A 144,179-nucleotide genomic window follows, 5' to 3' on the forward strand; every position below is an offset into this window, starting at 1 on the left:
TTGAGCAGTACACAGAGGTCAGAAATGTTGGAGCCCACTCTTCCTGCTAGTAAAGAAAGTTCCTGTGAGTTCTTGCTACACAGATTACCCTTAAGCTGTTTCAGGCCAGTATCTTCAAAGGCCTGATTCTTCAGCTTTTCCTTTCATTTTTCCACTGCATTCCTTTGTGGCTGAGTGTGGGCAGTCAGTTCCTATTGTTTTCTACCCAAGAGCCCTGACTGGCACTAAGGCAAAGGTAGGATGGTTCTCTTAGCTAATCAGAGCTAGTGATTCTGAATCCAAGGTGATCGATTGGACTGTTACTCAGTCAAGCTGAAGAAGGTTTTGTTCAAAGATTTGTTTTGTTCAGAGATTCCTAGAGACAGAAATGGCAATCCACTCCAGTACTCTTGCCTGGAAAATCCCGTGGATGGAGGAGCCTGGTAAGCTACAGTCCATGGGTTCTCAAAGAGTCAGACATGACTGAGCGACTTCACTTCACTTCAGTCAAGCTAGATTTTGCTATGACCCTGACCACACACCATCCTTGGTCATAAGCAAGTGTCAGGTGGAAACTTTCTGGTATTGCCAAATGTCTTACTTACATGATGAAGGTAAAAGTTCAAGGGCAGATCCCATGGATGGCAGGTCAGCCATGCTATCCCTCTGTATGAAGTTCAGAGGCTTCTCTATCATTTTATGAACTTACTGCAGAACTTAAACTACTCAATTCCCCAAACCCACGCAGAGAAGGAATAAAAAGAAGAAGCAGGTGTATATAATTTGGATGGACAGGCCAGATTATAGGAGAAGCAGGAAGAGAGAGAGTGTAATTATCTGTCATCAGAAGAATGCTCTGTATTCAGCCAGGACGAGCTCATTCCCCAGGAAAGAGAAGCCGCAACCACTAGGCCTTGACCACACGGTGCTGAGGGAAGAACTCTGCCGTAGAGTTCAGACTGTGAGAGTGGCAGACCAGAGTAGCCCTTAATGGAAGGGTAGGAAATTTTTCCTGAATCTTGGATAGAATACTCTAGCTTCTAATCCTGGTATTTACATAAAAAGCTGTGTATCTTTGGACAGCTGACTTACTTTCCCTGACTCTTAGTTATATGCAGGATTCAAGGATTAACCCAAATCCTTTCTAAAGCGTTTTCCCTCTTTTAAAACCACTGACTTTTGTGAATATCCAAGTAATTCCAGTTCCTTTCATGTAACTGGAATTTTCTGGCCACAACAACTGTATTTTCCTTTTGGAAACTTCCCCTACCCAGTTGCACGGTGGGGCTGACTGAGCTTTGTTGAAACTTCCCCCACTTCAAGCAGTGGGGGAGGAAAACCAACTAAACATATCATTCATCAGCTCTTTCATTCACTATAGTTTTTCTTTATGATTATTAACATTTAATTGAATAACTCCTTTAGTTGGACTTTGCAACTTTAGATGTATTCAATGTGTGAGAGTGTGCAGATGGCCATTTTCCATTTTTACATATTTTCCACCAGAAATTGAATATACATTTGATTTACAAATTTCTTGAATCTTGTGATACTGTGAAGTGTAGTATACTGTAATAGTGATTTGCACACCTGAGCACTCAATGAATGTCAATTGATTAACTCATCAAAATTTATGGCTGAATGAAGTCCATCTTTTTTTTTTTTTAATCAAATTTACTCCAACAGACTTAAAAAATTGTCAGAATAAAGCAACTAGAATAGCAATGTGTACACTTTATTTTCTTTTAAACACATACGACACTGCCTTGGTGGGAGTGGGGGGAGATCTTTTGTTATACTTCCTAATGAATCCTTAGTTAATTTTCTTTCTCTTCCACTTTCTCTAAACTCTCTGCCTTATGACTCAGCCAGCTGAAAACAAACATGTGGCTTGCACATTGGGGAAGATTGAAAGTATTTGCAAATGCTACAAGACACAGTCTAGCCACACATTGTGCCTTCTGTTCAATGACAAAGCTATTATTCACAAAATTGGAGAAACAACAGTTCCTTCTACTCATCACTGAAATAATCATTAATAACTGTAACTACATCCATACCTTTACTTTTAGCTTTAGTGAGATCCATAACTGATTCCACTTTGACCTTAAGGCCTTCTTTTGTGGGCAGTTCTGCAGTATGTAGCATAAGAGGAAGAGAGATGGAATCATGCTATTTTTCAAGGGTCTATCAATAGAATATCAATATCAAAAATTTAAACTGCAGTGTCTGCCCCATTAAGAATGGAACATTGTTATAAGGCTGTGCTCTGATATTTGTAAACTGTATTCACATATGTAGGATGTGCTTAGTCTTTCTGTCATGTCGACTCTTTGCCACCCCGTGGACTGCCCCCCCCACCAGGCTCCTCTGTCCATGGGGATTCTCCAGGCAGGAATACTGGGTCAGTTGCCATGCCCTCCTACAGGGGATCTTCCCAACCCAGGGACTGAACCCAAGTCTCCTGCACTGCAGGCAGATGCTTTACTGTCTGAGCCACCAGGAAGCCCTATATGCGGGAGAATTCACCTAAATGGAAAGTCGAGTTACGCAGAAAACCAGAATACTTAGGCCTTCGTCAAAGGACCCTGAGTAGAGCTTAGAGTTGGGCATTCTTCAGTCTGGAGCTCAGGAAGCTCATAAAAGTGTTGTTCATTGATAGACTAATGCTCATATGTGCTTTGGTAGTTTGAAAGCGTCATAGAGAATAAAATCAACAAAGATGGTGGGAAGTTGGAGATGTATAAGTGAGACATGATTAAGAAAATAGGTCAGTATCATATCTAACACAAGGGAGATGTATTGAGAGGGGAATCAAGACACTGAGTTCATTTTTGAAAGTAATTTAGAAGGGAGTACAGCATGAACCAGAAGTATTTGAACCAGAAATCTTCTTACTTGGGGTAAAATGGAGGAGAGGAGTGAGTTGGTTTTGACATGAACAATGTGCCTGTGTTCTCTTCACCTCATTCTTTTCTTCTACCACATACCACTTCCAGGTACTCACCCAAACATAAAAAGTAGACAGTTAGTACACACTTGTCTCTGTGTCAAGACTGAAATTAAAAAAAAAAAAAAAAAGTCGGTAAACAGACTAGAAGAATCCCAGAAATAATGAATTTTAAATATATCTTGTTTGGTTACTTATCCCCTCAGGCCACCTAGGAAGTGGAGAAGTGGAGCTTAACCCCAGGGAATGGAAAAGTATTTTTCCTAGTGTCTTAATGCATATTCATATGTGATTAAGTAAATATTGTTAGTCACTATAACAAAGTGGGAAAATGAGAAGGGGTAAAGTAATGACAGGAGAATGAGTCTTTGAAATTCAGTTAATCAAAGTTCAAAGTAATTTGGTTGTATTGACCACAAAATAAGGGGTCAGCCAGTTGGCAAAACTGCCTACAAGTGAAGTCCAAGTGATTCGATTGGACGTGATGGGCTGTCCAATGACAAAGAGTCACTGTTCTTCATGCTGTGAGGTGTACTAGGGTCATTCCTGCTTGTAATTGACACCGTGAAGTGTGTCCTTTGGTCCATGTCTTGCCTTATTTGCTGCTTCTCAGCTCTTCCTGGATTCAGCTTCACTGTCTCAGAACCCTAAAAGTTGTTTACTGTTACCTGGATTTGATCCTCTGAGATGGTGGGATAGAGGTCAGAAGAACGTTTATGCTTAACTAAGGTGTCTCCATCTACTTGTAACATGCTGTGATTGCATTCCACCATCAGCTTGTCTTCCCCTTGTTTTAACTTAACCCAAAGAGCACTGCCTTCATTTACTGTCCAGGAGAACTAAGACCACAGATTACTAACAACATAATGCAAATTAAATGGAGTTTTACATTTTTTGCTCTCTCCTGTGAAACAGTAGTTAGACCATTTGAGAGTATTTTGATATTCAAAGTAGAGGCAGAGTGAAGAAAGATCTTGATGGGGTTCTAAAGGTAAAAATCTATTTACTAATACTTACTTGAGATGAGCTTTGAGAATCATTGTTCTTTCTCTTTCTGATATTATTAGAATACCACTTATTTAACCATCCCATTTCTTATTGATTACATAGCACCTTAATCAAAGACTATTATATTATGGCTCTTAAAGTTGTGAGAATCTTTTAAAGCAGGCCCAGTCAGTTATGTAGCTATGACATTGTTGTAAACATGGGTTCTTTGACTTCTACATATTTTCTTTTCCTACTTTTCAACTGTTTCATGGATCACAGCTATCCCTTCCAGAAAGTGACAGATAAAAAGAGAAAAATGGAAGCTCATACTGTTTGTGGGAACTCTGTCCCCTGTAGGTCACGTAATGGCAGTGAATAGTTTTACCACTATTCTGGGCTACTGATGGGAACAAGACAGGTTTTTCCAATGACATCTCTTATACTTCATTCTCAACAGTTTGTATAAGTTTTTGCAAATAGTTAATATAAGAGCCTGTGATGCCATGACATACTTGAAAATATTAAATAAATTGATTAAATGAAAATCTTAAATTAAGTGAAGCTAGTAAATGAATGTATACAACTTCAAAATGATCTGTGACAAAGGAATCTCTTATGACCAAATAATGAGTTGAGTACACAGGGCCTTTCTTTTCAAGCTTGCTAAATAGATGCTTGTTAGAGGAAGGAAGTAATAAAAAATTAGCAATAATAAGAAAAATAAGCAACTTAATCACTCTGTTTAAAGGACAATACCTGTCCACTCATTAATAATAAGCCTTTCTATTTCTTGTCACTTGCTTTGTTCCTGGCACAGTGCAAAGTGCTTAGATGTATTACCTCATTTTATCCTCACAACAACCCTGTGAACTAGTTATTTATACTTCCATCTTATGGATAGAAAAGAAACTTTGGTTAAGCAACATGCTTAGTTAAAAATGGACAGAACTAGTTCTGGAACCTCAGGTTTATCCTGTTATAAACACTATATTACTCTTGCCACATGAAGTAGAAAAAAGGTAAGTATTAGTCTCTTTCATTTCCTTTCTTTGTTTTAATTATTGGAATATTAGGCTTAGTGACTCGCTGAAGTTTATTTACGTAACAAAGAGACTGTGGCCAGGCCAATTAAATGGGAAGACTAGCAGAGGCTGTTTAGCTGGTGCCTATGAGTAAATGGCTTTGGGATTAGTGTGACATGCAAGTTAACATGCAAGTTAACAGACAGTTCGTGGATAACTGTTACCTCTACTGTTTACAAACAGGGAGCTCTTGGATAAATTAATTCTTTTTAGACTCAAGTTTCTCAAACAAATATAAGATAATAGACTTATGCAGAATTGTTGTAAGTATATGGCAGAGAATCTAGCTTATTTTAGGCAGTAAGTAGATAATTACTATTGTTATTGCTTGGTACTTGGACATTGCAATTTAAAAGTTAACAAGACTATGTATGTAAACAATCATGCAGCAAGGCATTTTCTCTAAACACAGAAAAAGGGACATTATTTAATTTTGAAAGTGCCTATTTTGTTATGTTGAGGCAAGAAGATTCTTTAAAAAATAAATCAACTTTATTTAGATGTAATTTACATAAAATAAGATGTATAACTTTCAAGTACACAGTTTTAACAAATGTATATGCCTTTGTAATCAGCACAGCAATCAAGATTATTTCCATCATTCCATGAAGTCTCCATGAACCCACTGCACCCCTGCCCTGCCCCAGGAAACCACGGTTCCGATTTTTTTTTCCCCTAGATTACTTTTCCTGGTGCTCAGATGGTAAAGCATCTGCCTGCAATGCAGAAGACATGGGCTTGATCCCTGGGTTGAGAAGATCCCCTGCTGGAAAAGGGAATGGCAACCCATTCACTCAGTATTTCTTGACTGGAGATTCCAAGGACAGAGGAACCTAGCAGGCTATAGTCCGTGGGGTCCCAAAAGAGTTGGACACAACTGAGCAAATACCATACACACATACAGCAGATATCCTTTTGTTTCTGTTCTTTTGCTCAGCATGTCTAAGATCCATGCATGTTGTTGCTCAGTCAGAGGTTCATTTGTTTTTCATAGTGAGTAGTGTTTCAAGATATGGATATATAATTCGTTTATTTGTTTGTTTTCCAGGTTGGGGTTATTATGAACAAAGCTGCCATGTGTATTCATCTACAAGTTATTCAGTGGGTGTATTTTTAATTTATTTTTGGTAAATACGAATAGAACTGCTGCAGGTGTGTGTTTAGTTTTATAAAAAACTGTCAAATCTTTGTGTAAGTAGTTCAGTTCAGTTCAGTCACTCAGTCATGTCTGACTCTTTCCAACTGCATGAACTGCAACACGCCAGGCTTCCCTGTTGATCACCAACTTCCGGAGCTTATTCAGACTCATGTCCATTGAGTTGGTGATGCCATCTAAACATCTCATCCTCTATTGTCCCCTTCTCTTCCCACCTTCAACCTTTCCCAGCATCAGGGTCTTTTCCAATGAATCAGTTCTTTGCATCAGGTGGTCAAAGTATTGGAGTTTCAGCTTCAGCATCAGTCCTTCCAATGAATATTCAGGACTGATTTCCTTTAGGATGGACTGGTTGGATCTACTTGCAGTCCAAGGGACTCTCAAAAGTCTTTTCCAACACCGCAGTTCAAAAGCATCAATTCTTCAGTGCTTAGCTTTCTTTATAGTCCAACTCTCACATCCACACATGACTATTGGAAAAACCAAAGCTTCGACTAGACAGAACTTTGTTGGCAAAGTGATGTCTCTGCTTTTTAATATGCTGCCTAGATTGGTCATAACTTTTCTTCCAAGGAGTAAGTGTCTTTTAATTTCATGGCTGCAGTCACCATCTGCAGTGATTTTGGAGCCCAAAAAAATAAAGTCTCTCACTGTTTCCATTGTTTCCCCATTTATTTGCCATGAAGTGATGGGACTGGGTGCCATGATCTTAGTTTTCTGAATGTTGAGTTTTAAGCCAACTTTTTCACTCTCCTCTTTCACTTTCATTAAGAGGCTCTTTAGTTCTTCTCTTTCTGCTATAAGTGGGGTGTCATCTGCATATCTGAGGTTGTTGATATTTCTCCTGGCAATCTTGATTCCAGCTTGTGCTTCCTCCAGCCAGCCCATTGTTTCTCATGATGTACTCTGCATATAAGTTAAATAAGCAGGGTGACAATATATAGCCTTGACGTACACCTTTCCCTATTTGGAACCAGTCTGTTGTTCCATGTCCAGTTCTAACTGTTGCTTCTTGACCTGCATACAGATTTCTCAAGAGGCAGGTCAGGTGGTCTGGTATTCCCATCTCCTTCAGAATTTTCCACAGTTTGTTGTGATCCACACAGTCAAAGACTTTGGCATAATCAATAAAGCAGATCTGGAACTTTCTTGCTTTTTTGGTGATCCAACGGATGTTGGCAATTTGATCTCTGGTTCTTCTGCCTTTTTTAAATCCAGCTTGAACATCTGGAAGTTCATGGTTCATACACTGTTGATGCCTGGGTTGGAGAATTTTGAGCACTACTTTGCTAGCGTGTGAGATGAGTGCAGCTGTGTAGTAGTTTGAGCATTCTTTGGCATTGTCTTTCTTTGGGATTGAAATGAAAACTCACTTTTTCCAGTCCTGTGGCCACTGCTGAGTTTTTCAGATTTTCTGGCATATTGAGTGCAGCACTTTCACACCATCATCTTTTAGGATTTGAAATAGCTCAACTGGAATTCCATCACTTCCACTAGCTTTGTTCGTAGTGATGCCTCCTAAGGCCCACTTGACTTTGTATTCCAGGATGTCTCGCTCTAGGTGAGTGATCACACCATTGTGGTTATCTGGGTCATGAAGATCTTTTTTGTATAATTCTTCTGTGTATTCTTTTGCCACCTTTTCTTAATATCTCTGCTTCTGTTAGGTCCATACCATTTCCATCCTTTATTGTGCCCATCTTTGCATGATATATTCCCTTTGTATCGCTAATTTTCTTGAAGAGATCTCTAGCATTTTCCATTCTATTGTTTTCCTCTATTTCTTTGCATTGATCACCAAGGAAGGCTTTCTTATCTCTCTTTGCTATTTTTTGGAGCTCTCCATTCAAATGGGTATGTCTTTCCTTTTCTCCTTTGCCTTTCGTTTCTCTTCTTTTCACAGCTATTTGTAAGGCCTCCTCAGACAACTATTTTGCCTTTCTGCATTTCTTCTTCTTGGTCTTGATCACTGCCTCCTGTACAATATCAGGAACCTTCATCCATAGTAGTTCAGGCACTGTCTATCAGATCTAATCCCTTGAATCTATTTGTCAGTTCCACCCTATAATCATAAGGGGTTTGATTTAGGTCATACCTGAGTGGTCTAGTGGTTTCCCTACTTTCTTCACTTTAAGTCTGAATTTGGCAATACGGAGTTTATGATTGGAGCCACAGTCAGCGCCCAGTCTCGTTTTTGCTGACTGTATAGAGCTTCTCCATCTTTGGCTACAAAGAATACTATTTCACATTCACAGCAGCTGCATACAGAGATTCCATTGTTCTACATCTTTGCCAACCCCTGATATTTCAGTCTTTTTCCATCTTGGCCATTAGGTTTTCATTGTAATATTAATTTGCATTTCTTTAATGACTTATGATTTTGTGCATTAATTTCATATGCTACTTTTCTGTGTGCTGCACATTTGTGAAATAAATACTCAATTTTTGCCCATTTTTTTTCTTATATTCTTATTAAGGAATAAGAATTTTTAATACATTCTGGAAACAAGACTTAAGTGAGACATATGCATTAAAAATATTTTCTCCATCCATGGGCTTACCTTTTCATTTTCTTAATGTCTTTTGAAGAACAGGAGTTTGTAATTTTGATAAAATCCAATTGATCAATTTATTTTCGTTCTGCATCTTGCCTAAGAAATCTTTTTCTGATTCAAATTGATAAAATTTTTGTTTCATTTTTTTCTAGAAACTTTATAATTTTAGCTTTATGTTTGTTCTGTGGTCCATTTAAAAATACTTTGGGTATAGTTAAGGCAGGAGTTGAGGGTTTTTTCACATGGCTATCCAGTTGATTCAGCAAAATTTGTTGAAATGGCTATTTCTCCAGGACACTCCTTGGTATCTCTACCAAAAATCAGTTGGCATATATATGCAGATCTATTTCTGGACTTCATATTCCTTTTTTACTGACATGTTTATTCTCATGTCATTACCACATTGTCTTGATTATTACTTCATAGTGAAAATGAAAATCTCTCAGTCGTGGCCATCCCTTTGTGACCCCATGGACTATACAGTCCATGGAATTCTCCAGGCCAGAATACTGGAGTGAGTAGCCTTTCCCTTCTCCAGGGGATCTTCCCAAGCCAGGGACTGAACCCAGGTCTCCCACATTGCAGACAGATTCTTTACCAGCTGAGCCACAAGGGAAGCCCAAGAATACTGGAGTGGGTAGCCTATCCTTCTCCAGTGGATCTTCCCAACCCAGGAGTCAAACTGGGTTCTCCTGCATTGAAGGCGGATTCTTTACCAACTGAGCTATCAGGGAAGCCCTATTACTTTATAGTCAGTCTTGAAATCAGACAGTGAAAGTCCTCCAAAAATATTTTGACTGTTTTTGATTTTTTGCATTTTCATATACATTTTAGAAACAGCCTGACAATTTCTACCTAAAAACCTGTTGGAAGCTGCACTGAATCTGTATATCAGTACAGAGACAATTTATAGTTTAACAGTATGAATCTTCCAATCCATGAACATGGTATACACTCCACTTATTCAGGTCTTTAATATCTTTCAGCAGTGTTTTGTAATGTTCAATGGAGAAAATTTGCATCTCATTTGTTAAATTTATTTGTGAGTATTTTGTGTGTTTTGAGATTATTTATAAATGAAAATTAAGTGAAAAGTGTTAGTGGCTCAGTCATGTCCAACTGTTTGTGACCCAATGGACTGTAGCCTGCCAGGCTCCTCTGTCCATGGAATTCTCTAGGCAAGAATACTGGAGTGGGTAGCCATTCCCTTCCGCATGGGATCTTCCCAACCCAGGGATTGAACCTGGGTCTCCTGTATTGCAGGCAGATTCTTTACCATCTGAGCCACCAGAGAAGCCCTCATAAATGAAAATATTTAAACTTAATTCTCTTGTTGTTTAGCGCCAGTTTATAGAAACACAATTGATTTTATAAACTGACTTTATAACCTCTTAAAAAGTTTTTTAATTGAGATTTAAAGAGGAAAATAAGAGACTGCAAAAGAAATCTGATGGATGCCAAGAAGGGAAGAAAAAAGAATGATTCTATGTGATCACAGGGAATGATTATATATGGACAATTTTAGAAGGTAGGTAATGAAAAAATAGTACCATATCTGTTAACTATTGCTATATGACAGATCATCCCAAAACCTGGTGCCTCAAATAATACACATAGTATTATTTCACAATCCATTGGATCAGCTGAAGGATTATTCTGTTTTCACCTGGGCTCCCTCATAGAGATACACTCAACTGTACCTGTGTCTCAGAAACATTCATGGTACATACTTTATTCTCTCTGTGATTCAATCAGTTTATTGGGGAAAACAATTTGATCATAAAAAAATTTATTGAAAAGAACATGAATGATTCATTTCACATATTTATAATATTGAAGATAATCAGATACCATCAAAAATTTACTTACTAATTAATATAAAATATTAATACTTCTCAAATAATTATGGTGATTCGTAAAAAATCAAAATAAAAAAGCAAAATGGAAGCATGATGTATTTTATTTACTTCTGAAATAAATGTCACCCATCACAGAATCAGTAAAATATTTACATAAGAGGAATCAGGAGCAGCATTTGTATATATGAGAGTTATTTGTTTAATCATGGATGTAAAGGAAATATTTTAAAATCAATGTTAATAATCTATATATATAGTCAAATTCTTTTTTGTTTATCCTTTTTTTGTTTTTTAAATTATGAAAGTATGTAATACATTTACAGAAGACTTGTAAAATACAGTTACATGTAGTTCCACTATATTTGCAATTTTTTAAGTAGATAAATTAAGATTTTTAGTTGGAATTTCAATATCAAACTCTCAAAAATTAATAGAATGAATAGATAGAAAAGTAGAAGGAGATAGTAGACCTGAAAAGCACTGTGAACCAATTCAACATAATTAAGATTTATACATTTTTCACACAACAGCAGGATACAAATTCTATTCACATTCCCATAGACTATACACCAGGAGACACTGGAACATATCCAGGGTATGGTCCAATATTTTTAATATGTAATAAACATGTCCAACTGATTATTTTTCTTTATTCTTCTTTATCTTAGTAGCTATAACTTCAGCTGGCTAGTCCAGAAACCGGGGAGTCACCCCTCAAGTCACCCTATCCTTTACCCTAACATACAACCCATATTAAAATATGGTCCATTGGATCTCCTTTAACATTTCTGTTTCTCCCCATCTCCATTTCAAACACCCTGATGAAGTTATCACTTATCTCTCTCTTGGGCAATAATCTTCTAGCTGGTTTCCCCACATTCACCCATGCTCACCCTCACATACTCCATACTGCTGCAAGGGTGATTATTTTTACAAGCACACACATGACCATGTCATTCCTGTCATCAAAACAGTCTAGGAGAATCTCACTTCCCTTAGAATAAAGTAGAAAATCCCTACTATGGCCTAATGGACTCTGCTGTTGCCGGCTTCTGCAGCTTCAGGGCCACCACCACCTCCACCTCTCCACAGTTCTGCCTCCTTTGTATCGCTACTATTCATTATGGTTTCCAGACGTAACTGTCATACCCTCTCCCATCAGAGTCTTTTTTGCATGAATCACTATTTCCTCTACTCTTTAGCTAGCCAACTTTATCTCATTCTTCAAGCCTCAGTGCAAATTTCTTTCTGGAGACTTTCCTTTAACCCCAAGACAAGGTCAACTCCTTCTTCTTTGCACATACATAATATACTGTAATTTTTTTTTAGAAACTAGCCTCATCTATAATTATGTGTTCAATGTCTATCCTCTCAAACTATGGAACTATAGTTTCCATAAGGATATAAGTTTAATTAATAATATATTCATCCAGTTTGTTTATTTCTATCTGTAGGAATGATGGCTTCCTTTAGGTATTATGTCTGAACCAAGTACAATATCTGTTATCGATACATATTAATAAGTAGTAATAATAAAAATACTTTGTCCTAACTTAGCATGGTTTCAACAAACATGTATTAGACTCCTGGAATCAGCGTGCCGAATGAAAAGTCACTTCAGCTGTCTCAGCATGGGAGCTTAAGTATTTATTCACTTGGGAGAGAAATGGGATTAATTTGACCAGAATAGCAGAGCGTCTGCTCCAGAGAGGTCTTGGGCCTAAGCAGTTGGAACCTTAATCTCGCTAAAATGACAAGGTCTTGGCGAAGGTGAATGGGGAATGTTGCCCAATACTTGACCACACCAAACTGGCTTTAGTCAGGCCCTCACATTTCATGTACCAAAATATACTTGTTTCTTAATTTTAAAAGGGTAAGGATAACATAATTGTAAACAAAGTAGTTTTATAGTAGACTAAATAGTTTTAGAGTTATCCCATTTAAATTTTCATTTGTAAATTGAATAATTCACTTAACTGAGCAGTTATTCACATTTTCTTAGGACTCTGGTTTTTATGAGCTGTCTTTTGTTGAGAATGGTGTTTGGGCATCACAACAATGAATGCATCGTGAACTGTGAATGAGGTGAGAAGAAATGCTTTAAGCTGATCAAACACTAAATTGCAAGGTTAATGTGGCAGAATGCATGCATGAGCATTGAAATAGAGTTCTTAAAAATTCTGTGACTTGTTCTTAGAAATAACAGGGCTCCAGCTAAGAGCAACTCCAGCTGCAATCCAAATAGTAATATTTTTTATATGCTGCTGTAAATGATCATTTAGTGATTTTTTAAGCAAACCACAGAGGAAATTCACAAATTACTATAGCAGTCTTTGCTTATATTGACACTTGTGTACAGAGTCAAATAGTCTTTTCTCTTAAGTGTCTCCATTAAAGGCTTACTTTCACAAAAGAAAAATATTCCCTGCAACTAGCTGTAGGAACAAAGAACAAAGAAACAGAAATTGCTGTTTTATTTATCAATACATTTTTACAATGCTATAGCTCTGTACTGTTAATCAGCTGTACTAATAGTTAGCTGTATAAGTGATTAGTGAGAAAATTAGCAGTTTACTCATTCCCTTATGATATTATCAAATTGATTATTTCTGGAAGTAAATAACATTTTTTGCATGTGATATTAGGGAACCACTAATAAACTACTGCTAAATATACTGCATTATATTTAATCATATTTCACATTGATTTCATCATTATATTTAATTATATTTAATCATCTTTCACAAAAGGTACGTCTTTCATGATGGTTCAGTTCAGTTCAGTTGCTCAGCTGTGTCTGACTCTTTACAACCCCATGAACCGCAGCACGCTGGGTCTCCCTGTCCATCACCAACTCCTGGAGTTTACACAAACTCAATGTCCCTTGAGTCGGTGATGCCATCCAACCGTCTTATCCTCTTTCGTCCCCTTCTCCTCCTGCCCTCAATCTTTCCCAGCATCAAGGTCTTTTCAAATGAGTCAACTCTTCACATGAGGTGGCCAAAGTATTGGAGTTTCAGCTTCAACATCAGTCCATCAGGACTGATCTCCTTTAGGATGGACTGGTTAGTTCTCCTTGCAGTCCAAAGGACTCTCAAGAGTCTTCTCCAACACCACAGTTCAAAAGCATCAGTTCTTCAGTGCTCAGCTTTCTTTATAGTCCAACTCTCACATCCATACATGACTACTGGAAAAACCACAGCCTTGACTAGATGGACCTTTGTTGACAAAGTAATGTCTCTGCTTTTTAATATGCTGTCTAGCTTGGTCATAACTTTCCTTCCAAGGAGTAAGCATCTTTTAATTTCATGGCTGCAGTCACCATCTGCAGTGATTTTTGGAGCTCCAAATAATAAAGTCAGCCACTGTTTCCACTGTTTCCCCATCTATTTGCCATGAAGTGATGGGACCGGATGCCATGATCTTAGTTTTCTGAATGTTGAGCTTTAAGCCAACTTCTTCACTCTCCTCTTTCCCTTGCATTAAGAGGCTCTTTAGCTCTTCTTCACTTTCTGCCATAAGGGTGGCATCATCTGCATATCTGAGGTTATTGATATTTCTCCCAGCAGTCTTGATTCCAGCTTGTGCTTCTTCCAGCCCAGCATTTCTCATGATGTACTCTGCATATAATAAGCAGGGTGATAATATACAGCCTTGACATACTCCTTTTCCTATTTGGAACCAGTCTGTTGTTCCACCTCCAGTTCTAACTGTTGCTTCCTGACCTCCATATAGGTTTCTCAAGAGGCAGGTCAGGTGGTCTGGTATGCCCATCTCTTTCAGAATATTCCACAGTTTATTGTGATCCACGCAGTCAAAGGCTTTGGCATAGTCAATAAAGCCAATAATGATAGTACTCCAACTTAATTTCTGCATGGCTCTATAGCACTTTGTAAGAGAATGGAGATATATCTTAAATATTCAATGTTTATTTCACATTGGCTAGATATTGAGACTAAATGTGATGTCTGAAGACTTTTTTTTTTTTTTAAAACTGACTGTCTTAAGTATGTGCTCTCTATTTGGGCATTTTCCTTGGAGACTGAGTGAAGTTTCTAATTGCTTAATTACTATTAGGATGACTGACCATTGTTTATTGAATTGACATCCTGCTGAGTTGGTATGAGTTACATTGAGTTAGGGACTACTTTTTTGTGATTTTGAGCCTAGAGTATAATAATTGCTAGAAATATACACTTACACAGTGTCTACCAAAACTATTAACAGAATAGATATAAAGGAGAGAATGATCTGAGAACAAGTGCCAGTGGGTTTTAGAATAATACTAAAAACCAATGAAATGTTGTGAAGATGTACTGAAGCAAAAATGTCAATTTGGGGAACTGGATGTTTTAAAAGTAGGACTCGATTTATGCAGAATTGTACTGTGGGTATCTATGAGCTTGATTTATAATCTGTTTTCAACAGACTCTCAATTTCTTGGAATTTTTCTCTGTTTTTGGTTATAATTCCTAAAAGGAGGGAAAAAAGATTATAACAAACATGTGCTTATTAGTTTAGTGTCTCTACTCCTACTCCCAAAACCTCATGTCCTCTGAATATGGCTTCCATGGAGAGACTTGAAATCAGTTTCTGGATTTACTGATACAGGCTACTTGCTAGTAGGAATTTGAGAAATTCATGGGAGGTGTCTCACCAGGAACCCAAGAAGTGGAATTTTAGGTGTGGTTAGCAAATGACTTAAAACTACTTTAGTAGACCTCCCTGGAGATAGAAAAATATTGTCTATAGGTCTGGTGGACTCAAAGCCACACAGTTTTTTTCCTTTTTGTAGTGAACTTTCTGCTCCAGAATGAGTATATGGAAGGATGGAGTTTTATGGAATTCATGTGTCAGGTTCAGAACTATGAGTGGGTAAAAACTCTGCTTTTGCATTCCTACAGAAAACCACTAAAATGAGTCATCCTCTAGGGGGCAATAGAGTATGATACAGGCTCAGAATTTTCTGGATCAAGTTCTTGAGGCAATGATTGATCATGAAGAATGATTAGTCTTAGACTTGAGAAAACTTTAAATAAGCTTTAACTTTATTTTAGTGCCCCAGAATCTCCTCAAATTTTTGTGGCTAGTGAAGCTAAACAGTACTGAGGTGGACCAACTGATGAATGAAACTGCCCTGCAAGAGAACTGCAGATGAATGAAGCCAAACCCCAGATCTGCAGAAGACTTGAAGAGGAAGGGATGGGGCAAGACTGACTCAGCCTCCTGAAGCGCGATGAGCTACAGTGAGAATTCTGACCCTGAGTAGCACCTGTTTTGCCAAAGGAGTGCTGGAGTGGGAAGTGTCCCCCTTTATTTAACTCCAGTATGATTTTTTCAGCTAATTCCCTACATTTTATAGTACCCAAGACAGGAGGAAATTTTTTCTAGACTACTTCTGATTTCCCAAAACTCTGGCTATTCAGCTTGGTCCCATCCTTCCTCAGTTATGCTTGTACATGTCATCTAACATCTGCCTAGGTATTGGAAGGAATTCTGTGAAATTACCTTCATCCTCTTGTTATGAAAACAAGGATGCCAGAGAGTAGGTAGGCATTAAAATCCTAATGCTGATCCATTTCCTTTCTAACCTTCTAGAAGAAACTTATATAGACACAGGTGTGGTACACTTTGCAGAGTGCCTGATGGAAAGCATGTCTGACCATCCTGAAGGAGGAGAAAAGCATTTTGGAATATGATGAGTGGTGGTGGTGAGTTTCACAAACACACATGGCATTCTCCTTTTGGTTATGATCTTCTGGGGAAGAGTAACAGAGAAATAGAATTACTTTGCAAGTATCAATCACCTCTCTCACCCCTTTGTTTTCTCCCAAGAAGAAAAAAATACTACTATCTGGATCTCATTTAGTAAGCAGAATTTTAGTGATGAGATAGTTTTTAGGAGAAAAGCAATCAAAGCCTATGGTGGGAATAAACTTGACAGAGGGCTGCATGTAGTAGGGAAAGTCTCTGTAGGCAGCTAAAGCTGTTGGTAATAAGGGACTGATAGGCGGATCGCTCCTCTGGAAGGAGGAGGATGAGAGAGAAAGAGTAGAAATGGGAGGACCATGTTAACGGACTGAGCTGAATATTGTAAAGGGATGAGGAACAAGAAAACTATCCAAAATGAAAAAAAAAGTAAAGTCATGTGGCTTATATTAAGAACACCATCCGTTTTCAGGCATTTTTCCTCCACCAAGAGACTTAGCAAAGATTCCAATTGCTTTTATTTACTACTTGAGAATAGGCCATCTGGGGACAAGGATTCAATTATATTTAGGTTACAATTAAATAGTATATTGATTTGAAATATGATTATGTATTTATTAGCCTAAGTTACTTCTTTTTAGCTCTTTGTTCACTTTATATTTTGATAACACACTTTCCTAAGTAGCCATAAATCTGAAAAATATTTTAAAAATGTATTCTAAAATCAACAACACACAAAAAACGTTCTAGCTGGGTATTACCAGGCTTCCTGCCAAGTACAGTAATTGTTACTTGTGGAATTTTCTTAGAATGGCCAAGGCATTTGACTCAATAACTATAACTCTGGAATGAGTAGCTGGGTGGAGGCATTAGTCTGTTGGAAAGTTGGTGGGTTAGTTCAAGCCCATATGCTGGAAGAAGAGATTTATCGATGTAGTCACACAGGAGAGCCAAGAAATACATGGTGTATGTTTTCTTCAAAGCTAACACTGAATTTCAGTAACCTGGGCTATTGGCTCCTCTTTTAACAGATTGCATCCTTTTTCCGACTCTTCTTGCCTTTTTTGTTGTTTATACCACACTAATAAACCATTTATTAAATTCTGCTCTTTTTGGATATATAAGTACAAAGCCACACTTAGGTCATGTTAAGAAGGGTGGGTTCCTCTATTTCAGAGCACACATTGACTGAAAACAACCACAAAGTATGAGGAACTAGAGCAAAATAGGAACCCGAGGATGACTGCACCACTGCTCAGCCAAGCAACACAGAACGCTGAGTTCCCAGCCATGAGGTCCAGCTCTGGATTTTTACATTCTTCTTTCACTGAATTTGAGTAGAAACTGAATTTCCATGTTGTTCTATCCAAGTTGACAATGTGTGGAGCAAATTTACAGAAACTTAGAATATAAATATAAGCATTTTATTTGAGTTGAACATATTTGTACACAGTTCATTTTTGCTTTGAAATCTCAAACCATTAGCATAAACAGTTACATAGTATAAAATTGTTCTACTCTTTGATTTGTCCATGTGTTAAAAAACACTAAATTATAAGGTGGCTGTGCAGATCTCATCTGAGACTTCGCACATGTGTGGTTCTGTTTGCCATGGGCCTGCTGTTGTATGGGCTTCCCAGGTGGCACTAGAGGTAAAGAACCACCTGCCAATGCAGGAGAAGAGACTTGAGTTCGATCCCTGGGTCGGGAAGATCCCCTGCAGGAGATCTTGGCAACCCACTCCAGTATTCTTGCCTGGAGAATCCCATGGACGGAGGAGCCTGGTGGGCTACAGCCCTTGGGCCACAAAGAGCCATACATGACTTGAGCGACTCACACACACACACACCCGCTGCATAGGGATGTCTGTGTGCTCAGGGTTCTCATTCACTGTTTTCCCCTTGCACACAAGTCATTTTAATAGTCTTTATTTTAGAAGATTACGGTACCCTATCAGGATATAATTTGCCTTCTCTGTCAGTTAATGTAAATAAAAAGATCACTGAATTTTCTAAGAAATAGAAAAAAAAAAAGCTACTCAAGGAGACTATTCCTCTGTTATACCTATAGTATCTGAAATGTTTCCCTACCCCTTCCACAGATACATATGAAACTTTACCCCAGAACTTCTTTAAACAAATTTAAACATTGTTTAATAGGATATTTATAGAACCTTTCAGTTCACAAATCCCTAGAAGTTAGTTTGCATTGCTTAGAATTCAACCCCGGACCACATGAGGGAAGGAAGTTCAAGTAGTACAGTCCCAACTCTTTGGAGGTTAGCTGGGAAAAACATTATGCCTAAGTGATTTTAGGCTTAGAATGTAGCTCATTAACATTTTGTAAATATGATGCATCCAAGAACCACATTTATTACAAATCCAAGAATAAGTGAGGTCATCTGTTTCAAGCTTGTTAGAATTTTGCTTCAGGACTTTATGGGGATGTGGTCCGCCTCACGTGACTTCCTGAATGGCAGGGGTGAGAAAGGTCAAATCTGAACCTCTCAGAGTCTGTTGAAGCCAGGGTTGAAGGATTAGGTTCTGAGATCGGATGGGAGGCACAAAATAGCAACTTAAGTGAGGCAGCGGTTCCCCTTCTTCAGTTTCTGCTGCCTTTGCTGGTAAGAGTGATTGCTCAGGAGTTAGGATTCCCTGCTTCAAGAAAAGTCCCGAGGTCTATTCAGTAGCTCTGCAGGGCCAGGGAATCGTACGGAGTCGAGGAGGTACAGGCTGACTCTAGAGCTGACAGCTCCATCTTCCTTATCCCTGGATTACAGCTAAGGTAAGTGTTCCCAGAGCAATAGTTCCAGGGACAGCTTCCAGAATTCCAGCTTCCCTAAGCGTGGTCAAGGTAACAGCTCCCTTCGTGGGCCAGAATAAGTCTGAAACTGTTTCTAGAATCCAGTTCCCCATTTCTTTAAATGATTTTATAAGTACCTAATTCCAAGATTTGTGACTTCCTGGTTGAAATAGAGTGTTTTCTGTTATTTGTGTCTGAATTCTGACTGATGATAATGTTTGAGGCACTGGGTTAGGTTTGAAGGATGTGAGGATTGACCTACCATTAAATAATGGAATAATAATAACCTATGGTGGCTGGTGGTGAAATAGTCACTTAAATTGTTACCTGTATTCACCTTGCTTGAGGTGTCTATAGGAAACATGGCTTTGTTAACTGGGTGATAAGGTGGCACAGTATGAAGACTTGATGAATAGGTATAAACTGGCTGCTGCGTGTTGTGCTAGAGAGATTAAGAAGAAAAATGAAAAACTCAGTGCTTTAAATTACCCACTCAATGTGGTTAGAAAGCCAGAAGATTTTTAGCTTTAAAAGAATCTTCTTTCTTGTGGCTGTTGGTAGCGAGAAACCAGAGTCTGACCCTATAGCTTGTTAAATTACAACATAGTTGAATTCAAAGACTTGTCAGGTTTCTTATGTGAAAATGCATGCAAATGCATATCTTGGGGAAAAGTAAGATTCTGGAATTTGGAGAGGTGATCCTGCGAAGGATTTGGATAATTCTGTTTACAGCAAAATTAAGCCCATTGACCTTCCGTTGAGAGCGAAGGTAGCCCCTTCTATCCTGTGTTCTAGTCTTTCCTTTTCTTTATTTTTTTTTAATCCACTATTTTATTTTATTTTTTTCATTTATTTTTATTGAGTTCGAGTCTAATTACTTTACAATATTGTAGTGGGTTTTGCCATACATTGACATGAATCAGCCATGGATTTACATGTGTTCCCCATCCCGATCCCCCCTCCCGCCTCCCTCCCCATCCCATCCCTCTGGGTCTTCCCAGTGCACCAGCCCCGAGCACTTGTCTCATACATCCAACCTGGGCTGGAGATCTGTTTCACCCTTGATAGTATACTTGTTTCAATGCTATTCTCTCAGAACATCCCACCCTCGCCTTCTCCCACAGAGTCTCAAAGTCTGTTCTGTACATCTGTGTCTCTTTTTCTGTTTTGCATATTGGGTTATTGTTACCATCTTTTTAAATTCCATATATATGCGTTAGTATACTGTATTGGTCTTTATCTTTCTGGCTTACTTCACTCTATATAATGGGCTCCAGTTTCATCCATCTCATTAGAACTGATTCAAATGAATTCTTTTTAATGGCTGAGTAATATTCCATTGTGTATATGTACCACAGCTTCCTTATCCATTCGTCTGCTGATGGGCATCTAGGTTGCTTCCATGTCCTGGCTATTATAAACAGTGCTGCGATGAACATTGGGGTGCACGTGTCTCTTTCAGATCTGGTTTCCTCAGTGTGTATGCCCAGGAGTGGGATTGCTGGGTCATATGGCAGTTCTATTTCCAGTTTTTTAAGGAATCTCCACACTGTTCTCCATCGTGGCTGTACTAGTTTGCATTCCCACCAAGGTGTAAGAGGGTTCCCTTTTCTCCACACCCTCTCCAGCATTTATTGCTTGTAGACTTTTGGATAGCAGCCATCCTGACTGGCGTGTAATGATACCTCATTGTGGTTTTGATTTGCATTTCTCTGATAATGAGATGTTGAGCATCTTTTCATGTGTTTGTTAGCCATCTGTATGTCTTCTTTGGAGAAATGTCTGTTTAGTTCTCTGGCCCATTTTTTGATTGGGTCATTTATTTTTCTGGAATTGAGCTGCAGGAGCTGCTTGTATATTTTTGAGATTAATCCTTTGCCTGTTTCTTCATTTGCTATTATTTTCTCCCAATCTGAGGGCTGTCTTTTCACCTTGCTTATAGTTTCCTTTGTTGTGCAAAAGCTTTTAAGTTTCATTAGGCCCCATTTGTTTATTTTTGCTTTTATTTCCAATATTCTGGGAGGTGGGTCATAGAGGATCCTGCTGTGATTTATGTCGGAGAGTGTTTTGCCTATGTTCTCCTCTAGGAGTTTTATAGTTTCTGGTCTTACATTTAGATCTTTAATCCATTTTGAGTTTATTTTTGTGTATGGTGTTAGAAAGTGTTCTAGTTTCATTCTTTTACAAGTGGTTGACCAGTTTCCCCAGCACCACTTGTTAAAGAGGTTGTCTTTTTTCCATTGTATATCCTTGCCTCCTTTGTCAAAGATAAGGTGTCCATAGGTATGTGGATTTATCTCTGGGTTTTCTATATTTCCTTTTCTTTAAAAAGCCATGGTGACTTTCAGTGAAGTTGTCACCTAACCTGGGGATAATAATTTGCCTCATGTTTCATCCTACTTAAAGCATTTCCTTTGGACCTGTAAGTAGAATCTGATCCTGCTGGGACCCAATTACAAAGACACACATGAAAGGCAAATATGTTGTACTTCAAAACACTGAAAAATATTGCTAAAAGAAGTAAAGAAAGGTGCTGATTCTCATAAGATTTGTAGATCTTACTGTGTACCTCATTGCACAAAAGCAGCCAGCCTCACAGAAGAATGAAATGGTGTATTGAAGACAGCACTTACAATGCTACATAGAAGTCAGCTCCTTGTGAGTTGGGGTCCACAGAGAACATGGAATCTGTTTTCAACCAGTGAGTAGTGTATATATGGGTCTTGGCAGGAAGAGGTGCAACTAGGAATATCACTCTTCATGGTATACTGGTATCAGTTTTGCCAAACTGTTGCTTCTGCCTTATACATTTAAGGATACAAAGATCTCCATGGCCAGTTCTAAGTTAAACATCAACCCTCAGTGTCAAGCATCAGGTTCACTCAAAGCAAATGGTTTGAGAAGTGGGCAGGTGGTAGTTCTCCAAAGGAATATCTGAATATGACTGCCAGAGGAAGGGAAGGGAAATCTGGGTAGCAACACAACTGTCATGTCATCTAGGAAGCTACTGCCCCATCATAAAGCCTAAAAATCCACCACAAGCTAATAATTACCATTGTTTAAAGTTTGCCCTTTTAAAATGGCAAATGTTTTCTACTTAGGGAATTATCTTCATTGTAAAGATGATGAGAGATTAAGTAATCTGTCTAGAGTGGTAGAAATGGGACTTCATATAGAGCTGTTTGACCATAAAGCCCCTACTCTTAAAGAAAATGAAGTAGGCAAATTATGCATATGCTATAAAATTTAAAAGGTACAGTCAAGGAATATATAGTAAAAAGTAAATTTCCCTTTCACCCCTGCCCCTCAAATACCAGTTTACCTGGGGTGTCTGTTACTGTACCAATTTCTTATTTAATCCCTTATGTATGCATGCGTGCTAAGTTGATTCAGTCGTGTACAACTCCATGCGACCCCATGGACTGTAGCTGCCCCCCCATCCCCCAGGCTGCTCTGTCCATGGGATTCTCCAGGCAAGAATATAGTGGGTTGCCATGCCCTCCTCCCCCTGTGTATATGTACAAATATATATATAAGCATATACAAATATTTATCCTAAAACATAAAAAGATAGTGTCATAAGATTATTTTATGCTTTTTAAAAAATATATCCATCTGACTCTTTTCACAACCATTACATATTTGTAAAGTAGTGTGGTCTTGTTGATTTTGCTATTATCTGAAAGTGAAAGTAAAAGTTGCTCAGTCGTGTCCGACTCTTTGCATCCCCCATGGACTATACAGTTCAGGGAATTCTCCAGGCCAGAATACTGAAGTGGGTAGCTGTTGTCCAGGGGATCTTCCCAACCCAGGGATTAAACCCAGGTCTTCCACATTGCAGGTGGATTCTTTACCAGCTGAGCCACAAGGGAAGCCCAAGAATACTGGAGAGGGTAGCCTATCCCTTCTCCAGCGGATCTTCCCAACCCAGGAATTGAACCGGGGTCTCCTGCATTGCAGGTGGATTCTTTACCAACTGAGCTATCAGGGAAGCTTTGCTGTTATCTATATAGTGTTTATTGTCATATAGTGCTTTATTTGTGTCACTAGCCTTACTTATACATCTTTAAGTTCTTTTCAACTTAAAAAATGCTGCAATGAATAAATACCCTTGTATAGAAAGCTTTTTGCTCATATTGGATTACATATGCAGGATATAGTCCTAAAAAGAGAACTTTTTTTAATAAAAGGATATGCATGCTTTTAATTTGTTAGTTACTGCCAAATTGCCTTCCCAAAGTATAATTTCAGGTTTTATTACTATCAGCTATGTATGAAAGCACTTATTTTCTTGTACTATCCTGCTCAACTCAGGGTTTTATCATTTGACCTTTATCAACTTGATAAGTGGAAATTCTTATTTTCCTTATAGGTTTCATTTGCTTTTTTTAATTTATTTATTTTCATGTTTCTTTTTTTTTCTATTTATTTTTATTAGTTGGAGGCTAATTACTTTACAATATTGTAGTGGGTTTTTGCCATACATTGACATGAATCAGCCATGGATTTCCATGTGTTCCCCATCCCGATCCCCCCTCCCACCTCCCTCCCCATCCCATCCCTCTGGGTCTTCCCAGTGCACCAGCCCCGAGCACTTGTCTCATGCATCCAACCTGGGCTGGTGATCTGTTTCACCCTTGATAGTATACTTGTTTCAATGCTCTTCTCTCAGAACATCCCACCCTCGCCTTCTTCTTTTTTGTTTTTAAAAAACTATTTTATTTTTGGTTGCACTTGGCCTTCATTGCTGTTGTGGGCTTTCTCCAGTTGCAGAGAGTGGGGGCTACTCTTTGTTGTGGCGTGCAAGCTTCTCATTGCGATGGCGGCTCTTGTTGCAGAGCACAGGCTTGAGCGCCTGCAGTCTTTGGTGGTTGTGGCCAATGGGCTTAGTTGCTTTGTAGCATGTGGAATCTTTCTGGACCAGGGATCAAACATATGTCCCCTGCATTGGCAGGCAAATTCTTATCCGCTGTGACACCAGGGAAGTCCTAACTTGCTTTTCTTTTATTATAGGTGATTTTGAACATCTGAAGTCTAAAAGTAATTAATATTTCCAGTCATAAGAGTTCATACCCTTTATATCCTGAGTTGTTAATCCTTTCACTTTGATTTATGCTAGTTAATTATAGATTCATGAAATAAGCTTTATTTTGTTCTGTTACCAATACTATCCTCATTTGAAGTGAAGCTGCTCAGTTGTGTCTGACTCTTTAGAACCCCATGGACGTAGCCTGCAGGGCTCTTCCATTTCATTGGATTTTCCACACAAGAATAGTGGAGTGGGTTGCCATTTCCTTCTCTGGAGGATCTTTCTGACCCAGGGATCAAACCCAGGTCTCCCACATTGCAGGCAGACTCTTTCACCGTCCAAGCCACCAGGGAATCCTTCAGTATTTGTTTACAATACTGTTATTCTAGGCAGAATCTTGTTTTCAGTTCGCTTATAGTTTCTATTGCTGCATTTTAAAACATGGTGGACTTTTTGGTGTAAACAGTGAGATTAGGACTCCCACTTTCCTTTCCTTTCAGATAAAAAAAAAAAAACTTCCCATTTCAACAAATATGCAGTGTTGCTTTCTTGAGAAGATAATAATTGAATAGTTCTGTCTGCCTTGTGTCTCTCACGGTCCAGTAATTTATCAGTGACTTTCAAGCTGCTTCCTCAGAGTCGAGCTTTATTATTCTCTTATTATTAATTAATTTATTATTTGTATTGATTTGCTCTATTGTATAACTTATATTTATACAATGTTACATCTCACTTCTATATTGCATGAAGTATGAAGCTCAGCCAAGAGGCAAAGTCATTTCCATTGTCACAGAGAGTAAATACAGAGGCTGGGGTTGAAACAGCTCTACTGATTGACATTTGATGCTGATTGACAGCAGGGATGAAGGCTGAAGGTAGTGGTTGGGACTTCAGAAGTCAAGGTCTTAGAGGTGAGCAAGTGGGATGAGAGGACTGAGGGAGCCCTGCCACTCAGGTGGCGTGGGCTGAGTCCTTGTTGGGCATGTCTCCCTTTTGGGGAGACTCTTGGGCATGTGCTCTCTCTCTTTTACACCCCACAAGCAACCCCAGTATAGAGGACAGAGCTGGAGGGTAAGCAGCACAGAATGTGGTAGCTTCCTTCCCTTAAGACACTGGGATAGTCATTGGAGAGAACAAGTAGACTGCCTGGCCGGAGGGGGAATGCAAGTTCCCACCAGCTAGGCATCCCCTGCACCAGCTTCGGCTGAAATACCAGGACCTAATCCAGGGTCCATGAGGAGGCAGGGGGACAATAAGGGAAGGCCGGGTCATGCCTCTGCCTGGGCACACGAGCACTCTGACACACACAGCCTTGTATGCAGGCTCTTTCAACACGTGGATCGGATCAGGTTACAGGTCTCTCAGCTACAACCCATGGGAAAGGGACAGAACCAGACACAGGGGTTAGTCTGAGATGGCTTAGAGCTCCCAGAATCTGTCTTCTGGGTATTTTCCCCAAGGCTTAGCTGGTCTTGAGCACTCCTGCCAAGGAATGGCTTAGGCGACCAGTGACCACGTGGAAAACCTTGCCTGTTGTTTTGATGCTGACGGCTCTCAGGAGGATGGCAGCTACATTAAGGGATTGTATGCCCTTCTGAGGTTCTATGTACCTGATCTTTGAAAAAGAAGCCCTAGATTTTCTAAAGCCTGTTATATCACCTAGTTGAAACTTGGTAAAGTATGTGAAAGTGATTTCAAAAAATTGTGTGGGTCTCTGAATGTGAGTGCATGCAGGATATTTGAGAGAATCTGCTTAAACCTTTTGAAATCTATACTTTTACCCAGATTATTGTATATTGTTGTTTCAAGAACCTGATAGTTAGATCAATAAGTATTATATCCAACAACAAGATTTTTACCTTGGTTTACAATGAAATAAGTAAGTCGACAAAGTGCCTTCAGTTCAGTTCAGTTCAGTCGCTCAGTCGTGTCCGACTCTTTGCGACCCCGTGAATCGCAGCACACCAGGCCTCCCTGTCCATCACCAAGTCCCGGAGTTTCCTCAAATCCATGTCCATCGAGTTGGTGATGCCATCCAGTCATCTCATCCTCTGTCGTCCCCTTCTCCTCCTGCCCCCAGTCCCTCCCAGCAACAGGGTCTCTTCCAATGAGTCAACTCTTCACATGAGGTAGCCAAAGTATGGGAGTTTCAGCTTCAGCATCAGTCCTTCCAATGAACACACAGGACTGATCTCCTTCAGGATGGACTGGTTGGATCTCCTTGAGAGAGAGAAGACTCTCCTCAAGAGTCTTCTCCAACACCACAGTTCAAAAGCATCAACTCTTCAGCGCTCACCTTTCTTCACAGTCCAACTCTCACATCCGTACATGACCACTGGAAAAATTATAGCCTTGACTAGACGGACCTTTGTTGACAAAGTAATGTCTCTGCTTTTTAGTATGCTGTCTAGCTTGGTCATAACTTTCCTTCCAAGGAGTAAGCATCTTTTAATTTCATGGTTGCAATCACCATCTGCAGTGATTTTGGAGCCCAAAAAAATAAAGTCTGACACTGTTTCCGTTTGCCATGAAGTGATGAGAGCAGATGCCATGATCTTAGTTTTCTGAATGTTGAGCTTTAAGCCAACTTTTTCACTCTCCTCTTTCACTTTCATCAAGAGGCTTTTTAGATGATCTTCACTTTCTGCCATAAGGGTGGTGTCATCTGCATATCTGAGGTTATTGATATTTCTCCCAGCAGTCTTGATTCCAGCTTGTGCTTCTTCCAGCCCAGTGTTTTTCATGATGTACTCTGCATAGAAGTTAAATAAGCAGGGTGACAATATACAGCCTTGACATACTCCTTTTCCTCTTTGGAACCAGTCTGTTGGTCCATGTCCAGTTCTAACTGTTGCTTCCTGACCTGTACAGGTTTCTCAAGAGGCAGGTCAAGTGGTCTGGTATGCACATCTCTTTCAGAATTTTCCACAGTTTATTGTGATCCACATAATCAAAGGCTTTGGCATAGTCAATAAAGCAGAAATAGATGTTTTTCTGGAACTCTCTTGCTTTTTTGATGATCCAGCAGTTGTTGGCAATTTGATCTCTGGTTCCTCTGCATTTTCTAAAACCAGCTTGAACATCTGAAAGTTCACAGTTCACGTATTGCTGAAGCCTGGCTTGGAGAATTTTGAGCATTACTTTACTAGCGTGTGGGATGAGTGCAATTGTGTGGTAGTTTGAGCATTCTTTGGCATTGCTTTTCTTTGGGATTGGAATGAAAACTGACTTTTTCCAGCCCTGTGGCCACGCTGAGTTTTCCAAATTTGCTGGCATATTGAATGCAGCACTTTCACAGCATCATCTTTCAGGATTTGAAATAGCTCAACTGGAATTCCATCACCTCCACTAGCTTTGTTCGTAGTGATGCTTCCTAAGGCCCACTTGACTTCACATTCCAGGACGTCTGGCTCTAGGTGAGTGATCACACCATCATGATTGTGAAGATCTTTTTTGTACAGTTCTTCTGTGTATTCTTGCCATCTCTTCTTAGTATCTTCTGCTTCTGTTAGATCCATACCATTTTTGTCCTTTATCGAACCCATCTTTGCATGAAATGTTCCCTTGATATCTCTAATTTTCTTGAAGAGATCTCTAGTCTTTCCCATTCTGTTGTTTTCCTCTATTTGTTTGCATTGATCACTGAGGAAGCCTTTCTTATCTCTCCTTGCTATTCTTTGGAACTCTGCATTCAAATGGGAATATCTTTCCTTTTCTCCTTTGCTTTTCACTTCTCTTCTTTTCACAGCTATTTGTAAGACTTCCTCAGACAACCATTTTGCCTTTTTTCTTTTCTTTTCCATGGGGATGGTCTTGATCCCTGTCTCCTGTACAATACCACGAACCTCCGTCCATAGTTCATCAGGCTCTCTATCAGATCTAGTTCCTTAAATCTATTTCTCACTTCCACTGTATAGTCATAAGGGATTTGATTTAGGTCATACCTGAATGGTCTAGTGGTTTTCCCTACTTTCTTCAATTTAAGTCTGAATTTGGCAATAAGGAGTTCATGATCTGAGCCACAGTCAGCTTCCGGTCTTGTTTTTGCTGACTGTACAAAGCTTCTCCATCTTTGGCTGCAAAGAATATAGTCAATCTGATTTCGGTGTTGACCATCTGGTGATGTCCATGTGTAGAGTCTTCTCTTGTGTTGTTGGGTTCCTAACGAGCGCCTACTACACGCCCAAGGTCAGGGGCGGCAACTGAGAGCGCCAGGCTGCGACAGTGCAGGAGTTGCCCAGAGGAGCTTCCCCACACCTGAGGTCAGGGGCAGGGGCCGAGAGGAGTTACCCCACCTCCAAGGAGCAGCGGCTGCGCAGGCGCAGGAGGGCCGAGAGGAGCTACTCCACGTTCAAGGTCAGGAGGGGCGGCGGTGAGAAGATACCCCTCGTCCAAGGTAAGGAGCAGCGGCTGCGCTTTGCTGGAGCAGCCGTGAAGAGATACCTCATGTCCAAGGTAAGAGAAACCCAAGTAAGACGGTAGCTGTTGCGAGAGGGCATCAGAGGGCAGACCCACTAAAACCATAATCACAGAAAACTAGCCAATCTGATCACACGGACCACAGCCTTGTCTAACTCAATGTAACTAAGCCATGCCGGGTGGGGCCACCCAAGATGGTCAGGTCATGGTGGAGAGGTCTGACAGAATGTGGTCCACTGGAGAAGGGAGTGGAAAACCACTTCAGTATTCTTGCCTTGAGAACCCCATGAAGAGTATGAAAAGGCAAAAAGATAGGATACTGATAGAGGGACTCCCCAGGTTGATAGGTGCCCAATATGCTACTGGAGATCAGTGGAGAAATAACTCCAGAAAGAATGAAGGGATGGCGCCAAAGCAAAAACAGTACCCAGTTGTGGATGTGACTGGTGATAGATGCAAGGTCCGATGCTGTAAAGAGCAATATTGCATAGGAACCTGGAATGTTAGGTCCATGAATCAAGGCAAATTGGAAGTGGTCAAACAGGAGATGGCAAGAGTGAATGTCAACATTCTAGGAATCAGCGAACTAAAATGGCCTGGAATGGGTGAATTTAACTCAAATGACCATTGTATCTACTACTGTGGGCAGGAATTCCTTAGAAGAAATGGAGTAGCCATCATGGTCAACAAAAGAGTCCAAAATGCAGTACTTGGATGCAATCTCAAAAATGACAGAATGATCTCTGTACATTTCCAAGGCAAACCATTCATTATCATGGTAATCCAAGCCTATGGCCCAACCAGTAATGCTGAAGAAACTGAAGCTGAATGGTTCTATGAAGACCTACATGACCTTTCAGAACTAACACCCAAAAAAGATGTCCTTTTCATTATAGGGGACCAGATTGCAAAAGTAGGAAGTCAAGGAACACCTGGAGTAACAGGCAAATTTGGCCTTGGAGTACAGAATGAAGCAGGGCAAAGGCTAATAGAGTTTTGCCAAGAGAACGCACTGGTCATAGCAAACACCCTCTTCCAACAACACAAGAGAAGACTCTACACATGGACATCACCAGATGGTCAAAGTGCCTTAATATTGATTAATAACAAGATGTCTTAGAAAATGTATGTAGCAGCATGTTCTCAGCCTAGTAATAGAGGTATACTTTTTATAGGAAGAATTCTTAGTACTTTTTGAATTCTTGCCAGATGCAATACAAAATCATTTCACTTTGTAACCCCTTTCTGCCAAACACTGAAAAATAAAAGCTCAAGAAAGTAGTCACTGTTACTAGTAAGTGAAAGTGACATTTGTGTTTCAATTTGGTAAAATAATTTATGCAATTAAGAAGAGTGAGGCTCGGTAGAGAGAACAAGGGTCAGGCGTCGACACCATTGCACCAGTTCTGCCTCTGCCACTCAGGCCCTATATTTAGGGACACCTCTGAGGGGGTTTCCCAGATGGTTCAGTGGTAAAGAACCCACCTGCCAAGCGAGTTCAGTCCCTGTATGGTGAAGAGCCCCTGGAGAAGAAAATGGCAACCCACTCCAGTGTTCTTGCCTGGAGAATCCCATGGACAGAGGAGCCTCATGGGCTTCAGTCCATAGTTCGCGAAGAATCAGACAGGACCGAACAACTAAACAGCAGCATCTCTGAGCTCCCTCCATCTTTTCTTCTGTAAAATGGGGATAATAAATACTATCTTAGAAGGTAGTTGCAAGGATAATGACACAAAGCATTTGCTCAGTAATGGTATAGTTTATTATTATTAGAGACATGGGGAGTGAATTGTCAACCAAGAGCAAAATGTACTTCCTTTGACTCAGAAAGAATTAAGTTCCCAAACTGAAACTGGTTACAGTTACTAAATGTACATTAAACCGTAATCTCTTTGGATTATAAACATTTCTTTATTTCTAGTAGGACAGAAACAGTTTGAAATTTGTAGGCAACTTTATAGTATAATAATTAATGTCTTGTGGATGGAACTATTACCCAAAATTTGGAAACACTGTATGTCCATGAGCAAATCTCTCAGCTACTCTTAGCCAGTGTTATTATTTCTAAAATACTTGTGATGAGGAGCCACTTTCAGGCTAAAATTAAAAGACATAATGGCTTTGTTTTGGAAAAATAAATTCATCAATATCTTTCCATGGCTATAAAAAGTATCTGAAAATGAAACAAAACGAAGTATTAAAAATATCTTGGTATGTATTTTTTCCTTGGATAATGAGGTACTCATTCAAGTCCTCTTGGAAGAGATTATTTTGTGTTCTGGTCAAGGTGGCCTACTTTCTTTTTGTGTTGAAGGATTTTTAAATTAGAAGTTATTTGTATTTTCCCAGGGAGTGTCCACTTTGGGAAGAAAGAAAATTATATGCCTGAAGAGTATGGTTGGCCAATTTATTGTTGTTTGTCTATGGTAGCCTGAAAGTAAATACATAGAATTCAAGTCTTTCTCCCTGTCAGGAAACAGTGTTTCATTTTGTTTTATGATAGAATAGTATTCTTTCCCCTGTTTTGGTATCTTAAAGGTGAATTCTGTGGGCTCAAAATCTGAACCAAACCATATATACATGTAAGAGACAGAGGAAAGAGAATATATCAGAAGTCTTTCCTTACAGGGTTTCAAAAAGTATATGTTTTCCTTCTTCTGAAAAAATTGGTCACATTTTGGTTCCTCTAAAGTCTTCATTTTGAGAAATTATCTACAAAAGTAAATTCCTTCCTTTGACATTTTTTCATATTCATATGAACTTGTTCCTGTGTCTTCTATGGAAAAATGAGTCTCAGCCACCTGGGGTATTATAAATTTGGGACTCTCATCAAGAGGAAGGTGTAATGGCAATTATCCTTAGATCAAAAAGAGTTTGCCATGGACACATAAAATAAATTGACTTGTTAGGTACAGATGGGAGAGTCAAAGAGGAACTTTTAAAACCAGGTGTTGGCAGAATTATTTCATTCATTTGTGCTAAGTGCCCTCTCCTGGTCACTGTGGGTAGTGGTGCAGAAGCTTATTCTTTCTCTAGACCTACTTTTCTATGAAACATGGTATGTGCAACTATGCTTCCCTGGTGGCTCAGCGGAAAAGAATCCGCCCGCCAAGGCAGGAGACGTGGGTTTGATCCCTGGGTCTGGAAGACCCCTGGAGAAGGGAAAGGCAACCCACTCAGTATTCTTGCCTGGAAAATCTCATGAACAGAGGAGCCTGGCCGTCTGAAGTTCATGCGTCGTGAAAGAGACAGACATGACTTAGCAACTAAACAACAGTAATGTGCAATTATACATGAACTCCATGCTGGGCTTCCTATATGAGGAAAGAAATCTTAAGAAAAGTGACTGTCAATCTTACAAGAGTTAGAGTCTTCATTCCCTCACTCACCCTAGTCCCTTTGACCATCAAGCAATATTTAATTAGCCTTGTATGGGAGAATAATACTTGTATTACCCGGTGTGATCTCTTTTTCTCATGACTTCGCCATCAATCCCAGGGAATCCTGCATGTGACCTGATTGCACATGACAGGAATGATGTGTGAAGCAGGAAGGCAGCCTCAAGCCTAAGCAGGTGAGGAAATGAACACGCTCCTCCCCTCCCGTGCTCACGCCTACAACAGCAGCCTTTGTGTAAGCCCTACAAGCATCAGACCTCAGGGGAAGGGGGCAGCCCAAAGTCACTGAGTGTTAAACCTAAATAGCTGTGAAGTCACTGAGTTTTACTTTCAGATTTTGGCATCAGGTAGAATGCACAGGGGCTTCCCTGGTAGCTCAGATGGTAAAAAAATAAATTAAAAAACCTCCTCCTGCAATGCGGGAGACCTGGGTTCAGTCCCTGGGTAGGGAAGATCCCCTGGAGGAGGGCATGGCAACCCACTCCAGTGTTCTTGCCTGGAGAACCCCCATGGACAGAGGAGCCTGGCGGGCTTGAAAAGAGTTGGGGTGACTGAGTGAGTAAGCACACACAGAGAATTTGGGGGGTGGGGGGTCTCAGAATGAGAAATTATGCGAAACATGTTACTGAAAAATTTTGTCTTCTGTGGTTCATTAGTCACTCATTTGTGTCTGACTCTTCACATCCCCATGGACGGTAGCTTTCCAGGCCCCTCTGTCCCTGGAATTTCCCAGGCAAGAATACTAGAGTGGTAGCCATTCCCTTCTCCAGAGAATTTTCCCAACCCAGGGATCAAACCCACGTCTCCTGCCTTGGCAGGCAGATTCTTTAATATGAAGCCACCAGGAGTCCTATTTATTTATTTATTTTTCATTTATTTTTACTAGTTGGAGGCTAATTACTTTACAATATTGTAGTGGGTTTTGCCATACATTGACATGAATCAGCCGTGGATTTACATGTGTTCCCCATCCCGATCCCCCCTCCCGCCTCCCTCCCCATCCCATCCCTCTGGGTCTTCCCAGTGCACCAGCCCCGAGCACTTGTCTCATACATCCAACCTGGGCTGGAGATCTGTTTCACCCTTGATAGTATACTTGTTTCAATGCTATTCTCTCAGAACATCCCACTCTCGCCTTCTCCCACAGAGTCTCAAAGTCTGTTCTGTACATCTGTGTCTCTTTTTCTGTTTTGCATATTGGGTTATTGTTACCATCTTTTTAAATTCCATATATATGCGTTAGTATACTGTATTGGTCTTTATCTTTCTGGCTTACTTCACTCTGTATAATGGGCTCCAGTTTCATCCATCTCATTAGAACTGATTCAAATGAATTCTTTTTAATGGCTGAGTAATATTCCATGGTGTATATGTACCACAGCTTCCTTATCCATTCATCTGCTGATGGGCATCTAGGTTGCTTCCATGTCCTGGCTATTATAAACAGTGCTGCGATGAACATTGGGGTGCACGTGTCTCTTTCAGATCTGGTTTCCTCAGTGTGTATGCCCAGAAGTGGGATTGCTGGGTCATATGGCAGTTCTATTTCCAGTTTTTTAAGAAATCTCCACACTGTTTTCCATAGCGGCTGTACTAGTTTGCATTCCCACCAACAGTGTAAGAGGGTTCCCTTTTCTCCACACCCTCTCCAGCATTTATTGCTTGTAGGCTTTTGGATAGCAGCCATCCTGACTGGCGTGTAATACCTCATTGTGGTTTTGATTTGCATTTCTCTGATAATGAGATGTTGAGCATCTTTTCATGTGTTTGTTAGCCATCTGTATGTCTTCTTTGGAGAAATGTCTGTTTAGTTCTTTGGCCCATTTTTTGATTGGGTCATTTATTTTTCTGGAATTGAGCTGCAGGAGCTGCTTGTATATTTTTGAGATTAATCCTTTGTCTGTTGTTTTGTTTGCTATTATTTTCTCCCATCAGGAGTCCTATTTATCTGTTTAAAAATTGCGATTTAAATAGGGATTCTTTGGCCTAATGACTTTAATTTTCTTAAAGAGATGGGAATACCAGACCACCTGACCTGCTTCCTGAGAAATCTGTATGCAGGTCAAGAAGCAACAGTTAGAACTGGACATGGAACAACAGACTGGTTCCAAATAGGGAAAAAGAGTACGTCAAGGCTGTATATTGTCACCCTGCTTATTTAACTTATATGCAGAGTACATCATGAGACATGCTGGACTGGATGAAGCACAAACTGGAATCAAGATTGCTGGGAGAAATATCAGTGACCTCAGATATGCAGATGACACCACCTGCATATGGCAGAAAGTGAAGAACTAAAGAGCCTCTTGATGAAAGTGAAAGATGAAAGTGAAAAAGTTGGCTTAAAACTCAGCATTCAGAAAACTAAGATCATGGCATCTGGCCCCATCACTTCATGGGAAATAGATGGGGAAATAGTGCAAACAGTGAGAGGTTTTATTTTGGGGGCCTCCAAAATCACTGCAGATGGTGACTGCAGCCTTGATATTAAAAGACACTTGCTCCTTGGAAGAAAAGTTATGACCAACCTAGACAGCATATTAAAAAGCAGAGACATTACTTTACCAACAAAGGTCTGTCTAGTCAAAACTTTGGTTTTACCAGTAGTCATGTATAGATGAGAGAGTTGGACTATAAGGAAAGCTGAGTGCCAAAGAATTGATGCTTTTGAACTGTGGTGGTAGAGAAGACTTTTGAGAGTCCCTTGGACTGCAAGGAGATCCAACCAGTCCATCCTGAAGGAAATCAGTCCTAAATGTTCACTGGAAGGACTGATGCTAAAGCTGAAACTCTAATACTTTGACCACCTAATGCAAAGAACTGACTCATTGGAAAAGACCCTGATGCTGGGAAAGATTGAAGGTGGGAGGAGAAGGGGACGACAGAGAATGAGATGGTTGGATGGCATCATTGACTCAATGGACATGAGTTTGAGTAAGCTCCGGGACTTGGTGACGGACAGGGAAGCCTGGTGTGCTGCAGTCCGTGGAGTCGCAGAGTTGGACATGACTGAGCAACTGAACTGAACTGAACTAGATGACTTTAACAGAAAAGCCCAATTTTCAATTAGAGAGACAAGCATATCAGAGTTGGGAGTGACTAGAAATGTCATCTAACCTAGTTTCTAGTCTAAGATATAATTAGACTTTTGATTTCTTCTGTGAGAAGAGGTATATATATTTCCCCAGATAAAGAATAGGCTTGCTTACTGTTTGTTCAAAAAGCAGTAGATTCCTCAAGGTCAGTGTACTTTAGCTGTGATGCAAACCCACCGTGTGCATCCCATCAATCTGAGCATGTTGGTTACATGCTGATGGGCTTTGGGGACAAGGGGAACCCAGGGATTGGTAAATATGCTGACACTCATACTTCTTGCTGTGCCATGAGTAATAGAGTTCTGGGTTTCTAATCAAAGAATCTTGTGTCTTCAGCCAGAATCCATGAAACAGTAACAGACTAATTTATTAGTTTGTAAGTAGAGCAAAATCAAATCCCAGACCTGACAGTAGCCTCCCACCCAGCTGAAAGTATTTTTTTTTTTTTTGGACTGTAGCATTCTATAATTAATATTTTAAAGCAGTTCCAAAACCTGATTCATTTATCTTATTCATCTATCCCACCGTGATAATAAACTATTTATAGAAATCAATAAATTTAAAAAATACTCAGTACTATGACCAATGAGGGGTTAATATCCAAAATACATAAAAAGTTTATACAACTCAGTATCAAAAAATGAACAACTTGATTAAAAATGGGCAGCAGACCTGAATAGACGTTTTTCCAAAGAAAGTATAAGATGGTTCACAGGCATATGGAAAGATGTTCAACATCACTAATCATCAGAGAAATGCAGATCAAAACCACAATGAGGTATCACCTCATATCTGTCAGAACGGCTATCGTCATAAAGGCTATAAACAACTTACACATTGGCGAGGATGTGAAGGAAAGGGAATCCTGGCACACTGTTGCTGGGAATGTAAATTGGTGCAGCCACTGTGGAAAACAATCTGCAGGTTCCTGGAGAAACTGAAAATAGAACTACCATATGACTGAGCGATTTCATTTCTTGGTATATATCTGAAGAAAATGAAAACACTAATTCAAAAAGGTACATACATCCTAATGATCATAGTGGCATTATTTACAGTTGCCATAATATGGAAGCAACTTTAAGTGTATTTCAACAAATGAATGGATAAAGAGGTGACACATACACATACACATACATATGTATGTACACACATACATATATACAATGGGATATTGTACATATATACAATTGGGATATATACAATGGAATATTATTCAGCCATAAAAAGAATGAAAGTTTGCCATTTATAACAATATAGATGGACCTAGAGCATATTATGGGCTTCCCTGGTGGCTCAAATGGTAAAGAATCCATCTGCAATGTGGGAGACCTGGGTTTGATCCCTGGGATGGGAAGATTCGCTGGAGGAGGGCATGGCAACCCACTCCAGTGTTCTTGCCTGGAGAATGTCCATGGACAGAAGAGCCTGGAGGGCCACAGTCCATGGGATCACAAAGAGTTGGACATGACTGAGTGACTAAACACAGCACAGATCATATTATACTGAGTGAAATGTCAGACAGAGAAAGACAAATACTGTATGTTACCACTTATATGTGGAATCTGAAAAAAATTAATATAACAAAACAGAAACATACTTACAGATATAAATAACAAACTAGTGGCTACTGTGGGGAGAGGAAGGGGGAGGGGCGAGGTAGGAGGGGGAGGGGATTAAGAGATACAAACTGTTATGTGCAAAATAAATAAGCAGTGAGAATAAAGTATACAGCACAGGGACATATAGCCACTATTTTGTAATAATTTTAAATAGAGTATAATCTGTGAAAGTATTTTATCACTATGCTATACACCTGAAGCTAATATAATATTGTAAATCAAATATACTTCAATATAGAAAATAAAATTAAAATGATCAGAATATAAAATTACATTATTATTATAAATAGTATTTTTTTATTAGAAAGCAAAACTTTAACAAAATTTTAATGAGGCATGCTGTATACCTTGTTCTCCAAAACAGGAAAATATAGCTAAAATCCAGCACAGAGTTGATAATTGTCTGTTTCCCTCACCAAGATTTTGACTGAATATATATTCAGTCACCACAGATAACCCTAGAGCTTTCTGCACTGCTCATGTGTACATAGAAGGTGGTCAGTTAATATTTTTAAATGAATAAATAGCACTACTTTGTAAGACTAACAGTGGTGTGAAAGACTGGTATAAACTTTCTTAGGGTTTCTCTTTCATGTATCCTTTCATGTTTGAAAAATAGAACAAGTCTCTAATTCTCTTGTCCTTTCCCTTATGTGAAAGTGTGAGAAGGTGAACTGATTCAACAAAGCCTCACCATCTGTGTTTACTTGTTCCAGGAGATTCTTCTTGGGCGGAAGGCAGAGCAACATTTGCTCAGAGAAGAGAGTAAGTCTGACCCTGGGAGACTGCAGGCATCTGTAATCACCCTGGAGTTCTCTCCCTGCATAATTCTGCATTGGGAGTGACTGCAAAAACTGAGGATTGTGTAGTGCAGCAAGGGGAGTGGTTGCAATGTATACACCAAGATTCAAATCTGCAACAAATTGTAAGATCTTTATTTTCTAAAGCAGATCTCATCCTGCCTCAGAAACCCTGTTCCTGCTGATGGCAAAAATATAACCGCACTTTCTAGTGAACGGCAAGTTATTCTCTTAAAATTCAAATTTATTTTGAAGGTTATAAATTCTGGTTTATTATTTTCAAGGCTTTTACTCCCTTTCTTTCTGCTCAAACTGGTGTTCAGGTATTAGGGGAGGCTCTAGCAGCCTTAGAGCTTTGGGGGAAGGCAGTCTCTTTCTCACTAGCCTTCGATGAGATGCCCTCATTTTGCCTTGAGCCTGTGAGGGCTGTGCACTCGTTCCTGGTGAGTTGTGGCTGGTCTTATTGAGACTGATTCTATAGTATTGTGCTGGCATTCACAGGTCAGTGATCATAGATTTAGCCATTGCCTTTATGAACAATGACCCTATGTTGCAGGCCTCCTTAGTCTGTTGGTCCTATACTTGAGTGCCCCACCGGGAAGCTCCAGGACTTTTGACTGCTTTGCCATGCCTGACTGTAGTATACAGGATTCCGTGGGACAGCTCAAGACCCCTCACTTGGCCATTGCTATTCTGCTCATATGAGCCCTGTTGCTCCAACATCAAACTGGATATGGGATTTTGCTGTCTCATTTTATAAACATAGACCACTAGCTCCCATGCTTTTGAAGTATCCCTCAACCTGTTTGATATCTTCCCTCCTCTCACCCTGGGGCTTCCCTGGTATTTCAGATGGTAAAGAATCTGCCTGTAATGCAGGAGACCCGAGTTTGATCCCTGGATCGAAAAGATCCCCTGGAGAAGGGAATGGCAACTCACTCCAGTATTCTTGCCTGGAGAATCCCATGGACAGAAGATCCTGGCAGGTTACAGTCCATGGGTTTGCAAAGAGTCAGGACATGACTGAGTGACTAACGCTCTTCTCACCCCAGGGACATTGACCCCGAGAGAGGAGCTAGATATTCTTGCATATGACCACTTGCCCAACACCCATCCTTCTAGGCTCTGCTCTGTAGAAATTAGAAGAGTCTTTTCTTATTTCTGTTGGATGGAATCTTCCTTCACAATTATCTTCATTCTTCTCTTCACTGTGGCTTACAATAAATATTCTCAGGCCCTCATGTTTTGTTCTTGATATATAAAGGGAGGTTTAGAATCTGGTTTTTTTTTTAACAACTTTGTTTCAGTAAGGTCTGGATTTCAAAAAGGAGTCAAGACAGTCTGTTTTTATACTCAAATCTGAGCAATGGCATTTTTGGTCTAGGGAATATCTGTCTATTTCTCCTTCCATGGGACAGTAAAACTCTGGGTCTAGCTTTAATTGCTAAAAGGCAATAGTGGAAGGTGAAAAACTGGATTACTGTGAGAAAACAAATATATTAGGTAGTGTTTTTTAAATGTTTATTCTTCCCAGGTAAAGTATTACCCCCTGCCTTCTTCCAGCCCTGTTGTTTCTGTCTGGGTATGCACCTTCCCAAAGACATTCCATGTTCTTATCCAAGGAATAGCAATCGAAGACTTCTGGGAAGCTGGGTTCCTGGGTGAACTAAAGGGAGATGGAAAAATTGAGTAATAAAAATGCCCCAAAAGAAGGATATATTCAAATCTTATCCAGCCCATTGATTATGAAAGAAATACAACTCACATAAGCCTTCTAGTTCAAAGACAGGGAAAACAGGGTAACGTTATTTCCCCTTGATTCTCAGCATGCCCCCATCACTCTGCCAGACTAACCTCATGCATCTCTTCCAAGTGTAAAGCACCAAGTAGCTTTAATAATCTCTTCTTGGTCTCCTTTACCCATTAAAGCACAGATATAAAGGAAACATACAGATATAAACATTCATGCAGATATGTAGCTCACCAGGCTCCTCTGTCCCTGGGATTCTCGAGGCAACAATGCTGGAGTGGATTGCCATGCTCTCCTCACCAATAGGCCTACATTATATAAAATTTTAAAGGAAGCCTCTCAGAAAGAAAATAACAGTAGTGGAAATATAGAATACACAAAAGAAGAGCGCCAAAAAGATGCAAGTATATATGGACAAATATTAATATATGATTTTTTTCATATGATTTGAATTTTTTTTCATTTATTTGTATTAGTTGGAGGCTAATTACTTTACAATATTGTAGTGGGTTTTGTCATACATTGACATGAATCAGCCATGGATTTACATGTATTCCCCATCCCGATCCCCCCTCCCACCTCCCTCTCTACCCAATCCCTCTGAGTCTTCCCAGTGCACCAGGCCCAAGCACTTGTCTCATGCATCCATATGATTTGAATTTATTTACAAGATAACGATCATTATTTTTTAAATAATATATGTGTAAGAAAAATGTATGAAAACTGTATTAAAAAGTCCCTAGGGGAAAAAAAGAAGTATATTATTTTAGTGTTATTAAATTACATACAAAGTAGTATAATATCACTTGACAGACTGTGATAAGTAAAGGTGTTATGCTATAAACCTGAAACCACTAAAAGATCAAAGCAGAAGTTATAAATATAAGCAAAAAAAAAGATTAAATTGGAAGCATAAAAATATTTAATTCTAAAGAAGGCAGAGAAATATTAAAATAAATATTACTACAAAGCAAGCAACATATCATCAGGTCAGTTCAGTTCAGTTCAGTCACTCAGTCATGTCCAACTCTTTGCGACCCCATGGACTGCAGCATGCCAGGCTTACCTGTCCATCGCCAACTCCCAGAGCTTACTTAAACTCATGTCCATCGAGTCAGTGATGCCATCCCACCGTCTCATCCTCTGTCGTCCCCTTTTCCTCCTGCCTTCAATCTTTCCCAGCATCGGGGTCTTTTCCAATGAGTCGGTTCTTCACATCAGGTGGCCAAAGTATTGGAGTTTCAGCTTCAGCATCAGGTCAGTAGACACAGAAAAATCATTTACAAAATTCAGCATCCATTCCTGGTTAAAAGCAAACAAGTCTCCAAAACTTCTGCAGGCAGGTAGAGAAGAGACTCATTCAACCTGAGAAAGGGCATCTATTAGAAAACAAAAACTATAGCTAATATCTTAATGGTGAAATACGGAATTTTCAAAGATCAGCAACAAGAGAAGGAAGTCTGCTCTCACCATGTCTATTCACCATTATACTAGAAGATCTAGCTATTTCAATAAAGCAGGAGAAAACAAAAGTATCCAGTTTGGAAAGGAATGAAGAAAACTGCATTCACAGACAACATGATTATCTTTGTAGAAGATCTATTGGAATGCACAAAAAAGTTCAAGAGCTAATAAGTGAGTTTAACAAGGCTGTAGGATTCTGAATCAGTAAACAGGAATCAGCTGTATTTCTATGCTAGCAACAATCAGTCCGCAACTGAAAGTAAAAATATTATTTCCAATATCCTTAGATAATATGAGATACTTAGGGGTAAATCTAACAACATATATACAAGTCCCATTCACTAGAAACTTATAAAACAGTGTTGAATGAAATTAAAGAGGACCTAAATTAATGCTGAAGCTGAAACTCCAATACTTTGGCCACCTGATGCAAAGAACTGACTCATTGGAAAAGACCCTGATGCTGGGAATGATGAAGGCGGGAGAAGGGGACGATAGAGGATGAGATGGTTAGATGGCATCACCGGCTTGATGGACATGAATTTGAGCAAATTCCAAGAGTTGGTGATGGACAGGGAAGCCTGGTGTGCTGTAGTCCATGGGGTCGCAAAGAGTCGGACACGACTGAGTGACAACTGAACTGAAATGAATGGGGAGACATTGCGTGTTCATAGGTTAGAAGATGTTAAGATATTGTTAAGGTGTTAATTCTCCGCAATTGATCTATATGTTTGGCTCAATCCAGGGGGAAAAAAAGAACTCAACAGGCTGTTTTGTAGAAATTGACAAGCTGATTCTAAAATTCATGTAGAAATGAAAAAAAGACAATATAGCCACAACAATCTTGAAAAAATAGAACAAGTCAAGAGATAAAACACTACCTGATTTGAAGACTTCTAAAGCTACAGAAAGCAAGGCAATATGATACTTATTTAAAGATCGACCAGTTTACCAATGTGAGTACAGAGTCCAGAAATAGACCCACAAGTATATGGTCAGTTGATTTTCAATAATATACAAAGGCAACTGGGTGAAGAAAGGATGTCTTTTCCACAGATGGTTCTAGAACAAATGGCTATTCATATGCAGACAAATTTCAACCCATATCTCACACCACATTCAAAAATGAACTCAAATAGAGAATCTAAAACTGTAAAATTTCTAGAAGAAAGCACAGGAGAAAAGTGTGTGTGTGTTTTGCCTTGGTTTATGCAGAGATCATAAGTACAATAACAAAAGCTGGACCTACATACATATACAAAAATGATAAATTGGACTCTATTGAAATTAAAACTTCTGAGAATTAAGACAAGTCAGAGACGAGGAAAACTATTTGTAAATCACATATCTGATAAAGGGCTTGTATGCAAATTGTATATAAGGAACTCTCAAAAATTAAAAAATGGGTTAACAGTCAAAAATTTTAACTGGGAAAATATTTTAACAGACTCTTCACTAAAAAGACTGATGAATAGCAAATGAACACCTGAACAGATGTTAAAAATCCTTAGTCATTAGGAAATGCAAGCAACACCACAAATACAAGATACATCTATACACCTATTAGAGTAGCTGGAATTAAAGGACTAATCATATAATGGGTTGGCAAGGATGTAGAGGGCCTTAAACACTCATACATTGCTGTTGGCTATATAAAATGATACAGTTGCTTTAGAAAGCAATTTGGCAGTCCCTTAAAAAGTTAAATACACGCCAATTACAATCCAACTTCTATACTTCTAGACATTTACTCAGGAGGAGTGAAAGCATATGTCCATACAAAGACTTCCAGATAAATAGATAAACATTCATAGCAGCTTTATTTGTAATGGCAAAAAAAACTGGAAACAACCCAAATATCTGTGAAACATGAGTAGATGAACAAAATTTGGTGTATCCATAGAATGGAATATTACTCAGCAATAAAAAAAACTGAACCATTTATGAACACACATGAGTGAATCTCAAAATTGTTCTGTTGAATGAAAGAAAGCAAACACAAAAGCATATGTTCTATATGATTCCATTTACATAAAATTCCAAAAAATGAAGACCATAGTGTCAGAAAATTAGCACTAGTTGTCTGGGGATGGTAATTCAGGTTGAATGGGGGGCAGGAGGGAACCATACAAAGGGGACAAGGAAACTATTAGAAGTGACGACATGTTCACTATTTCAATTATGGCATTGATTTCATATGTGTGTATATATATATTTATATTTGATGCATCATTATGATTAAAAAAACAAAATGTATTAAGGCCTATTAGGTACAATCTATCATACTAAGAATTATTTAGCAAACAAATAAATGTAAAAATCTAACTTTGCCATTAAAGATTATGAAGTTCTAAATGAGAGAAATTAAGTAGAATAAAAATGTTAAATAACTTTTTATTGCAAGTGGAAGAGGTACCGCTTCTAAGGCAGTGCGTAGTTAAGTGTCCAATGAACCTTCCAGACAATGGTTGCCATGGGAAATCAGAAGTTCATCAAAATCTGGGATACTTGGGGAAGTTTTTCTTGAAAGAAGTATGACTGAAGTTTGGTCTTGGAGGGTTGTATAACATGCACCAAATGTTTGGCTAGACCTAAGAAACACACAATTGCTTTTAATAAATCGTTGGGCTGTTGTCCTCTGTTCAGAGAGTCGATATGTTCAGGGAATGCACTCTGCCAGTAAAAAGCCAGCCCCTTTAGATGCTGCTGCTGACAACCCTGCCAGCAGGTCACCTTTGTCCCAGGCCAAACACACAGTGGGACTGAAGTCTAAAAGGGAAGAGGCCAATCAGAAATAGCCCTCTTGTCGGAACTGGGATGTGTTTGTGGGACTGTGTGGAAGCACCTGTACCCACCCATGTCTGGGTGTAGTTATTAGTCCTTCATTTTCCCCAAGTGGTAAACTTGTTCACAGATGTTATTGGACGGAAAGAAAATGTTTAGTGTTTATGCAGCAAATCTGCTCTGAAGAAACCATTCTGTTCAACTGAGGAAATACCACAGTTATTTTGGTATTCCTTTAATTTTGGAAGTCTGCATTATTTGCAGGGCTGACCAAAAGACTTTTTTTAAAAATCCACAAATAAACATCAAATTCCTGTTTAATATGGTGGATGTTATTGGTTTTTGAAAAACAAAAGAACAGTCAGTCACTCTTGCACCCAACCCCAAAGCTAGCGGACTTTCTGGTGTTGGCAACCCAGAAACCTCATGACATAAGCCTTATTTTATTTCTGAGTTGGAACATCACCCAGAAAGTAGGCCCTGCACGCAGGCCCTGTCTATTCTTAATGTTTCTAAAGCTGGTAGCAAAGAGTAGACAGAATAAAGCTGAGAGGGAGTTTCCAAAGTTGACCCCTCATCAACAAGCAAGGAATACCCACCTCAAAAAAAGTATTTTTATATCTTTTTAACTTAAGCCTTTCTCAGCTAGATAAATGGATAAAAATGCATTGGGATTCTTTGTTTTATCCCTCTTATTGCCTAAGAAAATGCTTATTGTCTCAGAAAATAAAGAGAAAGAATGATAGTTTATGATTTTTTTCACACATGTGTTATAACCTGTGTCATTTGGCAAACTGAAGTAATTCTAGAGTCAGTTGGAATTAGCTATCCTTTGATTAATTTCAATAAAAGTTGATATAAGCCCCACTCTAACTAAGCATTCTTACTTGGGGGTAGTTTGGAATAAGAGGAGGAGGGGAATGTCTTTTTTCTTTTCCTGGCTTTCATCTTAATTTCCTACCTCTATTGAACTTCTGATCTCCACTTTTTCATCTCACCTTAACTCTGTGACACTAACTTATCTTCCCCTAAATAATACTGCTGGGGAGCAGGGTACAGGGCAGAGAATTTCCTGAAGGTTTCGAACAAAGGGTAAGGATGGGATGAAGTGGATGGAGTACTTAATACTGAATGTTAGCTGTGTTTGTAAAAATACTCCAGACAATAGCCAACAGGACCTCTTTTCGAATAAGGACCTTGCCTCTCCCACACTGCAACTTCCACTCCCACTCTTCAGATCTCCTTGTCCCTTTTTTAGAAGTTTCCTGGTCCCTCAAATCTAATATTCCTATAGAATTGTTTCTCTCTCAAACTTCCCCTAAATCAACACTATCCACCCCTGGTGATGGACACGTTCTATAGTCTGTGCTATACAATCTGTTAGTCACAAGTGCCTACTGAGCACTTGAAATGAATTAAATGTCACATTTAATTTTAATTAATTTACATTAACATTCAATAGCTACATGTGTGTATTATAATGGTTATTAAATTGGATACCACAGCTCCCAATCATTCAACATTGAGCAAGAGGCCACTATTTTAGAACTGGACAGACTTATTAAAGTGTGTTTCTCAACACAGATATTTTAAAACAGGAATAGTTTAAAAAACAGGAATATAAAAAACAGGATTTTTTTTCTTTCCACTTGCTAAGTATCTAACATAGTCTGTGTCCATGTGCATGAAACCTAGCCATAAAAATACTGGAAACCCATCAATTTAAGCCTTATTATTCTGTGGCCCCAGTCTTGCTCTCTTAAATGCATCCCTTTAAAAAATGCTTATATATCCATTCCGTGCTAGTGTCCAAATATAAATTGATAAATTGTGATTCTGTGTTGAAGTTCCTGACAAATAGCTTCTTAGGGTAGCCAAACAGTGTAATATATCTAAGTCATGGCTTTAAGATGTGCAATTTGTGTTTCTAATTTTTAGAATACACTCCAGTTACATATTTTTCCTTTTATCAGTTGCATCTAAGGAAGTTTGGCATACTAAACAGTGGAATCATGTGTTTGATTCTCAGCTTAATAGACTTTCCTCTCAAAGAACTAAATATGCCTCTGTTAACATTGTGCATCTAATTGTTATTTCTTTTGGTATAAAGAATAAGCTCTGGAGCACTGCAGTTCTTTTGAAGAAAGTATTACTTATCCCAAGACTGTAGGTTTCATTTTCGAGTATATATGCCTTCTACAGTCTTTTCTTTAAAATGTTTATTGCAAATGTTAATTTTAAACAGATGGCTTTGTTTTGTGATAGAGTGGATTGAGTATGCATTTAATAGATGCCGTGAACACTTCTCTCCACAAGAAACCATCTACTTTTGAGCCAAAGACTGACATGATATTTCCTCTCTGAAACACTCCCTTGTTTAGCTATTTGCTTGCTCTACTTTCCATTTCTTCTGCTTTTGGCGCCCAGTTGTTCAGGTGTTTCACATAAAAATTTAGCATTTCTATTTGCAAAGATCAGACAAGAATTATACACGAGCCCTTCCTGTTATGCTTAGCATCGCCTCCTTCCAGGGGTGCCTTCCTCCCTGCTGGGTAAGCAAGGTAGCTGCCTTCATTCTCCTGGGTAAAACGTTCTGCCACAGGAACACCTGTTATCAAACTTGGAATTTGTTTTCTTTTAATTTGTCAAACTAAGTAAGCTGTGTACCTTTTTCCAGTCAGTATTAATTTCCATCATTAGCATCTTGTCTTTCAAACTTTGGATCACAATGATCAGTCAAATTCTTATTTTGTCACCCATTATGTATACTGATTTGCTTTGAAAGTCACAAATGTCTTTATTACATAGTTTAGTTATAAAAGTAACATAGTCATGTGAATTAAAATATGAACTAAAGGAAAATACAGTATTTTCCTGCAATCCACCACTTTACTGCAATCATTAATCTACTTATTTCCCCATGCATGTTTTCACATAGCTATAATAATAATGTCCATAACAATTTAGTGTCTTAATTTGTAATCATTTAACATTTTATCATGAGGCTTTTCCCTGTTATGACATAGTCTTCTCAAACCTTTCTTTTATAATCATCATTTCAGTGGCTGTTTAATATTCCATTCAAGGGCACACTAATTTATTTAAATAATCTCCTATTGGTGACCATATGAGATAAATCTGATATTTAAGTTTGATAAACAAGGATCTTAAGAACATCTTTGAGCTTATAGCTTTTTAAATATTTTGCTTAACCTAATGGGGTATTATTTATCTATTCCTAGACTATTAATTTGCTTCGATCTATATCTAAAGAGTATATCTGTCTCTATTTATTACTGATTTACTACAATAGTTAAATTTTGAAGCCCTAATATCAGGCATGGGTACAACCAATCAGTGTATTAGGAAGAGATAATTTTCTGCAATTTAAATATATTAATTTACTCAAAATATCCTTTTTGAAAAGTATGTCAAGTACTATTCCTGACACGTTAGAGAGACACCACCTCTGTCCTAATAAATCTTTCTTTATTATGGATGCTGCAGACAGATCTATAGAAAAGATAGTGCTTTGACAGGGACACAGACATACTATAAAAACACATAGATGAGGTTCAATCCTCTCATTCCAGAGCCTTCTAGAGCTTCCTAGAAGGAGTAACATTTAAATAAAGAATACAGACCTAGTCAGCAAAAATGCCAGGTGGGATAGAGAAAGGGTGATACACTTCAAGCACTGCTAATGGCATGTGAAAACCCACCAAAACAAGGGAATGTGTGTGGTGAACAACTCACTGAAGGAAAGCAGTGCGTCTGCAGAAGGGCTCATGGGCAGGAAAATTTGAGTGTTTCTTTTGCATTTTGCTTAACATTCATTAGCAATCAGATTTAAACCTTGAAGTATCTGTTGAGTTGATAATCCAAGTTTCCTTTCCAGCCAAAGTCATCCTATTCTGATACAAAGCATTGCATTAGAGGGCCCATTATACTGCACCCTTGCCAGCATCAGATGGTATCATTTAGGTTATTTTGATAGCAGGAGGATGAAAAAGATATTATTTATGTTTCTAGTATCATTTCAAGGTCCATGGAGTGAGTTGAGGGAAACCCTCAAGGGAAGCTCTATTCAAGTTATGCCATAATTCTTTTCCTAAACACTGAAATTCCTAGTGCTTCTCTTTCCTTTGGCTTCACATATTGAAAGCCCATGTTAATTTGTACATTTTCTAGTGTAAAGCGTCACGTATTCTGTTCTTTTTGACCATGAACACTTTATAATAAATTATTTTTTTCATATTGATTAGCAAAGAGGTGTGTCATTAAAGAAATGGGTCACAGTGGAGTCAAATTTTAATTGTGAATGATCGGAACAGTTCCTAATAAGGGTTTCTCTTTAGAAAACTGAAAACTTAAGTGTGAATCGTAGACTTGTAGAAGACTTGGAATGCAGGAGTAGAGAGTAGAAAGAAAGTATATCCCCAAACAATAATGAAATGGCTCCAAATCATACCCCATTCACAAATTTTCCTAGTCTGAACCCTGTCCACTCTAACCATTCAAGAGAAAAGTTGGAAATACTTTTGAAATGTAACTCATTTTAAACATCAGATATGAGACCTTTTTTGTTGCATGGCCAATTTTCCAATGTAATGTAGACCAAAAGAATCATGGCTTCCTAAAGGAAAATAAAAGAAATAAAAATACCATTTGGCTGTTAGGTCATACGTTAGTAGGCACAACCTGTACTTAGGGAGTCATGCAGAGTTGTGCTCGGTGAGGGGAATAATAATGCAATTGTTAGCTCCAAAATTAGGTGGAGTAGTTTAATTTTGATTTGCTTATAATAAGCATCACTAATTTCTCTACTCCTATTATATGACATCTGTAACTCACTGTTTCAGTACTGAGGCAGTCATTTGACTGTTATATTCTGATTCTCCTCCTTCCGGGCACACGGTAGTTATTTTCATTCCTTGTCCTCCTTAAAGCTGTAACTTACTTTGGGCAGTAGAATGGGAATGAAAGTGCTGTACATCTCTTTCAGATGGGAGCAGTAGGCGGTGGAAGATGGAATCAAACAGGCATGCTTTGAACCGTATCTGTACAATAGCCATTGGGAAATGTGGAATTGCGAGAAGTATTGAATGAAGAATTAACTTTTATAATCATAGCAAGAGGAAAACAGACAACTACAAATCAGTTTTTTCTAGCTACATGTTACCTGCTTGGTGGAAATGCTGCTGCTGCTGCTGCTGCTGAGTCGCTTCAGTCGTGTCCGACTCTGTGTGACCCCATAGATGGCAGCCCACCAGGCTCCCCCGTCCCTGGGATTCTCCAGGCAAGAAACACTGAAGTGGGTTGCCATTTCCTTCTCCAATGCATGAAAGTGAAAAGTGAAAGTGAGGTTGCTCAGTCGTGTCCGACTCTTAGCGACCCCATGGACTGCAGCCTACCAGGCTCCTCCGTCCATGGGACTTTCCAGGCAAGAGTACTGGAGTGGGGTGCCATTGCCTTCTCCGGTGGAAATGCTAGTAGCCTTCAAATGCTTCCCAGGTAGTCTGCAGCCACATCTGTTGACTGCCGTGTGCCATCTGTGATCTGCTCTGTAGCCCCAAATCACCGTGGCAGTGAACACAGTAGCTGCTCTTTTAACAATGCACGGCAGAGCTGTTTCTCTTGTAGGGCAGCTGCTGGGTCAAGACGGCAGTGTCAGAAGCCAATGACGATGCCACCCACACCAGAGCTCGGACTCTTGCAGTTAATACTAATGACCCCTCACGTTGTCATGTAAACTTCTAACATCTGATAGCAATGCCTTAAACTCTCAAAAATACTGTTTGTATTAGTTTTTTTTTTTTTCCTTCATTTTTTATGTTACAGTCCTCTTTGTCTTGAGCTCAAGTATGAGATCTTGGTGGCTAGACCACAGTAACGGACATAAATGGGGTTATGCTCAGAATCATCCTTATCCTCTGTCCTGGCACTGAGTACCCCCAGACAACCCGATGCATCTAAAAGATTGCTTCTTCTCTTCAGATAATTTCTTTCCTGGGAGTCTTCCTAGGCCCTTTTGAACACAGTGACTTAGACTCAGCCTGTCCATCCTCCACATTTTATCTTAAGGTGATCATTGATTAGGCCCAAGATGTGTACTCACCTACAAATAATTTTCAAGCTTGAGGAGTTTCTTTGATTGTATTGACAAGGATGTTGTGGATATAAAAAGATTCTGAACTAAAATTGAGTTAGAGTGAAATGGAGACAAAGAAAATAATCATAATACCTGGACACTTTCCATTCTCCTACTTTGCAATGCTCTGTTTGTGAATTCCATCCCTCTTGGACACAGGATAGCTCATACAGCCCCAAACCTACCTCCTTCTTCAATTCTATTCAAAGCAGAAAATGGAAGGGAAGGACAAGAAATAGCTTTCTGTTTGCACACCTCTCTCCAAGGAGGAAAGTCCTTGCCAGATGCCCTCTAACACCTTGTTACCCAAACTGTGGTTCTCACATGACACATGGTTCATCACCTGGAACTTAAAGTGCAACATTCCAGGTCCCATCCTGATTACTGATTTGGGTTCTGCATTTTACCAAGATCCCCAGATAATTCTTACCCATAGTAAAGTTTTAGCAGCACTGCCCTTTATCAACTTTTTCTAATGTCATTTTAGCCAGAACTTGGTGACATAGCTATCCCCAGGTAGAAGGGAGGATGGGAAAGTAATCTTCCTTTTTAAAGCTGCTTTGGTGGGAAAGAGGAAAGGGAAAATGAAGCAGAGAATAACTTTTGGTGGGATTGCTCCTAGGAGCTGCCATGATATTTCTCTGGAGAAGTGGTGATGCAGAATGCCACACCCTCTGTCCTTCAGTGTGACCCACCGTGGCTCTCTGAGTTCATGTAACCTATGAAACCTGCCTGGAGAAGGAAGCACTGGCCTCATCAGTAGTATTTTTAACAGCAAGTTGAGACTTCACCCATGTGATTTTGAAAGACTTCTTGTTTTTATAATCTTGAGGTTTAAGTGTTCTGTCTAACCCATGAAAATTCAAGGGAAAAATATTAAAGCTAGCATAATTGAAGAGAAGGTGAAAATTGTAAAATAGCAGGTTTCTTTTCTCTTCTGGTTGGTATGAGACTTTTTTTTTCAATGAGAGAAGCTAATAAAATTTATTTCATGTACTTTTTTTTCTTTGCTATATTAGTTTTCTGGCCTTAATGAAAATTTGTTAAGAAAGCTGTTTATAAATATGAAAAAGATGGCTCAGAGGGTTTTAGTTTAATTTTTTAAAATGAGAATTGTGCTGTTTCAGTGTTGACCCATTAATAATCTAACTCTTCTTAATTATTTCATAAAGTAAAATTCTAAGTTTTCCCATCATTCCAAGTAGTAAAACACAAGGATAAAATGGCCCATAGAAAAAGTAATAAAGGGAAAATGTGGAAGACCTCTCAATCATGGGACAAGGACCTTGTAAACTCAAATGTCAGCCCATTTTGGTTTGCCTTCCTAGTGATTATGTGATGATTTATGTATGGTAGTATAGAAATGAAAGATGTCCTTTTTTGTCTCAAAATACCTCTACATACTCTTTTGAAGCCTCCTAAATCAGTGATCTTCCCCCACTGGTTATTTAAAGGACATTTTGAGAATCGGGTTGGGCTACATTCCTAACCTTCCCAACCGCATCTTTATTTTGTTTCATTCCATGGAAAATGTATATTCCTAGTGAACCCATTCTCCTATTGCCTTACCTGTTTTATATGCTAGAATAAATTGGGTGTAACTCCAGATAAACAGAAACCTTTCAAGATAAAAGAAAAAAAAAAAAAAGGAATCTTCAGTATGGAGATGGCTGCTTGATTTCAGAAATGCTGCAGACACACTCAAGAGCATGTCCTTGAATGCAAAGTACAAATGAGTCAGTGGTCGTGTACCAACGAGCAAAGAGTTGGAGGGCAGGTCAGTCCTTACAACACTTGGCATGTTTTAGGTGCACATAGTTCTCATCAAATTGGCTGGGAGGCCCCAATAGAGGTCTCTCGGGAGGCTGTGGTGCCCACTAAAACAACTCTGACTTTCAATAAAAATTTATGCTGTGGATGCCAAAACAAACTTGTGAAAATTGTTCATTTTCAGGCGATCTGGACAAAATCCTTAGGAGGGCTGGAGTCACCATTTAAAAGGCTCTCTATAAGAGCCAAGAGAAATGTATCCTTGATTTATTCGAATACAGGTTCTAGTAAATGGCATATCTACAGTCAGCCAAATTTGTATTTCATACCTGGAGCCTGGATTTGGCTCAGCCTCATTTTGCCAGTGAAAACAGTGAGGCTCCTTCGTCCCTGCTCTCTGAGCCACTAAATAGAGATTTTAGGAATGGGGTGAAACTGGACCTCAAATTTAAAGATTTGGTGATTAATTGGAGGTTCAGGGGAAGTCTTGTTTTCGTTCTTTCAGATAGACTGTGTTCATTGAACCAAGAGGAAAATAATATTTTCAACAAAGCAAAAAAAGCAAGTTTGATTACGAAACTGGAAGCCTTAAGGAAATTTTTTTTTTTTCTTTTTGGTATTTGAATTTCAGATTCTCGTCAAATGTGAGTTGTAGTCAGTCTGCTTAGTAGTAAATCAAAATGTCACCACTTGACCTTGGCAGAGTTACCTGGTAATGAGGATGAAAGGTGTATGGAACAATTTGTGTCTGAGTCACCAAGTTTTCCTTCAACAGGACAAATGTGTCATCTGTTTTGTCACAGCTGGTCTTGAGCAATAGAAGCTGCAGTGGCCATAGAGAGGAATGGGAAGGACACCAACCTGCAGGTCAGAAGGTGATATGCACACGTAAGTGTACTTCTGTAAATGCACAGATGTTCTGAAAGAATGCACAAGAAACTGGTAACAGGTTGCTGCTGTGGTAGGTCCTGAAGTGGGAACCTGGTGAGTCAGGGGTGGGGAAAAATATTTTTTGTATGTATACCCTTTCTTCATTTAAAATTTTTATATATATATATGCATATCTATATGCCCCTTTAAGAAAATGAATAATAGTATCCAAAGACAGAGTAAGGAAGAATACATATGAATGTGTGTGTTTGACTCTTCATTAAACTAGGTGGATCATTTTCTCCCTCCAGACCTTAGAAGCCTCTTTTCTAAACTGAAGTGGGCTAGAGTTTAGATGGTTGGATAGCATCACAGATTCAATGGACATGACCTTGGGTCTGGAAGATAGTGAGGGACAGGGAGGCCTGGCGTGCTACAGTCCATGGGGTCACAAAGAGTTGGACACACCTTAGCGACAGAACAATAAAAAGAGATTAGACTAGAGACATAGTTAATATTTGTTAAATCAGGGACTCCACAATTATAGAAAATAAAAATCTTCATATGAGTCTGACAGTGGAGAGATATAATATATGTAGTTTTTAATAGCAATATGAATCAAAAGCAGTATCTTACTAGCCATAAAGTTCAAAATTCAGTGGTTATATACTGAGCAGCTGCTCTGAGAAGGAGCACTCAGGAAGTAAGAGGGGAAGGGAGAAATTGCTTCTCATTGGGTGGAAGCTGTGGGGGACTAGTGGGCAAAGTGTCTAGTAGTCCAAAGGGCAGTACAAAACAGCATGTTCATGGGCATAATGGCTTAAGACCACGGTCGCCTAACTGGAATTATGACTTCACAAGAGCCTCTGTCTGTCTTTTCTTTATCTAGGAGCAAACTGTGGTGTGTCTGCCTTTGACCAGCCCAGTTGATGATGTCTTATTAGTTTCCCATAACTGGGCTCTATACTCATCCCTCAGGGTCCTTGCTTGCCCATGCTTCAGACATCTCCTAGCTTTATTCTCGCCCACTCTAATTCCATTACAGCTTTCACCAGGGAAGACTCAGCTCACTTCTCTGGCCCTGCACTTTCTCTAGCTGGTTTTTGAATGGCAGAAGTGATTTCACCCTTAGTCATGTAAGACTGAATGTCTGCCACCTAACTTGGGCCAGAGGATGTGGAAGAGAGCCTAAGCTTCAAAGCCCATCAGGCCAGACCTACATTCACATTTTAAAGGTGTCCTCACTTGGCCATAGAAATATGACTCAGCTGCTTAAAATCTCCATGCCGACTGCTTCATTTGTAATGTAATCCCTTAGTTATGCACCATGAGTCTGGAAAGATCTGTTAACACAGGCTCTTCTGGAAAGAAAGCATCCTCATTTGAACACATGGGGAATCTAGAGCACAAGCCTCAACCTTGGCACTATCGACTTTTTTGAACCAGATCATTCTTCACTGTAGAGGGCTATTGTTGTGTGTTGAAGGATTTTTTGCAGCATCCCTAGCCTGCACCCTCTAGATGCTGGTAGCAGTACCCCAAATCCATATGTGACATCCAGTAAATAACTAGACATTGCCAAATGTAGTGTCTCTGGGGGTGGACATTTAGTAATCGCCACAATTCTGAACACTGATTCAGAGGATTATCTTCCTATCAAGTTTTGTTTTGGTTTGTACAGGGTCAGACTAGGGTGGGTGTCTGGACAACATTGTCTTTTTCTGATGTTCCCTCCTTTGTGTCTTCAATCCAGCTTCATTAGGCACCTCGCTAGGGCAATGGGGACATGGTTGCCGCAAGAGTTCACTGAAGGCTTTCAGAATTCAGGGTGAGCCTTGACAAGGCAAACAAACTTGGTCTTGCTGATATTGACCAACTCTTAGGTAAGGCTTTGACGTGTTTTTACTGTAACCAAGTTTCTATCTTGATGAAGCTCAGCAGGAAAGCAGGGAATAAGCAAAGACAGAAAATTCCAAGAGTCATCTCTCTTCTTTCTTTATTTCTAGGATTCAGAATACAGTGCTTCCGGCCAACCAGCTGCCATCTCTCTCCCCACTCAATCAGACTGGTGATCAACAGCATCCACTCAGGATCTATAGGCTGTGACTTAGGTTTTGAACTCTTCTTGGATTGATTATATTTATAGTCATCAGGTCTTGAAGTCAGTCTGAGGAGTTTGTACTCTCAATGGGGTGCTTGAGAGAGGAGAACATTTCTGTGTGGAAGGGTGACAGTGTTAAGTGCATCAAAGTCATTGTGGGTGATGGGAACCAAGGAACACTCCTAGATGAGTTGATCAGGATGGCACTCATGATGTTCTAAGATGATCCTCCAGTGAGAGAAGAGGCTAAGAACCAGACGATAGGCTAGAGAAAGTGTTTAAAAATGAAAGGAGATAGGAGGAGAATGGGGGCAGTGGCTTAGACTCCTCTTTATCAAGAAGAAAGTAGGTACCCACAACATAGGTTGGTTTCTTTTAATTAATTTATTTTAATAGGAGAATAATTACTTTACAATATTGTGATGGTTTCTAACCATACACCAACATGAATCAGCCACAGGTATTCATTTGTCCCCCCTGCCGACCCTGAACCCCCCTCCCACCTCTCTCCCCATCTTACCCCTCTAGGTTGTCCCAGAGCACCAGCTTTGGGTGCCCTGCTTCATGCATCAAACTTGCACTGGTCATCTATTTTACATATGGTAATGTATACGTTTCATTGCTATTCTCTCAATGTTTTTAAGACAGAGAATGAGACTCTGACAGTGGAGGGTAAGAAGCCAGAAGAACAGAAGAAATTAGATGTGCTAGAGAGGAGACACCAGCCAGGGCAGCAAAATTTCCGAGAAGAAACATGCATCCCCTGGAGATCTGTGGAAAGAATTAGAGGGAATCCCCTCATAATTTACTGTTTTCAATGAAGAGGCTAAAATGCCCTTCATAAAATACACATGAAAAGGTAAAATAGTAGACTGTTATCAGCCAGGAACACTCTAATTTAAACCAGCTTTAGAAATCTGTGGGTAATAAACTAGTGATTAAGTATTTATTAAACATTTATCGTTCACGTGCCCTAAGGATTTGGACTTCTGCCAGTTCTCTGGAAAGGCAAAATTATTTCAAAATGTGTACATTATATTAAATAGAAAACTTTGAATATTAATCTGGGCTTAGCATCTTGTAACTTCTTGTCATCTTCAGCCAAACTGGTCACTGTTATCTCTTATAACAAAAAAGGCGTGTGCCCAGTTTAGTGGGTGAACGTTGGCTGAGTGCCTGGAAGTGACAAGTACTATGTTTCGGTCCTGGCTTGGTGGCTGTAGGGAAGAAGGTGGAGTAGCAGGGTGGGGAGCTGAGCCAGGACGCCTGGGGGGCCAGAGCTGTGACAGTCCTCCAGACTCACAGCTAGAACCTCAGGCCCTTGAAACAAGGAGGTTTTACAGCACAGTGTATACAAAATAATTCAGTATTGGTGGAGTACTAGATATCAATACTGAAGAAACATCCTCTGTCCTTAGGAAAGGGGATCAAAAGAAAAAAATCCTTCTCTTTGCCCTGCCAATGTTTTCACTGTGTCAGAGATAAAGCAGGGGAGTCCTTTGACTAATTTTTTATTGGAGTCTGAGTTTCAATCTGTGGCCCATAAACAAATAACTTAATGTCCTCAGCTTAGATGCCTCATCAATTTAAAATAGACCAATAATATCTTCTTGCCTGGAGACAGTTGGCTGCGCTGGATGCTATTTTAAAGCCCACTTGAGCTCTAAGAGTTCTAGTTCTGTGATAAAGCCACTCAGATGCATAGAAAATATGCTGTGTTTATTGCCCCTTTTCAAACAAGTCCATTTTTCTCTTGAACACAGTTAGGGACAATTTACTGTGCTTTTTAGTTCTGGTAATTTAGGAAGGGTTTCCATGGTTTCTGCGGTCTCCTGGTCAGTTTTTCTGTGCATCAGCCTGCCGATAGATTATCTGAGGCCAACATTGTCAGCTCTTTGGATGAATGTCTCCCAGGCATGTATTCCCCCAAGGGGCAGTAAAAATTGGCTTGGAGGGTGATGTAATCTTAGATAATATGTTGGTCTGTAGGCCACCAAAGGGCCGCAATACATAATCAGATACAAGGCATATCTATGGTATTAAAATTTCATGGTGATGAAATCCAGGAGAATTAGAAAAAATATATACAAAAACACTTGGAAAGTGAAAGTGTTAGTCGCTCAGTCGTGTCTGACTCTTTATGACCCCATGGACTGTAGCCCACCAGGCTCCTCTGTCCATGGAACTCTCCAGGCAAGAATACTGGAGTGGGTAGCTATTCTCTTCTCTGGGGAATCTTTCCAACTCAAAGATCGAACCCAGGTCTCCCACAATGGGCAGATTCTTTACCATCTGAGCCACCAGGAAAGCCAAAAATACTTGGAAGGGGAGTAATAATAATAATAAATTTTAAAAGTGTTGAGAAATACTGCCCTGGGCAAAGAGTCCTGCGGGAAGGTAGGGTTATAAGATCTGTTGTGTTAGGATCCCATCAAATACAACACATTTTTTTTAAGTTTTCAAAGTCTATATTTAAAGTCTATCTTCCCCCTTTCTTTCTAATCTACTACAGGACACATTTTGCAATGTTCTAAATTTAGACATTTCCAAATTTACTTTACATAAAGACTTTTCTTTTTAAAAAAAAAATTATTTATTTATTTTACTTTACAACATTGTATTGGTTTTGCCATACATTGACTTGAATCCGCCATGGGTGTACATGTGTTCCCCATCCTGAACCCCCCCTCCCAACTCCCTCCCCAAGACTTTTCTTATGACAAAAGCCACATCTTGAAAAACGACTATCTCTTTGGAGGTCAGACTGTTCTGTGTGGCAGTCTAGCAAAGAGGCTATGCAGGAGACAGAGAAAGGAGAATTGCTTGAGTAAGAGAAACACACACATTTCAATCCCAGATTTGCTTTGGGTTAGCCTTGCAATTAGGGGAAAGCCCAGGAAAGCCCTGGAGGCCCAGTTTCCTCATCTGTAAAAAAAAAAAGGTGGGGGGGGGCTGCTAATGCTTCCTGCTGCAGCGTTCTTGAAGGTTTTTTTTTTTTTTCATTTATTTTTATTAGTTGGAGGCTAATTACAATATTGTAGTGGTTTTTGTCATGCATTGACATGAATCAGCCATGGATTTACATGCATTCCCCATCCCGATCCCCCCTCCCACCTCCCTCTCCACCCGATTCCTCTGGAGATGACTGATGTCCGGTGGTTTGGTGCTGGCTGTTTCTGAGATAGGCAGTAAGGCAAGGGGTAGAAGAAGACCGTAACTGGCTAGAAGAGGACATGAGGCCAGTTTACCTGTTTTGCCAAACTTCACAAACATCCTGTTTGAGTTCTTGCTGCTGCTGTTAAAAAAAAAAAAAAAAAAAAAATTTTTTTTCTTCCACACAGCATGTAGCCCCTGCCCAATTTAAATAAACTCAGAAGGACTATCAGTGACTTTCAGAATTAAGATTTGGGCTTTGCATCAATCAAGAGACATCAGGACAGTCAGAGATGTCAGCAAGGAGCAGCGTTCCTCTTAGTCTGTAAAATCACCGTGATTTATCCTTTTAATGAAAAAAAGGGGGGGGGTGGTGCTTGCTGAGGCACAACAGCTGTGGTTTTATGAGGGGAAAGTAAGCCAGAATTCCTTGTGGTGGGGCTGTTGCCACAAGGGGTCAGTTCTGGATTATTGGTTGAGGCTGGCATCATCCTACAGTGACACGAACTTGACTGTACATCAAATAGTTTGAAATAACTTGCAATTGTTTTAGGCGAGGAAAGCTCAAGCAATACCAGACTTGACTAGCTCTGTTTAAGTAAGGGCTTCAGTATTTTTGATCTGAGGTTGACTTGAATGTCTGGAGTGGGAACACGAGAAGGGTGACACCATTATCTTTAAGGGTGCGCTGGTTTTCTGGTTGCCCACTTAGCACATGTGAGCAGTTTAACTGTCGCCATGAATCAAGGGCTTCCCCCACTCCCAAGGTTATAAATAGAGATGGATAAATATTTTGGATCCATCAGCCTCCAAGTATTCTTCAGATGTTTTGGGTTCAACCAAACAGAATACATTGTGCTGAGCACATTCTCCCTTGATTTTTTGAGGATTGTGTATGATTTATGGGAAATGGAATCCATATGTTTCTGCTTCATTTACACTTAAATCATCAAAAGATTGTGTTGTAAAGCTGTGTGATGTCCAAGATAGCTTTTGAGCTTGATTTTTTTAAAAAAATAAGCTGCTTCAGAGTTTTTGTTCCTTTAAAAGTTAGAGAGGGAGAAGAGAAAGAGAGGTACCTAGGAAGGCCTATTTAGCCAAGATGAAATAAATTTGAACACCAGGAAGTTCAATTTAAGCTGAGACTACAAACGGAAGAATCTCAAGTGAGTCCAAAACTGGGGAGAATACAAAGGTTCCTCTCCAGTCACTTTGCGAAGCATCTCCAACAAATGCAGAAAAGCAGCTGGCCACTCACAGCCCCACTAAGGGAAGGGAAGGCTGTGACTGCATTGTCAGTGACCCAGCTCACTCATGTGCCCACTGCCACAAGAGCTGTTGTTCTCAGGCCTCCTGAGAGCAGTCCCTCCCGTCCAGATAAAGAACTCTTTGCCCTATTTTCGCATGGAAATATCTGCTCTCCTGGTGTTTTCCCGGGGTTGTCCTGTCCCAGGCCAGCATTTCCTATTTGTTCTTCTGCCATCTGGCTCAAATAGCTGGCCACTGCACTGAATACTGTGTGTGCATTTGGGGTGGTGTTTACTTATTGGGCAATTTCTTTAGAGAAATATCTCATTTAGCTCACAATAGGGCCAAGAAGGCCTGCAGTTTATATAAAGTAAGAAATGTGTTAACTAGGGCCCTACGAGTTTGTGAGACTAAGTTTTCTTTCCCCATCTCAATATTTAGTCACTGACATAGCAGCTCTTTAGTTATTTTAGGTATGCTTTATCATCTACGTGTGGAATCTTTTGAACAGTGTTGGGTGAAAAGCATCCAAATTAGAACTATTTTATGTGATAGTATAATTGAGATATCTTTAAATCTCTGTCGAGGACACATCTGCTCATCTCTAGAGCATTATCTAGTGTTAGAACATGGAACTTCATTATCCAGTGAGGTCTTTAGACTGTGTGGTCTGAAGTTATTTCAACAGAATTAATAGTCCTGTGAATTACCTGTATATCCCAATTTAGTTATCTGGGGGGTGAAGGAGAGGATTTTGGAATCTAGAAGGTTAGAATTTTCTCCCTAATTCCTAGCCCTAAGGAACATTTAATAAAATGTTTCTTAAGTTCATCATCCAGTGGTAACTGCTGTTAACATTTTAGTATATGTTCTTTAAGCACATGTATGTGGACATGTGTGCATGTACACATACACAGAGTTTAATGAGATCATATTTATTCTGCTTTGTAGCTTCTGTTTTTCATTTAGAAACATATTTTGGACTTTTTCCTAGGTTAGTAAACTGTTTCACCTTATGAGTTTTTAATATTTACAGAATTAGAAAATAATAATTTCTTAGGATTGTACCATGATTAGCTTAACATCTCAGAGTATTTTTAAATGTAGGGTTTTAAAAAATATTTTAGAGACATTTTTAAGTGTTGACCTTAGTTTTTAGCAATGGTTTCTATATCTTAAGACACATTAGATAATAATTATCTTCTACCTCTTGCATTTTTGTTATATTTCAGACCAACACACCCTTTGAGAACCATGGAGAATACCCATTTCCTTTTAAAAGAGGTCAAGGTTTCCTATTTTTAAACACTCTAGAAAAGATCAATAGGATAATCAGTATTTTTTTTTTCCTTCTTTAGGAAAAAAGAAGTGTTTCCCCATTCCATTGCCAAGAGGAGCCTTGTGGCTTAAATCAACCTACATCCCTTTTTGTGATGCTTAGTCCACTGGTAAAACTCCCAGAGTCAACTCCAAAGAAAGCTGAGGTCCATACCTATTTTGCCATCTGTTTCTGAGTTTTTTCTCCCCTTGTTTTGGAGTTTCCAGTCTGTTACTAGAGAACTCAGTCCTGTTCGTTTTGTTGACAGGTTGCCAGGATACATCCAGGCGACAAAGGCAGGGGTTCCTGCTCCTGGCAGCCAGCCTCGCCTCCTAACAGAACTCCTGCAAGAGGGGAGGTGAATCCTGGATCTCCCATCTATTCTACTCCTGTTTCCACCAACTACCCCACCAAGGAATTCAGCAAGCCATGACAAAAGCCGAAATAGAAAAATAAAGAATGAGTATTACAAGGTGAGGATCCCAGAAGGTGTGTTCCTTCTCTGTTGTCTGGTAGCTAATCTGTCTCAAGTCTTACCTTTCAATTAGCAATAATGCCCTTAATCTCTTCCACTTCCTTCTCACCACTATATAGTGATATTTGCTTGCTATAGAAAAGGAATCCAAAGAAAAGTAACCCGTTCTTAAGTTAAAAAGAATAACCCTCAAGTACTACTAAACAAATGAACAAATACGGTTTTACTTCATTGGATGATTTTGGCAATAATGTGAATTATGAATTAAATGTTTTCATTACTAAAAGAATCAAATTCCACTTAAGGGGGTGATGTTTAAAATTTTCTTCAAAGAAAAGTTGATAAAATATATTTTTAACATTAATCAGAATTATATCGCCCAGAAAGTTTCCTCACTTGCCTTCCAGTCAATCCCCCTTTCATAGGCAACCACAGTTCTCATTTCTATTACTATAAGAATAATTTGGCTGTTGATGATGAGTTCTATATGAGTAGAAGTATACTATGTATATTCTTGTATCTGACTTCATTGGCTCAAAAGAATATTTCTGAGACTGTTCCTGTTGCTACACATATAAGCAGTTCAATTCCTTGTGTAGATGAGTATTATAACATTAAAGAATTATTACACAAGCTGTTTATCTATTTTCTTATTAATTGATACTTGGTTTGTTTCCAGGTTGGGGTTCCTATAACTAAAGCTGCTCTAAACATTCTTGCACAAGTCTTTTGGTGGACATGTGTTTTCATTTACCTTGGGTTCAGACCTAGGACTAAAACTGATGGATGATAGGGTAGATGTATGCTTAACTTTATAAGGAATATGAAATGATATGGCACTGTGGTTATAATTTGTATTTCCTTCATGACTAATGTAGTTAAGCATTTTTACACGAGCTTGTTAGAGACTTGTATCTCTTTTTTGTTAAGTATATATTCATATTTCTTGTCCCTTTTAAGTGTTTTTTCTTTTAATATCATCTTCATTGATATATAATTCACATACAATAAAGTGCACTCATTTAAGTACACAGTTTAATGAGTTTTGACGAGTGATTTTATCCATTTTACCACCAATGATAAAATATAAGAACATGTCCATTAACCTTTGTAGTTCATTCTCTGTCCACGCAGCCAGTAAGTAATCACTGATCTACTTTCTGTCACCTACAGATTAGCTTTACTTGTTTGGAATTTTATATAAATGAAATAATTCGGTATATTCTCTTTTGCATATGACCTTTTTTTTTTTTGTTTTGTTTAGGTAGTGTTTTATTTTTCAAAAGTTTTCAGGTGTCTGAATTAGATTAATTACCCACTTTCTTATTTTTCCAAATTCAGTCCTTCCAGCCCAGAAGAGATAAACCCCTGCTGGCACATTAGTATTCTGGATGCTGGGAATAATGCTTTAGATATAGTTTTTAACCTCGTTCATGACACCAGCAATACAATCTTAGCATTATGAGTACACTAGTTCCAGTGCCTCCGGGAGAAAATACAATTTCTGCCTCATCAAGTTTTATTGATAAAACACAGATGTAGTTATATTATTCATATGACTTTCTGAATTTGTTTTTGTGTTTTCCAACTTTTTAAACATAATCTTTACATTCTTATGGGATAAGCAATCATCTGAGATATATTTAAATGAACACAGATTCAATTTTTTTAATTTATTTTCAGCATGTGATGGAAAAATAGAAAATAACAACAACAAAATGTAGTTCTTATATACTGCATATGACCTTTTATCTGGCATAATATTTTTTAAAGAGATCTGTCATTGTGTGTGATTTGTTCATTTGTTTTGTGGAGTAATACTCTGTTATATGAATGCATCATAGTTGGTTTATCCATTTATCCATTAACATGTGTTTATGTCATTTGTAATTATTTAGGGATAGGATGTCCATGTTATCAGGGAGATATAGATTTGACTTTATGAGAAACTGCCCAATGGTTCTACAGAGTGGTTGTAATAGTTCATACTCCCATCAGGCATATATGAGAGTTTCTGTTTTTTTCACATCCTAACACTTGGTATTGGTAACTTAAAATTTTTTAGCCATTCTAGTGTGTGTATAGTGGTACCTCTGTGGTTTTAATTTGCATTTTCCTGAAAAATAACAGGAAAATGCAAATTAATTTTTTGTATAATTTACTATTATTTCATGAGCTTATTGATATTTAGTACATTTTCTGTTGTGAATAGTCTATTCAAAGCTTTTGCCTGTCTTTGGCAACCCATGTTGGGTTGCTTGCCACATATGTGTCAAATATATGCATTGCAAAAAATTCTTCCCAATCTGTGGCTTATCTTTTAGTTTTCTTAATGATATTTTTTAAAGGATAGATGTTTCTAATTTACATGAAGTAAAATTTTAAATTCTTTTATGTTTAGTGCCATTCAGTTTTTCTGTCTAAGAAATCTTTGCAAATATTGAGATCATAAAGTATTTCCTATAGTTTCTTCTAGAAGCTTTATAGTTTTAGTTTTTATATGTAGTTCTGTGATTCACCTTGAGTTAATTTTTGTGTTTGGTGACAGTAGATGGTTGATACTAATTTTTCTGCTACATGAATCCGGTTGTTCCACCATTATTTGTTTAAAAGATTTTCCTCTCTTTATTGAATTATCTTGGCGTCTTTGTCACTATGAATTGACCACATATGTGAATTGACCATTTATTTCTGGACTCTATTCCATTACATCAATCTAAACAAAACTTGATAGGATTCTAGTTGCACTGATGTCTTTATTGGCATCATTAATTTTTAATAAGCCAGTTATCTTGGCTTGTGTGTATGAAAGTGTTCGTCACTCAGTTGTGTCCAACTTCAAAACAGATATACAAGTTGAGTGCTTCCATGACTGTTTGCCAGTGGAACCATGCATAAGAGTTTAAATCAGGTTGGGCATTCTGTCTTCTATGTTTTCCAAATCTCCTCCCAGACAGTAATCTGATCTTAAGCTATTCTGTAGTAAACCAAAACCAAAAATATATGGTTATAAATTTAATCAAGAATGATAATCCCAGTAAAAGGGATGCATTTTTTTTAAACCCATTTATACAAAATGTGGCTTGAACTTAATTTTCATTCATTCATTCATTCAATAACTTATTGTCTACTGTTTTCCAGACACTATTCTAGACAAGGAAAGAGGGGAGGAAAATATTTCTTTGTTCGTAATTTCTGCAAGGAAACAATATTTATAATCTCTACTCTAGTGCCTGTTTAACAGTGTATATCTCACAATTACAAAGAAAAAAACCTACACCTGATAAAATAAACATTGGACAGAATTTTTTATGCATTCCTATGACTTTACAGAGAATTATCAGCACTCAGAAATTTACTAAAGAAAAATACTTTCTTGGGCTTTTCAAGTTTGCTATCCCTGTCATAAAACATCCATTTCTTTTAAGCCTGAGAATGTAAACTATCCCTTCTGTCCATTTGAATTTTCCAACCTATTTTAGAAATTGAATCTTATGTATTATTTCTAAGAGAAATTTGTTCAGAAACTGGACTTTAATATGGCCATTTCTTCTCTGGATTTATATAATTTAAATGAATATTGTTTTATTCTAATATTATTATTTTAAAAAATTTCCCCAAACTCCCTGGTGAATGAAACATTTTTAGGAGTTTTGCAGTTCAAGAGATAAATTGTAAGTGGTGAAGAATGTGAACAATTCCAGAGCACCCTTCCTGAGGCAGCAGAGGAGATTGCTGTGGAGTCTTAAAGACACAGAGAAACCTTTTCTAAATAGTACAGTATACAATATATAGTACAGTATACGGCAGGATGCACCCCCAGTGTTGGGGCAACAGGAAGGGAACTGTAAAGGGGGCACACTGTTAGCAGGTTAAAAGTGATGACAACTGCAAATAGAATGTCCAGAGTACAGTGCAACCAAACATTTATTTCAGAGAATTCTAAAAGAAAGCCCATGGCGTTCTCACAAACAAAACTTATTAGGATTGCGGTTGCCCCGAGTGCTATTTTGTAAATTCACACTGATGAATAATTGGGTGTTTCATTGTTAAAATGGAGTTTTCTTGTTGTGTGCTCTAATTCAGAGATTAGAAAACTTCTCCTATAAATGGCCATATAATAAATAATTTAGGTCCTGTAGTCTGCCTGTTCTGCTGTGGTAAGACAAAAACAATCAAGACAAATACACCAATGAACAAGCATGGCTCTGTTCCAGTAAAACCTTATTTACCAAAAAAAAAAAAAAAAAAAAATGGACAGCTGGCCAGGTTTGACCAGGGAACCCTAGATTGTCGACCCTTGTTCTAATCTTCAAGGAATTCTAATGAAATATTTTGCAAATTTGTCCATTGATGTATAAAGAACCGTGGCCTTGAAACTGTTCTTCCTCTGAGTGCCCGGTACTGTGGGGCTATCTTCAAAGAAGATATGACTTCCAAGGAGAATTAAGCTCTCAAAGTCATCTGCATTCAGAATGCATGCGGTCAAAAGAAACAATACATGAATAAGCTCAGCTCAGGAAAACCTGACTTTGTTTCTCCTTCAGTTTTCTTCCTAGTCCTACAGTGCCCAATACGTGCGTCACCTAGTCACAAAGCCGCCCCTGGTGTGCTGGTCCGGCTCTGTTCTTGGGAGGAGCTCTGTGCCATAGATGCAGGTAGCTCATTTCTTGTTGAATAGTCTTTACCATGAGGTATAGGGCTTGGTTCCGTACACAGTCCTTGGCTGGATTCTCATTTCTCTTGGATTTGGTATACAGGCAATCCCTCAAGATCCTTGGGTAGTTGGGTCCAGGACTTCCTATTGAAACCAAAATCCATGGATCCTCAAGTCTCTTATACAAAATGGTATAGTATTTGCATATGACCTACATGCATCTTCCAGGATACTTTTAAATCCTCTCTAGATTGCTTGTAATACCTAATACAAAGTAAATGCTATGTAAGCAGTTGCCAGTGTATGGCAAATTCAAGTTACATTTTTCTAAAACTTTCTGGACTTTTAAAAAATATTTTTGATCTGATGTTGGTTGATTCTGCAGATGCAAAACCTGAAGATACAAGTGACTGACTATAGTTACACTTCTAAGCCCAGAATGATAATTCCTTTAAGAAATTATTGAAATATAGTTGATTTACAACGTTGTGCTAGTTTTTAGGTGTACAGTGATTCAATTATACATATATTCCTTCTTTTATAGTTTCTTTACCCTTATAGGTTATTACAGAATATTGTAGAGTTCCCTGTGCCATACAGTAGATCCTTGCTGGTTATATATTTTATATATAATATATTAACCCAAAGCTCCAGATTTATTCCTCCCCTCATCCTCACATTTCCCCTATGGTAACCATAAGTTTGTTTTCAAAATCTGTGACGCTGTTTTATGAATAAGTTCATTTGTATCCTTTTTAAAAATTAGGTTCCACATATGAATGATATCATATGATATTTGTCCTTTTTTGTCTGTCAGTTAGCATGACACTCTCTAGGTTCATTCATGTTGCCGCAAATGGCATTGTTTCGTTCTTTTTTATGACTGAATAATATTCCATTGTATATATGTATCACTTCTTCTTTATCCGTTCATCTGTTGATGCACATTTATTAATAGGTTGCTTGCATGTCTTGGCTACTGTTAATAGTGCTGCTATGAACACTGGGGTGCGTGTATTTTTTCGAAGTATTGTCTTCTCCAGATGTATACCCAGGAGTGGGATTGACGGATCATATGGTGGTTCTACTTTTAGATTTTAAGAAACCTCCATACTGCTCTCCATAGTGGTTGTTCCAGTTTACATTCCCATCAACAGGGCATCTGGGTTCCCTCCACACCCTCTCCAGCACTTATTGTTTGTAGACTTTTTGATGATAGCCATTCTGATTAGTGTGAGGTGATAGCTCATTGCAGTTTTAACTTGCATTTCTCCTATAATTAGTAATGTTGAGTGAGCATCTTTTCATGTGCTTTTCTGGCCACCTATATGTCTTCTTTAGAGAAATTCCTATTTAAGATCTGCCCTTTTTTATTAGATTGTTTATTTTATTAATATTGAGCTGCATGAGCTATTTGTATATTTTGGAGATTAATTCCTTGTCGTTCACTTTCTTTGCAAATATTTTCTCCCATTCTGTTGGTTGTCTTTTCATTTTGTTTATGGTTTCTTTTGCTGTACAAAAGCTTTTAAGTTTCATTAGGCCTCATTTGTTTACTTTTTTAAAATTTTCATTACTCTAGGAGTTAGATCCAAAAAGATTGCTGCAAAATACTAATCCCTTGAGTTAGTATTTTTAGGAAGATTAAACAAAGGTTAGATGCTCAGATATCCCTAAGACTTGAAAAAATACCACAAAAGTAGCTTTTAATCCTTTCTCTCCAAAAGTCCTTTTCTGTTTTTATTCTTCTGTTTAATTAATGGGCTTGATTTTTTGTTTTCAAAATCTGTTTAAAATCAAGCTAATCTTACTCGGCTCATTCAACATGCAGCAGTTTTTTGTCAGTGCCTGCAATGTGCTTGGCACTGGACTAGTTGCTTGGGATGTGACTATGCAGAGAGCAAATAAGACCCTAATGTTCATGAAGGTTACATTCACGTAAAGGAAACGGATACTGCACATGTAAACAAACAAAGGATGATAATATATGCTACAAGAGCTGTGAAGAAAATAAACAGCACTGCCATAACTGTGCACACAGCCGTGATAGTGGTGGTGGCAGTGGTGTACATGTACATGTGTGTGCTCATGTGTGTGGTGTGCATACACGGGTATGTGCATGTGTATGTGCGTGTGCACATGTGTCTGTGTAGGTGCATGCGTGTCTGTGTGTGTGCCTGTGTGTGTGTGTGTGTGTGTGTGTTTTAGGAAGAGAAAGAAACTACTTGAGAAAGAGTAGTCAGGAAGGGTCTGTCTGTTAGAGTTGACCTTTCAATAGAGATCTGGAAAATAAAATAAGAAAGCTACCCAAAGAGCTGGGGGAAGATTCTAGGCAGTAGCAAGAGCATGTGCAAAGCTCCTTTTCAGTCTCCCCCCTAACCTGGAGCAAGAATGAGTTTGGTTTATTTGGGGAACCGAGAGGTGAACAAGGATGCAAGACCGTGCAGATGGGAGAGAGTTAAGGGGGCCCAAAGCGGAGGCTTAGGGAGGCACCAGGTTACAGAAGTTCAAGCGTTTGGCCTTTTTTTTGAGAATAGTGCCACAACCATGGTATGTTTAGTCAGGGGAGGTTGAGAATTTGTTTTATAACTTTAGTAGGTAACTATGTCTGCTCTGAAAAAAGGAGGATTAAACAGTAGGAGTGATTTTTCTCCTGCTGTGCCTGAAAGAACATGTGGACAGCAAGGCACATCCATTTACCTGCAAGGCAGTAAACTTAGGAGAGTGCGCAAAACATCCAAATGGGATAACTGGCTACAGTAGAGACAGATATGAAGAATGTTGGTATGTGAATTAATATAGTATCATGAGGTTATCCAACATCAATAGAAGAATGGAGACAGAAGTGAAAGAATACGGAAAGGAGAGATATTAACACACATAAAAGCAAAGAGGACAGGAGAGGAGAAAGTGAGCAGAAAGAAAATATAAGGTGACGGGTGTAAAATGAGATGTTTACTTTTCTGTGGAATCATTGAAAGTCACTTATATGGGGATAAAAAATGCTAAATCTATTTTTAGAGTATCCGTGCTTAATCACTCAGTCGTGTCCAACTCTTTGCAACCCTGTGGACTGTAGCCCTCAAGGCTTCTGTATCCATGGGGATTCTCCAGGCAAGAATACTGGAGTGGGTTGCCATGCCCTCCTCCAGGGGATCTTCCCGACCCAGGGATTGAACCCAGGTCTCACGCATTGCAGATGAATTCTTTTAGAGTGTCTGCTAGTTCCTTTTACCTTTTCTCTTGCTCTCCTCTCCCAACCCCGCATCTCCCATGCAAGCCCACAAGAAGATCAAGAACTTAGTTGGAGAGCTGGGACAAAGGAAGGTTTCCCCATGATCATTTCCCCTGCCTTCACCCCTAGTAGAACCTCTCCCAGGTTAAAAGATGTGATCAAAGGTTATTTTAGTAAAATTACTGTGAAATGTACAAAGTGAAAGTAGTGAGGATTGGAAATAGAAGAAATCCATGGTTGGAGAAAGACTCAGAATTCAATGTTTAGCTAACTGTTGTTCTTATTAGTATCATCTGACCTAGTTGCAATCCAGCATATCATTACCAATTACATGCTACATGGACTGGAATCCTGGCATGGATTCATTGTCAAATGAAGATTATGACAAGGGTTATCAGTCTGTTCTCTTGACCTAGAAGGGATATGGAGGAAAATGTGTAGAGGGGGATGTGTGTACGTGTGTGTGAGCAGTTAGAAAGAGAGTGCTCAGTGTAGTTATGATAAATATAGCTAATAAGATTCCAGCCTCTTGCCAAGTGTATATATTCACTGAAAGGATGGAAATTCATAGTTTGTGAAAAATTATTTATATTGCAGCTCTTTTCAAAATGTGTAGTAAGAAATTAGTTTTCACATTACTTGAATCACTTTATGGCATTTCCTCTCAAAAATACCAAATGATTGTGCAATATTAAAATAACGATAAATCTTGGACTGCTCTATCTATTCAGTTCCAAGTGAACCATAGTATATATGAAACACATGACATTTCAGTCAGCAAAAATTAAGACCACATTTTCCTCTTCAGTTAGCCTGTTTCCTATGTCGAATACTGTGTCAAGTGGAGTTTTAATTATTTAGCTGTTGGGGTGTTTATGGATAACAAGAAGTTTCCAAATAAACTTTTCAGCAGAGACTCCCAGGAAAAGCTTATTGATAAATAGCGCAAGAACACTGTTCTAGCTGTAAGTACCGAAATGACCAGTATCTACTGTGTGTCTAAATAAAATAGGTAATGTTGTGATTCACCAGCGACTTAATAACTTTTAGTGTTAGTCTTAATTTTGTGACTGGAATTTTATAATTAATCAATAGAGAAAAATCTGTCTCCTGAAATGGTGTCATCCTTCCACATGATATTTACAAAACAAATTTAAAATCTATACATTTTCAAATACTGATTTCATGATGTCTTGAGATATTTCAGCCTATTTTATCTTCCCATATAATTGTGGTATTATAAGATTCAAGAAATCAGAAAAGTGAAAAACTACGAACAAACAGCTACAACACTTAAGTGGAAGCTTCAGGAGGCTACAAGGAGAAAAGAACAAGGAACAGTAAAAGTAAAACCAAGAAATTTATAAAGCCCACTGAAAGCAAATGAGGACTACGTGCATCTCATCTGTACCTTTTCCACCCTAGGGTCCAGAATAATGAAATAATTCTCAAGATACGGAGGAAGGAAAAGCCCGTTTAGTCACCTTAGGAGTGAATTGCCATGTATGTCTTTGAGTGGAGTAGCCTTTGCTGATGAGACTTCTGGGCTTCAAAGGGCAGGAAAGGTAAAGGAGGAGAATGAAAGGAAGATGTTCATGATGACTCTTGTAGTGTCCCCTGGACCTTGGCTGATGACAGTCTCTAATAAGTTCCCTTGGAGGTTCGGTTAACCACCACCCTTCACAGAAAAACCACATAGAAAAAAGAGCTCTGCTAGACCCTAGGAATGGTCTCTCTGTCCTATATGAAGATAGTATTTAGAATCATATAATGCAAATAATTTCATCATAATAGTGTAGTAGTTGCATCCATGAAGGAAAGGCCAAGACCATCACCAAAGCCTTGGTATTATTGAGAATCTGATTGCTTTTTTTCAAAAAAACCTCATTTAGGTAAAAAGTTATGCCTCTGTTTCTTTAAGTGACCAAAATAGGAGTCTTTTTATTTAAAGTGATACACAATCCTCTTTTTTCTTTTTCTTTGATTTATTTTTAATTGGAAGATAATCGCTTTACAATGTTGCATTGGTTTCTGCTGTGCAACGATGTGAATCAGCCATAAGTACACATATCCCCACCTGCCTTGAACCTCCCTCCCGCCTCCGACCCCATCCCACCCCTTTAGGTGGTCACAGAGCACCAGACTGCACTCCCTGTGTTCTATAGCAACGTCCCACTAGCTATTGATTTTAATGTGGTAATGTATATATTTCATTGCTACTCTCTCAATTCATCCCACCTTCTTCTTCCCTCACTGTGTCCGCAAGTCAGTTCTCTATGCGTCTCTATTCCTGCCCTGCAAATAGGTTCATCAGTACCACCTTTCTAGATTCCATATGTCCTGTTCTTAGTTGCTCAGTCGTGTCTGACTCTTTGTGACCCCATGGACTGTAGTCCGCCAGGCTTCTCTGTCCATGGGGATTCTCCAAGCAGGAATACTGGAGTGGGTTGCCATGCCTTCCTCCAGGGGATCTTTCCAACCCAAGGATTGAACCCAGGTCTCCCTCATTGCAGGCTGATTCTTTACCATCTGAGCCACCAGGTAAGTCTCTAGATTCTATATATATGTATTAATATATAATATTTGTTTATCTTTTTCTGACATAATATTTCACCCTGTATAACAGGCTATAGATTTGCCCACCTCAGTTCAACTGACTCAGATTCATAACACACAATCCTAACAGGTATATAGATGAAGTAAATGTATTGTAATAGTCTGTTAGTTAACTCATAGATGGAAGGGTTGGATTATTTGGAAATATGTCTAACTGTGGTCATGGTAATGGGAACTCAAAAATTATATCACAAAATATCTGTTCTAGGCTCTTCTACCAGAGGCAGCATTCTGGGCTGAATGAATTATTAAATAAATCCAACTCCACCCAGGCCTCCTTAGTGGACTCAAGTGTACTTAGACAGGGCATTTATTATAAGGATACATGTGCATGGAAACACAGGGGACTCAAACAACCAGGCCTCAGGAAGGGCAAGAACTACCTGTTCCAGAGAAATTCCTAGCCAAAGAGCTGAGTGGATTCTGTTCTCCAGGCCAAACACCAAAATAATTAGTAGGTAATTTTTATAAAACCGTCAGAATTATAGAGGAAAGTCAAAAGAGTTTCTCAACCAAGTTCATTTTTATTTCTGCTGATTATTCAGCATTAACAGTCAGATATTATCCCCATTGGCTTTTCAGCCCTATCAGTTCAGTTCAGTCGCTCAGTCGTGTCCGACTCTTTGCAACCCCATGAACCGCAGCATGCCAGGCCTCCCTGTCCATCACCAACTTCCGGAGTTTACCCAACTCATGTCCATTGAGTTGGTGATGCCATCCAACCATCTCATCCTCTGTCGTCCCCTTCTGCTCCTGCCCCCACTCCCTTCCAGCATTGGGGTCTTTTCAAATGAGTCAGCTCTTTGCATCAGGTGGCCAAAGTATTGGACTTTCAGCTTCAACATCAGTCCTTCCAATGAACACCCAGGACTGATCTCCTTTAGGATGGACTGGTTTGATCTCCTTGCAGTCCAAGGGACTCTCAAGAGTCTTCTCCAACACCACAGTTCAAAAGCATCAATTCTTCAGCAGTCAACTTTCTTTATAGTCCAACTCTCACATCCATACATGACTACTGGAAAAACCACAGCCTTGACTAGACGGACCTTTGTTGACAAAGTAATGTCTCTGCTTTTTAATATGCTGTCTAGGTTGGTCATAACTTTCCTTCCAAAAAGTAAGCGTCTTTTAATTTCATGGCTACAATCACCCTGCAGCCCTATACTAGGCCTCTATTCAGCCCTATAGTAGGCCTCTTTCTGAGTAGAACTAAAGACCCCACCCTGTTTTCCTTTTTAGGAGAGGTGAAGAAAGAGCCCTATCCACAGTCAAACTCTGCAACCCTGACCTGGTCACTACTTTGCCACTTGTGAGGTGACCTGCTTTTTCTTTATACATTAGTAGTATCTGAACATAATCTCTCATTTCTTCTTTGGGACGTTGTAACAGAGGTTTCTTCCATTCTCCAATAGAATTATCATAAAGTTCCAGGAGTGCACATATTTTCCAGACATACTGCAAGACATAAAGACTAAAGAATGTCGTACGTCTTCTGCACCCAGGTGGCAGGGGCAGCCCCTCATGGTTGCTCACCTGAGTGCTCCATCATTAGCCTGTTCCCATGCTCTACCCTGTTTCATCCACAGTCATTCCATCTCCTTCTTTTCTGTCTTTTTCTTCTTTATTTTAATCTTTAAAAATTGAAATGTAGTTGATTTACAGTTGTATTACAATAGTTGTGTTAGTTTCAGATGTGCAGCAAGGTGATTCGTGTGTGTGTGTACATTAATACATACACGTATTCTTTTTCAGGTACTTTTCCATTATAGGTTATTATAAGATATTGAATATAGTTTCCTATGCCATACAGTTGATCCTTATTGTTTATTTTATATAGAGTAGTATGTATCTGTTAATCCCAGATTCTTACTTTATCTATCACTCCCCGCCCCCATTTTTCCCTTGGGTAACCATAAGTTTGGTTTCTATATCTGTGGATTTCTTTCTGTTTTGTAAATAGTTTCATTTGTATCATTTTTAAAGATTCCATGTGTAAGTTATATCATATGATATTTGTCTTTATCTGACTGACTTTGTATGATAATCTCTAGGTCCATCCATGTTGCTATAAATGGCATTATTTCATTTTTTAAGACTGAGTAATATTCCATTGTATATATATATTCCACATCTTCTTTATCCATTCATCTGTCCATGAACATTTAGGTTGCTTGCATGTCATGGCTATTGTAAATATTGCTGCTGTGAACACTGGGGTGCATATATCTTTTCATATTAGAGTTTTCTCTGGGTATATGCTTCAGAATAGTATTACAGGATTAAGCATATGTGTGTGATAAGGCACTTCAGTCATGTCCAACTCTTTACAACCCTCTGGACCAAAGCTCATCAGGCTCCTCTGTCCATGGGATTCTCCAGGCAAGAATACTGGAGTGGGTTGCCTTGTCCTCCTCCAGGAGATCTTTCTGACCCAAGGATAGAACCCATGTCTCCTGCATTGGCGGGATCTGTAAAGGCAGATTCTTTGCCACTGGTGCCACCTGGGAAGCCCATTGCAGGATCACATGGTAGCTCTATTTTTATTTTGTTAGAGATCCTCCGTACTGTTCTCCACAGTGGATGCACTAGTTTACATCCCTACCAACAGTGTAGGAGGGTTTCCCTTTCTCTACATGCTCTTCAGCTTTTATTATTTGTAGTCTTTTTGATGATGGCCATTCTTACTGGTATGAGGTGCTATTTCACTGCAGCTTTGATTTAAATTTATCTAGTAATTAGTGATGTTGAGCATCTTTTCATGTGACTTTTGGCCATCTGTATATGTCTTCTTTAGAGAAATATTTAGCTCTTCTACATAGTCTGTCTTCTTCTTAAGTATAATTTATTTGCTGTGATGTTTCATGCTTCTGTTCTCCAACTTCACAACTCTTTCTAATTTTCTTTTCTGCTTTAGTATCCATTGCTGTTATCCTTCCCAAGAGACTGATTGTGATTGAATCAGTTCATCTGTTCGTGTCCAGCCATGTCATAGACTACTGCTGATGAGCCTATGATGGATAGCTTTGTCCAGTGCCCAAGCTCTGACACAATCAGCTTCGTTTGGGGATTGGGAGTTGAATAATATGCTACAGAGCATAATCACCCAGGGCTATCGGTCCAGAGGAGAAGGGGCAGGTTTCTTTAGCAGGGGCTATCAGTATGAGAAGCACTGTAATTGAAATATTTCATACTGCTTTGATCTGATAACTTTAGAAAATGTAGTCATATTTCTCAAAATTTTTCAATATTTTTTTACCTTTTCAGGACTACAGGTTGAAGTGTCTTTTAATGAAATATGAATAAAATGTTCTTTGAATTAGCTACAGAATAAAAACTTAGGAATTCCTCAGACTATTTTTAAACTGGAAGAATAATTTTAAAAATCTATAGTTACCTAATTACATTTTTCAGCCTGCAATGTTATTATTGATAATATGGGAAAGAAGACCTATTAAAACTATATAGTAACAATTATGATATCATATTTATCCCCTACCAGACTCTGTGCTAAGCATTTTATCTTACTTTTAATCTTCACAATAACTCTGCAAGGTATCAATCATTGTCCCAAAATGTAAGTGAAACTGAGGCATAGAGAAGCTACATATCCCAAGATTCCATCGCTGATAGACATTTTGGACCTAGTGTTTAAAATAGGCCTGAATTTGTTGCAAAAGTACTTTAAAGTGGAAACTGAAAGAGTACTACTGGATTCTTGGCTGAGTTACTTTTTCTGCTCTTACTTAGCAAATTAGACTGTAACAGTGTATTTCAGAGTGTGCTTGAACTTGAACTTTGTTTCCCAGATGTGTTAGTGAAACCTTGATTAAATATCTGAATAACCAGAGCCTATCACACACAGAAAGAGGAGTGGGAATTGATTCAGCATTTAGAAGGAAGATACTGTTGGGGATAAATTCTTTCATTCTTGAAGCTCTGTCTAAATGCAGCAAAATTTTATAGCAGAAGTTTGCTATCTAGTCCAGAAGTATTTGTCAAGATTTTCAGCAAAAATGTTTAGACATATGTCAGCTACTAGGAACATAAGATGGGACATGGTGGCAACTTCAGAATTGGAAGGAATATATAAGTCTGGCTGTGTGTAGTATACATAGTCTCAAGAAATTAGGTACAAGGTACATTTTGTAAATCAGAGGGATCTATTTTCCTACTAAAAATGTACTTTTAGAGTAAACTCTATAATGGATCCTGTTAGGAAACCAAAGAACTTCCTTTCCGTAGTCTCTGAATGTTAAATGTTGATGTTCTCAACATTTCTTCACTTGTGATCTTTTTTCAATTGTATGTTATACATGTTATAAGAAAATATAAGATTTCCCCATTTCCTATAGGGAAATCAACATTCTTGTTGTTCAGTCGCTAAGGTTTGTCTGACTCTTTGCAACCCCATGGGCTGCAGCATGCCAGGCTGCTTTGATCTTTGCTATCTCTCAGAGCTGGCTCAGATTTATGTCCTTTGAGTTGTTGATATCATCCAACTATCTTATCCTCTGCTGCCTCCTTCTCCTTTTGTCTTTTAACTTTCCCAGCATCAGCGTCTTTTCCAACAAAAGTCAACTCTTTGTGTCAGGTGACCAAAGTATTGGCGCTTCAGCTTTAGCATCAGTACTTCCAATGAATACTTGAGGTTGATTTCCTTTAGGATTGAGGATGGTGAATGGGTAGGTGTGGGCATGTACATGAATGTGAGTGGATGGGTGTGGGGTGAGTATATAGATAGATGTATGAATTGTTAGATGTGGTATGAGTATGGATGTAAGTGAATGGGTAGGTGTACATGGGTGTCAGTGATTGGGTGTGTGTGGATAGGTGTGAGTGGGTGCATGTTAGTATGAAAGTGTATGGTTGTGTGGGTGTGAGTGTGTAGATAAATATGAGTATGTAAATGGATGTGTATATATGAGTTTGTAGATGGATGTGAGTGGTTGTATGTGTGTGCATGTGTGTGGTAAGATAGGTATGCGTGAAGTGAGAAAGGAAAAAGAATGGTGAATAATTGATATAAATAATTGGGAAGGTACATTGAGAACAAATCTCAACATTCTTGAGGTTAGTTATAATGCTTTTCATGATTTGAAGGGAAAGCTTATGCATGTGGCACTTTGACAAGAAATGTAGTCAGTTAACCTGGAGCAGAATATATTAAAATCAAGTTTCTGAACGCTGGGCTGGAGGAAGCACAAGCTGGAATCAAGATTGCTGGGAGAAGTATCAATAACCTCAGATATGCAGATGACACCACCCTTATGGAAGAAAGTGAAGAAGAACTAAAGAGCCTCTTGATGAAAGTGAAAGAGAAGAGTGGAAAAAGTTGGCTTAAAGCTCAACATTCAGAAAACTAAGATCATGACACCCGGTCCCATCACTTCATGGCAAATAGATGGGGAAACAGTGGCTGACTTTATTTTTCTGGACTCCAAAATCACTGCAGATGGTGATTGCAGCCATGAAATTAAAAGACGCTTACTCCTTGGAAGAAAAGTTATGACTAACCTAGACAGCATATTAAAAAGCAGAGACATTACTTTGTCAACAAAGGTCCGTCTAGTCAAGGCTATGGTTTTTCCGGTAGTCATGTATGGATGTGAGAGTTGGACTATAAAGAAAGCTGAGCACCAAAAAATTGATGCTTTTGAACTGTGGTGTTGGAGAAGACTCTTGAGAGTCCCTTGGACTGCAAGGAGATCCAACCAATCCATCCTAAAGGAGATCAGTCCTGGGTGTTCATTGGAAGGACTGACGTTGAAGCTCAAAGTCCAATACTTTGGCCACCTGATGCAAAGAGCTGACTCATTTGAAAAGACCTTGATGCTGGGAAAGATTGAGGGCAGGAGGAGAAGGGGATGACAGAGGATGAGATGGTTGAATGGCATCACTGACTCAATGGACTTTGGTTTGGGTGGACTCCGAGAGTTGGTGATAGACAGGGAGGCCTGGTATGCTGCGGTTCATGGGGTCGCAAAGAGTCGGATACGACTGAGCAACTGAACTGAACTGACCTACCAGTTGCAAATGTGCAGCTATCAAAACAAAGAATACAGTCAAAGAGGACAGGGAAGCTTGACTTTTGGTCAGAAAAGACAGACCACACTGAAGAGAATGCAAAATCTGAAGGATTATTTCTTCAGTCACACTGGTTGAGGGTTCTCATAAGAGCTAGACAGAGATCCTTGATCCCACTCTATAACGTTATGTGAATATTTATGTTTTGTTACTCTAGAATGAATTGTACTATAATTCTCATTATAGAGAGCTGACTGGGGCTTCTCAGCAAGGCCCCTGGAAAGGGGTCATTGTGGTGGTGTTTCCAGTGGAGACTAGAACTGGGTGTGACCCTGAGCCGACTATTAAGATTCTGGGTCATAGGGTGGCCAAAACTTAGTTGAGCAACAGTTTTCAGAAGGCTGCATTCACAGTGCTGACATCTTTCTCTTGGGGTGTTTTAGTCTTCTATTACTGCTATAGCAAATACCATAAAATAAGCAGCTTAAAAGAAACCCAATTCATTGTCTTATCATTTTATAAGTCAGAAGCCCAACATGGGTACCCTGCGGTAAAATCAAGGTGTCAGCAGACGGTATCCCTTCTGAAACCCTGGCTTGTTTCTTTGCCCTTCCCAGTTTCTAGAACCACTCACATTGCTTGCACACAGCCCCAGTCCTCCACTTTTGCATCAGCAATGGCTCCTTGCGTCCCTTTTTCCTTCCATTGTCCCATCTCTGTCACCAGATGGATAGATTCTCCACTTTTGGGAACTCATGTTATTAGGCGGGGCCTATCACTTCTCATCCTGTTTTCTCCTGAATATAATGGAGTTGAAATGTAAGACATGCCTTACTAGTGTTGAGCCAGTCTGTGTTGCCTTGGCCCTCCAGAGCAAATTAGCAGTGGGGTCAACCGCAGGATGCCACATCCTTCACTCCCTTGCAGATGGCACCTTACCCTTAACGCCGTTGGGATGTTTTCCTAGACTTAAAGTGGAGACAGACCAACAATGGAAATAGTGAAACAAAGAGAAAGAGAACACAGGCGATGGGAGGAGAAAAAGCCCAGTAGAAACAAAAGAAAGAGGAGAAAATAGCATTCAAAGAGTTGATTTTAAATTGAATTATTTTAGTCAAATATTCCAATTTTTCCACCCTAGGTGTAATTTAAAATACATACAGGTCTTCTTTTTGTTTACTAAAGGAAAAGAGAACAAAGCAGTTGATACTGTCACTGACTTCCTTGCTATTTGATAGTTATTGGGCGTGGGGTGGAAGGAGGCTCTCAGTAAACTTGAAACCACAAAATATTTAAACTACAAGCTAAGAACGTTTGCAAGTAAAGAGCTGTCAACCACATTTTATGTTTGGCCTGGGCTCTGGGGACACGGAGAAGGAACACATTTCTCGTAGACACCAGCAGTCTCTTTTTAGTGGTTTTCTCCAGCCAGGGATAGGCTTGGTAAGATTTCCTGGGCAATAAGAGGTTGGAGTGGAGGATTCTAACCATCAACAAGCTCAAACCATCTGGCCTGTGAAAAGAGTTTCTTGTTCACAAAACTCAGAGATGTCAAATGAATAACAATAGCTTTTTAATGACTTCTTTATACATAGGAGGATGAGCGATGCAGGGAGCAGAGTAACAAAAAGCCCCTATTCAGAAACAGTCTTCAGCTGGTGGATGTACTTAAATGACCCAGTCTCCAGAGTCACCTCCAGAGAAGACATGCTACACGTATCAGAAAATAGAAGCACATTCATTCACACATAGCAGAAACTCAGCCTGCCTTATGGGTTCTGCCCTGTTTTTGACTTCCTTCCCGGTGACTTTCCTCAGAAACAGCTTTGGGTGGAGAGAGCATTATTAACAAAGGGTGTTGATGTCTGTAATGAACAGTAATGATGATCAATTTAAGCATCAGCCAGGCTTTGGGAGGCACTGACCTCCTGGAGGTGGGTAGAGCTAAGGCACAACTTTGAGGCTTTTGGAGGGTAAGAGGGTGATGTGGTTAAAAAAGTTTCCTCTAGGATACCGTGAGGCCCATCTGTCTTATGCCAATCTGTCTCGGCCAGGGACATCCCATCAAGGGCAACTGCATTCGTCATTGTGTTTGTTTCAACCTGGAGGCACTAGTCTAGTGACTGTACTTCTGACACTAATACCCTGTGGCTTGGAAGTCTTTGCCAAAGATACTGCACTGAGTTAGCCCTCTGAGACAGTAAATCAGGAGTGTGAAGACAGTGGGAACTGTGTGCAAGCATATCACATGATGGGAACTAGTAAACAGTGAACCTATTTGTAATTCTCTTTAAAATTTAATACTAAAACAAGGGTATCTGTAGTTCTCCCCCCCCCACACCCGTTTTTATCAATACATCAAATTTAAACACTTAATGGATATTGAATATGTCATTCTTTATTGAAAAGGAATTACTGTGCTGTTCTTACACATTTTCAGTTTAAACTAACGTAGATGGTACTTGATGCTGTGGTCAACTTGGCAGAAAGAAAAAAGTCATCAAATTCTAAAATCCCTACAAGGAAGTATAAGTCTCTTAGGAAGTATTTCCAGCCCAAATCTTGGAAAGGCAACAATAGTCTTTATTATTAGTAGCTTACTTATGGTTCTTCTTATTGACTGATTCTTTCTGTATCTAATAACTTAAGATATCCAGCATTCTTCATCTGGGGAATCATTTAATGGTAAATCAGGGACTGCTGTCTAAAGTAGAAGAGTAGCTCTTATTATATCAATGAATAACTAAACAATTATGGGAATGTTTCCAAGAAATTCAGATGGTCTCCACATACACATTTCTTGCCTGTTTGTGTTTTTCTTTTTCCCTTCTTTCTTTTTTTCCCCTTTTTATCATCTCCCCTGTGGTTGATCTAAACACAGGCTTCTTGATTTTTTTTTTTCTTTCTGAAACTAGGTTCATCATTTCCTATGACCCTTTAATAATGTATGAAAATTCTTCTCAGGTCACTGATTCTTTTTTGCCTTGGATATTTCCCTACCTCCCTGAACCAAGTGTTTCATCCTGAGTCAAGTTTTACTAGGAAGTTTCCCTTCGGAATTTTTACCAATTAATATGTCATGTTTTTAGTAATTATCTCCATTAGAAAAGACTTCAACTGGGTTCTCAGTTTTCTGAGAGCAAGTGCTCCTTAAAGTGATTTTCAAATGTTCAATTGAGAAGGAAAATGGAGGAAAGGGACATTTTAAAGTGAGAATCACAAAAGGTTACAAACTCAAATGAGTCTGAGAATCAAGCATGAATTGTGAATTGAACAAGGGGCTGATGAGCAACTTTTCAAGAGTAAAGCTTGGCTGTCCGATCTACGGGCTCAACCTTACTCTGTATCCCAGCAATGTTGCCACACTGGTTGGTGGCCTCTAGGCCACATCTTCTACTTTTTCAAAAGAAACTCCAAGTCACAATTTTGTGTGATGTTTGTAAATTTTAAAATAATGGCAACTAGCTCAAACATTTTTAACTCTATGCAGGCCAAAAAGAGCATATCTGTGAGCCATATCTGGCCTATGAACTATTTCTTTAAAGTCTTGGAAAAAAAAAAACTATTGGAATAGTTATTTTATTGGGATAGAACTATCCTAGGTGTCAGAAAAAAATGTTCTGTAGATTTGTTTGTTATTCAGTGGCCTGACTCTCCCACTTTCTTTGTCTAGCCTTTGAATTTCTGTACATTATAGGCCTCTAATGCAACTGTCCTGGTGGTTTCCATAACCAGTTCTCCACCACTCCAAATGTCAATATTGCAATTACATGGTCATACCTGTGTGGCATTTATGACTCTTGAGTACTCTGTGATTTGAATACTCAATATAGAGTGAAAATTGCAGGCTTGGTCTAACAATAGCTTTCATGGGGTGGTATTATGAACCTTAACACAAAATGTCTTTGCAGAAGTTTCTACTTAGAGGCATAAAGAATGCATTTCTCCCATTTTTAGTTTTCATAGCTTTCCTAACACCATAGACTACTATGTCTACACCTGACAATTAGATGAAATAAAAGTGAAAGAACTTATATCTTGGTTTAAAGTTCTTCATACTAAAGGAGAGACAAGGAAGGGGAAATTTTTCATTAATTACTCAAAATCAGCCTGGGGATATCAATATGGACAGCCAGATTACATCAAAATCCTGCCTCAGGCTAAATGGCTTTTCTGAAAGTGTTTCCATTTTTTACCTTTCAGACACTGCTTCTGTCTTTCCCAAACCATACCACCTCCAGTTCCCAGTTGCTCTTCTGTCCGCACACATCAAAACTACTGGGAACTGCAAATGCCACTGGCTCGGGTGCTTCATCCAGAAGGGAGTGTAGGGAACCAGCCAGACTGACTGGTTGTTGATCTCCCCTCAACACTTCTCAGCCATCCTTGATCTATGAATGTGATTGATATACTCTATAACTCCCTCTGTGGCAGGGGGGAGCTTCATGGCGAGGTAGTCAGTGGAGGAAAAGTATAATATAAACTTAAGAAAAACACAAATATGCTTAAAATGGCAGATTTCCCCTTTTGATTTTATTCAGTTGATCACAAATGGAGGAACAACATTTTCTAGCTTTTGAAAGCTAGTGGTTGTGTAAACATTATAAAGGTATATTTTCAGTGGTCTGAATGAGTTGAGAGTTGAATATTAAGCATCATGGTTTCTGAGACACTATGAAATAATTAGTTTATATTTATTGCAATAGTAAGCTAATATGCAGCTTGAATATCACAGATTTTTATTACTTATATTCTAAAAGTAGTTGTATCAGTCAGGAGATAGAAACCATACTAGTTATTTAAACAGAGAGAATTTAATATAAAGAGTTGTTGACCAGGAATGAAGTTGTTACCCAGGTAACTAGCAGAGTTTAAAAAAAAAAAAAAGGCACTGCTATAGAAGGGAAGCAGCAGCTACCTACCATTCCTAGCGCTGAAGGACAGAGGGAAGAGGTTTGAATTATTAGGACTTAGAAATTTAGAAGAGCCTTAGGGAGCCAAAAATCTTATTTCCAAAGAGGAAGAACAGTGTGGCTGATGGTGCTGCCTGGTGGGGGAGGGGAAATTCAGTTTGATTTGCAAATATTGGAAAAACTGTAAACTGGTTTCAGGTGCTGCTTCAGGAAAGAACTGCTTTTTTCTGGGATAAAGAAGTATTGCTGGGGTGATACAGGAACCAAAAGCAGACAGGAAACCCTTTAAAAAGATGCAGGTCTTCTCTCTTCTCTAACCTCACCTTTTCCCTCCAGTACTATTAGTAAATCGTAATGCAGAGCTGGCTGGCTAAGCAGAAATGGGGCGTGCAGTGTCCCAGTGCCAGCATCACGAAGCTGGATATAGAAGAGAGGGTATGGAATACAGAGACAATGCAGAGACAACCGGCACAACACTGATGCCTTCTCAATCTTTCAAAAACTCATGCGAAACATGAGGTTCTATTCTCCTGAAGTAAATGTCATTAAATTTTTTTCTAAAAACACAATTCTGAAAAAGGAAATATTGTGAATCAGTTTCTTAAGAAACCATTGGCTCAGTATTTACAATTCCAAGCTTTTTCATTTCTGATTTTTAGGGGAAAGTATATACTTAAGTCACTTTTGCCCTATAAACACTTGCAACTTTTTTTCTCATCAAAAAAAAAAAAAATCTTGAAATTTGAAATATCACTGTTAGAATTCATTTTGTGCCTAGCTCCATGATAACTATTAAACTATAACTCAATTAGTATTAGGTTTTCATATGAGTTGAAGACTCTTTTAAAAAGTGACTGAAATAAAAAAAAAAATTTTATTTCTCTTACATAAATAAAGCCCAAGGAAGTCACTCCAGAGCTTCTAAGACGGCTGTAGCATTTTCAAGGACCCAAATTCATCCATATGTCTACTCTGTCATGTTAAGTGTTACATGAATATAATCTGCCCCAAGATGGCTGCTAGAACTCCAGCCATCAGTCATCATCATGAAGGAAGAGAAGAGGAGTAGGTTGGTCCCCTACTTTTCAAGAAGAGTTTTTACAAGTGCCACACAATACTTCCACTAGCTACAAAGAAGCCTGTAGACTTTTGGCTAGGAAATCATGTGCCAGCTAGAAAGTGGGGCTCTGTTAACTTGAGGGAGTTTGGGCAGCATAACTATTAATAGGAAACTAGCTGTCTCTGCCAGACTCTGGGAGGGATATTACCTCATCAATTGTAAGCCTGAGTGTATCAGCTCTTTTTTGAAAGCAAGATTTCATTAGTAAGAGGACTAGAGTGTATATGAGGGTACTGAGCAGGGGAGGCTACTGAATGGGGTCGATGGAGGACATTGAAGACAAACTTTCTCTATTTTATAATTTTTCTCAGAGGCAGCATAAAACCCAAGTCTACCTTTCTTATTTATTCATTTTTATTCATTTGTCCGTTTAAGGGGTTTGGATTCTATACTAGCGGAGAAGGGGTCATATATCACACATTTGTTTTGTTTCAAAGAACTAAATTATTTTTTAGAAGAACAAGTAGAACACTTCTACTTGTGTTCTTTCCCCTCTCTTTTAGAGAAATGCCCCCTAATGCTAAGATAGCTTTTAGATTTTCATGGTTATTATATTCATCCTCGTGAGTATGTCTCTCCCTTCCCATGAAGTCCAAAGGGCATGGAAAAATGGCATCATATTGATAAAACATGATGCCTTCCAAGACATTCTTTAAATGGCCTATGTGCAAATATGGTCAAAATGAATAATTCAGGCCAATTGGAGCGAACATTTCTCCATGGATGCTTGGGGTGAAACTGGCTGGCTTTGCAAAGTGGTTCTCTTTATAAACTAGCAACATTGCTTTACAACGTGTCTGGGTGACAAGCCAAATTCTTAAGTGATTTAAGTATATGTAGTTAGTATTTTCTAGCACTTTCACTTTTGGAACTTATAGGAAAGAGCAAATGACCATGACCTTGTTGCATTGCCTTAGCAGAATCGTTGGCAGAAATATCATAAATTTTTCTAGTAAACACCTCAGTCTCCCCAAATTTCACTTGGTCCTAGCTACCTCATTTTCCATACATTGATACCTTTAATCACAATAAGACAATTTTCAGAAGGGTGTTGAAGGAGGAATGAGGATGATTAAAAAAGAAAAGATAGATTCAATGGGCATTTTATGATTCTTTGTCATTTTTTGCTGCAGAGAAAATGCATGAATGCCTGCATGCATGAAGATCCATCCCTAATCAAAGTAAGGACAGGGCTGCAGACTGAATGCCAATCTGGCGCCTTTGGGCAGCCTTCACTTTCACTCTGCACCCACTATTGCACCCCTAATCTCCTCACTCACCATCTGTGGCTAGTAGTACAGATTTTTCTTAAGGATACTGGTGAGATCAGGAAAGGGTATGTTTTGCACATCATACAGAGAATAACTTCATCTAGAAAACCATTCACAGCAAAATAAAATGATCCCTGTTGCTTTAAGGAGAAACACTGTCTTCAGTAACCCTGATTTCTCACCTGCTTTTTCCATCTCAAAGATTTCTCTTCTTCTGTGCCCTATTCCCCTCCTCCCTCTCACCCCTTCCTTCTTCTAAAAGGGAGCATAAAAGCGGGTGAGAGCTTAGTTACCTTCATAAACCCATGGGGCATATGAATTGTACATTAAAATAGGGATAAAAACTTAAGAAGCTCTGTCAGTGGAATTTTAGGCAGAATGAATAATGGAAAGAGTCGAGGACTGGAGCCAAAGAGAGCTGGAATTGATTCCCAGTTCTGTCATTTAGAAACTGACTGTCTTGGGCAAGTTACTTGTCTTTTCTGAGTCATAGTTTATTCATGTGTAAAAATTAAAATAATAATACCTGTCTGATAATCATCTGAGAATTAACTAAAATTATGTATGTAAAAATTAGTACAATGTCTGATGAATAGTTAGCATTCAATAAATATTAGTTATCTTTAACATAAAAGAGATGGATGAATTATTGGAGCAAGTCATGGGGCTTTCTCAGAATTCTCATCTGCGGGAAGCAGCATGGTGAAGAGGGAAGATTGTAAGCAAGTTTAGGGAGGTTTCACAAGTTTAGTTTATTTGATTGCAGTGATTTTTCCTACTTAAATACTTTTGCTATCTGCAACTTCTTGGTATCAGGGAAAATGGGAAACTAAAACAGGAAATCCTTGGTTAATAAATCAGAACCAACAAAGCAGAGTGGTTTGGGGGATTATTTTACCCACGTGCTGTTTAAAATCTAATGAAATAATTTTACTGGATTCTTTGTGTTCTCTAGAGCCACTTTCTCTTTTGGATGGTGATGATCAAGTGATAAATTTTGCTTCTTCAAGCTTCATTTTCTGTGTTGGTCATTCTGTTTGGGGCCAGCACATTCTTTTGTCACATGTGTTAATATCACTGTCTTATTCTGTCAAAATGACGAATACCTTCCGTTTCTATGCCAGACCTGATTTGATAGCCTTAATTGCAAAGATTCACACTTTTCTTGGCACCAAAATGCAGGAACTGAGTGCAGGTCTCACAGCTTTTTGTCCCTTATCAACCACAATGCCTGAACAGAGTTCTGATATAACCAGCACAGCTGTCCTTGGGGTGCTTGAACTCAAGTGTCTGCCGAGGACTGTAGGGTTTAGCCTCAGATCAGGTGCTGCTCCCTCTGTGAATGGGAGCCAATGCTAAAGAACCCCTAATCCAGAGTGAGGTCATCCTTCAGGAAATGAAGAAGGTCCTAAGACTTTTGAAGATAATCTTTCTTGAGCTAGGTTGTAGACTGGGATAAAACTGACTCATGCCTTTCCCCAAGGTAAAAACTCCTTTGGCTTCTGACTGTAATGAGATCTTATCAGCCCTTTCTTCTAGTTTAGGAAGATTGTTGGCCATGTTTTTATTTAAAAAAAGATAGTTTGACAGATGGGTAGATGGATGTCTATAAGAAGATATATCTGTGTAAAACAAGAACGTGAACACAACAGCTGTCAAAAGAACATCAGCTGAAGTCTGAGCATCTTCATCCCAGGGAAGGTGTCCAGACGGACCACCAGGAAGAATAGAGCCCAAGGTTGCATTCTTGTCTTGACAATTACAGCCATAATTTATTAATACTCCAGTCCCATAATAAAGAAGAGTGGATACCTGGTAGGTTAGAAGAAGCTGAACTCATTCTGCAGGCTTCCTGATAATCTTCCTGTTCAAGCTTTAATTACTTCTTCTGCTGGTTCTTAATCTTAGGCTCATGGACACTCAAGAAGTCTGGCCTGTGACTACAGCTCAAGTAAAAGAGAGATCACAACTAAAAATATTTGATAAATTATTTCAATAAAATTAGTTTCACTTGTACTAGTAAGAATTTTATATTTTGCTTTTAAAATTATTATTCTGGGAAGAGGTCCATAGGCTTCAAAGAACTGACAAAGGGATCCATGGCACTAAAAAGAATCCCTAAGGTAATGGAAGGAGGTCTTTTGTACTTGATCCGCAGTTTCATTAATCTAGTTTTCAGAAGCCTCAGTTCTCTCCTGCATGATCTCACCACCATGCCTCTTGGTTCATACCATATGTGTCAAGATGTGCAATAATTGTCCATCTTTCTTTGCAGTATCAAACGAACACTGCTTTTGTTTGATATGGTAACAGTGCAATTCATAACAGAAATGTTTTTCATATTTATTCCAACAGTTACTGAACACATCCTATGTGTAGTTATTATGATAGCCAAAGAGGATGCTCAGTCAAAAAAAATGACTGTTCTTTATCAACTTAAAATATGTGTGTGTGCGTGTGTGCACGTGAATGTGTGTGTGTGTGAATGTGTGTGTGTGCCATAACTTCTTGATTTATATTTCCCCTGCAGATCTTGGAGGCGTCTGAGGTTTCGTGGGGACTTTCCAGCATTCCAGACTGCTGCCCTGCAATGAAGCTGAGTCACAGTCTTTGGGTCTAAGGTACTGGCTACGATGTGGAGCCCCAGGACAGCCAACCTGACTAACCTTCACTCTAAGCAGAAGCCCAAAATGCGTCTGGCCTGAAATCAGAGCAAGCCCTAGAGAAAGCCTTCTTTGTTAATGGAAAGAAAAGAGGAGAAAAGGGTTTCCACATTGCAACAGTCTTTCCACCATTCCAAAGAGCCCACCTTTCTTATAAACCAAGCTGTTCTATTTGGTGAGTCCCATTCTAGCTTCTTGCCAGAAATAGAGCATGACAATCGTGGTGGAAAAATAAAGACGAACCCTCGGAAAAACAGACCTGGAACTGTAATTCTCTCAAAGCAGTCCAGTAGGAGGATTATGTCTGAAAGCCAGCCCAGGCCCCCCGTGATCCCATCCCGCAGGCCTGGGTTCCGGGTGTGCTATATCTGTGGCCGAGAATTTGGGTCCCAATCCCTTGGCATTCACGAACCCCAGTGCCTGGAGAAGTGGCGTGTTGAAAACAGCAAGTTGCCCAAGCACCTGAGGAGGCCAGAACCTTCCAAACCACCGCCTCTCAGTGGAAGTGGGTCCTACAATCTTCAGGCAGCAAATGAGGCAGCCTTCCAGAGTTCCCAGGCTCAGCTGCTGCCCTGTGAGTCCTGCGGCCGCACATTCTTGCCAGACCGGCTTCTTGTTCATCAGAGAAGCTGCAAGCAGAATGTTGAGGGGCCTAGGGCACCAAGCCCGGACAGATCTGATGATCTTGCTGGTCTCAAGAAAGCTTCCAGTGGCATCACAACCCGACCGAGGACTGTCATCTGCTACATCTGTGGGAGGGAATTTGGTACCCTGTCCCTTCCTATCCATGAGCCCCAATGCCTGGAAAAGTGGAAAATAGAAAATGACCAACTCCCCAGGGAGTTCCGCCAGCCACTCCCACAGAAGCCTCAGCCCCTTCCCACTGGACAGCCCAACCACGCAGGGCCACGTCAAAGTCAGCTCGTGTCCTGCCCAAATTGTAGTCGGACCTTTGCCCCCGACCGCCTTCCAGTACACCAGAGAAGTTGTAAAGCTCAACCTAGTGGACCAAAATTTGAGGATTTGACATTAGGGACTAGAGGTGGCCTGAAAGAGTCCACTAATTCCAAGCCTCAGAGGAATATGGCAGCATGTCCTGTGACTGATAAGGTAATTTGTGCCACATAATGCGCATCGGGTAGGCCTGGGGATACATTCTACCTCCAGGGGAATGAGAGAACAATGCCCCCAGAATCAGCTGCCTCATCCCCTAGGATGGTTTTCCTTCAGTGCCCATTTCTGCCTCAGTGAAACCTAAGTTGACCCCCTGTTGGACACCGGGGCTATATCTCCACTGGCATAGCAGATATAAAAATATCCTTGCCCGGTGGGTCCCTGGTCTTCTTTCATTCTGCTGCCTAAAAAAGAGATGGGCTTCTTTCTTCTCTGAATCTCTCATACCAATAATCCTTGGGAGAGATTGTTATTTGAAAATGAGTCAGTAATGCTGTGTCTACATTACAGAGATATAATTCCCATTCCAACAGCCAATATTTATTACTGGTTTATTTTAGTAATCTACCTTAGGAATTCACTTTTGGCAACACTGGGTTATGCTGAGTTTATCGTACTAAAATAGAATCTGTGTCAAAAACCCCAAATGACTTTAGCAGTAATTAAGCACTGAAGCACTTGTAGAAATAAACATGCTCTAAAGTGCAGCACTGGAAAAGACCCTAATGCTGGGAGGGATCGGGGGCAGGAGGAGACGGGGACGACAGAGGATGAGATGGTTGGGTGGTATCACCGACTCGATGGACATGGGTTTGAGTAGACTCTGGGAGTTGGTGATGGACAGGGAGGCCTGCCGTGCTGCAATTCCTGGGGTCGCAAGGAGTCGGACACGACTGAGCGACTGAATTGAACTGAACTGAAAGTGCAGCATGTTTTCTTTTCATGCTTACACGGCTATAGTATATGTGGAATTAACCCCCACGCAGACCAAGAGTCAACTAGGTGTGTTCATGGATCTGGGAAATGCTCAGTTCCTGCTGCTGCTCTGTACCCTATGTTTGGGTCAGATATCAGGCTGTGACCCCTGATTTGGGCAGTTGTAAATAAGCATGACCCTAGGGGTCCCCAGCCTATATAGTGAAGTGTCACTGGGTCTTGACCTGAAATTTCATCATCAATCAGGATTGGGGAAGGTTGCTAATGAGGGTGGCTACCTGCAAGATAAGGTGTGGTCCATGGGCTTCCTTCTGCCATGAAGCCAGGGAAGTGGTTGTCTAGCCACGTGTCACACTTTACAGAACATCAAATCATGAGAAATAGGAGGCAGTCAAGGTCTTCTCTCTATGACTTGCTGCTTGAAACACCCCACCTGGAGGGGTTCTTTAAGTGAACTATTTTCAGGAAACTAGGGTAACCCAAGCTAATGTAAACAGTTAAACCAGACTGATTGGGGGGTGGGAAGGCATCCTTTGTTTTTAGTCCAATTGTTGTTCATTACTTTTTTATTTTTTTATCGCATTACTTGGGCAAATGTCAGGCACGTTTTCCAAACTTCCATGTTTAAAATGAAATGATCTTTCACTTACTGGCTCAGAAGATTCCAAAACAATGATTCTAAAGCCGAAGAGTCAGACTAATGGGCATATTTTCCGATGAACTTGAAAAAAGAACAGCTAGTTTCTTTGCCGAATGAAAACCCAAACTCATAAGTGTGGCATGGGCTTCAGGCTGGTCTCATAAACATGAACTGTTTTTCTCATCTTTTGGCTGTTGCTTTTCTTCCAAAATGTGTGGGGTCTGGATTCAGCGAGCAAAAGAATCCATGTCTTAGAGCCACAAATCAGGAACTCTGGTTAGTGTTCGGACATTCAGCACTGTTTCCTGATTGTATGCATTATCTTTAGATGTTCTCATTACAGAACTTGAGCTAGGGAAGAGTGTGGTCAGAATGCTCATGCTGGTTGTTGTAACACAGACTTTGTGCTCCCAAGAATGGAGCCAGCAGGCTGAGCAGAGCATGTTCTCACTCAGTCACAACTGCTAAAATAGGCTGGCCTGGGCCCCCAGCTTCACAGGAGGATACCTCCTGACTCACTGAGTCATCTGGAGAGGAGACTGTCAGAACGGGAGGCCAGTGATGGCTGTCAGTGACTTTCATGTTTAGATCAGAGGGAGTCCGTCAAAACAAGGGCATCAAGAGGACACGACAGCTATGTCAGAGCATAGCCAACTCTGCTCCTGACCTGAAAAGGCACATGTCAGTGAGAAACTGGCACCCACCACCGTCAGATGTGCGTTGGCCTGTTTGGGGACCACACAGGCTTTAGTGGAGGGCATAGTAAGGTCATCCAACCTAGGGTCCCTTCAGCTGCCAGATCTGGAGCAAGCTAGGGTTCATTAAAATGGAGAAAACTCCCAGGCTTCCAAGAGGAATAAGACCTCTTGAACCAACAGACTTTATTCCTTCCCTTGAAAAGACATTTGCCACTGCATTGCGCTTTCGGCAGAAAGCCTCTCCCAGGGAACGTAGTTTTCTCTTGTGGTTGCGATCGGACTCTATTGCTGTTTTTCTTTTCTTTGTATTATGTAAGATTTAGATAGTGCAGTGAATCGTTCATTTCCATAAAGAAAACGCCCTGTGCGTTATTGGATTTCAGAATTTCATCTGCCTGTGGCGGCCGACTTTTGGCTGACTGTGAGACACGCGCGTAGTTTTTTCAGTTCAGACGTTTGCTTCCTTTCTCCTCGTGCCAGTTAGAACAATTTCCCTCTAGAATCCTTGATCTGACTTCATGTTAGAATCAGCGATCTTGTCCCAGTGTTTTCAGGGGGCTCAATATCACAGTGAACTCAGGTGAGAAAAACATTTTCAGAATTATGACCACAGAACTTTGGAAACAGTTCACTGCAGTTGGGCAACAATGACTGTTTCGCTGGCAGCGTGAGTTACCCTCCGCTCAGAGTGTTCCTCCTGCATCGACTGGCTCGGTTCTCTGATGACAAATGCTCCTGTTACCCTTCGGTCAAATCTAAGCAAACAAACACCGCCGAGATCCCTAAGACAATCCCCCCAACCCGTCATCAATGGGCATTCTGCGCCAGCCCTGCTTTGCCACTCACCACGGGATGGGTTTGAACTTGTCCCGTTGCTTGTCATCCAAAATCTAAGACTGAATTCACTCTCTCTGATTGCAGTGACGTTGTGAAAGACACCAAGCAGTATGAAAGAGGAATGACGTCCACAAAGTGGATTTTTATTTAAAAGGGTTTTCTCTGTCACGTGATGTCAGAGCAGCATCGCACTCCCCCTTTTCCCTCTAGGAGAAGCAAAGCCTGAGCAAGCAATGTTCAATTTAGCAAGATTTTAAAAGTCATGTTACTTGCAGATGAAATTTGATGCATAATGTGGGAAACTAGAGATTATCAGTTTAAAGTTTAACGTGATCCTTTGATTTCTGTTTTAGCAAGCAGTGCCCTCAGTGATGCTGGAAGTGCAAGAATGAAGGTCACTATTGACCCTTATTTTAATATGAGTGGACATGTTTTAATATTTGCCTTTAATATTTGGGGAAAAGTTTGCCCTTTTCTATAAGCTGATAGTATTTCAGTCTTTGACTTAAGGCCTTCCTGGCTAACTGCAACACAGATTGGCAGTTAATTAAATATTACTACAACCCAGAATGAAGGCTTTGTTTAACTACCTTTTATTAGTTACATAATGCTTGGGGTTATTTTCTTAGTATTTTGATGATAACATGTGAAACACTGTTTCTAAAAATCCGATACTATGTTATAAAATAGGCATTATTTTTCTTCAGGGAAGTCTTTTTCTTTTTTTAAGGAAGATTTGTCTCTCTGGATGCAGTTTTAAGCTACCCTTAGCGTCCTAGAGGTCTGAGCTGCAGTCCCGTCAGACACGTCTCCAGAGTCTGGTGCTGCCATCTGCTGTTTTCTTTCAGAGTGCTGTTTTCTTTCAGAGTAATACCTTCCACCCTCAAAAATATTATTTATTGCCTTTCTCTCTGTGTTACTTCCAAATATATTTGAGAACATGCCCTTATAATACAAATTCCATTTATTTAGGACTACAGTTATGTATTTGGTTTAATATCATCAGTGCTGTTCCATCGCTAAGTATCTCATTCTCCAAAGGCAAACCTCTTAGTTAGAAAGTCACAATCAGAGACTCGGAAAGACTCAGAGGGGCAGAGTGGATGGGGTTGCACCTCACGTCGTGCAACACTGTTAAGGTGTGTGTGTGTGTGTATGTGTGTGTGTGTGTGTGTGAGGTAAAAAGTGCTTGTGCTGTGTGCTTAGTCACTCAGTAGTGTCCGACTCTTTGCAACCCCATGGACTGTAGCCCACCAGGTTCCTCTGTCCATGGAATTTTCCAGGCAAGAGTACTGGAGTGGGTGCCAACTTCCCAACCCAGGTAAAAAGTATTTGGAGCTTATTAGGAGGCATGCAATAAAGGGGGATAACTTGTACTGAATGCATTTATGGTCGGTACTTTATATTGATATTCTCATTTTAATCTTCATAATGTTACTATAAGACAGCTATTATCTCCCTACTTGAGGTTTAGCAGCTAACCTAGAGTCACACAATGGGTTCAGTCGTGGGTGTCAGAGCCAGATGTGTCTAACTCCAAAGACCCATACCTTTTATGTCACCAAAGAGAGAAGCTTACGTGTCATACGAAAAGGGTAGGGCTATGCTGCCAGGCTTATGAGTGTTGGTTAAGCAGGGTTAAGAGGACAAAAGTTTGTTCATTCAACAGATCATTCTTGTTAGGCTTTCTTGAGCTTCCATGGTGGCTCAGATGGTAAAGCATCTGCCTGCAATGTGGGAGACCTGGGTTCGATCCCTTGGTCAGGAAGATCCCCTGGAGAAGGAAATGGCAACCCACTCCAGTACTCTTGCCTGGACGGAGGAGCCTGGTAGGCTATAGCCCATGGGGTCGCAAAGAACTGGACACAACTGAGCGACTTCACTTACTTACTTTGGACTAAGTACTAAATGTAGAATCATTAAAAAGACACAGTTCTTGATCTCATGGAGTTTTTAGCCTTATGGAAGAAATGATATGAAATAAATAAAAATAAATATAAAATTTCAAGTTGTAATGTGACAGTCTAATGGTGGGAGGTAGACATTCAGGTTCTTGGTTGGAGAAAACCTCTGGGAGGAAGTGACATTTCAGCTGAGACATGGAAGGTGTGAAAACATTCGCCAAGAGGATGTCGGGGGAAGGGAAAGGCAGGAGGAGGAGACATTCTGGCCAGGAGACATTCTGTGCGAAGGCCTTGAGGTAAGAAAGATCTTAAAATGGAACTAAGAAGTCCACAAGTAGTTAGAGTCAAATTAAGGGAGGGGCAGGCACACACCATAAAGCTGTGGAAACAGCAGAGGTGCCCAGTGGACACAGGGACGCCCGTTATTCAGCTGCTGCAGGAATCCAGGTGAAAGTGGATGAAAGCCTAGCCTAGGGTATTGGTATCAGAGATAGAAATAAGGGATAGTGGGCAGAACCTGATAATAGTTGGGATGTGGAGGAGTAAGGGAGAGGGTTGAGGATGACTCCCAGATTTCTAAATTGAGCAACTGTACAGTTGTATCACTTTCTAAGATGGGAAAAACTTGAGAAACAGATAGGCTGTTGTGGATGAAGACCAGTTGTTCCATTCTGGACGTAACTGAATTCACAACACTTGTGAGACATTTTAAATAGGTCTGAAAGAATGGTGAAAGTTCTACAGTGGGTGGAATTGGGTAAGCACAGAACGCATGTGTAACCAGTGAGGGGTAGGAGGACAGTTTTATTTGCGATGAATGTATATGTCTTAAGTTATTAAACACAACTAACAGACATTGATAGAGGACTATTTCAGCCAAGATAATATCTTAAGACAGTGCAAGCAGATGGAGATCTATTTATACTATATCTCTATCATTCATTGAAAATCATTTTTTGTTATAGTCATTTGTAACTATAAGACTTTATTATTTTCTTCCCAAATAGAAACTAAAATTCCTATGAGACTGGCAAAAAAAAAAAAATGCTTGTGAGACATCTAACTAGATAAGTCAAGCTGAATATATAAGATTGAATCTCAAAAGAGGAAGGGGGCTGGGATATACATTTGTGCATTGTTAATATATATTTAAAGTCATCAGAATGAGTGTAGGGCTCAAAAAATCAACCCAGGACTGACCCTGAAGCATTACAGTATTTAGGGGTTAGAGGAGAAGGAGCTGGAGAATGACTGACTGGAAATGCTGGATGAATGACTTGAGAGTATGGTGCCCTGAGAACTGTGACAGGAGGAAATGTGGAGAATAAGGGTGTGGGGAAAGTATGCAATGCACAGAGGTAGGATGAAGGATGGAGCAAGGTGAATGCCAGAAAGTCTATTTGATTTGGCCATGTGGACTTAGTTTGACAAACTTGGAGAGAACACATTCAGAGTCATGATGTGGGCTGCAGAGTGTATGGGGATATTGGATGTGTTATGAGAGAAATTTGGCTTAGAGATCAGGAGAGAAATAATAGGTAGGCTAGAAATAGAGATTTTCAGTTGAGAGGCTCCCTTAAAAGATGTGAGCTTGTAGACTATATTTGATTCTTTTGGATTAGGAGCCAGTAAAGAGAGGAAGGTTAAAAAAAGCAGGAGAGGGGATAAGAGCAAATGTAAAACCTGAAGGAGAAATGGGAACCAGGGCTGGGGTTCCAACCTGTGAAGTGGAGGGGTTTAGTGCCAGGGGATGTTTCTCTATTTCAGGAGGAGGTTGAATGCAAGTGAAGGCAAGTTTGTAGGCTGTTGGTGGGAAGATAAAGGAGCTACAGTCGGTTAGCTTGTATTTTCTCAGTGAAATGCCAGGTGGGCTTATCAGGACTATCAGATGAGGAGGAGAGATGTGTAAAGAGAGAGAGAAAAGTGAATCTTAAGGGTCTTCTTAGTCCTTTGTCTGTTCATGACTTCGGTTAAACTGAGTTTCTGAAATCAAGACTAAGGCTCCTAGAACCATTTACCTCTGGTTCCTAAACACAAGAATGACTTGGAACACTTCAGAAGTGGTAGAAAAAGTTCAGTGTGGTCCTTCTGGTGGTTCCTACTCATATAGTCATCTTCAGTGGCCCTAGTTCACCTACTCAGACTCAGCAGTGCTGATGTCATGAAAACTAGGCTCGACCTCACAAACCACCCCTTGATGATGCTGCCAGCTGGGCCACTAAGAGCCGGCCCCACATGCCATTTCTTCATCTTTTCTTGGTGCCAACCATGCCTGAAAATCAGGGCAGCATTCTAGGATCCCACGGCTCTCAGGTGAACTAAGCGCAACCTTAAGGTAACAAGACCATTCTCTTCTGCACTGATGGCTCTAGAAGCCAAATCAAAGGACTCTATGTGTGTATACAGCGTGTGTGAATTGTGTGTTGAGGGTGAGAGTTACACATTTTAGAGCAACAGCATCATCAGTGAAATTGATATATAGCTTCCTAACATAGAAATTTGAAAATAATACTCACCTATATAAATTCACCGACTCGATGGGCATGAGCTTGAGTAAACTCCGGGAGTTGGTGATGGACAGGGAGGCCTGGTGTGCTGCGATTCACAGGGTCGCAAAGAGTCGGACACGACTGAGCAACTGAACTGAACTGATACAAATTATACTCTAACATATTCATTTTTTAAATTTAATTTAATTTTTATTATATTTATTTTTTAATTGAAGGATAATTGCTTTACAGAATTGTGTTGGTTTCTGTCAAACATATTCATTTCTAAAAGTAAGCCTCAAATTATAATTATATATCACATAGCCATAGAGAGAGAGGCCATAATAGATATAGCTACCTCTCTCAGAGCCCAAAGATGAAAGCAACAATAGATGGTCATGTATGTAACAAGAGGTGCTCCAGTATGTGCCTTTCTGCTTCTCTGAAAAGAAAAATACTGATTGTAACCTCTGTGAAAGGAGAGGATCACATATTACAAATTCAAATATTATTTCAAGCCTAAAATGAACAGAACTACAATATGCTGTACTCTCAAGGAATTTATCTGGCTTAAACGATTTCATGTGTCTTCCTAAGCCTCCTCTCCATGTTACCCTCATCTCCCTTCTTCCAGTCCCAAACACACACACATCCACATTTTCCAGTGATAGATGCTTAGGAAACCTTTATGTAATGACTGAATGGATATACATAGTTCTTAGAAATCCATATTCCAAGGTCAACAATTAAAATCTCTCCCCAAATTCTTAGCACTCCACCAAAGGCAGTGTGACTCAACCTTGTAAAAGTTCCGTTGAAATGGAGGTAGTTGTCTTATGAACAGGCTTTCACTGCTAGATGTGAGGACAAGTACAACTTTATGAAGAACAAAATCATTGAGAGAATTTGACATAGGGCTAATTCTTTTACTTTCCCTTTATATTATGTAACTCATCTCCTTCTTACATCCATTGTCTCTTTCACATATTTATCTTTCTGAGGCTATTATAGGCAGAGAAGCTTTATTGTTTGGTCACTAAGTCATGTCCAACTCTTTTGTGACCTCATGGACTGTAGCCCACCACGCTCCCTTGTTCGTGGGATTTCCCAGGCAAGAGTAGTGGGTCACCGTCTCCTTCTCCAGGGCATCTTCCCAACCTAGGTATCAAACCTGCGTCTCTTGCATTGGCAGGCAGATTCTTTACCACTAAGCTACCAGGGAAGCCCTATAGGGAGAAAGAGGACCTGCAAAATTGAAGAAGGGTCTAATAAATGGAGGAACTCAACGAATTTCCAATAATCCTACTCCACGCATCAACTCTGATGCCATGATCCTGTCATTAAAAGTCCCTAAGCAACTTTCACATCTACCTTTGTTTAAGCAGAGAAGGTAAAAACATAAAGAGATCACTTGTCCCAAACTAAAGCTTCAGGAAATCAGAGATCGAGGGAAGATAGAGAGAGGAAAGGGAGAGATTGGAACCAAAAACTGATAAGAAAGGAGAAGACAACAAATAACAAAACTGTTTCTTAAGGATAGAATCCTTTCTGTCTTACATCCAAGATGATATCTTTCTTCTTTTCATTGGAAAACTTCTTTCCTGGGCCTTTCCCAGAGCTGGGGGCCCTCTAGCATACAAGCTGTAGACAAAGCAGGCTTCGGAAATAACTGCTCCCATGTTCCAGGTCAGATAGTGCCCCTGCTGTCCTTTATTTTTTCCCTCAAACTTTAGAAGCTGGAAAAACTGAGTGCCTGCCACAATTATTAGGTTTCTTCTGTCTTCCCCCATTGCTTCGTTTTACCCATGACCCGGAAGCCGTCTGAATATGAAGGTCAGGCTTGGAGCCAAACTGAAGAGCCCAGGAATCAAACAGCAGGGCTACACCCATTTTCTTCAGGGAAAGTTGTTCTTACCAGACTTTGCCAAGAGGTTGAATCCACACCAAAAACACCTCACTTTTCAACCAATATCTTTCCAAGGGATCAGGAAAAAAAAAAAAAAAAACCACTTTTATCTCAAATGTGAAAAGAAAAAAGAAAAGGAAAAAACTTTAGCTAAGAAACTGTATTCCTTTCATAAACAGAAGCTCTCATTTGGATTTCATTCTTTGACTTCTATTTTTCAGCCTTTGTTATCTCAGGACGAGCAAGTAAATAACTAAAATGCCAAGCATATATTCAAAATACCAATAGTTTGTTTTTGAAAATCAGGTACATGAAAATCCTCTAATGTTAACAGCGTTTCCAAATGAATGGCCAAGTCTTTCTTATTGTCAAAAGGAGCAAAACAAATCCCCAGATCACATGTAGCAGACTCTTTAATAGTTGGCCAATAGACAGGCTGGATTGGAAAATTCCTTTACGTGGCATCCAGTGATTTCCAAAAACAATTTAATTTCAAACAACGATCCTTCCAGATGTGACATTTGGGTAAAATTGTTTGAAAACACTAGAAGTAAATGTGAAATACCAGTGGTTTTTAGACAATCAAACTGCAATTGTTGAGGTTTGAGACTGAACTACACAGTTACTCCTATATAGTAAAATGCTATTGATACTTTTTCTGCATATGTAGGACATGCCTGGGGGGAATGGAAACTTGATTATACACTTTTAAGCTCAGTCAGTTTGATTGAAATTGTTTTAAATGGCCGCAGGCAAAGTTCTGACTTTGGGAACGGCTTTGGATCACCTGGATCTCCTTTCTCTTTCATCACCTTCAGCATCCTCTTCTACCCTTCACAACCCCTGTCCTTTGATATTGTTGGAAGGGGGTTGGGAAAATCTGATAAAATTCTTCATAGAAAACTCTCATAGGACTATTTGCATTTTGAAAGAGGATCTGGCTGGGTGGGGGGAGGGGGGAACAGTTTAATCCAAAGGAATGAGTTTTTGAGGTAATCCAGAGAGCAGAAGTAGGAATTTTGTGGATTTCTCTCAAATCCCATGCAATGGCTGACTCTGCATGATATTCAGCTGACCGTGGATGACCTTCCCCCTCATGTTTCTAGAAGCTGCAGAAATCAAACAGATCTGGAATCAGATGACAGATACACAGTGAAATCACACATCTCTGAACAAATGATTTCTCCTTACCTCAGTTCCTCGCAGCAAGAGGTTAAACATGAGAATACCTGCGAAGAACCTGGGATCATGTCTGACGAACAACCACATGTCAATACCTCCCTGTTTCCTTCACAGTGGCAGTGCAGGCCGCCTGAAGACCTAATGGCTGGGTGAAAAGCAACCTTACCATTTACTAACAGCTCAGTACCTCAGTCTCCTGGTCTGTAAAGTGGGAATACTGCATTTTATCCAGAGCATTATTGTGAGAAGTATTAAGATAAATCATCGTTAAGTGCTTACTACAGGGACTGGCACTTAGAAAGTGCCTCGTAATTGTTAGCTGCTTCTTGGTCATTTTTGATATTGGGACATACACAAGGATTCCTTTCTATTTTATATTGGAGTATGGTTGCTTTCCCAGTGGCACTAGTGGTAAAGAATCCACCTGCCAGTGCAGGAGACACAAGAGTTGCAGATTCTATCCCTGGGATGGAACAATCCCCTGGAGGAGGGCACGGCAACAGTCAGTATTCTTGAGTGGAGAATCCCATGGACAGAGGAGCTTGGCGGACTACAGTGCATGGGGCCACAGAGAGTCAGACCCTACTGAACGACTGAGCCCTCAAGCAAGCTTTACAATATTGTGTTAATTTCCACTGTACAGCAAAGTGAATCAGCTATATGCATACACACATCCCCACTTCCTTGGATTTTCTTCCCCTTTAGTTCACCACAGAGCACTGAGCAGAGGTCCCTGTGCCGTACAATCCGTTCTCAGTTGTCTATTTTATACATAGTAGTGCATATATGCCAATCGCAAATCTCCCAATCCCTTCCAACCCCTCCTCCCCTCTTGGTAGCCATACTTCTGTTCTCCATGTCTTACACTAGAATTTCTAAGAGGTTTTGCTCTTTTTTCCTCAAGTATAAGGAAGAAAAACTTTCCCACTTATTTCCCCATCTGACCTCATGGCATGCTATGATATGCCTTGTGCACTCACCACAAACATTTCAATTATTTGGCCTAATAGAAGGGATAAGGAGTGTGGAAAATCTAAAACAGAAGCTATGGCCCAAATTCTTTATGTTCATTTTGTCAAGCAGAAAGAGGAACGCTGTGAATGGAACGACACCCATTCAAAAGGTGCACAGTCACAGAACAATTCCCTCAGGCCTTGGCAGGGTGGTCCCTGCTTTAGACAACCTGGGTTCCAGCTAGAAGTGAGGGAAGCAAAAAATCCTCCAGCAAGTAAATGACTTGAGGGTCGTGCACAGTTCCTGCGTGCTCTTGTGCTCTTGGACTCTCCTGCCTTCATAGAGGGGCTTGTTTTGCCTATGGATAGGTTTCTAGCTTCCTGTCAAATTCTGTTCTCAATTGCCGAAGTGCTTATATTCAAAGAGAGCAGGGAAATTTCAGTGTGACAATCACTAATATATTGCTGCCTACTTATTTTCTAAAGCGGCTGCCCTACTTCTTAAATTCCAGAGCCAGAGGTTCATTCCTTTGACTCAAAGCACTGATTCCATAGGAAATCCCAGCTAAAATGCAAAGATCCCCTAGATAGCGAGCAAACCATGTCTAGCCGCTGGCACATTATGCAAATTAACTAAGTTTAGCTCATTTCTTAGAAATTAAATAGAAGGCAAATACCTTTTGTTGAGATAAGTGGGACACCCTGAATATTCACTGAAAGGACTGATGCTGCAGCTGAATTTCAGTTCCAATATTTTGGCCACCTGACGCAAAGAGCCAACTCATTGGAAAAGACTGATGCTGGGAAAGATTGAGGGCAGGAGAAGAAGGAGGCGACAGAGGCTGAGATGGTGGGATGGCATCACTGACTCAATGGACATGAGTTTGTGCAAACTCCGGGAGATGGTGAAGGACAGGGAAGCCTGGCATGCTGTAGTCCATGGGTTCGCAAAGAGTTGGACATAACTGAGAGACTGAACAACAACAAAGTTGAAGAGAGAGTGGGAAAACAGGCTGCTCAGTCACAAGCTCATATGCTTTCAGGGTTTGGCAGCTGCATGTAGGGCCATAGCGCGTGGTGGAGAGTACAGTATCCATGAGAGTAAGTCCCACCTAAGGATATTCACGTTTGAAACTTCTAAGAGCATCATGCCAGTCAAATAAAACATGAATGTCCATTGGCTGAAACTGTGCTGAGTCCATCAGTTTACAGTCTGAAATCCAGAATATGAAGCAGAGAGGAGGTAGTTCTATGGTGTAGCCCGGGTGAGATGCTGTAAAGAGGACAGCCTTGTCACAAAGGACCCATGACACGACCCACAGAGTTGTGTAGTTGAGCACAGGGGCCAGGCACACAGGCTTCATGCCGGGGCTCAGGGTAACTCAGCTGCCAAACACCATCTGGATCACCTGTGGGAGACTCCAGAGCAGTGAGGCCTTTCTTGTGGGTCAGATATCTGGGAGCCAAAGCTTCTAAGAATTTTCAGGACCACAAAGAAGTCCAGGATTCTAGAGAGGTTTCCCATCTGGAGCACAATCTTCGGAACTAATCGGTGTGAGTTCTAATATATCAATGGGCAGAGAGGTCAAGAAGGCTTACTCTAGGCAGCAAGTCCCTTTCTTCCCTTGTTTCTTGACTAATTTCAAGGGGAATGGACTCTGTGCACCCCAGTTAGGGGTCTGTCAACCCAACTTACTGCCTCAGGCAAAGAGCTTAGGGAAAAAATTAAAAATATTTCCCAAATAAAGGTGGTGAATTTAAGTACAATCATTCCCACCGTTAGGGCTAGTTCTGATTCTGTCTCCAGCACAGTGCCTGGCACATGGCCTGTAATCAGAGTGTTCTTCCTCAACAGCAGCATCTGGGCTACACTTGAACCACCTCCTGAGTTGCGGTCCTTTCTTCCCAGTGCGTTTCCAGTTAATGCCAGTCTCATCTGCCGACTGAATCTCAGCCATGTTTTCAGCAGAGGTCTCTGGTTTCTTTCTGGTCCCAGTGCAACTTCAATATCAATATTTAGAACAATTGCTTTATTGGCTTTCCTGAAGTTGAAATGTCTATGATTCAACCCAGATACGTGCAGAAATGACCAGACTGTGCTCATGACCAGTCACACTCCATCTGAGATACTAAGTGCACACCAGCCTCCAGGGCCGATTCTAGGCCATGTCCTGAGACAGGAGGGCAAGGATAGTGCTGCGTATGCTTTCCCATGGTCACCATTTTAAACTATTACATCTAGTGACTTGCATCGTTACAGATTAATGATCACAACTAAGATGGTTTGAAAGTGTCTTAAGGTGGGTCACTTTTTCCTATTTTGACTCAAAGTGGTGGTTCGGGGCACAAAGACTGTTTCCTTTCCAGGATGTTCCCACACTTCTAGTTTCCCTGATCTCTTTTTGACTCAGGTTAATCAGTGTCCACAAATGAACACAGGGCATGTGGCTGTGTTGTTACAGGGATGTTATCATGCAACCTAGAAGGGGAAAAAAGGACCATCAAACTTGCAGTAGTGTTTGTTTCTAAGTAATGTGTGAAATGTGTTACTTGGGGGAAAGAGCCTGGCATTTTATTTACATACATATTTGGTAATAAAGACATCTTTTACATTTCGATATGGCTGCTTTGGCCCAGCCCCACTAAACTAGCCTCTCCAAAACCAGCAAGCTAGATACTTCAATGACAGCAAATAAATCCAGCTAACTGCAGCCTTCCAATGTGCAAATGTGGGAGGTTTCCTTTGTTCCCTGGTAGCAGGTAGATAATTATACCTGTGACCTTTTAGAGGCACAGGGTGGGAAAGCATTTGGGAGGCTGAATGTTAGACAATAATTTCTCAGTCCAGTCACAGTTGGCAACATAGACCCCAAGGAATGGTTCAGTCCATGCATCCCCCAAACCAACTTTTTGACTGTCACTTTTCAACACAAGATGGCTCATACCTTACAAGTCTCATCCAGTTATTTGTGAATTCATTTTTTGGTGAATGCAAGCAAGCCAGGGAAACAAGTCTGAATAAAATAAAACGATCAGGAAGAGCTATCTTATGTTATGGTGGAAACAGACTTGTGCTAAATCCTGTGTTCAGATTATTTTTCCAGGCCTTTGTAACTGAATTCTAGGATTTCAGTTAAGTTGCATCATGCAAGTATTTAACTAATATATTCAACTATAAACGATTGACAAAATAAGATAACATTATTGGAATAATGTAATTTAAGATAGTCAATATTTTCATTTTGCATTGTATATTGATTTTATTCTATGCAAAGCTGTATTCATTCCTAATGTTAATTTTAATGCCAATTACTAACTGGTTATACTACTAAACTGTATTATATACAACACCTTAAATATCATCACCATCAGTCATTTCAGAAAGTAATTTGGACTCCACTTGATTTTTCCTTTTAGAACTGATTTTATTACCTAATCTCTGCCTAAGTTTTGACTCTGAAGTTGATTTTTTTATTGTTTTATTATTCTTATTAAAATGACACAAGTTCATTATAAAAATTCAAGCTGTTATAAAAGTATAAAATTAGCATAAAAATGACCCACAATTTAGGTTGACCTTAGTGAATATCATTCCAGACATCTGTCTATGTAAATAACATATAGACATGCATATTTTCATTGAAGTGAGGTCATCATATCGAAGTTATTATGATAAAGATAATATATTTAATTGAATTCGACCGTAAGAGCCAAATCAAACTGATGATATTGCTGAACTTCAGAAAAATATTTCTTCACTAAAAGAGTGTTCGTTTTTAAAGGACCCACCAATGTTAAAAAACAAAGATAAATTATTAAAGAATTTGTTTTAAGTTTTCACTCCATATTTTAATATTATACTGATTTAATTGACTGTTTGCCATGAAAGTCGGAGAATTTAGTATCATTAGCATCCTTTCACCTCTCCCTCCCTCCTCAATTTTTGTAAGGTATTTTTCTCAAGACATGTTGTTTCTCTATTCTCTTTTCTAATCATAATTTCTATAGTCATTTTACCTTAGTTCTGTGTTTAAATGGATTCATTGCCAGTCTTACAAATTCATATTTCTCCATATGGTTTCACAGTTTCAGTATTTCTAAGCTTTATTTTTGCTGTTTTGGTTTCATCTCTTGATTGCTTATATTTTATGAATTGATGTTTTTCAAAAGTGTCTGTGTAGTTTATTGACTAAACAGGGACGTTTGAGAGAGTAAAAGAGGGCACTATTAATATTAGTCAAGACAACAGGTACATTAGGGACTTTTACACAAAGCAGAACTTAATACCTTCCTAAAGTCAGAGGTGGTATATTTCACAAGTTCTTGCAGCCACTCAGTACTTTTAGAGGCATTTAAATGGTGCCAAATGATGCCTTGCACAAAGGAGCATCTATTTGAAAGGAAAAGTTTGGCTCTGACCAAAGGCCCAACCATTCCCTTCATGGGACTAATGGATGGGCTTTAGGGAGTCCACCAGTCATTCTAAGTCATATCCATGGTTCTCCATACATGTATGATTTCTGGGGAGATGGCCATTCCACCATTAGATTTTCAAAGGGGCTAATGGCTCCATATATGTTACTAATTGATATTTTACAACATATCTCCCCAAAGTTACATCGTTGGAGAATGTTCTCCTAACTCTCCTATAAATAACACCACACAACTATAATTTCACTTATTACTACTTAGTATTTATTGTGTGGTTAATATAAGAAATGACCAAGTGTAGAGTGTTTCTGATCCTCTGTAAAACTGCTAGTAATAAATTTGTGTGTGTGCTGTGTGCTGAGTCATGTCCAACTCTTTGCGGCCCCCTGGACAGTAGTCCACCAGGCTCCTCTGTCCGTGGAATTTCCCAGGCGAGAATACTAGAGTGGGCTGCCATTTCCTACCCCAAAGGATCTTCCCGACCCAGGGATCAATCCAGCATTGCTTGCATCTCCTGCATTGGCAGATGGATTCTTTACCACTGTGCCACCTGGAAAGCCTCAATAATAACTTCCACTTTAGTTTTTAATATCTCTTTCAATAAGGTTCATGCAATAGTAGTTAATGTTAGGACTATTTTTTCCTTCTGACCAGTTATTATAGGTCCTTTTATAAGCTCTATTAGCTATTTAGTTGTGTGGTTCACTGTGGTTTTCTTTCTGCCTGAACACTTAGGGAGGTCATTGAAAGCTATTTGAAATGATTTGAAATAGGTATTCTAGTCTAGGTTTTCTGGAACTATGTCCATTCCTCTTCTATCAACACCTCTCAAGGTTATCCACTAAACCACTCTTTTCTAGATCCTTATTCTTTCCCTTTTGACTCAATGTGATATTGCAAACTAAAAACAAATGGATGGATGACAGGTCATCTACACTGATGAGGAGGAAAGCTGTTAAATGTCCACTTCCCTTTGTGTTGCATAGTCTTGGCCTAAAAGATGGAACATGAGGCATTCCTGACAGAGAAAAGACATTAACTAAAGAGAAAAAAAAGGCTGCATGGAAAATAGAATAATAATTCCAATAGTGGCCAGAAAAATGATTAAAAACATATGAAAGTTAGTTGAAAGAAATATACACATATGAAAACTTCCCCTGAAGTGTTCAATTGCCTCTGGCTACATCCAACCTAAACAGACTTTCCCAGGACACTGAAAGAACAAGAACAAAATGCAGTGAGCCCTAATAAACTTGCTATGTGGGAGCATTTATCAATAGTTGCCCCCCCCAAAAAAAAAACAGTTCACATCAGAAATAGTGCTTATGTCGATTCAGAGATTAACTTTTTGAACTATCTTTTTACTCTGATGTTAAAAAAATAATGCCTCATCCCCAAAATATGATCTGAGATGTTCACAGTAAAACTGTTAATCTAATCCTTTGCTCTGCAGAAAATTTAGACAGCTTGGCTTCCTCTTTGCCACACCCCCCTTTCATAACACTTCCTAGAGTTGACTGGCCCTGGCAGTACCCATGTATACAAGCCCCCTGGGCATACCTTCCCACACCCTTGCCTCGCTCAGCTATGCCCGTCACAGTAGCACACTAGCCAAGAAGGGGCCTTCTACTCTTTCCACCTATAATTTGGTCTCTTCTTCGTATCTTCTTAATCCCCCACACATCAACTTCCATCTGAAGACATAAAGAGGCTGAAGAGTAAAACCTTGGCAAAGAGGGCAGCAGCAGTAACCACAAGTTGATTTTTCAGCTTCCTCTGAAATTTCAGACTGACAGTTGTGAAATTAATGAACAGTAAGAGGGCCTCTTATCTCCATTCAGACCCATGGGGATGGATTTTTCTCTTCAGCTGTGTGTCTGGGTTACTTGCACTTAAAGCATGGCTTTAAGAGGAAGATGCTCAAAACTTAAGAATATGGAGTAAGTTGCAAGTTCAACTGCAGTTCAACTGCAAATACAGAGCATGGGGCAGGCTTTGGAAAATACAATACAGGACATCTTAGCCTTTTTATGGTATTAATTTTCTCCCACATCCCTGTAAGTTATTTTGTGCATGTCTTCTAGCCTCTGTGTCTGCCTATTTTCTTCTAATTTTTCCTTCCAGAAGAAATCTTATTAAGACAATGTGACATGAAGGTCCTCGTTTATGACCCATACCATTTATTTTGCTTACATGCTTGGTTAAGGTTCATACTTTACATATGGAATTTTCATAAATTCATTATTCTCAAAGTCAAAAGAATAGCTCTCATTTTAAAACTTAAAAAACCTGCATTTGTCTTTCAAGTAAGTAAATATATACAAATAGTAAGGAACTTTTGACTGTTTTTTCTGCTTTATTCTTTCTCGTAGGTCTTGAATTCCCCAAATATTTTTAAAGTCACTTTTCAAGTGTTAGACTTTGCTACATGGCTAATTAGAGGGAAGGATAAAGAACTATTTCATTATTTTGATGAACATAGTGTATTCACATAGGTCAGTATAGAAAGATAGAATAAAAATATTCTTCCTCAAATAATGTGCTTTTTCAAATACTCAGATCATCCAGGAAGTAACCCACTTTCCGTTTTGCTTGGTCTGTATTCACTGCAGATTTACTCATCTCGAATCCGTTATTTCTGCTTGGGCATTCAGAAATATAAATGTGTTTCCTTCTGATGTTGATCTCGCCCCGTGCTTTTCCCACTGCAGGTGTAACCCCCAACAATCTTGTTAAAAGCACACTGATTCTAAAACATGCACACACTTTACCATATTTTATGGTCCCCAGTGGAGACCACACCGCCAACTTAAGTTGGTTCTGCTTTTCATGCCGCCCAGTGCTACTTGAGAAATATTGAAAGAAGTCATTTAATTTCACTGAAATTTCTTGCAGCTCAACTTAACTGGACCTTTTCCATTATTCAGTGAGTACTCTTCCCTAACTGAGTCACTGTAACATTTCCTACAATGCTTAATCCCAGTATTTTTCACTATCCTATTTCCCAGGATTGGAATCTCTTCATTCTCTGAAGATTACTTTGCCTCATACTTAGAAGACTACATTCATTTTATATTAGCTCCACTAGTGCCTCCCTTCTCTACAATAACCTTTCTCTAAATCCATCTATTTTATTTTTCTTCCTTTTTCCCTTTCCCATTTCTACACCCTTGATCCCATCTCCTTCTACCTCTTCAGAGACTTTTTCTATTGATTATCTCTTTTCTCTTAGGACCACAGTTTCCTTCTCTCTTCCCCAAATACTTCTAACAACAACAACAAAGCAAATCTTTAACTCTACTTCTTTCTCAAATATCCTTTATGCAAACCCTTTGAACGTGTACTTCTCTTCTTCTTGACCTAATCTTTAACTCCTAACAGCTTAGTTTTTATTCTTTATCACTCCATTGGAACTAAATTATCAAAAGTCACTGGCTCATAACCTACTGGCCACCACATTTCCCTGCCTTCCTCAACCACCCATTGCTCCTGGAAGCATTTGACAGACTCGATGATACCAATTTTCTGGAACCAGAATTGTTTCCAGAATTCTGAATGGAGTCTTTTGTCTCCATGCCCTGTTTCTTTAACTTTGAACTTGAACCTTTATCTCTTTACGTTTCAATTTCCCCTGCTCAATCTCCTTATTGTAGATATTCTCCCAGGAATTTTTCTCCACTTACTCTCTATATATTCCTCTTCTGGAATTTTTATGGTTTTAAACCTCTTCTCTGTGCAAATAGCTCTGAATCCCACTAATCCTGAAGTATAGGCTTCTGTTTCTTATTTTGGCTGGGCTTATTCGTGTTTAAATTCCACTAATACATCAAACTCAACAGTTCCAAGACAGAATCTCTTTTCTCTCTTTCCCCAACCTGTCTTTTCTAATTTCTCCCTTTCTGTAACTGACATCACCATCTTCCCTGTCATCTAGAATAAAACATTGGTGTTTTCTTGGACCCATGATTTACTTGGGCTTCCCTGATGGCTCAGTTGGTAAAGTATCCACCTGCAATGCGGGAGACCTGGGTTCAATCCCTGGGTTGGGAAGATCCCCTGAAGAAGGGAACAAGTTACCCACTCCAGTATTCTGGCCTGGAGAATTCCATGGATTATTCCATGGGGTCACAAAGAGTCAGACATGACTGAGAAACTTTCACTTCACTTCACAGAGCCATGAATGCTCAAGCACTCATAGATATGCTGCCCTGTTAGTTCTTTTAGATACTTTACAGCCACACAAACTTTCCTGAATTGAAGTTACAGGCCATTTCCCTGCCTCTCTGCTTCCTATCACTTACAAAACAAAATCCAGATCTTAGCACGGCATTCAAAGTTGTTCACAGCATGGCTGCAGCCTACTTGTTCGGTTCTAGCTCTCGGTGCTAGACCGAGCATCAGGCAAACTGAATTATTCGCTGTTCTCCGTAATCACCTCCAGATTTCTGTCCATGGGGCTTTGCTCATGCTGTCTTTGCTCAGAACCCAAAAGTTTCCTCCATCCTTTCCAGTCTTTTTTTTTGAACTTTATTTATTTTTGGTTGCACTGGGTCTTTGTTGCTGCCCAGGCTTTCTCTAGTTGCGGCAAGCTGTGGCTACTCTTTGCTGCAGTGTACAGTCTTCTTATTGCTGTCCGTTTTCTTGTGAAGCATAGGCTTTAGGCACACAGGCTCAGCTGTTGCAGCATAAGGGCCCAGTAGTTGCAGCTCATGGGCTCTAGAGCACAGACTCAGTACCTGTGGCACATGAGCCTAGCTGCTCCACCGCATGTGGAATCTTCCTGGACCAGAGATCAAACCTGTATCCCTTGCATTGGTAGACAGACTCCTATACACTGTACCACCAGGGAAGTCCCTTCCCAGTCCTTATCATCTAAATTTTGCTCATTCTTCAAATGCTACCTCCTTAAAGCTTTTCCTGATCTTCACAACTGGAAGAAGATTTCCAACATTTCCAAACTCTGAATTTAATACGTTTTAATAATATAGTCATACTATTTTCATTGGCTTAGTGTTTATATGAAAAAATTTCCCTTCCTTTTACTTGTAATCTGTTTGTGTCTTTATGTTTACAAAATGTGTTTCATATAAACAACATATAAAAAAAAAAAAAAACAACATATAATTGGGTATTGCTTTATTTTATCTAGTCTGTCAACCCATGCCTTTTACGTGTGTTCTTTGGTCCATTTATATTTACTCCAATTATAGATATATGTATGTATGTATGTATGTATGTGTATATATATATATATGTATGGATATATATACATACATACAAAGTGGTAGATTTTATTCTACATATATATATGTAGATTTTACATGTATATATATATATATATATTCTACATGTATATATATATATGTAGAATAAAATCTACCACTTTGGAGTTTTAATCATATTTGTTCTTCCTGCCTTTTTTCTTTCCTTTTTATTTTTATTTTTAGATCCTCTGTTCCTCTCATCTTATCTTTTTTGTTTGGGTCATAGTTAACTCAACAACCCTTAAAAAAAAATTCTCTCTTCTCATTGATTTTTTTACTTATGCCTCTTGGCATGACTTTGTACTTTAGTGGTTATTATAGACACCAAAACACGCATCTTTAGCACATCACATTCTATGTTTAAAAAATTAAGAAAAATAACTAAGAATTCTATGACAATCTATTTCCAATTTTAGTCCCTATAATTTGTGTTCTTGTTTACTCTGACTTTACACAAAAGAGAATATAAATTCCATATTCATTATTTTTCTTTAAAGAGGCCATGGTCCAAAGCAATTTTGTCATATATATGTACAAAAATACACACACATATGTGTCATATATATGTATTTTGTCATATATATGTATAGTGTACTGCTTTTATTTGGGACTAGTACATGGCCTCTAGCTTTACCATCACAGTTAGGCAGGCCCTATGTTCCTGAATTGGTGAGGGTTTCTCTCAATGTTCCTGCCTCTCTCTAGTGTTGGCCTGTTACCGCATTACTAGGTGTAAGACCCAGTGGGTGGGAAAGTGTATATAGATGGTACCTGTATGCTGCACGTCAGAAGAGTTCACACAGCTGTCCTGCCCTTATTTCTGTGGCAGACAACTGTTGTTTCTAACTCCTGTAAAGTTGGAGTGTGGGAGGTTTTCTTTTGTTTCTGCTGATCCACCCTTAAACTGAGGCAGTGTTTTTTGGTTCTTCAGTTTACCTTGCAGCTTTGAGTATCCAATGGCTTAAAAATTTCTGATTTGTTCTCATTGTTGAGGTGGGAGAAGTGTTTCTTGTAATGTTCTATATCCTAGACAGAAGCAGAAACTCCCTATTGGGTTATATACGTAAATCTTCCTCAGATTTGGTTCTTCCAGAAACAAAGGTTAAGAAAGGACAGGTGATCCCAGGAACTTCAGTCAAGTAGTGAAAGAAGAAACAGGGAAGAGAAGGAAGTGTGTTAATGAGTAACTGTTTTGCAATCCCACTGGGGACTTCTGGAGGAAACAGCCTAAGTGGGCAAGCTGGGTCTTTGTCCCCCAACTCCCATCTGTAATCGATTAGTTGTCCTGTCTCTAGGTGAAGTCTAAGCCAGATCAAAAAAAGCAGAGAATCACAGGTGCAGCAGAAGCATTTTACATGAAGGAATGAGAGAGAGGCTGTAACAGTGTCCGTTAAAAACTCTGTGCCTGTAAGGACATTTATTACTTTATTTCTCAGGCATATTGATGTACTGAGAAGACGATTCATACCTGATTTATCTTTATATTCTCCCAGCATGGAGAACAGTCAGAAGACAATCAATCAGTATTTATTAAATGAGAAAATACCTTTTATGAAGCACCAATATGTAAAATTCTGGCTAGTTCTTCATTTCCTATTCTTCTCCAAAAGCAACATCCTCACCCCCACCTCAGTCACTCAGACAATATATTTTTCTCTCAACTGCTAAAAAGGTTAATCTCACCAGAATGTTTAGATTTTTTTTAAATGTATTGATTTTTCTAGCTAATTTAAATACAGTATAATGTAAAGGTATAATTTCAAAACCTGCTAACAGGCATTTTGTATTACTTGCAGCCAACAATGATAAGACGTCCACCAACAGTTGTTTGCTATATTTGTGGTCGTGAATATGGAACAAAATCGATTGCCATTCATGAGCCACAATGTCTGAAAAAATGGCACAATGAGAACAACTTGTTGCCTAAAGAGCTAAGGAGACCAGAACCAAAGAAACCAGAAGTCAGGACCATTACTGGTAAGTTTTTGGAAAACAAAAGACTTGACTGTATAAGGGAAGACTTTCCTCCCTAAACTTAAAAGAGTAGAGGTATTCTTTTGTTACTTGCTGAAGCAACTGACATCAGCAACATTTACTGTCTTGGCCACAAGACAGTGGCCAAAAGATAAAACAGTTCGAAATGCCTGATCAAAGGGTTGTTTCCGGATGCTGAGACACAAAGATGCTGTATCCTGCCAAATGGTACAAGGTGAGGGACTCACTGAAAATTGCTGTATTTCCCAAAAGTCACATTCATATATCATCAAACACAATACTGTACAAATGTGAAGCTTAAGCTTTGGGGACATCTAGAAACATGTTTTCAAAGATGAATGTGTCTTAGTGTTCAAAGAGCAGGGGTTCCAAAGTGAAATGCTTACAAGGTCCACTGGTCAGATTCCACAATTGAGCACATTTGTCCACGTGTGGAAAAAGGGAAGGTGGGAACCATGGGGAACTGAGAGCACTGCCTCTCTCTAAAGGAGACGGCTGCTACCCAATTCCAGCTGGTGTTATCCTTAAGAAACTTAGCCTTAACTAACTTAACTTCACTGCAATGTATCTTTCAATAATACAAAACAAACTGGAAATCTTGACTCCTATATGAAATGTCCAGATTTTAAAAATTTTGCAGTGAATACTTTGTAAAGCACTGCACAGGCCATATGAAACCTGAACTTAACAAACTGTCATGTGTGGCCTCATTACACAGCCTTATACTTACTCATTTAGGGTGAGAATGAAGTAGTTCATTCTCATGCCAGCTCAGACTTGGTCATTGTCTACCACTGTCATTTTCTCCGTTGATCCCATGATTCCTCTCAAAGGAAAACCATTCTTGGTTTTAAGAGAAGTATCATTCAGTTAATTGATTCTCTTTATGTAACCATAGATTTACATATCCAGAAGGTACCTTGGAAGCCATTTAGTACCAGTTAGCTCAGAACACTCTTGTTAGACATGTGACCCAAAGAGAGTTTTCTAATAACCCAGAGAGTAGAATCTAGAGTGTCATGATAAAGTCCTAGGCTACCAGACGACTCAAAGTCCTTGCCAAAAGGAGAATTCTGCATGCAGGTGGGAAGAGAGCTCGAGATGAAAATATCCATCTAGTGAAATTAGAACATTTGCTCACAAAGAGATTGTTTACCTCTTTGAGACTCTCTTCCCATCATTTCTCAACTGATAAAAAATCTGTTTCCTTCACTCCTGATCTTCATCACTTTCTCTGCTTGAGCAGAGTTATCACAATTCTAGAAAAAAAGAGAAACTACTGGTTTGAAAGCCCTGGAGGGTTCACCAATCTCTTGATTGGCTACAGATGGAAAAGCCAGGTCCTATAATTGCACTTTCTGCAATTTTCCTCTTGGCTCCATGCTACTGTTCTTAGGGCGCCCTTCCTCTCTGGGTGAAGAGAATTCCCACTACAAAGTGAAGGCTCTAAAACTTTTAGAAATGTGATGACTCATCTTCAACTTTCCATGAATACTTGGGAATTTCTGAGCCCATATTAAAACTCATGAGTAAAGAGAAAGTCAGTACCATTCTTTTTTTAACTGGTTTAAAGCACTCGAAGTATACATTCATATCCTGCATAGATAGTGACACTTCCTTTATCCAAGGGAGAAATACTAGATGGTCCTGTTGTGCTAGAGTTTAATTTCCCATGGAGGATAAAAAGAAAAAGAACATTAGTAGATTTGTTAAAGAATCTAACATTGGCTATGTTTGTATGAACCATAGATAGAAAAATCATATGAGAACTGCCTGAGCTTTAGTGAAAAAAATATATGCCGTGAAAATAATTTTTCTTAAACTGTGTGATACATTTTTGAGTGCCTGGCTACATTTGGGAGGGTGCTTTTTTGGGGAAATTCTAAGACATAGTCAATTTCATGTACCAAAGCCATTCTATTTAAATAAGTTTTATTAAATCCCACACTGTTTCTCTAAAATAAAGCCATATGCCCTTTTTCCTATGCTCTGTCAATGAAGATTATACATCTCTCAGCTGTCTTTGTTGCTTTCTTAAGGACACTTCTTTTTGTCAGCTTAACTATCCTGTTTGCATTCTTCACTTTAATTACTTAAAGAATCTCTGAGTTTATGGCCATAAAGAGATAAATTTTTAGGATATAATTTGTCTTAAATTCACTTTCAACTGTCAGTTGTGGCCTCTAAAAACATTCTGAAAGATTACAGAAGAGGAAAATAGAGACATGTTCTTTTTCTTTTGAAAGCTTATATTTAGAGTCAACTGAAAGAAAGCCAAAAGTTATATTTGCAAGATAATAATGTGTAAACAAATATGTTAATAATTAGTGAAGAATGCATATCACAACACATAAAACAATGTCTTCCCCTTTTTAAAATTCGAGGACTGAAAAACCTCTGGTTCAGGGCTAACGGTTCTCAGCCCTTAAAAGACTGAGCAGCAATTTTTTTTTTTTTTTTTGGCAAAAGTAATATAATTTGTTTAAAAGCCTCAGTCAACAGGTATTTCCTGAAAATACTTTCCATAAAAAGTAGAGTATGGTTCTCCAGAATGAAAACTGATCCATTTTCCCATTTTCTTTTTCTTTTCTTTCTTTGTTCTTTTTTTTCCCTCTGTTTTTCTTTAACTTTTCAGCCAAGGGTTTCTATGATCTCGATGCCTTAAACGAAGCTGCTTGGACAAGCGCCCAGAGCCAGTTGGTTCCCTGTAATATCTGTGGGCGTACCTTCCTGCCAGACAGACTGATTGTTCACCAACGATCCTGTAAACCAAAAGTCGCCAAGTAAAGCCCTTTCTCCCTACGAAAGAGTTACAGGCATTAAATCCTTGGGAAAGAGTTGGGGTATGGGGGGAAGGAGGGAAAGTGGGGGTGGAGTCGGGGAAGAAGAACTGGAATTGACCACAGGCCGTGGAGCAGAGGACGCCCAGCTCCGGTGGCCTGCCGTGACCGCTGTGTCACCGCTTTGAACAAGCAGCCGCGTGCGTGTGCCTAGACACGCCGCGGGCCTCTCCGGAGACACGGGGATCGGGCAGAATGACACGTGGCCGCGCCTCTTCAGAGCTGGCATTTTTATCTCCAGGAAATCTCCGAGCCAGCTGTTGCCATTTTTTCTTCTGGTCTGTTTTCCCCGAACAAGATTCTGAACCTCACCGCTTAGGACTATTATTCAGTGAACAGAGATTTTAGTTGGGGGGGGGCGGGGGGTGACTTCAGGCAACTCTTTAGTCCCGAGAAAAACTGGCTTCCCTCCCATCCCTGTGCTCTCTGAAATAACGTGCCCCTCCCTGCTTTTTCTGATCCAGGGAGATGTTTTTAACCGACTCAGTGAGTGGAATAATTCTTTTCTGTACAAAATTGTTCAACAGGAGAGATATATAAAAAAAAAGAGCTAAGGGCTTAAAACACTAGAACCGTACAATACTCTTACTCCCTCGGTGAGAAATGCTACAAGGAAGATGCAGGATCAACACCGGCCTCCTCTGCTTCGAGATCGCTGTGTGTGATTCATCACCTGGTGGAAACCGGCTCCCTCCACCTAGCGAAGAAGTCCAGCGAGAGTTCCTTTCCTCTGCCCTCCTCGGGCCTCATAGGTGCTTTATTGTTGAGGTCTAAAAGCCTGCCAGCAAGTTCTGTGCCTCCCCACCCAGGGTCCATGCACAGAAGGTGGCTTGTGCAGCTGCTCTGGATTTGAGTCCTTGAACGTGTATTTAGAGAGGCGGGGCTCTCCTGGGAGGAGGCCAGTGCCTGGGAGGGGCTCTGCCCAGGAAATTCTGCTCCCCCGGGCCGCGCTGCTCTGCCCGGACTCCCAGCAGTTTTGCTTGATTTCTTTGTTCATTTAATGGCTGAATTTCAGGGCCATTCCGGATCCACCAGGTTCCTGCAACCCTTGCATTCATGACCTTACACAGCACAGTTAATTCCAAATTATACAAGCAAATTTATTTGACCTAATAATTTGGTCATACATCTGCCTATTGTAAAAGGCGAGGTTAGGAAAATTGTGCTAATTATTCTGTTTTTCCTGCCTGTTCTGAAGGAAGCCAGAGATAAACTTTTTTAAGTCTTTTAGATATCCCCCAAAAGATTAGCATCTTGTAAAAGAGACCCTTCAATGACTTGTAGTTGATGCTTTAGTTCTTTTATTTTGTTAACAAAAATGACAATAACATCTAATATGTAGAGCATATACTGTGGATCAGGCAATGTATCTAGTGCTTTCTGTATATCACTTGATGTAAATCTCACATCAACCCTTCAAGTAGACATAATCCTTATTTTACACATGAGAAAACTGAGACTAAAATAGCCAACTCAAGGTCACACTGAACTTGAGTTAAGGGTTGGAGTTAGGAAGCAGACTTGAGACTGCTGGACTTCCAAATCCAAAATCTCATCCATTGCCATTTGTGTGCCACATGCCACCATTAATAAGATTAACTATTCCGACACAAACGATCTGACACATGGAGAAAGTTTTGTACAATGTTTAGGAACTAAGGGAATTAGGATGTTTGCAGTTCAGCTGCTAGTCTGGATTTATCTTAAACCGAGATGAAAACAGTTTGCAGAATTCAGAGTGCAGTTTGAATTGCATTGTATTCCAAAAGCCACTTCTGCATTCTGCGAATAATGTTCAGAAGTCAGAGAGCAAGAGAAATAAAGGAAGAGTTCTGGCCACAACTTTAAAATGGTGGCCATTGGGGTCATAAAGGTTCTTGGGCCCTTTGCTTCCAAAAGCATGAAAAAAACAAAACAACTTCCTCTGTAGGAATTATTAAATCTGAGTTCTTGAAGTGGTTGAAAGAAATGAGCTCTTATAGGAAGCACTGCTCCCACAAGGAAAAGCTTGAGAACATTAAAGTGCTGACGGAGGAGCTTCCACCTGCTCCACCTGAGCTGGCCTGCAAATGTTGCAGGGTATCAAATGTGGAGAAAGCTGACATCAATCCAAGGGTTCCCGTCTTTCACCAAGTCACATCACTGAAGTCTCGCCATCAACAGGAAAGAGCTCACCTGCTCTTTGCCATCTGCCCTTCCCCCAACTCATTCACAGCTGTGAAGATACTTGTACTCAAAGAGAAATGATCTCTTTAACAATGGTTGGCACATTCGTGAGCTGTGAATTTGAACCTTGAAATGGTTCCCATAGACAGTCCCCTTGCTGATGAAGAGCAGATACTAGATGAAGGTCCTTGGAGCTCTTATGCTGGCTCAGGCAGTTATTGGTCTGGGATGCTGGGAGGTAATGTTATTACGGGCATCGATAACAATACAGTTCCCTTTCAGCTCTGGCAACTGGTGCCACACAATCTCTAATTGAATTCCCCTCTAGTTGAGCTTATGAGAAGAATTCCAAGATTTCTTGATGCTTACTTGTACATTGAACCCACATTAGTATTGCAGGGCATGTATTATCAGACGGGAACCCTGGAGATGAAACAAGCCTGTCCTAGTAAGTGGTTTGGAGAGGGTGATGCTCCTCTAGTGAGTAAACATGGAGATCTGTTAGAGCCCTATCGTGGGACCTCCTCTTCAGGCAAACTTGGGAGTATTTCCCAGTGGGGTCCCAGTATCTCCAAGGTAGCCCCCAGATGACACAAGATGACATCAGCCTGGGGAATATTGGCCTGAGTCTCAGAAAAAGAAGCTGCGACCGACAGGCAGACCCATTTGTTAGCAGGGAAGAGAAAGAGGGCAAATATCCAAAGTCTTCCTTCTCCTAAAAACCTGAAAACAGCCCTGGGTTTCTCTGAACTTCTCTGCTTCTGACATTAGCAGTGTTTCTTCTTTACACCCCATCTAAACCAACTCATATGGCTTTAATCCCACACCAGGCCAGGCCAGGAAGTTCAGCCCTTTCCTTCCTCAACCCTGAGGGGCCCCTTCCCTTGCTCTGGCGATGGTCCACCCTCCTTTATCATTTATTACTTCCCTCCTGACTCTCTGTCTGGCCCACATGAGTGGCTGTGCCTGTTTCTGCTGGCCCTGCCCAGTCTCTGTGAGCCCTGTGGCCAGAGATGGAAATGAGGTTTTCCTGCACTTGGAAGAAACAGCACACATGAGAAGCAGTTGAGGTTCCAGTGGGGGTCAAGTTGGGTAGAGAGAATTACACCAGGAAAAGCACTGCTAATTTAGCATAGGACGGTACAGTTTTATGCTTAGTTCTTTTAAATTTTTATTATGAAAATATTCAATAGATAACAACTTGCAGGGAAAAGTATAATGAAGTCTTCTATCCTCCACACCCAGGTAAACTTAGTTGAAAACCTGCTAAGATTGAATCCAAATGGTCTACGTTTCAACTACTGTTCTTTTGGATATGTGGTGGGGAGAGGTGCTGGGAACACAAGATTCTGGAGTGCCTCTGATAATGCCTTTTAATTCTACTTCTGGACATATGAGATTAAACCCACATGGCTAGAAAGCAACCACAAGTGAAAAAGTGAAACCTGGCCTAGACATCACGAGCACCAGGTCCCATCATTGATTGACATTGATCACCTATAGACCAATGTTTTTCAGGTGATACTTAACTGAGTCTGTTTTCAGCAAAGTAATGGCCCCAAAGATGTTGGCCCCTAGTCCTCCAAACTTACGAATATATTACCTTACATGTTATATTACCTTTGCAGATATAGTTAAGGTTATGCACCTCGTCATGGGGTGAGTATCTCAGATTATCTGGATGGGCCCAATATTATCATGCCATTAATAGTAGGATAAGAAAGAAAGAGGATAAGAGAGATGACAGCATGAGAAGGATCCAACAACACCCTGTGGCTTGTTCTGAGATGTGGGGAGCTATTGCAGTGACCAGAGAGAAGCCTCTCCAAGTTAAGGGTAGCCCCAGCAGGCAGCCAGCAAAGAAACTGGAACCTCTGTCCTATAACCACAGGAACTGGATTCTGCCAACAACCTGAATGAGCAAGAAGACAGTTTCTCCCCTGGAGCCTTCAACAAGGAACACAGTCCCACCAACAATGTGTTTTTATCTGGTGAGTCCAAGGTTGAACATCTGACCTACAAAAGTGTAAGAAAATAAATGTGTGTGGCTTAATACATTAAGTTTGTAATCTATTATGGCAGCAGGCAGACCTCAGAGATATTTATTGTGCATTTGGTTCCAGACCACCACAATAAAGTGACTATCACAATAAAGCAAATTACAGAATTTTTTTGGTTTTTTTCATGCATAGAAAAATTTGTTTACATTGTAGTCTGTAAGTGTACAGTAGTATATCTAAAAAAGCAATGTACATATTTGATATTTTTTAAATACCCAAATGCCAAAACAACTACAAAAAAAAAAAATCAAAGATCATTGGTCACAGATCACTATAACAAGTATAATAATAATTTTTAAAAGTTTGAAATATTGCAAAAATTACCAAAATTCGACACAGATATGAAGTGGGCAAACACTGTTGGAAAAATGGCAACAGTAGACTTGGCGTGACACAGGGTTGACACAAGCTCTTAACTTGTAAAACAAAACAAAAATGCAATATCTGAGAAGTAAAATAGGCGAAGCACACTGAAACAAGGTGTTCTTGTATGTGACATAGGGTAGGACTCCCAAATCTTGAGAAGTAGAGTCCTTAAATTCATGCAAGACACTGGCAGTCTCCACTATTTGCATTAGTGAGAGGGCCCTGTAACCAAAGCCAGTAGGGTCAGAGAGCCCAATGAAAACTGGCTCCAAGACTTGTCACTCCTGAAATACACAGCTATTTCACAACATGCTCAAAATCTGGATGCCAATTTTTAATGTTCTGTTAATATTTTAATCATAAAAGTGACTCTGGTATATGTACACACTTGTTCAAAAAATAATAAATGGACAAATGCAGTTGAATTATTTGACAATTGACTTTTCATGCCAATGACCCTATGACCTTGTCCTTTCCATGAACATGAAAAGAAAATAATTGTATAATCTGAAATGATAGAAGTTTATAGCTATGGGGATCTCTAAATAAGGTACTAACTAAGAACAGTCAAAATGTTCAAATGCTGTAAGTGCAGGTATGGCTTAAATCTCAATGTTCTCTTATGATCTTTACCAGGACTTTTCTGAGGGGCCATGGGCAGGCTGAACTGTCAAAGAAATGTGCTAAAAGTACCTGATTTGAGGACCGGCATTCAGCCAAATTGTCAAGCAAGATGTTTGCCTTAAGTGCCTTCACGTCCTGTCTTGGAACATCTTGAACTCTTCCCTCCTAATCCTTTCAAGTTTTCTCCTGGATCTTGCTGTCTAATCTTCCACCCATGACTGCCAGGACTTCTGTTTCTGTTAGAGAAAAAAAACCCAGGTGCTCACCCTCCAGATATCCCTCCATTTCTCCCAGTCTACCTTCCCACATTCCTCTTCCCATATCCCCTTCTCGACTTTTCACCAGCTATTTCACTGGAAAGAAACTTGAGAATGTCATCCACATTAAGGGATTCATGGAGGCTGATGGTTTAATGTGCTATCTCCTTCAGATGACATGGTTATTTTAAAAGACGTTTCCTAGAAGTATGTCTTTATCCAAAGTAATGAAATCCATGTGGTGAAATTTTAAACAAAATGTTGGAATGGAAGTCAAAGGGCATGGGGCTTGGGCGGGCCGCTCCTTGACCCATAATGACCCTTCCCAACCACACAGACCTCTGTTAACTCCACACCTGAGTAGTGAAAGTGAAAGGGAAGTCGCTCAGCTGTGTCCAACTCTTTGCGACCCCGTGGACTGTAGCCCACCAGGCTCCTCCGTCCATGGGGTTCTCCAGGCAAGAATACTGAAGTGGGTTGCCGCTTACAGCTGATATTAAGGTAGGCTAAGCACTGTAACGAACAGACCAAAATATTCTAAGAGCTGGAATAAGACAAGTTTATTTCTTGCTTTAAAAAGAGCCCTGGGCAAGTAAGCAGTTTAGTGGAGTGTCCCTCCTTCATGACATCATTCAGGATCCCAGGCTGATGAGATCTCTGCCACTTTCAACATGTGACATACAAGTTGCCATGGGAGGTCCTCTCTTTTCAGCTCAGCCATGGCGAGAAAGGGGCTTCCCAGGTGGTGCAGAACCTGCCTACCAATGCAGGAGACAAGAGACCCTAGTTTGATCCCTGGGTAGGGAAGATCCCCTAGAGGAGGGCATGGCAATCCACTCCATTATTCTTGCCTGGAGAATTCCAGGGACAGAGGAGCCTGGCAGGTCCATAGGGTTGCAAAGAGTTGGCACGAGCGAAGCGACTTAACCTGCAAACACCCACATGAGGAGAAAAAGCGAGAAGTTACCCAATCAGCCTGGAAGAAGTCCTCCTCATCTGAATCTCAGCCACATGGCTGCATCTAAGTGCAAGGAGGTCTGGACACTGTGTTCTCACTGCAACAGCAGGAGGAACAGAGACCAGGGATGGGGGGAGCGGGAGGGGGGCAGTAATTAGGAGTTTCTGTCATGAGCTCGAGCATAAATCTCTTCTGGCTTCTTGTTAGGGAACCACATTCCCTCTTGTGGGAAATTGACAGTATTTGGGCTGAAATTGTGGGATAAGAAGCTGTTCTTACCATCAAGGCAGACAAGGTTGGTAAATAAGGCAAAAAAAAAAAAAAAAGATAAAACTTAAAAAAATTATAGCCATTTTCACATACCAGAAATAGCAGCATCATTTAATATTTGAAGAAAAGATTGTTCTTTTTTTAATATTTGAGGAAACAATTTAAAAGGCATTCTTGATATGAAAAGATTAGTCTCATAAGGGTAGTTGGGGCAAAAAAAATTTTGCTAAAGAATGTGAATGGCCATTTTTATGGTGGACAGAGCTCAAACTTTGAGGAAGTATTATTGAGTACACTGATTTTTCATTCTCCTTGACAAAGAAATTGGAATTTTGGGCTCATAACTACGTTGAGAGGAACTCCCACCTGTTGGGAGTTCTGAACCATAGCAACACCTCTGCCAGACAGCAGGTAGGGGGTCACCCTACGTGGAGACAAGGCTAGTGGACTTAGGTGCAGTGATCACTGCTGCTGAATTTGAAATGTCCTTTTCCTGCACTCTAATTCTGTATGTTATCTTGAAGCCTTCACTTTGTCTCACCTCAACTGGCTGGGGTGCTGGGTAGAGTTGTGAAGTGAAAGAGGAGCCAGTGTCTACACATGGACAACCGTGAAGCTTCAAGGAGCACCCAGGGAGCAGTAAGGAGCCACAGATGGCAAGCAACAGCCAAGACAGGTGTGTAGTCTTCGTTAATCCTAAAATCACCAGAGGAGAGGACCGGGATGCCTGACATCATTTAATAGTGACTTTAGAGCCTGGTTATTCAGGTAGCAAAGGGGCAAGCAACCCTAAAAGGCCAGGGAACATGGGTATATGGTTAAATATGCTTCAATATAGCATCAGCAAGGGCTTCCTGGATAGCTTAGCTGGTAAAGAATCTGCCTGCAATGCAGGAGACCCTGGTTCAATTCCTGGGTCGAGAAGTTCCCCTGGAGAAGGGATAGGCTACCCACTCCAGTATTCTTGGGCTTCCCTGGTAGCTGAGACGGTAAAGAATCCTCCTGCAACGCGGGAGACCTGGATTTGATCCCTGGGTTGGGAAGATCCCCTGGAGGAAGGCATGGCAACCCACTCCAGTATTCTTGCTTAGAGAATCCCCATGGACAGAGGAGCCTGGCAGGCTACAGTCCATGGGGTTGCAAAGAGTCGGACACAACTGAGCAATTAAGCAACAGCGCATAGCATCAGCAAGCACCATGAAAGACTGCATGGTGCAGTGACAGGAGATACGCAGGCTCTGACTCCTGCAGCCTAAGCAGATGGGAGGACAGGCATCATCATGAAGACCTCACAGCAGAGAGAATTCAGAGCTAGAAGGATGAACACGTGGAGGCAGCTGGGGGCGCTAAAGGCCACCCCAGGGAAGAAGCTCACAAACTGTGGTCTACTCTGGGAATGGTAGAGTTGGATATGTTTGTTTGTTTTCTACCCTAATTAGTTTTCTTTGTCATTGCCTGGGGTGTGTCCACAGGATTTGCCCGATGACTTGATCGGAACTTGATCAAAGGCATGTTCCTTTGCCTTAATCTGTTCTACTTTCCAGACACCAGTATGCCCTCTGTTGATTCCTGTGGGTAGAGGAGTCTGGCAGGCTTTAGTCCATGCGGTCACAAAAATTGGACACAACTGAGCAGCTAAGCACAGCACAGGTGTGCTAACAATGCTTGAGTCCCTTTGGCTGTTGGCCCAGGCCTGTGGTGGTCACCTCCAGGTGTAAGCGACCTCAGTGATAGACACTCTGTAATACTAATATCAGCATTTTCCAAGTGAAACATGGGTGAAAGTTCTAAATCTTTTATGTTTTTCACATTTATCTTTTATTTTATATTGGAGTATAGTTGACTTACCATGTCCTTATATCCTTTATGTTGATAGGGATTGTGACCATGGGGAAGACAAGAGCCTTCAGACTGTGGGACTGATCATAAAAGGAGTTATCAAAGTTCATGGTTGAGTCATGTGTTTTGGATAAAGCTGCTATTTCTCTTTCTTTTTTCTTTTTAACATGCTTCCTGCCCAACTTCTGTCATCAATGGGGTATTTTCCACAGATGAAGAACCCAGATCCAGAAGATGGTGAGACATTTGCACAGAGGGTTAGACGGAGACCTCATTTATAGATGGGCAAACATGGCAGGCCGGTGTGGTGGGGTGGGTTCAAGAGCAGGCCTGTTGCACCTGGGGGTCTTCTAGAAGACCAACAGTGGACAGCAAATCAGAGGAAGAGGTGAGTGAGGACGAGGGGCAGGTCCAGGAATTTTGTGCGAGAAAGGTGAGGGGCGATGACAAAGCAGAGAGCAGGATGGTCATGGATTCACTCTTCCAAACCTGCAACTTGAGGTTGTTGTTCAGTCACCGAGTTGTGTCTGGCTCTTTGTGACCCCATGAACTGCAGTATGCCCGGTGTCCCTGTCAAAGCAAACCAGAAGAAACGTACCATCGGTCTGATTTTGTTCAGGAGGGCCCTGGACAAGATGATGTACAGAGGAAAAAGGAGGTGAGTGAACACAAAGGGGAGGAGGGGTACAAATCTGCCTTTCCTGTTTTGTTCCCGCCTTACCAACGTCCGCCTTTGTTTCTCTCACAGTATCAGTGTCTCTGGCTCCCGATTCCCTTCCTCTTCCTGAGGGGGCGCGTTTCTCTCTAGCAGTGAGCACGCTCTGCCGGAAGAGGGCAGCATTGGGAAGCCATGAGCAGAAGCACCCTCACCGCGCAGACCCAAGTACCACATGCCAGAGACAGGGTCTGGTTTTCTGTTTTTTCTAGCAGCAATCTCTGACAAGAAACCTGAATTTATCCCTGAAGTCCTATCACATGACTCCTTCATCTCCTCTCCTTCCCAGCTTCTTAAAGGAATAATCATAGACATTTAGGGTATAGGTACCTAACAGGCTATGTTTTGGTCCATTTTCTGACAAAATTTAAAATATAGATTGCAAATATCTACATGCCGTGAGTGATTCGGGCCAAAGGGGCACTTTGCTTAAGGTATATAGACTCTTCCTATGCAACTGGCAAATTGAATTTATATTCTACCCAGTTTATTTTTTTCAAATAAGTAACAAGTCATAAAAAACAAGTCATGTGTGAACTTTCTCAGCACATATTTCTTGAGCATCTGTCTGGACAAGGGGGAGTTACATAGATACCCAGGTGGTATAGATGGATGATGTGGGATTGAAAGAAACTGGATTTTTGAAGAAGGAAGAGGGAGTTCTAAAAAGCAAAAGCAGTAGTGAGTACAGATGACAGGTACCCCATCCCCAGCACTGATATATTTGACATGAGGACCTGATAGTGTCCTCGGGGGACAGCCTAGATTTAGTTAGAATAAGCAGAATCCTTTTGAATATTTAGAGAGGAAGTTGGGGCTACAGGTAAATACAGATAAATTACTGATAACAGTATTAGGCAATACAGAAGGTGTTTGGAATAAGGAACACGGGCTATATAACCTGTGTATCACATGGAGGCCAACACTTAGAAGGCCCCCATGCTTCCCTAGTGGCTCAGATGTTAAAGAATCCACCTGTAGTGTAGGAGACCCAGGTTCGATCCCTGGGGTCAAGGTCTTCTGGAGGAGGAAATGGCTACCCAATCCAGTATTTTCACCTGGAGACTTTCATGAACAGACAGGAGCCTGGCAGGCTACAGTCCATGGAGTCTCAAAGAGTTAAACACAACTGAGTGACTAACACTTAGGCTTGATTTAATGCCTTGTTACCAACAGGAAATTCTTACTAATTTTTGAACAGGAGTCCCCATTTTCTTTTCACTTTAGGCTCTGTAACTTGTATAGCTGGAGGTGCGGGGGAGTATGTGGAAATTTGGGTTAAGTAAGACTAGGGAATTTACAGATCTGTCTGTGGCTAAGAGTTTTCCCTGATGCCCTGGAAAGCTTGAATTTCTGATGGTGTTGAAAGTAAACAGGGGTGTAATTCCCAATGAAATTAGTGCAAATGGTCTTTTGGGGAGAGATGGGTCACAGTTCTAATGAAATTGGAATGTCTGAAGTTACTGTTTTGGGAGCCCTTCTTCTGTGGGTCTGGAAAGTGGGTCTACCTTAGAGCACGTGGGGCCTTACTTAGGTTTGGGGGTACCTAGTTCACAGTTGTTTCCTTTCTAGGCTGTAGTGTAAGGTGTGGGATAAGTGAGATTTGTGGACCTTCCTTAAATCCCACTGTAGGCAATGCTGTATCTGAAAGAAAGAAGTCTTTTTAGGAACCTGAGAGTCAGTTAAACATCTGAGTGTGGTGAAGTAGGTTAGACTTTTCCTGCGTGCTTATATTATTAAATACCAAACCAAACTTGGGTCCATTTGCATAAGTACAGTTAGCCCAATCTACTGACCCTGGGCTGGAGTGAAGAAAAGTGCACAGTTTATTGGAGGGTACCAAACAAGGAGCCCAGGGCAACTAGTGCTTAAAAGACCTGAACTCACTAAAGGCTTCCAGGGAAAGGTTTTTAAAGACAGGGTGAGGGAAGATGTTATGGGGTGTGTGATCAGCTCATGGACATTCTTTTGATTGGTTGGTAATGAGGCAATTGAGAGTCAGCATCATCAAGCTTCTGGTTCTAACTGGTCTGGGGTCTACATGCTTGTAGACAGCATAAAGTTAACTTCTTCTACTTGGTGAAGGTTTCAGGATCTTCAAAACAGCTCAGAGGACACCTGAGTCAGGATATTATCTGTAGATCTTGAGGAGGAACTAAAGGTCCTTGACTTTGTTTAACGGCTCAGCTTTTATTACAGGTCTTGTTTGACTGTTATTTCTTTCTGCATGTTCTTGCTTCTATGATTAAATTTATCCTTTGACTAAAATTTTTCTGCAGACAAAAAAGGCAGGCAGAGGACGTGGAACAGAGGTGGTAGGGAGGCTTTTTGTTCTGGGAAGGCCCCAGAGGGTACTGCTCACTTACATTTTCTGAGTATGACGTGTAATTTCAAGAGCTTTTTCCCTTGCCAAGACTCTATGGTTTCTTATGTTTCTTCTAACAATTTCCAGTTTTTATATTTAGTTTTTTAATTCCTCTGAAATTTTATAGCTATATGTTGCATCGGTTCAATTCAGTCTCTCAGTTGTATCCAACTCCTTCTGACCCAGTGGACTACAGTATGCCAGGCTTACCTGTCCAACACCAACTCCCAGAGCTTGCTCAAACTCATGTCCATTGAGCCAGTGATGCTATCCAATCTTTTCATCCTCTGTCGTCCCCTTCTCCTCCTGCCTTCAGTCTTTCCCAGCATCAGGGTCTTTTCCAATGAGTCAGTTCTTCACATCAGGTGGCCAAAGTATTAGAGCTTCAGCTTCAGCATCAGTACTTCCAATGAATATTCAGGACTGATTTCCTTTAGGATGGACTGGTTGGATCTCCTTGCAGTCCAAGGGACTCTCAAGAGTCTTCTCCAACACCACAGTTCAAAAGCATCACTTCTTCGGCACTCAGTTTTCTTTATGCTCCAACTCTTGCATCCATACATGACTACTGGAAAGAACCATAGCTTTGACTAGACAGACTTTTGTCGGCAAAGTAGTGTCTCTGCTTTTTAACATGCTGCCTAGATTGGTCATAGCTTTTCTTCCAAGGAGCAAGCACTTTTAATTTCATGGCTGCAGTAACAATCTGCAGTGATTGTAGAGCCCAAGAAAATAAAGTCTCTCACTGTTTCCATTATTTCCCCATCTATTTGCCATGAAGTGATGGGACTGTATGCCATGATCTTAGTTTTTTGAATGTTAAGTTTTAAGCCAGCTTTTTCACTCTCCTCTTTCACTTTCATCAAAAGGCTCTTTAGTTCCTCACACTTTCTGCCATAAGGATGGTGTCATCTGCATATCTGATATTATTCCTGCAATCTTGATTCCAGCTTATGCTTCATCCAGTCCAGCATTTCACATGATGTACTTTGCATATAAGTTAAATTAGCAGTGACAATATACACCCAATTTGGTTCCAAATTTGGAACCAGTCCATTGTTCCATGTCTGGTTGTAACTGTTGCTTCTTGACCTGCATTCAGGTCTCTCAGAAGGCAGGTAAGGTGGTCTGGTATTCACATCTCTTGATGAAGTTTCCACAATTTTTTGTGATCCACACAGTCAAAGGCTTTAGCATAGTCAATGAAGCAGAAGTAGATGTTTTTCTGGAATTCTCCTGCCTTTTCTATGATCCAGTGGATGTTGGCAATTTAATCTCTAGTTCCTCTGCCTTTTCTAAACCCAGCTTATACACCTGGAAGTTTTTGGTTCACATACTGTTGAAGCCTGGCTTGGAGAATTTTGAGCATTACTTAGCTAGCATGTGAGGTGAGTGCAACTGTACAGTAGTCTGAACATTCTTTGGCATTGCCTTTTTTGGGGATTGTAATGAAAACTGACCTTTTCCAGTCCTGTGGCCACTGCTAAGTTTTCCAAATTTGCTGGCACATTGAGTGTGCACTTTAACAGCATCATCTTTTAGAATTTGAAACAGCTCAGCTGGAATTCCATCACCTTTACTAGCTTTGTTTGTAATGATGCTTCCTAAGGCCCACTTGACTTCACACTCCAAGATGTCTGGCTCTAGGTGAGTGATCACACCACCGTGGTTATCTGGGTCATTAAGATCTTTTCTGTATAGTTCTTTTGTATTTTCTTGCCTCCTGTTTATAATATCTTCTGCTTCTGTTAGGTCCATACCATTTCTGTCCTTTCTTGTTCCCATCTTTGCATGAAATGTTCCCTTGATATCTCTAATTTTCTTGAAGAGATCTCTAGTCTTTCCCATTTTATTGTTTTCCTCTGTTTCTTTGCACTGATCACTGAGAAAGGCTTTCTTACCTCTCCTTGCTATTCTTTGAAACTCTGCATTCAGATGGGTATATCTTTCCTTTTCTCCTTTGCCTTTAGCTTCTCTTCTTTTCTCAATTACTTGTAAGGCCTCCTCAGACCTCCATTTTACCTTTTTGCATTTCTTCTTCTTGGGGATGGTTTTGATTACCACCTCCTGTACAATATTGCAAATCTCCGTCCATTGTTCTTCAGATACTCTGTCGGTCAGATCTAGTCCCTTGAATCCATTTGTCACTTCCACTGTATAATCATAGGGGATTTGATTTAGGCCATACCTGAATGGTCTAGTGGTTTTCCCTACTTTCTTCAATTTGAGTCTGCGTTTTGCGATAAAGAGTTCATGATCTGAGCCATAGTCAGCTCCTTGTCTTGTTTTTGCTGACTACATAGAGCTTCTCCATCTTTGGCTGCAAAGAATATAATCAATCTGATTTCAGTGTTGACCATCTGGTGATGTCCATGTGTAGAGTTGGCTCTTGTGTTGTTGGAAGAGGGTGCTTGCTATGACCAGTGGGTTCTCTTGGCAAAACTCTGTTAGCCTTTGCCCTGCTTCATTTTGTACTTCAAGGCCAAAGTTGCCTGTTACTCCAGGTATCTCTTGACTTTCTGCTTTTGCATTCCCATCTCCTATGATGAAAAGGACATTTTTTTTTTTTGGTGTTAGTTCTAGAAGGTTTTGTAGGTCTTTATAGAACTGTTCAACTTCAGCGTCTTCAGCATTACTGGTCAGGGCATAAACTTGGATCACTGCGATATTGAATAGTTTGCCTTAGAAACAAACAAAGAGCATTCTGTCATTTTTGAGATTGCACCCAGGTGCTGCATTCTGAACTCTTTTGTAGATTATGAGGGCTACTCCACGTCTTCTAAGGCATTCTTGCCTACATTAGTATATATAACAGTATGGATGTGAGAGTTGGACTGTGAAGAAAGCTGAGCGCTGAAAAATTGATGCTTTTGAACTATGGTGTTAGAGAAGACTCTTGAGAGTCCCTTGGACTGCAAGGAGATCCAACCAGTCCATCCTGAAGGAGATCAGTCCTGGGTGTTCATTGGAAGGACTGATGCTGAAGCTGAAACTCCAGTACTTTGGCCACCTCATGTGAAGAGTTGACTCGTTGGAAAAGACCCTGATGCTGGGAGGGATTGAGGGCAGGAGGAGAAGGGGATGACAGAGGATGAGGTGGCTGGATGGCATCACCGACTCGATGGGCATGAGTTTGAGTAAACTCCAGGAGTTGGTGATGGACAGGGAGGCCTGGCGTGCCGTGATTCATGGGGTCACAAAGAGTCGGACATGACTGAGTGACTGAACTGAACTGAACTGAATTAAATTCGCCCATTCCAGTCCATTTTAGTTCACTATTTCCTAAAATGTTGATGTTCACTCTTGCCATATCCTGTATGACCACTTCCAATTTAGCTTGATTCATGGACCTAACATTCTAGGTTCCTATACAACAGTGGTTTTTACGGCATCAGACTTTACTTGCTTCGCCAGTCACATATGCACATATGGTGCATAGTCAGGATCTAACTTTTTTTTCTTCTTTGAAGTTTTCCCATATCAAACAGATTAGTGTTCTGTTGATATGTTTTCCTATCTCTGAAACATTATCACATGTTTTACATGCTGTATCTTTAGAGTACATATTTATATTATATGGAAAAGGTCTTTTTTTTTAAACTGACTTCTTACCTATTTTTTTAGATGAATTCTAGAATCAAGCATGTCAAATAACAAGTAATTCTGCTAGGATATTGATCTGTATTGAATCAAATTGATAAAATTTTTAGGAGGAATTAGCCTTTTTACAATATGGACTCTTTCCATTCAGGAACACCATGTAGTTTTTGCTTAAAAATTATATATCTTCAGTACTGAATTCCATTCACCCACTCTTGCTAATTTGTTTCAGCAGTAGCAATCATTTTGCATCTTTTCTACTAATTTGTGAACCCCTTGGCATCTTCATTTTCCCAGCCCTGTGTTTATAGATAACTCTGAGTGGCTGTGAATAAATAGGAAATGGAGAATTTGGGGACAGCAAAAGATCACACTCAGAAAATTTCTAAATACTGGGAACTTTTATTCATTTCTTAAATCTATCTGATTAAATTGAAACATTTATTCTCTTAAATGCTCCAGAAAAGACTTAGAAAGTTTAGCTTTAGGCCCTGAAGACGTCCACATCAATAGTTTCTCTATAATCAGATAGCTAAAATACAAAGCTGTATGAAATTAAATGCCAAAAATCATTACAAATCAATATACAACTGGAAAAGCACTCTAATAGCTCACTATAATTTTCAGGAAACCAAAACCTTCAGCAATACCCACCTTGTAAAATGAGGATATTCACAAAGAAGAAAATTATTTTTATCCAGCCAATGTATTTATTCTATCAACCAAGGCTAATCAAGACATGTAGTTAATAACAGTTCCTTTAAATTGCATCCTGGGAAGTATTTTCAGTTAGACTTAATGGAAAGCACTTGGAAGCAACTGAGTGCTGTGAAGACGTGGTTAGTTATTACCTTTGTTTATGAATTAGCATGCGTTTAAAGAGTAGTTGATGCTACTACTAAAAAAGCTAAAGTTTTTATTTGTTTTTCATAACAATGTTCCATCCAAACTGAAACAGAGAGATTGACAAACGTCAGAGGGCGTTTAGCTTGCAAAAGAAGCCGGAAGCTAGAGATTTGGTATCAGGGGCTGATGGTGGTGGGACTGGCTAGTCTGATACAAACCATGGAGCCCAGCAGGTGGCGATAGAGGCTCTTCTCTCTCCTGGTGTGGGCATCTCAAGCTGCTCAGCTTGTTAAACCATCATTAAGGCAGACCTAGTTTCAGTTATCCATGGTCTCCTTGTCCTCATGCAAACAAGAACAGGAGGAGTCAGGGCGGCATAGGAGGAACGGGAAAACGTGGATATAAACCTGAGCCCTTGGGAAGGACTTTGCTTGCCTGTCACTTGAAGCGCATGCCCAGTTGCTTCAGGCATGTCCGACTCTTCGCGAACCCATGGATTGTAACCTGCCAGGCTCCTCTGTTCAAGGGATTCTCTAGGCAAGAATACTGGAGTGGGCTGCTATGCCCGCCTCCAGGGTATCTTCCCGACCCAGGGATCGAACCCGCGTCTCTTACATCTCCTGCATTGGCAGGTGAGTTCTTTACCACTAGCACCACCTGGGAAGCTCTGTCACTGAAGGCTCCTATTCATAAAACATGTCTGTTTCTATAGCCTGTTACCATTGTAAGGATTTGGTGGGGGACAGACAATAAAATTCTAATCATTGATAGTTTCAGCTTAATAGTAAGGTTCTTGACAGACTTTGGTATGACTTTTTAGTTCAAAAGGAGCTTATTGAAAGGGTTGAACTACTAATGATGGTTATAAACAGCAACAATTTAAAAAGTGTTTTCAAGCACAGCACATAGAGGACTAGGCTTCCCTGGTGGCTCAGACAATAAAGAATCTGCCTGCAATGAAGGAGATCTGGGTTCAATCCCTGGGTCAAGAAGATCCCCTGGATAAGGGAATGGCAACCCACTCCATATTCTTACCTATAGAATCCCATGGACAGAGGAGCCTGGTGGGCTAGGTCCATAGGGTTGCAAAGAGTCAGACACGGCTGACAGACTAACACTTCCTTATAAAGGACTGAGATGTTACAAGGTGCTGGAAGGTCAAAGGAGCCTTTTGTCATGTTAGTGAGATGACCTTTGGAAAGCGTCCAAGGATGCTAACTGGTAACCAGAAGAACCAAGCCTGTGATTAGAGGGCCGGAACTTTCCTCAGTGGCTCAAGGGGTAAAGAACCCACCTGCAATGCAGGAGACACAGGAGACCCGGGTTCGATCCCTGATCCCCTGGAGAAGGAAATGGCAACCCACTTCAGTATTCTTGTCTGAAAAATCCCATGGACGGAGGAGCCTGGTGGGCTATAGTCCATGGAGTTGAAAAGAGTAGGACACCACTGAGTGAATAAGCACACACTTTCAGCCCCAACCCCTGACCTCGGGGGAGGGGAGAGGCCTTGGAGACTTAAATGATTTTATCAATCATGTCTGTGTAATGGAGCCTCCCAGAAAAACCCCAAGATGGCATTCAGGGAGCTATCAGGTTGGTGAATGCATGAAGAAATGGGGAGGATGGTTTTAGCCTCTGCCTTGGTGGAGGGAGTGTTCTTTCACCATTAGAGTTGGTTTGAGCCCCCAAATAAGGAAACCAAAGCTAATTTGGACACAGCACAAGCTTTACTCAGTCACCAAAGAATGGAAGAGGGGAACTAAGTTCTTAGATCAACTTCTTGCCCACGTGGTGAGAAGGATTTAATTTTGAAGAGTAAAGACAAAGGGGGTGGGTGCTAATGATGGGGAGGCATATGCACTAGTCAACTAGGGAAGGAGTGGCTTTTTCCCAGAGAGTGGGGTGCCACCCTCTGTTTGTTGGCTTTTGGCCCTTAAAGTGAATGTGAAAGTCACTCAATGGTGTCTGACTCTTTGCGACCGCATGGACTATACTGTCTGTGGAATTCTCCAGGCCAGAATACTGGAGTGGGTTGCCATTCCCATCTCCAGGGGATCTTCCTGATCCAGGGATCGAACCTGGGTCTCCCACATTGCAGACAGATTCGTTACCATCTGAGCTACCTGGGCTTGTCACCACACACTAGCTGTCAAACTAGGAAGCCCAAAGAATGCAAATTCATTACATATCTTCATTTTAAAGTAACTACTCATCAACATTGCGGGCAGATTCTTTACCAGATGAGCCACAAGGGAAGCCCTTTGGTCTTTAATGTCTGGTTGTGGCTACTGGTGTGTCGTTTAATATGCTAATATAGTGAAATCAGCGTATAATGAGACTCAGGGTCTGTTGGAGGGCAGATTTATGAACTTCTTGGTCCCAGGTGCTTCCATCTTTTTTTTTTTTAATTATTTGTTTATTTGTAGCTTCCTTTCTTATCTCTAGACCCTTTAACTTAAAGGGAAAGGGAAAGTGTTAGTTGCTCAGTCATGGGTAGTCTGCCAGGCTCCTCTGTCCATGGGATTTTCCAGGCAAGAATACTGGAATGGGTTGCCATTTCCTTCTCCAGCTTTAACTCAGAGGTTTCTGTTAACTCCCACTAAGTGGCCTAGGGGTGGAGTAGAGGGATGTTGGACGATTGGAGCAGAGACCTAGGGCAGCTAGGCAACAGCTCCATGGCCTCCTTGCCCTCTGCATCTCTTCTATCTGGCTGTTCCTGAGTTTTGTATACATTCTGATGTAAAAAAAAAAAACCTAGTAATCTAGTAAGTAAAATGTTTCTCTGAGTTCCCTGAGCTGCTCCAGCAAATTAATTGACCCAGGGGAGGGCTTGTAACAGGAGCACAGGTGATTATCTGGCTTTGCAATTGGCCTCTGAATTTGAGGGGTGGGTGGGAGCAAACTTATAGGACTGAGCCCTTAGCCTGGGAAATCGGCTGCTTTGTTCAGGTAGACCGCGTCAGAATGCGGTTGAATTGCAGGACAGGACCTAGCTGGGGTCTGAGAACGATTGTTGAGGTGGACCCTCCTCCACAGTGGAATAATTGGATAAGACTCTTTCAGCACTTAGAACAGTACTGTCCCAAAGAAGTTCTCAACAGACCCTGACTGTTATGACAGAGACAGTTAGTGCTCGGTGCTTATTTATTCTTGCCATTACACTCGGTCTCCCTTGCAGTTAGTTTAAGGCCAGGTGCCTAATTATACTTGATGAACTAGAGCAGAAGGGATGAGGCAGTTAAGAACCAGTGCCTTAGAGAGCTCTCTTCCCCTGTTGAAGAGGACTGGGAGGCCGTGAGCTCAAGTTGGCAGAGCCCCATAATGGGGTACCATCCCATCCTCATCAGAGTGCAGTAAGGGTGACATACTTATGCTACATCACTGACATTTCCAGGCTAATTCATTGCCTCAAGATGTCTTCACTAGGTAAGGAAGACATATGACTTGAGTGTTAGAGTTGTTTTACAAGTATTAATGCTAGATAATGACTGATAAAATGTTAAAATAAGTAACCGACTTCCAGTTCTTAATCAGTGTCAGGTCAGCATGCATGCTCAGTCGTGTCTGACTCCTTGTGACTCCATGGACTGTAGCCCGCCGGGCTCCTCTGTTCATGGGATTCTCCAGCCAAGACTACTGGAGTGGGTTGTTGCCATTTCCTCCTCGGGAGATCTTTCCGACCCAGGGGTCAAACCCGAGTCTCCTGCATTGACAGGCGAATTCTTTGCCACTGAGTCACTTGGAAAGCCCCTCCAGTTCTTAATAAGCAGAATGTAATCTCCTTGAGATTACCTTTATCTTATTTACAATTGAAATTCCAGTGCATAGAGTACTGCTTGCTTGGCACATAATTAGGTGCTAAATATATACTTTTTGTGGAGATACTGTGAATTTTCAGTATGCACAGCACTCTTCATATGTTCTATAGTACATGAGAAGTTAAACTGTGGTATTTACGCTCGAGGAGTACATCATCCAAATGAGGAGAAAATATACCTTTTCTTCCCTTGCTTCCTGCCCCCTCACCCCCAGGTACATGAACCAATGACACCAGTGCTTCAACTAAAAGACACTTTAACTAAAAGACACATATATTTTGAAATTTATGTTTAATTGGAGGATGATTGCTTTGCAATGTTGTGTTGGATTCTGCTATGCATCAGCATGAATCAGCCATAGGTATACATATGTCCCCTCCTTCTTGAACCTCCTTCCCACCCCATCCCACCCCTCTAGGTTGTCACAGAGTTTCCTGCGTCATCCAGCAAGTTCCCACTGGCTATCTAATTTTACAGATGATAATGTATATGTTTCAGAGCTACTCTCTCAGTTCTTCCCACCCTCTCCTTTCCCTCTCCCCACTGCTCTGTCCACAAATCTCTATGTCTGTGTCTCTACTGCTGCCCTGCACATAGGTTCAACAGTACCATCTTTCTAGATTCCATATATATGCATTAACATACATTTGTCTTTCTCTTTCTGACTTACTTCACTGTATAATAGACTCTAGGTTCATCCTCCTCGTTAGGACTGAGTCAATGTGTTCCTTTTCATGGCTGAGTATGTTCCACTGAAGACACTATTGAAGTGCTAATTTATGCCGCAGGTGGAAGAAGTTCAGAAAACAGAGTGCTCAGCAAGAGCAGCCAACAGCAGGGACCTGAGGAAGAGATAATGTCTCAGGAGAGAGAGACTCAGATGAGTGAAACAGAGAGGTCAGTGGCTTATCGGGAGGAAAAACCCAGGGTTCTGGATAGGAGACTACAGATATTAATGAGACAGAGCTGATTTGAGAGAAAAATGGGCATGGAGAGGAGAAAGAAAAATAGTGGATGGTGGATGCCATAATAGGCACTCAGACCCCCGCTCCGGACTTGAGCGCTCATTCCTTTAGCTACTGGGACTGCTGATGGATGATGTCTCTCAGCTAAGACCCCTCAGAGGAGAGCTGAGGGACAAGGTCTCATCTGGGACAAGGTCCCATTCTCTTTCCCAGCACAATGTGTCCCCAATCATCTATTGATGCTAAGATGCAAAGGCTGGGCCTTCTGGCTGCAAGGAAGGTTTCTGCAGGGCGTCCCGGCTCCAGGCCTCCAGTGGGATACAAAGGCCTCTGTTGTGACTGTATCACAGCCTGGCATCTCTCTCTCTGCCCAATCTGCATTCCCTCCTTCCCTATGGGTATCATTTACCAAAGTAGGCCCTATACTTCCTGCCTGCAGATCTCCACCTCAAAAATCTGCTCAGGGACAGGTTATAAGGCTGGCACAAAGGGATGGATTGTCCCACAAGCCAGGAAGAGCTTAGACTTGTTGGAGTTGATGAAGAGTCTCTAATAACGTCTGAAGAAGGGAATGAACGTCTAGGAAGGATTTGGCTGGTGATGAGTTGGAGGGTTGGTGGAGGAGAAGATCCTGTGTTTGCAAAGGCAGAATTCACTTGGACAGATTCTGCTCCACAGGCTATGCAACCTTTCAGTGAAATTCCATTGTCTAGACCCCAGAATATTTCCCTGGTATTTGTCTAGAATTTTGAAGTTCATTTAGGACTCTGAGCTCCAAGACTGAATAAAAGGGAGTGAAATTCCTTCCTTAGCTCCACTTGAAGCAGGATTACGTGGCTAGAGTGAGTGTGAGAAAGAGCCAAAGTTAAAGGTGAATTCTCAGTTTCTTGAAGAAAGGGTCAGCATATTGTAACCTTACTCAATATAGAATTGGGATTGTGAGGGAGTGAACAACCAAAGGGTAGAAAGCATCCTTATGTGAGAAAGCTGACCTCATTCAGCTGCCTCATTCTTACCACTCAGACCTTAGTGTTCTGCAGTAGCACTGGCTATAGGATTGAAAAAAAAAAGAACTCATAGGAGTATTCTGTCAGAACAGAGAGAGAAGCCAGGGCAAACATCCAAGAGGAGCTAAGTCCACTTAAAATGCTATGGAAAATAGTGATAAATGAACATCGTTAATTGTTTGATGTGGTAACGTTTTCAGACACAAGTTATATAACATTTAGTGATTGTGTACCTTTTTCTCTATTCTGATCGCGACTAGAATGATGCTCATTTCACAGAAACCACGTGCAGCTCTAATACGTGGTATCAATGGAGTCTTGGAAAACTATTATTTTGATTGGAGAAGTTCTAGAAGTGTTGATGGAATATTTAAATAAGAACTTGGGGGGAAAAAATTTTGTAAAATGTTTTTATAATGGGGCCATTAGCTCAAGTGAGTTTGGCATCCTGTCCTGGTCATCCCAGATGGATGGAGCAGATGTTGGAAGGTGAAAATGTGAGGATTTATGGATTCAAATGAAAGAACAAAGATGGGACATCTTGAGAAAGGACATGTGCCATGAGTGGTTTTGATGCTAATGAGCCCATTAGATTGATTTGATTTGATAGAGCCCATTTGATTCTACTGAGCCCAGTAGAATGGGAATTACCTGCTTTCTAACCTTCCTCAGCAAACATTTCTCGAGCCTCTACCTGGGCCAAGCACTTCATGGGAATGTATTTGGCAAACTGATGAAAAATCAGAACTGTTGAGGCCTTCTGAAGTCAGAAAGAGGAGGGAAAAGGTGAAAGAGACAAAGGCCTTAGGAAAGGACTGGAACTTGGAACTGGGTAAATGAGGAGAACTAAGTCTGGGCTGAGTGGCCACTGTGAGAAATGACTGCTCAGTCAGATTCCCACGTGTGTCCATGGAATCACCAGCTGGATCCATGATCCTGTGACTTCTGGAAGCAGAGGTGTCTGTGGCATTAGGAGAGGATGAGTCTGTCCCGGAGTCAGGCTGCCTGAGGTGACATCTCAGATCTAGCACCACAGCTGTGGGATTTGGCTGGTTCTTTAATCTCTCCATCCTCAGTCCTCTATCCTCCCCCTTCTCTAGCCTCCATCCCTCCATCTGTACAATGAAGTTAATAACAGGACCTCATGGGATTGTTGCTAGAAGTTAATAAAATAATTCATGGAGGGCACTCTGCCCAGGGCCTTGTACTCTGTCGTGATGCTTGAATAGGTTTGCACATGCTCTATGACAGCGGACACATTGTGTATGGGCAGAGAGGTAACTTGAGAAATGGAAAGGGCACCTGTCCTTGGGATGTGATCCTTGCAAACACCCTCCCTCTCTGAGCTCCCTGGGGAATGAGAATGGACAAATCAGCCAACGCAGCAAGCAGCTTGAGGAATAAAGCTGGGATCCATTCTCTTTGGAGTCATTCATCTCACCACAGACATCCACAGAGACACACAATTTCTTTTCTCTTAAGTTTATAGCTTATGGAGTGTCTTAGCTTCTGATAGACTACAGGTACCTTCTTGTGAGACTTAAGCAATTTTCTCAATTTTTGTTTAATAAGAGTAATTCACTGTACGTGCCAAGTTCTGCACAAATAGTTTCTGACAGATGAAACAGTTTATAAATCCTCAAGCGCTTTTTATTATCCTTAAAAAAACCTTTATACTTACTATCTGCGTGCCCTGAGGGCTTGAAGGACTCTCTAAAGAACAAAGGCAGGCAATTTTTTTTTTCTTTTTACAGAACAAGCATATTGTCCTGCACGACCAAGGCTTCCTCCAACTCCAAACCTTGGAAATCCTGTTTGTTTTTAATCTAAATGCTCCAATAGGAGCAGGAATAGGCCAGATTCACAGGACTTCTATGTCAGCAGTGCCGGGTCCTTGTGTGACAGGTGACAAATTGCTTTTCTTCTTTTTCTTTCACCCTGGCAACTCCTGGCATATCTGAACTCTCATCCTTGGGTCTCTTCTGGCCTTTGAGGATGACAAAGCAGCTGTGTGTTAAGTGGAGCTAAAACAGCCTTTAAAGGGCTAGTCTGGCTTTCATAAACTCTACATAATAATAAAATAAGGAGAAGTGATGTAACTTGCACCCAATGATAATAGATTCTGACAGGAGAGCAGAATAGCTTATTGGAGTTTTTCCTCATCTCTGTTCTCTGTATCAACCTGTGACTCGCATCTGATACCCTAAAGCCAGCTGATAGAATGGGTGCTTGTCCCCTGCCCTCTTTTCTTGGTTGAACATTTGGTTTTGTAGACCTTCACTGGTTTTGTTCCACCTTCTGACGTGTGTGTGTGTGTGTGTGTGTGTGTGTGTGTGTGTGTGCGCGCACCATATAGAGTGCTGGAGGATATTTTTGTGCGTGTCTTTGCCCCCATCCCTGCATATTTATTAATATACTGAAGGCCCTGGGGTGGGGGGGGAATCTTTCAGAGGCGCGGTGTTAGTTGACAATTGTCCATGAGTCTCACATGCACGTCTTGCAACGGGCATACTGACTGTTCTTTCTTCTTGGCTGTTTTTCTGAAGATGTGTACCAGTAGACAGCCTTGGGAAACAGAGCATCTCCCTGCTCCCTGCCCATCATAAAAGATTCGGGTTCCCTAAGCTTGGGGTTCCCCTCCTGGGGTGCAACTATATCCTGTATAGGTTTAGTATGGTTTTCCTCCCAGTGCCCTGGGGTTCAGTGACTAGCAGAGAAGTGTATAACAAACTGTTCTGTGTCTCTGATCCAGGGGTCCTATGTTCTTTGTCAGCCTCTATAAAACTGGGCTTCCCTAGTAGCGCAGATGGTTAAAAATCCACCTGCAATGCGGGAGACCTGGGTTCGATCCCTGGGTTGGGAAGATCCCCTTGAGGAGGGCATGGCAACCCACTCCAGTATTCTTGCCTAGAGAATCCCCATGGACAGAGGAGCCTGGTGGGCTGCAGTCCATGGGGTCGCAAAGAGTCGGACATAACTGAGCGCCTGAGCACATGAAACTAAGCAAATTAATTCATCTGTATGTAAGTTAAAATCTCAGTCCTTGTCTCAGTTCTTGATACATAGTTCCAAATTTAAAATGATTCTGAAAGATTTACTGATGTACAAAACTTCTGACAAGGATTCTTCAAAAAAATTTTAATTATTTATTTTTGTACAACTTTAAAGTTTAGTCTCCATTTACAGTTATTACACAGTGTTGGCTATATTCCCTGTGTGGTATAACACATCCTTGATCTTCTCTCACACCCAGTAGTTTATGCTTCCCTCTACCCATATGTTGCCCCTCCCCCACCACTGGTAACCACTGGTTTGTTCTCTGTATATGTGAGTCCGCTTCTGTTTGTTATACTTGCTAGTTTGTTTTGCGTTTTAGATTCCACATGTACATCATGTCATACAGTATTCTGACAAGGATTCCTGGTGTGTTGGCCACTGTGACACTACCCCAAGCTGCCCCGTGTCTCACTGCGTCCTCAAATTCTGAGTCCCATGCTTTGTGTGTGTGACATAGCTTCACTCAATCACTGTTCTCCTTCCTTACTTTGGCAGCATTTTACGAAGTGAAAAAAGAGCATTTAACTCTCAGACCATTTTCTAAATATTATCAGGTCTTTGATCTATGCACTAAGGATTGAGTTCCTGTAAATGGCCTGGACAGTTTGTGATTAGCTAAAATGTGAACACTGCCTCTGTCCCTATCGTGGAGATGGCTCAGTTGTTCAGACACAGTCATTTATTCAAATAAATGTATGCATTAACTTACATTTCACAGAGGCAAGTAAGACAGGCAAACTCTCCTGCCTTCTTGGAACTTGTAGGTTAATGAGAAGTAAAGTATTAAAAATATTTCCATAAAATTATTTAATAAATCATAAGTATCGTAAACACTGAAGTACTATAAAGTACAATAAAGGATTTAATAAAGATCTTTTATGTTCTCTCAAATTTCAAATGTAGTATAGATTAGCAAATAACTGCTATAAAAGTACAAGCTTTTTAAACAATTGAGATCTTTTTTTCCTATTTTTTTGTACTGGAACTTACAGATAAATAAGAAATAAGAACTAAAATGTATATATTCTTTAAAATTTTACGCAAAAAAAATAACGTTTCCCCCTGGATAAAGCGAATTTGGGATAGGTTCCATGATTTATTTTAAGAAAGATGTTGCTCTATTGACAGTCTTGGAGGAAGATAACTCGAAATTTGCTGACTATTATGTGGAGATTAGAAGCTGAAGGGAGCCTGAGACTGAAGAGGCACATTTCGCGTCTCAAACCAATAGGCAGACCTAAGACCTGAAGGAGCTTTTTCACTTTACCCAGCGATGTTTGCTTCCCAGGTGGCTCAGTGGTGAAGAACCACCTACCAATGCAGGAGATGTGAGCTTGGTCCCTGGGTTGGGAAGTTGCCCTGGAGTAGGAAATGGTAACCCTCTCCAGTATTCTTGCCTGGAAAATCCCAAGGACAGAGGAGTCTGGTTGGCTATAGTCCATAGGGTCACAAAGAGACACGACTAAGTGACTGAGCATACATACACGCATGGGTGGCTGCAGCCTGTGATGATAAGCACCTAATGTGTTAAATTTTAAAATAAGTTTTTTTTTGAAATTATGAGGAGAAGGGAGACACAAACAAAAGAATTCTTAGTTAAAAACATTTTCAAATAAAATTTTGGAAAAGCAGAAACTTGCACAGTGTTCTAGGTAACGCTCACCTTCATTCAGTTCACCGGTTGATTTGAGCAGAAAAATTGCACAATGGCAGGATCACCCAGTACTCTGGAGTTATATTGGAATAGTGTGTGTTTCATATCTGTCTGTCTCTGTCTCTTTCTCTTTGCATGCATGTGATTTATATTTATCTCCCCAGTTTTCAGAATAATTCAAACATTGTGTTTTAATTTGTAACTTATGCCAAATAATGCAGATAATTGGCCAAAGTCTGTACTTTTGCCTAGTCTTGGCAAGGTTAAATCATAAAATCCAAGATATAAAAGCTGTTTTTAAGTGGGAATGAAGAAAGCATGTGATAGGGATTTGACTGAGGAATGGTTTAAAAAAGAAGGTATTATTATGTTCATATAGATTAAAGGAATGTAATCCCATTGAAATTTTTCTTTTAAGGTGGTGCCAGAAAGGAATTTATTTTTCTTTGTAGTAATACTAGGACTTGAAATAACTTACCTACTAATTAGTTACTTCGTGGGAAAGAAAAAGCTCATTCGTGTTTGCATTGCTAAACATGAAGGCCAAGAAGCCACATGTGGTAGACCAGTTCTCTTTGTCTGTCAGCAATGGCAGTTGTTTATTTCTGTTTCTCCCTGAATGATGCATGGATATCTGGATGAGACTGAGTTTCTGCCATAGCAGGCAGAGATGATCCTGGAATCCAGCAAACCACATGGCTCCCAGATATTGCTTCTGGTTTAGTGACCTTCACTACACTACCCAGCTCATTTTGGATAGGGATTGTTCAGTGTGATTGCCCCTTGCCCCTTAAAGCAAATACATTACAAACTGGTGTCAGACTCCTGGTTTTGTTTCAGGGCATTGTAGAGTGAGTGTGTTTTCTCCAACTCTATTGGTAGCACAAATGCCCTCTCCTTCAATGTTTTAATTTTATGAGAACTTCAACCCTGTGGCGCTAGGAGTAAAGAACCTGCCTGCCAATGCAGTGAGACATAAGAAACGTGGGTTTGATCCCTGAGTCGGGAAGATCTCCTGGAGAGAGGAATGGCAACCCACTCCAGGATTCTTGCCTGGAGAACCCCCATGGACAGAGGAGCCTGGTGGGCTAAAGTCCAGGGATCACAGAGTCAGACATGACTAAATTGACTTAGCACAATCCTGCCATCAAATGAAAGTTCAAAAGCTGTAATCCTTTCATTTCTTCATCCCTGTGAGGGGGAGGGACTCCTGGGATGAGGTATGGATGGGGGTAAAAAGCCTTTTTGTATAAGATTCAATATCTTAGTATATTGCCTGTGTTTGGAAATACCCACATGGAAATATCCACATGGAGTTCAATTTATTTGTTCGCATCTGACTCTGGCAGTTTCTGGCATCTAACAGTAACATTTTGGTGTTTCCTAAAAGACTCTTGGTAACTGGTTCTATTTTGTCTGAATTATAGCTTATAAAATAATGGAAGAAACAAACTCATATTGTATTCATAAAGGAAATTCTCCTGCTAGATCCAAGTCAATCTTACAATATCTAAATAGAAAACAATTGTAGTGAGTTTATAAATGGAATTCTTAGTTCTGTCTACTTCTTTGAGACAATCTAAGTGATGCTGTCTTGAGAATTTTGTTCAGTGTAAGCCATTTCCATTTAATGACCATTGAAGCTAAAATAAATATTTTCCTCTTTAGAAAGTTATCTTCCAAAAATTCCCATTGACAACTTGAAGCATAGCAACTCAATGAGGGATTATAGAAGCCATACCTTGGGATGTGTGTGTGTGTGTGTGTGTGTGTTTAAGCTTTTAATTTTATATTGGCGTATAGCCAATTAACAAACAATATTGTGACAGTCTCAGGTGGACAGGGAAGGGACTCAGCAATACATATACATGTATCCATTCTCCCCCAAACTCCCCTCTCATCCAGACTGCCACATAACATTGAGCAGAGTTCCCTGTGCTATACAGTAGTACCTTGTTGGTTATCCATTTTAAATATAGTAGAGTGTACATGTCCATCCCAAACTCCCTATCTCTTTCCGTCATCCTTCTCCCACTGTAACCATAAGTTCATTCTCTAAGTCTTTTCTGTTTTGTAAATAAATTCATTTGTATCATTTCATTTTAGATTCTGCATATAAGGGAGGTCATATGATATTTCTCCTTCTTGTTTGGCTTACTTCACTCAGCATAACAATTTCTAAGTCCATCCATATTGCTACAAATGGCATTATTTCATTCTTTTTAATGGCCTAGGAATATTCCATTGTATATATGTACCACGTCTTCTTTATCCATTCATCTGCAAGATGCTGGATTTTTTTTCTTTTTCTAAACATTAAAAATTTATTATAGAAATTTCAGACATGGGAAAGTTGAGAGAATAGTATAATGAATTCCTACGAACCCCCATTCAGATCCAACAGTTATCAATTTACGGTCAATCTTTTTTTTCATCTCCTCTTGTTCTGTTCCCTTGCTTGGTTCTTTTAAAACAAATTCAGATGTCATATAGTTTCAAGCATGTATTAGTTGCTCAGTCGTGTCCGACTCTTTGTGACCCCGTAGACTGTATGGACTGTAGCCCGCCAGGCTCCTCTGTCCATGAAATTCTCCAGGCAAGAATAATGGAGTGGATTGTGTTTTTAAGTTGGGTAGACTAGGGACTCTTGCTAATCAGTACATTTCCCTGTATGTCCTAGGATTATAAGTAAAGAGGCATTTACCTTGAGAACTGGTTTTTGGACTAGCTACATCATCATCGGTTAGATAACTTTAAAAATAATACAGATTTGAAGACACCAGTCCCAAGGATTCTTATTCAGTTGGCCCGAGGCAAAGCTTTAGAATCAGTTTTATTTATAAGTTTCTTATTCAATTTTAAGTTATGCCATGTGTGGGAAACAGTTTTTAAATCCATAAGCTACTTCGCTTTTTCCTGTAATGCTTTTTCATGAAAGCATGAAGAAAGAAAATAACTTCTGATGATGCCAAACTAAATGTCCCAGTGCTTTTCTTTGTTTGACTCTCTCTTTTCAAAGAAAATGTGATGGCAAAACACTAGATTGTTTAGGAAGAGCCAACTCGGGCAAGCTTACACAATTTGTCAAATATGTTTTAGATCCTCTTGGGCCCTATGGTTGCATAGGTGTCTGTACCAGTCAGGATAAATTAGGTTATTCCATAGAAACGAACAGCCCCCAAATCTCAGTGGCTTAATATAGCAAAGTTTATTTACTATACATGCCACAGATCCACATGATCGATGGTGGTTTTGCTCCACAGTATTTTCTCTGGGGCTCAGGCTGACAGAGCAGCCTCTGTCTAGAACATCACTGGTGATTGTGGTGGAGTAGCAAAGAAGGCATGGTGAGCTGTGTGCAGGCTCTTAAAGCTTCTGTCCAGGGAGGGTGCCGCCGCCATGCCGGAATTCCACGGGGAAGATGGAGAAGTAGGAGGGGATAGCAAACATTTGAAAATTAGAGTGAACCACACAATTCTCTTTAGAAAACAACTAGTGCTGAAATAAATAAACCAGCAGAGAGCAAGTATTTATTGAGTACCTACCATGTTTCAG

At 40.1% G+C, this 144,179-nt stretch overlaps 1 protein-coding gene across 4 annotated transcripts; it reads left to right on the top strand.

Annotated features, from left to right (window-relative positions):
- The first annotated feature begins 52,125 nt into the window (after positions 1–52,125).
- On the top strand, positions 52,126–114,026 carry LOC122440082 (zinc finger protein 474). 4 transcript variants are annotated; one of them, XM_043465888.1, is made up of 6 exons: positions 52,126–52,252; positions 60,095–60,220; positions 60,323–60,527; positions 86,896–88,138; positions 111,019–111,199; positions 113,853–114,026. In XM_043465888.1, the coding sequence occupies exons 4-6, from the start codon at positions 87,107–87,109 to the stop codon at positions 114,002–114,004; spliced, it is 1,365 nt and encodes a 454-aa protein (XP_043321823.1). In that variant the 5' UTR covers positions 52,126–52,252; positions 60,095–60,220; positions 60,323–60,527; positions 86,896–87,106; the 3' UTR covers positions 114,005–114,026. The 4 variants fall into 4 exon arrangements, with proteins under 4 accessions (XP_043321823.1, XP_043321825.1, XP_043321824.1 ...); XM_043465890.1 differs by lacking the exon at positions 86,896–88,138; XM_043465889.1 differs by lacking the exon at positions 52,126–52,252 and having other exon boundaries at positions 60,082–60,220.
- Positions 114,027–144,179: the final 30,153 nt, after the last annotated feature.

Source organism: Cervus canadensis, chromosome 4, assembly GCF_019320065.1.
Source record: "Cervus canadensis isolate Bull #8, Minnesota chromosome 4, ASM1932006v1, whole genome shotgun sequence".
Classification (NCBI taxonomy): domain Eukaryota; kingdom Metazoa; phylum Chordata; class Mammalia; order Artiodactyla; family Cervidae; genus Cervus; species Cervus canadensis.

Excerpts from the sequence above, each read along its gene's own strand:
- LOC122440082 (XM_043465888.1), top strand. The coding sequence starts at position 87,107 with ATGGAAAGAAAAGAGGAGAAAAGGGTTTCCACATTGCAACAGTCTTTC. Across the intron at positions 88,139-111,018 it reads CATGTCCTGTGACTGATAAG|CCAACAATGATAAGACGTCC; the intron begins GTAATTTGTGCC and ends TATTACTTGCAG. Across the intron at positions 111,200-113,852 it reads AGAAGTCAGGACCATTACTG|CCAAGGGTTTCTATGATCTC; the intron begins GTAAGTTTTTGG and ends TTAACTTTTCAG.